The sequence below is a fragment of the Rhincodon typus genome, chromosome 30, assembly GCF_021869965.1.
Source record: "Rhincodon typus isolate 14 chromosome 30, sRhiTyp1.1, whole genome shotgun sequence".
Lineage (NCBI taxonomy): Eukaryota > Metazoa > Chordata > Chondrichthyes > Orectolobiformes > Rhincodontidae > Rhincodon > Rhincodon typus.
The window spans coordinates 29,087,765-29,200,514 of record NC_063361.1 but is presented as its reverse complement, the minus strand read 5'-3'; the positions used below and the strand labels follow the sequence as shown (position 1 = coordinate 29,200,514).

Here is a 112,750-nt window from a genome sequence, read left to right as displayed (position 1 = left end):
TCAGAAGGGTCTAGGCCCAAAACGTCAGCCTCTCTGCTCCTATGATGCTGCTTGGCCTGCTGTGTTCATCCAGCCCTGCACCTTGTTAACTTAATTCGCTATTTGTCAAGACTCTTCGCTATTTTGAAAGTGAAAGGACTGCGGATCCTGTAACTCAGGAACAAAAACAGAAGTTGCTGGAAAAGCTCAGCAGGTCTGGCAGCATCTGTGAAGAGAAAGTCAGAGTTAACATTTCGGGTCGCGTCCCGAAACATTAAGTCTGATTTTTTTTCCTCGTAGATGCTCCAGACCAGCTGAGCTTTCCTAGCAACTTCTGTTTTTGTTCTTCGCTATTTTGAATCGCTGTCGGATTCCTTCTTTGTTCTGGTGAAACAGCTCCAGTTTTTCCACATAATCAAAGCCTCCCATTGCTGGTACCATTTTAATGATTTTTTTTCTACACCTTCCCACGATGTTGGCAAGGCTCCTAAATTTAGGAGGCTCAAGAAGAAATTGGGTAACTAGTTGAAGGTAGACCTTTGCAGGGCATCAGAGAAAGGAAAGGAGAGAAGGACTAATCGAAAATCACTATTAAAGAGCTGGAACAGACTTGATAGATGGACTGAATTGCCATTTACTGTGCCATGCCATTCTGTGGTTTGATCAAAAAATGGATTCTTGCAAGGATTTTAATCGTTTTTAATCATCTTCATACTTTGGATTGCAACGATTGCAAGGATTTGCAATGTTTTTAATCATCTTCGTACTTTGTTTCTTTTACTTGTAAAACCTTGGATAACATTAGTGTTTCTAGACCTATCATTTTTAAAGGAGAATCCAATTGAACAGTTCTGCCATAGCCTCATCTACCTAACAATATACATAGGCCTCCCTATTCATCTTCACAGTCTGACATCGAGGTTGACTGCTGGCAACAGTAGTGTCATAAAATGCAGTTTAAGATCACATTGCCTCATCTTAATGACTTGTTAATGGCTACATTAACAGCCAGTCTTTAAGGCACCCATTCATCTGTACATTAACAAGCGAGTAGAACATATTAGCTAATTGTTTGAGCGAGTAGATATGTCATGGCTTGATTTACAACTGTTAAGCCATTAAACAAGTTAACAGCACCCATAATTCTGGAAAATTGAGACTGATGGTCTACTCAGACAGTTGGGTAATTTGCTGCTTTTGAACGTGCAAGGCTTTTCCAATTCCCAAACTGAAAGGTTCCCCACCAAAACTCATTACATTTCCAAAATTAGTTTTAAGATGCACTGAGGAGGCTAGTATTGCAGAATCATACTGGTTCATGCAAGACAAATTGTCCGGCAGCAACAAAATGGTCATACTTCATATACAAGCAGAATTCCAAACTCCATGCCCAGAAAATTTGAAAGAAAACAAACCCATAGATCAGGAATATTACATTGCCAGGACTTCAGCAGTTAGAATGCCAGAGCTTATGGGACTGTGCATTGCCTGGCACTGGGAGACTTTCTTCCTAACACACAGGCACTTGTTAATGTTGTTCCAATAGAGGACAGAATAAGCCAGTCTGTTAAAAAGCAAATAAATGGATCCACCCCAATTTATTGCAGTGTAACTGGGGTTCTCTGTTCCCTCAGACATTTAGACAAGCAATTTCTATGACTCATGAATTTTCCGACAGTGATCCGCTGTTTCGGTAACCATTGCGCTGTAATATTTTCCAGCCAAACCTTTATATTATATTCATCTAGTATTACAGCAGCTGTTTGCTTACACATTATGCACCAGGTTCCTAATGCCTTCGTCAACTGACATTCCTGTGATTTAACACCTTCAGTATTCACACTGACCTGACGTGTAGTCTCCAGATACCAAGGCTTTAGGAAACTTAACTATCAGGGAAATGCACAAAACCTCTTCTTTTTACTTCAATCAAAAATGGAATGTCCTTTGGATGGATATTTCTATCCTTAAGCCAGGCGTGCTGTAGAAAATTATTGCATTTCTGATTTTAGCCCCTACTGAAATACAATACATACCCAGGGAAAGGTAATCAGGAACTTCCTGCCTGCATGGGCGCTCTTTCTAATGGCCTTGGATAGCAGTTAAACCACTGGGGGGAGGTTCCTTTTGTGACAACATCCATTTTGCAAAAAGAAATGATTAGAATATCAGTTGGATTAATCAGTTCTAAATGTCGGGGACATGCTCAACAACACACCAGCCATGCCGTTTTCTGAGGCAAAGTTACATATGAGAGTGGGTGACCAACCTGTGCCTGGGTCTCTGAGGTGCCCATTTGGAGGCACTAGAGGGGAACCTTAGACCAGGACTCAACCATTCAATTTGTGCTGTTGCTGGTGTCAGAGCATGAAACACTATTTGTTTATTTCCTGGCATAGTGAGTCCTTAAGCCAAAAAGAAAATGCAGGGATTGTTCTAGTCAGTGTTCTCTCTTGGGCTACATATCCAGCAGAAGCAAATGTCAAGCTGTCGGCTTCAGTTAAGTAGCTAGCACATTTGTCTCTGAGCTTAGAAGCTAAGTGGGTTCAAGTCCCACATGCGGGCATTAACTCCGAGCCAATACTCCTCCAGTGTGGGAACATTGCATTGTCAGAGGTGTTGTCACTCAGAGAGAGAGAGTTTTGAACTGATGTCCCCCTTTTGCCCTTTCTGCTTGGTGTAAAAGGTCCAGTGACATATTTGAAGAAGAGCAGGGTGGTTTTGCCTGGTGTAAGAGCTTCCAACCACCACTTGGAACAGAGCCTGACATAGTCATTGTCACTTTGCTGTTTATGCGATGCACAAGTGGCTGCTGTGTTTTTTTTACATTTGAACAGCAACCACACACCACAAATTGTTTATTAGCTTGTGGAATTTACTAAACAAATTTTGAGTGCTTGGTAACAGGGAGTGTTGCCTCCTGATGACTGGGTCAGCTGCAGACCAGAAGTAAATTAGCTGGGACTTTCTAATCCTCAACAGCATAGTGTCCCTTTTCAAAAAAAAACTTCAGGTTTGTAGCCAACAGTGTGAAGACCCAGACAGCAGGAGCCAGTCCTGGTTTTAGCAAGGTAGAAAGTAACTCATCCTGAAAGGTCAATACACCACTTTTATATCGCTTCTTTGGGAAACCTAAATTCAGCTTTGCATTAATCAACACCTCATTTACACATGTCCTAATCAAATGACAAGTAAAATTGCAATAATGCATTGCAAAAATTTATCACCACATGCATTAATTCACCTTTAATGTGAGTAGATGCCTGTTAACTTTTTACCATGCTGAATCCTCTTTCTTAGAAACACTAGTGACTCATTCAAAATTCTGTTAAGTGCAGCATGCAGTTCTGTCATGAGTCATTCGTCCCTCATGGAATTAGTTTGAAAATGTCCTTGCATTTGTTAAAAGACTGATTTTGTGATCTGGGCACAAACGTTCCATTGCAGGCAATCGGACGTACATCCACCCAGACTCGCCGAACACAGGGGCACACTGGATGCGCCAAGAAATCTCCTTTGGGAAACTCAAGTTGACCAACAATAAAGGAGCATCTAACAATGTTACTCAGGTAAGGAAATCCATTCTAACGATTAACTGCACTTTCATTAAGACGGGGACTGTCTGGATCCAAATCCACGTCCTTACACTTCTACCAACATTTCCCCTGCTGGATGTAATCTGGCTTGAAATTCTGGATTCGACTCCTAATGGACCTCAGGAAGAGTTTTTAATCCAAAAGTGCTTATGTTTGTCTAGCACAGACTTGATGGGCTGAAGTGTCTTTCTTTTTGTGCCGTAATCTTCTATGGCTATTTCCAGGACCACGATCTTCAATTCCCACTTCACCAGCTCCTGACGTTGGATATTTCTGTCCCCTTTTCTCTTTGTCTATGCCCAGATTTGGGGATGGACAATCAGCCAACACCGGAGGCCTGAGAGGGCTTTTGACAGAGGAGGGAAATGTACCCTGACAGCTTGTAAGAAAGGATTTCTTTTAAAAGCATGGATAAAGGCTCACAGAGAGAAATTACGTCTAGTAGCACCTTATTTTTTTGGTCATGTAATGTGGTCAATATTGGGGATCAAACTCCCACCTGGGTTGTTGAAGTGAATAGGGTACCAAATGGAAATGGGCAAGAATGGTTCCACTTACATTCTTCTTCAACACCCCCACCCTAGCACCTCCCCTCCACAACTCTCTTCCTAGAATGTATCTGTGGGTCATCTCAGTGCCATGCCGGCCAAAATTCGCCAGTCCACCCACCAACTGGTACTATCCTCCGATGAGGGCAGAGGTCAACTTTTGCTTGGATGTCAGGTGACTGGAGAATGGCACATGAAGCAATTGCTTCGCTGGGGCGTCATTCTTCTCGAGGCATGGTTCCATTGGTGCCGGGTGCGATCTAATGAGAATCAGCTGGAGTTCACTGTATTCAGGCTTCAACTTTTACCAGGAGCGTCCGGCTCCCCGAGTCTCACTGCCTCCTGCCTTTCTGTTGCAGATGATTGTGTTGCAATCCCTACACAAGTATCAGCCACGGCTGCACATTGTGGAAGTGAAGGAGGACGGCACTGAAGACCCATACCTCACAACGAAAATGCAAGCCTTCACATTCCCTGAAACACAGTTCATTGCAGTCACTGCTTACCAGAATGCAGACGTAAGTTGACCTGGGTAGAAGTTTCAAGTCTGTTGTTTATTACTGTCAGCTAAAATTACTGAGGAGGGTTATAAGAGCTAGGGAGCGGAATGCAATGTTATGTTCCTAATGGCAATTAGGATTAAATGTCAGGATTAAAACAAAACACTGTGTACGTTAGAATGAAAACAAAAACTGTTGGAGAAACTTAGCAGATCTTACAGCATCTCTGCAGAGAGAAGCAGAGTTAACATTTTGAGTCCAATATGATTCTTCTTTGGAACCGAAGAAACTCAAAATGTTAACTCTGGGTGGAATTTTTCCAGCAAATGAATGACTTGGGCCTTGGTGAGAATGTTGGTAAGAAGGGTGATATCAGCAGTAAGGAGATTCTCAATACCATGAGCAAAATGTTCGATTCTCCAGCTCAGTGTTGAATGGTGAGAGGAGAATGAGTGGTGAGTGGTGTTACGATGGGGCATAGCCGAATCCCTCTGATAATTAAACTAAAACACAAGCCCCAATCAGCTATGACAGAAGTATGGGTTCCCCTCTAATAATTACACCCGAAACACCCAGAGAAGCTCGTAATCCCTTTGTAATCTATTGAAAGAATGGTTAAAAGAAAGAAAATCCCTGATCTCCATTTCACAAGTAACAACAAACAATTTATTTATTTAACCCAAGAATGAACAAATCAACAGAATTACTAACAAACTGAATAACTTCCCCCTAGACCACTAACTACTTCCTAACTGGTCTAAAATCTACTGGGTGGCACGGTAGCTCAGTGATTAGCACTGCTGCCTCATGGCACCAATGACCCTGGTTCATTGCGCGATTGTCTGTATGGAGTTCGCACATTCTCCCCGTGTCTGTGTGGGTTTCCTCCAGGTGCTCTGATTTCCTCCCACGTTCCAACGATGTGCAGGTTAGGAGGATTGGCCATGATATGTCGCCCCATAGTATCCAGGGATATTTAGGTTAGGTGGGCTAGACATGGAAAATGCAGGGGTCTGGGTGTGATGATCTTCGGAGGAGCGGTGTGGACTTTTTGGACCGAATGGCTTGTTTCCACACCTATGGGCCACTATGGAATGCTGTTTAAATAAAGACAAGATAAAGACAAGAGACACTAATATAAACCGAATTAATAAGAAGCAATAAATTATAACAAAATCACTCCAAGTTCGCATAGACTGTCTTCTGGAATATTCTGTCGTCTCCATTCACTTCACAAACGCTTTTCTTCAGCTAATTCTGCTGTCAGGGATGTTTTATCTCTATAATTTCTTCAATGAGGACTTTGAGCTAAAATACCATGGTACCTTTGATTAATTAGATATGCTTTCTCTGAGAGCTGAATGGTGCTAACTCTGGCAGGTAGAAGATGGCTCTCTTTCAGATGGCAGTTGGCTCTCCCCAATTTTCCAAATGCACTCTGCTTATATACCTGTAATGACATAATCAAATTCTTATAATATGATTGGTTTCAGGTTGTCAACACCATCAGATTTAAATTCAATTGGCTTTCTGTATCTAGGTGCTTTGTTTAAATTAACTGGCTGAATTCAAACTCATTGTCACAACATCAAAACAAGACTGCTGTTTTGCCTGCTTCCTGTAAGGCTTTTTTGACAGAGATAGTAAGAACTGCTGATGCTGGAGTCAGAGATAACGCAGTGTGGAGCTGGAGGAACACAGCAGGCCAGGCAGCATCAGAGGAGCAGGAAAGTTGACGTTTCGGGTCAGGACCCTTCTTAAGATACACCTGTTTCACTGTTTTAGGCTCTCTGTATGGGCAGCTTCAGCTGCTACTCACAGACCTCTTTTTTTAAATTTTTAAGTACAGACAAAGCACAAATCATTTAAAGGCACCACACATTTTAGCCTCCTGCCTTTCACTTCATAATTACTCTACTCAACTTCGTAACAGTGCCCTCTTTGGATTTATTAACATCTCATCATTAACTAATCGCACCTCATTTAATCACAATTTTCCATTCTCCCACTTGCCAAATAGAAGCTACATGATGACAATTCCCACCGCGAAAGGCCGGGCAGTTTACCTGGTGACTCCAGTTCACCACAGGATCCTCTTGGCCTCCATCTTGAACACCAATCCCCAACATCTCAGGGCACATTCCATGGGCAATGACCACACCCATCCCCCATCCATGGAGGTTGGCAATGGACATGGACCAGCCTCAACACACTCTAATGGCCTATCTCTGAACCAATACAGTTCTCTAATGTTGCGCACTGGAGTGTATCACGACCTCGGAGCGTTACTGCCAGCACACTTTGTGTACAGGCTCAGGCAGCGATCTCATGGATTGGATCTGGCTGCTTCTCAGGTCCTCAATTGCTCTTTTCGTGCCCATTCACTTTGCAATTACCTGGATGCTCACAGCCTTGCCTTGCCTTTTCACACTTTGCTGTCCCATCCAGAGCTTAAAGACACATACCTTGCTTCTGTCTTGCCTTCCCTTTTAGCATAGACACAAAGCCAGGCAGCCTGTCCCGGTCGTCAGCAGTGATCAGTCTTTTGGTGGTGGTGGAGACGGGTTTGTGGATGTGTTGCTCTACAGCGCCATACTTCATTAATCTCACACCTATGCCATGTGTCAGCCACGTACACACCAAACACACTGTACGTGCACCTGTCAAATGGCCATGTCTCGAAGTCTAAGGAGAGTAGTGCTCAGTAAAGTCAAGGCAAACGCCCTTCACTGTGGAGGTCCCAGCACATTAAAGCAAGGGCAGCCTTCAATGTCAGTCCAAAGGATTGTATACAGTCAGTCAGCCACTTGGGGTGGTCAGGCTCGGGGGTTACTGTGCCTCTTCTTCAGAGACCAGAATATGAAGAGTCATTTCGGACTTGAAATGTTTACTCTGTTTCTCTCTCCACAAATGCTGCCAGACCTGCTGAGTTTCTCCAGCATTCTCTGTGTTGACCCACTGAGCGTTCCTTTGTGATGGTGAACTCCAGCAAGGCTCAGGCCAAATTGTGCTGAATGGGTTAAGGAGACGTTACAACCTATTTAACCCTTGGAGTGGAAATTCAACAAATAAGCAAATTATTGAAAAAGTATATTTTCCATTAAACTGAAGTACTCAGCAACGTAACCCCAAGTAAAGCTGGAGCAGACAGGCAATGTTTGCAAGTGTAAGGGGAAAGATACCTGTGTGTAACTGTTATGGAATATTTTCTTTCCAGATCACACAACTTAAAATAGACCACAATCCTTTTGCTAAAGGCTTCCGAGACAATTTTGACTCGTAAGTATTTTTATTGTGTAATATCTTCATAGACTCGATTATTTTTCAACGTTATACTGAGTGGAATTGAAGGGGGTGTTTTTAACCTCTGGCAGAAACAGGGATGGTGGACAATTAAAATTGCACTGGTTACTAGTCCACCTGGCAGAAAATAGGCAATAACTGTTCCCAATCTCACACAGAGAAGGAGCAGGCAGTAACCTGGCTGGACCTTTCTCATGTATGTATTCGGAGGTCGATTAGAAAATAATTTTTTTCAGAGTCACAATGAACGTTGGACAGACTGAGCCACATTGCATTTCCAGTCCAGCCAAACCCAGCAGATAAGAAGTCTTTCCCCCCAACAACTCCAACATCATCAACTGCACCTCTCTAGGTCCTGTAAGGCTTCCCAGCCCAGCCCTGCCTGTCCCAAACTGCACAAGCCACACCCTTACCATATTCCCAATACTAACTTCCCCACTGAGCACCCCATTCCCCTGGGTTTTCCAGTGGCATGGAGCTCTCACTCCCACTATTCTCAGGCAGGAAGTAACACTGCACTGTGCTGTTTTAATCAAAGACCATGAGTTATACTGCTTCCAAACTTTTGCTTAAATCTCCCTCACATCCTGCTCATTCTGAATGCACCTTGAATTAAAATCAAGGGGCATCTCAGGTCATTGAGATTGATAATAGCCTTGGATTCATTCACCAGACACATGCAGAGTTACTGCAGGAGGTTAATACCTAAACCAATAGAACTCACCAATGCAATGCTCCCTGAAGACCAGCCCATCCCAAAGGAATCGTCTTGCTGGGTTATGTGCAGGTACAAAGGAAGAAGTCACGTTCCCAGCAACTGACCTGGTCTTCTGAGTACCTGGAGTGAGTGGCATATGGGAATGCAGCATCAACTCCATTTCACTTTTCAATTGTTGGGTATGCCATATTGCAAGAAAACAACAATATTTCCCTCCCAAAGTCGGACATTCCAGAACTTTTCACTGGAAATTCCTACTTATACTTAAGAATTTAGTGGAATTCTTTAACCATTTATTTGGAAAGAACTAGCAATGTATTTTCAGAAAATCATCATCCAATTACCTAATCATTCATTTAGTGGACAGATTGCACACATTTATGCCTAAAAACCTTTGATCAGTGATTTGAGAAGTTCTTAGCAAGGATACAGTAACTCTAATGGGAGTGCACTGTAAATTCAGTAGAATGATATTTTGACTGAGTTAAAGAAGTTAAGAAGGAAAGATTGCACAAACTGATATTCCTTACTGTAGAGAAGGTTAACAATTGACTTGATTTGATGTTTTCAAGATATAAGAGGACTAAACAGGCTAGTTAAAGAGAAAACTGTTAATGCTGTTGGGTGACTGTATAATGAGAGGCTGTAATCTAAACATTGGAGCTAGGTCTTTCAGGAGTAAAATCAGGAAACTGATCTCCCAAATGAATGGTGATAGACGTCTGGAACACTCTGCTAAATGAGCAATTTACACCTGATCAATTGTTAATTCAAATCTGAGATCAATAGAATTTTGTTATTCAAAGGTATCGAGGGATATAAGGCAAAGATGGGGTTGAATTGGGTTGTAGCCCAGCCATAACTTCATTGAATAACAGAACAGGCTCAGAGTGGGCTTCTCCTATTCCTACCCTCCTATGAATCCCTCCCCCTTCAATTGTTTCTTTCAGAATGTATGGTAATTCCGAAGGAGACCGACTAACACCCTCTCCACCAGACCAGCCCAATTGTCAGCAGCTGGTTCCAGGGACACGGTACCAGCCGTTCCTACATGACCAGTACATGAATGCCTTGCCACAGGGTCGGTACTATAATGGCGATCGGACTGTGTCTCACACATCGAAACACAGAGAAGACATCACAAACCCTCACCGATGGTTTATGTCACCAGTACAACAGCCCACTGCCAACAGACTGGATTTCAGCTCCTACGATCCAGAATACACCGGGAATGCCTTTATGACTTACAGTATGAAAGGTTTTCCTCCTCTTCAAGCAACTCCCCATCCTCTGGGCTACTACCAGGACCATCCGTTTAGCTCAGGAAATGCATGGAGCGCAAGGGGACCCTCTCAATTTCACCACAGCAAGCCTGGCTCTACATTGACCTGGTATAGACCAGTGACCGATACCCGACCAACGCTGGTCAACATCGAGGACAAAAGCAAAGAAACAGAGGACTCATCTTGGCTCGAGCCTCATTCCGTAAAGTCGGCGGATTCTTCAGATTCAGGATTGTACGAGGCCGATTGCAAACGGAGGAAAGTGTCTCCTTATACCTCGAGCACCGAGAACTCTCCCCCCAATCAGAATGGTGAGAAGTATGAGAAGGAAAATGGAAGTGATACAGGGTACTACAGCTTTTATACCAACTGAGTCACTCCTCGGGCAATGTTGGACAAACCCAGCTTGCACAACATGCCAAATGATACAAACCAACTCTACATCGAGCCCCAGGACTGGTCATCACCCCACAGAGGGAAGGGATGGCAACCCCTTTTACTGATCTTGCTGATCTAGAAAGTTCCCTTAACGATGTTGGCCTTCAGAGGGATAGAGAAAATGTTCTAGCCCTGCTGGAGGGTGGGAATTCATTTTTTATCAAATTGGTCTTTCCTACACAGAAGTTATCTGCAATATTTTGAGGTGTATGAAGTGTTTGTACTGAGGGGCAAGTATGTTAGTTAATATGTGACATAAGTGGGGTTATCTGAAAATAAAAACACTTCATTCAAGCACAATTTTATCAATGACCGATGAACTTTTCACATACCGGTTGTCTTGCGATGTTCTATCTGCTGCAGGATCCCACCCCCCGTTTCTTAGGATTGCAATATACAGAGGGAGAAAATTATAATTTGAAACTGGAGACATTTGAATTCCTTTTGAACCAATTAAGTGGCTATCAAGAGGCAGCCCAAATATGATTGTTTCTCTTTTTTTTAACATGTTTCAAGATATGCAGATGTGATTTTATAAGATAAAATTAAATAAAATTTTCATTGCACTGTTAGGCAAAGTTCAACTCATGTCATTGAGGAAAACTGGCTCTCCTAGCACAGCAACACACCATTTTCAGGTCATAATGTTGTTGTAAGTTGCCCAGGGCCATAACTAAGCTTTTAATTATTTTTTTAATAAAATGTGTTGATAAGTTAATTGTGCAGAAAATAAATAGCTGTGTTCAAGATCTTTTGCAATACTGGCTTTTTAAATGTACTTTAAAATGAATCTGTTAACACTCATCTTTTGCTTTGTTTACCTTGTTGTTTACCCTTATCCTGCTGGTTTCTTTCTCTGATCTCTCATTCCCTTAATCACCATCTCCCCTTGCTCTATCCTTGCTGGGGTGTGGTCCCATGGCTTCAGTGTCTCAGCTAAATCTCCATTCTTTCCGAGTAAATCTGGTTATTAATAATTGTAGCGGGCAGCATTGCCAATCTGTCTTATCTTCACCTAATGCTCATTTTGGCAAAGCATCTTGAGTGAGAATCGAGGATATCTTTCACCCTCCAAACCTACAGGAGATCAATGCTGTAGCCCTGACCTGCAGTCTAAACTGAGATTAGCTAACTCAGATTTGATTCCAGCAGTATAATTGGCAACTGAGCCATTGGGAAGGGAAGAGCTATTCTGTTTAGCACAATGACCACATGTAAATATATATATTATGTAATTATTTGGGACCAATTGTAAATTGATTCATTTATATAATCCTGAGAGATCACCCAAATGCCAACATTGAAACTGAATGCAAAAGTGACTTAAAAATCAAACTGTACAACAAATAAATTGTGTATATATTAAAAGAAAACATTTCTGCTATTGTGTCAATGTTAAGTGTAGAACCACTTCTTAACTATGAAGTTTTATTCTTGAAGACTTAATTTATTCAAAAACCATTGGTGTACATTACTGGTTTTGTACAGGTTAATGTATATGTTTAATAAATAGAAAATAAATACACAATGGTTGTAGCTATTTCATTTTGTAATAAAAAAAATAATATCATGTCAAACTTTCCATTGTTGAAATTGATTTTTTAAATGAAACAATGGCTGTGACCAGGATTTTTAGTGATGTTTGAAGGATAGATCTATTAATGTGGATTGAAGAGTTTTACCATAAAGTACACAATGTAAAGCTCTACTGTTAAAATGGTACTCTGTGCAATTCAACTTGCCTCTTTAAGGCTACAAGGATTAACTGATTAACTTAAAATGCAAGTAAGGGGTGATCCATTTAAGATGGAGGTGTGCAGAAATGTTTACTCACAGAGGACTGAGAGTCTTTGGAACTCTTTTTCTCAAAAGACTTGGCAAGTGGATCTTTGAATGTTGTGAAGGCACATTTTTGATAAGCCATGACATAAAAGATTATTAGGGGTAGGTGAGAATGGAATAATCAGGTCAGCTTGGACTCAAGGGCCTGAATGCTCCAGTCCTGCTTCAGAGTCATATGTTCACATTACTAGGGCACACATGCTGTATATGGACACAACTGGAGATCAATCCCTCACCAGTGCAAACTAGCACAGTCTGAGGCTGATTGCTGCTATGCAATTTGTAGATTGGCAGCTACTTGTAAAAGCCTGAAATGTACCCAAGATCTGAAATTTAAGGGGGAAATGACTGATTACATTGTTTTTCTTAAGTGAAGAGCTGTTTAGCATATCTCAACTTTAAAGGTAAATCAATGTTTTATATGAGATGTGTTTTGTGAAAGGAGATATTTATTCTCCTTCAAGTCTTCCTTGGAATGTTAGTCTCAGAAACGGTCGCAATGCCAAACATCATTGATTGTTGCCATCTGGTTCACCAATGTTCTTTAGCGAAGGAGATTTGCTGTGCCTACCTGGCTTGGCCTATATGTGACTCCAGACTGACAGTATTATGACTGATTCTGAACTGCCTTCCACAGTGGCCAAGTAAGTCACTGAATTTAAGGGTAATTATGGCTGAAGGACAATCTTGGCCTTGCCAGTGACATCCACATCCTCTAAAAGAATAAATAAAAACCTTCCCTTCCCTCACCATATATTTAGATCATGCTTCACACTTCGCTATGTATTCTATCCCCATACACCCACAGTGTCCCAGGATGTGCAGGCTAGGTACATTAGCCACGGGAGAACTGCAAGGTTGCGGGGTTAGGGTGGGGAGGTTGGTCTGTGTGGGATGTTTTTCGAAGGTTCAGTGTGAACTCAGTGGGCTGAATGGCCTGCTTCCACACTGTCGGGATTCTATGATTCTCTATCATGAGATGTCGCCTTTCCCGCTTTCAGTACTCAAATCACCAGCCCAGTTCATTTTACATGTTCCGACAATAATGGTCCACATTACCTTATTATATAATGGCAAGACATCACATCAACAGTACACTGAGGTGCTAATCTGAGCCATTAATACTAGCAGCGCATTAGCTACCAGAGCAGGAGAAAAAGTTGAGATGGACTGGATGGAAAGTCTAAAGTTGCATTGTTCCAATGGGATGGGATGTGAAGCAAAAACATTAAGGATGCCATCAAATGGCATGGCTCTTGTGGTGCAGTGGTAGGTCCCTAGCGCTGAGCCAGGAGGCTTTGGCTCAAGTTCTATCTGCTCCAAAGGTGTGAACAGGTTCATTAAAAATATCTAGATAGCTAATATATCAATAGTTAAATTTGTAAAAGAGGTCATTTTTGATTTTGTTCATTCTCAACAATAAATGTTCCAGTTATTGAGAGAAAAAGAAGAAAAAAAATCCCCAAGATACATTCGAGATTTATTCATTGAACTTAAAGTTCACCAACTGCAGTGACCACAGGATTTGAACACATGTCTCTAGAGTATTAGCCAGGACCTTTGGATTATTATGGCATGACCACCATCTACTCTGAAAGTCACAGGATTAGCATTGAGGTTAGTTAACTCAGCATAGACCGAATTTCAGATCTTGCTGGTCTGGCCAATTTTAAACGTTTTTATCTTTGTAATCTGCTGGCTATGTACCTGATGGGCCATTTAAGAAGACTGTGCAACCATGAAAACTGAACACATCACTAAACACAGAATGCTACGTCATGTAGTTTTAACTTAGAGTCACCTTATCCTGTCCCAGGAGGCCTTTCAGGGTGTTCTTTTAGCATCAGTTTTTGTAAAGTACTTCAAGTTGGAATTTCTACAAGTGCACAAATATTGAAACTTCATGGGTAAAATTGGAACGTTGTCTGAGCTCAGCAGAGAGGAGTAGTTAATGTTGCCCTTTTTATAACCTCGCACTGCAGACATTTCAGGCCAGCAGTTACCCTTCTGCGCAGATGAATCAAAATCTTTCACAACAAAAGCAAGGACTATCAATGTCTATAATGTTGCACATTGCTGCTAAATACAAGTCTGCTGTGAGGAACCATATCATTTGCCTTTTAAAAGTCAATATACCTCACATCAACAGCATTGGCCTCATTGACTCCTGGTTTTTTTTTTGCAAAAATACACTTTATTCATAAAAAAGGAAATCTTTATGTACATACACAGTTATTAAAGTAGTTCAGATCTATACAGTTTTTGAATACAGAGAAGAAAACAAACATTGGGGTTTGACTTTATCAATAGTTACAACTAATCTAAAGGCATTTCTTAATTATGCTGGGTTTTAGGAACTATTTGCATGTATCTGATGCTTCGGGAGGGTCCATTAACTGAAAGGACCCCCCACCTTGAACTTTGGCAGAAAGACCTTAGATTTTCTCCACTCATTGACTCTTTCTGTTACCACTTCTAAAAAATCTCCAAAATGTTAATTAAACATAATTTCTCCTTTAGAAATCCATGTTGTTTCTTCCTAAACAATTCACCTTTTCCCACTGAGTACTAATTCCATCCCAAATAATTCTTTCTAGAAGCTTCCCCACCAATGAAGTTAAACTGACTGGTCAGTGATTGCTGGGCAAATCCTTATCACCTTTATTGACAAATGCACAATGTCTGCAGTTCTCTATTCCTCTAGCATCTCCCCTGAGTCTCGGGAAGATTGAATGGTTATGGCCAATGCCCCTGTAACCTCCACTCCCATTTTCTTCAATATCTTTGGATGCATCTCCTCTGGTACTTTAAATACTGACAATCTATCCAACACCTTCTCCTTATCAATAAGGAATTCTTTGAGTGTTCGAGCTTCTTCCTTTGTCACAAAAGGGTGGGTAGTAGCTGCCTCATAGGTAAAGACAGATGTAAAATACTAATTTAATACCTCAACCATGCTGCTTGCTTCCAGGTGCATATCCACTTTTTGGTGCCTAATCAGCTCTATCCTCGTTTTATCAATCTATTACCATTGCTGTGCTGATAGAAGGCTTTGGGATACCCTTTATGTTGATTGCCAATCTTTACTCATAATCCCTTTTCGATTCTCTAATGAGCTTTTTTACCTCCCCTCTGAACTTTCCACATTCCTCTTGGATTTCAACTCTATTTTCTACCTGACATCTATCTTAAGCATATACCTTCATCTTCATTTTAATTTTATCTCATTTTTCATCCATGGTGTTCTGTTTTCCCTCCTTTCCTGTTTTGTGGGATCATACCTTTATTGTACCTGAACAATCTCCTCTTTGAAAGTAGACCATTTTTCAGCAAAAGTTTTTCCAGTTAACCTTTTATTAGAGTTTATCTGGCCTAGCTCCATTTTCCTCCCATTGAAGTCAGCTCTACCTCAGTTATTGTTCTTATTTTGGATTGTCCACTGGCCTTTTCTCTTATCACCTAAACCTTAATAATAAAATGATCCTAAATGTTCCCCACTGCTACTTGATCTACTTGGCCCACCTCATTCTCAAGAGCCAAATCTGACAGTGTATCCTTTCCAGTTGAACTGGAGATGTAGTGCTGTAGGAAATTCTCTGAAGCACAATTTAGGAATAAAAACGGAAAGAACTGCGGATGCCGTAATACAGGAACAAAAACAGAACAGAGGAAGGGTTACTGGACCTGAAACGTTAACTCAGTTTTCTCCTTCACAGATGCTGCCAGACCTGCTGAGCTTTTCCAGCAACTTTGTTTTTGTTCACAATTTAGGAATATTTGCCATCTCCATCCTTAATACTGCCAGTATCCCTTCCTTCATCTGGGTAGTTAAAACTGCCAGTTATCTATGTTCTATGATGTTGGCACCTCTCTGTAATTTCTCTGTAGATTTGTTCCTTTCCATCCTTCGTAATAGTTGACAGTCTGTAGATTACACCGAACAATGTCATTGCACAGTGTTTGTTCCTTAGGTCCAGCCAGTTTGGTTCTGTCCTCGACCATTCAGCCCATTGAATCTGCTCCGCCATTCAACAATGGATAATATGTTTCTCAACCTCAGTCTCCTGCTTTCTCCCTGTAACCTTTGATCCCCTTACATGGCAATCTGTAGCTGTAACTCCACAACCTTATTTAATGTACTCCATGTATTCACATATATTCACAGTAACACTGAATTAGACTGTATTACTTTCTCCCTTACACTGACTTCACCTATTGGACTTCCTATTCTCTTTACTACTGCTGTCTGCTTCTCCCAAGTGTGTTGTGCACCCTGATGTTCCTCTCTAATATTGTCTCTTGGTTCCCACACCTCTGCTGAGTTAAAGTTCTCCCAACAGCACAAACTAAATGCCCTGTAAGAAACTCAGTCGCAGCGCTGTCAGATACAATCCATTTGTTTGTACAGGTGCCATCTTGCTGACAGCCAGTCCCAGGAATGTAAGGTTCCCCTCCTGGGAAGGTAGATGGTCACCAGTTTCATGGCTACAGAGTCGAGGGAGCAGAAGGTGGATCCTGGCACAAGAAGAGATTGGGGTGGGCATGAGGGAACGATAGTCGACTTATTAGAGGAAGATGCAAATTTAGGGCTTGCACACCCCGTTGTTTCAGACAAGTCTTGGATTAGTGAGCTAGAAAAGGAGAGAAGGAGCAGCGGCGAATTGACTGAGTGGTGTCAGTCTTGGTGTGTATGAAATTGGCGAATGGAGAGGATATAGGGAAAGGTTAGGGGGTTTTGGGGGCCTGGTGTTTTAGTTAATTAGACAATTTCCAGTAGCAAGAAGAAGTTGGGAGCTATCTTTGGATTCCAGGTGAACTGGGAAAAGTGAGAAGTTTTAGCAGATGAGAGCTGCACCAATAACATCAAGGTGGTGGTGGGGAGCGCGGAGTGGTGGTCAAGGCACATCCGCCAGTGAATGGCTAGATATATTTTTTACTAAAGCTCATCATGAGACGTGACTCATTGGAAAGGTCAACATTTATTGCTCATCCCTAATTGCCCCCAACAAAAGCAATGTGGAGCCCTTTCTTGAGCAGTTACAGTTTGTATGACATAGTTCCACCTGCAGTTCTGTAGTGGAGGCATTTCCAGGCTTTGACCCAGCAACAGTGAAAGGACAGTGAGACAGTCCCAAATCAGGATGAGGTGTCACTCAGAGGACTCTTGCAGGCGATCTTGTTTCCGTGTGTCTCCATTCAAGGCAAGAAGGGCCTTATAGATCAGCTTGTTTGCTGCTTGGGAGGAAGAGAAGACATCGCTGAGCAGCAATGGCTATAATCTCATGTCAATAACATAAGAGAGAAATCCAAGGCTAGCGTTACAAGTGCAAAATTCATCAAGCAACTGCTCTCCTGCTCCGGGGAGAAACCAGAAGGGCTCTTTCAAATACACAAGCAAGTGTTAATTTATAGACACAATTAAAGAAAATGATCTTGTTTCTATATCACAGCCTTCATGATCTCAGGGCATCCCAAAGTTTTACAACCAACCAAATAATTGCGATGTAGTTGAAACATTTGACACATGCTGTTGTAATACAGGAAACCTGGCAGCTAAATTTCTTGGGTTCAACACATTTGAGTGCAATTCTTTGATCATGGAAGAAGCAGCTTTAGCAAGGAAATTGGAGAAAGATCAAAAAAAAGCTAATAATGGTAATAGATGAAAGATGAAGTTATTAATAGTTATGTCATGGAGAATATGTTCATAGCTTTTTCAGCTGACCACAAATGCATATCATTTTCGACCAGGTCTTGCTATGCCCCTGGGGTTTGTGAAGTATTTCATCCAGCGTACCAAAACCAGTTTACCTCCAACTTTCAAACCACACAAAAACTTTGTACGCAGCGTGCCTCTGTGTGACTGAACTCTCCACTGTGAGTTCCTGTTCTGAGTTAACAGCTTCTCAATGGGAATCTAAATTTTGAGATTTGACCAGCCTCAATCAGTTCATTTCCTTTTTATTAGTCAAAAAATACAATGCACATAGTTTCTGCTTTTCTATCTTTGAAGGTCATCTTCACAACACTTCAGAAAAGATTAATGTTAAGCAAGCTGTTCCAGGGAGATTGGCAGAGCTTGCCATTTAATGTTTTGGTTGAAAGACAAACTTGCACTGAACCAATGGAGACTGCCAAATAAGAGCATGGCAAAGACAGGTTTGAGTCCTGGCTTTCAAAAGAGAATTTTCTGAAGAGGAAACAATTTGCAGGGTAGAGAGAAAAGGCAGATGGCACTAAGAACTTTGTTCTTGTGAGAGCTGCCACTTAAACAATAGGTTCAATGGCTTCCAGCTGAGCTGTGACTCTCCTCAGAGGAGGAATTGCAAACCTTCTGGAATCCTGTCATGAAAGCTCTTCACTTATCTCTCCTTCTCTAAATTGGTCCATTATATCAACTTCTTTCCCCATCCAGGAGTAGCACATTACTGCAGATTTTTTTTTTCTTTATTCATTCGTTCACAGGATGAGGGTATCACTTGGCTAGGTCAGCATTTATTGCCCATCCCTAATTGTCCAGAGGGCACTTATGAGTCAACCATATTGCTGTGGGTCTGGAATCGCGTGTAGGCACTAGTGAACCAGATGGGTTTTTCAAACAATCAGCAATGGAATCATAGTCATCATTAGACTCTTAATTCCAGATATTTACTGAATGCAAATTCCACCATATGCCATGGCAAGATTCAAAACCAGGTCTCAGAACATTACTTGGGTCTCTGAATTAAAAGTCCAGTAATAATACCACTAGGCCATCGCCTCCCCCCTGTGCTGGAATCTGTACTGAAAACAAAAAATACTAGAAATTACAAAAGGACAGGTAGCATTCACAGACAGAGAGCAAGCCAACATTTCGAGTCTAGATGACTCTTCATCAAAGCTTTAATTATTCCATTGGTTACCTGTCCTGATACATTTTTCAGCTAAGGAGAAATGTTCAAAGAAAGTAACAAACGTTGAAAGGTCCCTGTGTTTTTTCTCCAGGATCTCACACAGCAGAATCCTGCAGATTGATTCAACTCCTGGAGACTCCAGACAGAATCAAGGGTTGGCAACGCAGCCCCTGCGCCCATGGTAACTCTTTGCAAGAGCAACTCACCTGGTCCCATTCCTAATGTCTTTTACCAACCGCCCTGCAGATATCTTTCTCTTCAGATTATCATCCAATTCCCTTTTGAAAGGCTATGCCCATCACCCACTCCCAAGCTGTAAATTCCAGATTAATTTCTGAGAAGGAAATGCTGGTGAGGGTCCATCAATGAATAAAGACAGAAAGGCTGAAGTGAGGGTTAGAAAGAGATATTAATGTTAATTACATTGACAGCCAGGGAGCATATAATAAGAGATAGGAAGGCATTAGAAGAAAAAATAGATAAAGAGGAACAATGTAATTAAGTTATCAAGGGATATAAAATAAAGGCAAAAAATATTTTACAGGCAGACAAATAAGAAAGGAAGATTGTGGCAGAAATAGAAGAACAAAAGGACAGACAGGATAATATCATAGGGAACAATAGAGAGGTGGCAGAAATATAAAGTAATCCTTTTCTTTTGGACTTAACCAGGAGGGAACAGGTAAACCAACATTGTTTTTCTTATTAATCAATGAGAAATGTATCCAAAAAGGTGATGTTTTGAGTAAACTAAGCAAATTGAAGGACAATGAAGTTTTTGTCCAGATGGGTTGCATCCACACATTTTAAAAGTATCTAGAGAAGAGGTAATGTAGTAATGTCCTTACTTCTGAGCCAGGTAACCGGGATTCAGGTCCCAGCTGATCCCAGACATGTGTAATAATGTGCCTTAACAGTTGGTTAAAAATGTCTAGAAATTACACAATTTGATAACCATTCTTACGATCCAATGGAAGAATCTAGAGAACAAAACAACTAAGTCCTTACCAAATCATTTAATTATTTGTTACAATAGAAATGGACTGACACAGAGCTAATGTAATTCTTGTATCGAAGTAGGGACACTGAACAGGTTCAGAGGGTTGAAACCAAATAGTTGAATATCAGATCTAAGAAAAATGATAGGATCTTACGAAATGTGTGGTGACCTCATTGAAACATATCGGATACTTAAAGGGCTTGACAGGAAACTGCTGAGAGGATGTTTCCCCTCTTGGGAGAGTCTAGGAGCAGAGAGCATAATCTGAGATGAGGAGGAATTTCTTCTCTCAGAGGGCTCAGAGTCTTTGAAACTCCTTGCCACAGAGAGCTGTTGGGGCATAGTTTTAGGCTAAGGGGCAGGAGATTCAGAGGGGATTTGGGAAAAACATTTTTACTCAGCGGGTGGTGGGAATCTGGAATGCTCTGCCTGGGAAGGTAGTGGAGGCTGGAAACCTTACAAATTTTAAAAATATATTTGGTCAAGTACTTCAAATATCATAACATTCAGGATATGGGACAAGAGCAGGAAATTGACATGAGTGTACTTTTAGTGGTAGTTATGTCAGTGCAAACTCGATGGGCTGAAGGGCTTTTTCTGGGCTGAATGACTCTAAGAGTCTATGAGCTGTGGGGGCAGAGTCCCTTTTGTATATTTAATGCCGAGATAGATAAACTTTTGATCAGTCTGGGAATCAAGGGTTACAGGGAAAACGCAAGAAAGTGGAGGAATGTCGGATCAGCCATGATCCTATTGAATGGCAGTGCAGCCTTGAGATGCTAAACAGCCAACACCTGTTTCTATTTCTTACTGCCTTATGTATAAATTCTGTCTAATAACACTCCTGTGGAGTACTGATGTTAAAAAATGTGATACCAATTCAATTATTAGCGTCACATCTCTGGGGTCTCATTAAATGAGTATATGAGGTTTGTCTTTCTACAACTCTCGTTAAAAACTAGATCCAAAACATACAGCTACTGGCAGTTCACCCCACTTAATGTATTTTTTAAAGGTTAGTTGGTTAACATTAATGGGAAGAATGCAATAAACCCAAGCTCTCAGACACTTGTATTGTTTAAATGTGTTCTTTGTAGAGCCATAGCACCACCTCCTGTTAAAAATTTATCAGATCAACTTACTTCAAAAAAATGTACTAAGGAAACCAGTCCAGAGAGAATGTTGGAGCTGCAACTGCTTTGTTCAAAATAGATATATAATTTAAAATATATAATATAATTTAAAATCCCATGACCCAGAGCAATGCTGGGGTACCAGGAACTTCATTCCTGAAGTAAATGCAAGAATTACGTTGTACAATGTTGCCCTGCCATTTCTATCTTGCTATCATAAGTTTATCTCTAATACACTGATCACTTCCTGCCTGAAATCCTGGAAGCAGGATTGGATTGCAAACAACTGACAAAACCTCTCCTCCTTCACTTCTTGTACATCATTGCTGCATCAGTTTACCCATCGGTCCAGGGAACCCTGCCAAGTCAAGAAAATGATGAGAGGGAAGGGTCATCAATGAAATGCTCAAGAAAGATGTTTTTGAAGATTTGAAATCGATGTCCCCAATAACGTCTTTATTTTCCATGAAAGGTGACTACAGCTTTGCAACAGCGTGCTCTGCATGGTGCCTCACAATACAAGATGTGATAGAATGAGCACAGGCCCTAGTAATCAGAAGGCCGAGGGGTCAGTTAGCTGGAAGGCTGGTTTGTGATTCAGTGATGCCAGTAGTGTGGGTTCAATTCCTTCACTGGATATGATGACTATGAAGGACTCTCCTTCTCAACCTCTCCCTTCAGGTTAAATCACCACTAGTTGACTCTCTCTCTCTCTCTCTACTGAGATTGCAGTCCTATGGGGCTCTTGTGGTGCAGTGGATGGCTGTCGCCAGCTCTCTCAGACCAGGTTTTCTAATTTTTGTTTGAGCTTTTAAGATTCGGAAGCTGCTGGAGTCTTGACGAAATAGAAGCTTTTTTTCCCTTCTCTCAGTTATAGCTAGAAGCTGGGGCCTCCACTGCCCGTGAGAAAATCTGTTTTCTGAATTGGACTTTTTGCCAAGGTGTGTGTTTATGGGATGTTACTATATTGGAACAGTTAATTAGTAATAGTTACTATTTATATTGTTGTTATTTTCCAGTAGAGTTAAGTTATTCCAAGGTCTGCTTTCCTTTGTTATATTTTAACCCTAGCATTTGAATACATTAAGCACAACATAATGTCGAGTAGTTTGACTAGTTTGTATCTGAAACACAGCACTTTACATTTGGCTTTAAAATTAGTAGTAGATAGGGTCTAGGTTACCTTCTTAAAATATTTCGACATGGTCTGGTCTGGTCTGCTCCCTAACACCAAACATCATCCCAACTTTGAACTATGTCAGAACTACCCACCCCCTACCCTGGCTTTGTGATGTGCCTACACCACATGACCTGCAGCTGGTTCTTGGAAGCAGCTCACCACCACCTTCAAGGGCAATTAGGGATGAACTAGGGATGAACAATAAATGGTACCCCAGCCAGCAATGCCCACAATGTGAACAAATACTAAAAAAAAATCCAACTGAATGGCAGAACAGGTTGGAAGTACCCAATGGAATTTTCCTGGCTCTATGTTTTGCAAGTTGATTATCAGATGCGCATTTTGTCTAAAAGCAGATTTACTTTAAGGTGCTAAATGATCTAGTATGGTCCCAGGTATTGCCTGTTAGAAATAGGAGCATGTAACAACAGTAAGAATCAGCCATGATGAGCAGCCTCCTCAATTATACGCACTTTGTGGACTCGTTATCATCAAGAATCCTAGCATTGTGACAGAAGGTGGCTATTCAGTCTGTTGACTTTGTGCTGGCCCTCCACTGGGGCAGTGTGGTCACTTCAGGGAGGTCTACCTGTGCCTAAAGATCGAAGTGGGAGGTAAACCGTATGACTGATATATTTTTAAAATATAACTTATTGTAAGTTAAGGTTCTTGAAGTGTGAATTAGTGAGAAACATGTTTTTATAAGTAACTTGTATTTCTGTAGTCTTTTGTTGATTTATTTTAAAACAATTTTTGTACAAGGTTTTACAACCAAAACAAGATAATCCAGCTCCAGTTTAGAAAGTTAGGAGCAAATATATAGGCTTAAGGGAAATGCCCAAGTCTTAGAGAGAGATGCTTTTGTTTGGTTTGACTTTGAGTTTTGATTAGTCTTGTGAAATCCTTGAAGATGCTTGTATAGACCAGTGCTCATGAGACAGATACAGTAATGTTAGTCGCAAAACAAAAGTGTTGGGATAAAACCCTGACGAGGTTACTTAAAGGTGAGCATGTTTAAGCTCAGATGTAGAATAGCTCCAGGAAGAAGCTATGCGCAGCTTCAGTTTATACTTTAAAGTCGCAGTGAAGTATTACAAACAGGGACTCTGGTGCAAGTACTGCTAGGAGTAGTGCTTTTGGGTTTGGTACCAGTATTGTCTCTGCTTTGGATTAATGGGAGTTATATTTTTTCTATGTTGAAAAATCCTCGAATTTGTATTTTAAGTGAATAATTTGTTGTTTTGTTTTTCTATTTTACCCTCATGTCAGTAAACTTTGTTTCAGTGTTAAAAGCAAAATCTGCAGCATTATGCACATATATTGCAGTGACAGAAATCCTTGCTAAACCAAAACAAATCAAAATGTGATCTATCAAGCCATGCTTCTGCCTCAGATCCAGGTCAGGTCCAGTAATAACATCAGGTGAGATCATTTCAGAACCAGTTAGTGTGTGTTTGGAGCAGAAAGCTGAAGAATGGAGAATGAAAGCTTATCAAACACATCATTGAATTGCTCCCTCCCCCCAAATATTTCACACATCTACAGGGTAAAAGGGAGGAGATAAAGAAACAACAAAATAGTTTTAAATTTGAGGCAGAATCATGTATTTAATAAACTTTTTTTTGAATGTGCCAAGTACATGGTTTCAATAATTTATTAAACATCTTGTCAGATAATGCTCAAATGAAGATTTGCAATCAATCATCATTTACCCAAACTATACAAAGATTTCCCAAAATTGATAAGTTAGACAGAGTGAATTACATCTCTTTGCCATAAACTCCAGACTTGCTTAAACATTTCAAAATAAGCTCTACTAGTTGTTTCCATGCCTGGATCAGTCCAGTTATCCCATTCTTGAGTCTCAACATATTGCATCAGTGAACTTGGCAAAAATGCCAGTCAAAAGTGTATAATAGTGATTCTATATTTATAAAAAAGCAGAGATTACTGCAAACAGCAAGTGTCTGATTTACACCGCCACCTGTACAAATGGGTTTGGAAAACCAAAAAGAGAGATGCAACAGGAAGACAGTGAAGACGGTGTTTATTAAAAGATCTCCATTCTTCGTGATAAAGTCAGAAGTCACACGACACCAGGTTATGGTCCAACAGGGTTATTTGAAAGCACCAGCTTTCTAAGTGCTGCTCCTTTGTCACCTGACGAGGGAGCAATGCTCCGAAAGCTTGTGCTTTCAAATAACCCTGTTGGACCATAACCTGGTTTCATGTGACTTCTTTGTCCAACACTGACACCTCCACATCATCGTCTGGGGGGTGGGAGGGGTCAGGGGTTTATGGCACGGCAGTGATAACTGAGCACTTGCCTCTAAGCAGAGCTGCCCCTCCGTCACCATTATTGATCCCCGTTCAGAAAGCATGTGTGTGGGGAGGCAGTGGCTGATTGAAAATGCTCCTTACAGCTCGCAGTATTCTTTTTTTCAGTGATATGGTTACTCTGGAGATCGATTAGAGTGCAGGGCCTATACCGACTGAGTTAGCAGAACCTGTCCATCACATTATTAATAAACTGGAGTGTAATTTATGATACTGTGCAGAATCTGTAGGAGAACTGAGTTCACAGAGTCCAATGATTCTTACACATTCAATGTTTTCTTGCATGAAGATAAAAAAGTAAATGTAAATTGCTGGAAAGATGCTGCTTCCATAAAGGGAAACACAATTTGAATCTCCTCACTGGAAAACTAGGAGTTCCCTGAATCAGGGGAACTGATCATCAAATTCCATTCTCCAACTCACTGTCCCATACAATGAAGTCCCGGACCAGAAAATCAAACAAAAGTTACTCTTCTTTGCAACTGTGACAGGAAATCTAGTTGCAGGGTAACACGGACAACTCTTAGTCCCAGTGACATTAGAAAATCAAAGCTTTATCACCCCACTCCCCAGCATATATGATATCATGGTAACAAGTATGAGCTGATAGGGTTGGCAATACAGTGAAATGATAGTGATCCCAGTCCTGCTGGGACTGTAGAATGGTCACCTTTGAAAGCTAATATATTATAATTGAGAAATGTAGTTTGTAATGTCAGAGACCCATTGTTTTAGCTTGTTGTCATTAGTGGGTGTGGGTAGGTCAGTGGGCAGAGGTCAGAAAGATCTGGGGGAGCTGTGTATAGAGCTATTTGTTTCTTTCAAAAATAATATACACAGGGAAGACTACAGCAGTACAAATGTAACTCAGTTTACTGGAGTGGTGCACGTCATATTTGACTGAATTTTCACAGCAAATCCACTGATTCTGACATTAAACCTAAAGAAAAGATTTCCAACTACTGCAGTGAGCAAGGCACAGAAACAAGTCATTTAAATACTTCCCTGCAGAGACATTACCGTGGGAAATGTAGCATTGAAAAGTGTCCAAAATCAAATCTGCTTTATATATAAATTTGATAAGTGCCTCAATGGTGAAAGTTTATATCTTCCCCAATCTCTAACATTCACAAGCTCTGGGTGGATGGGGGTAGTAGGGCAGGGTAGATTGCTAATGGCTTTTGTGGAGAAGGGAAACAAAACAAATCCTAATGTCCTTGTAGACTTGGAAAAGCAGGACTTTAAAAAAAAAGACATCATACTTGGCCAGGATATTAAAGCAGCCTAAAGTTTAGACAAATTTTTCTTCTTTGGTAGTGTATACAGCTTCATTTTAAGTAGTTCTGTGTCATCATCACCTGATCAGAAGTCTTAGATCCAGCTAGGTTATTATCATTCTCATTAACAGGAAAGTCATTAACTTATAGCAATAATGGGGCAAGTATGCAATGATATCAACGGAAATCATCTTAAAGAACGGATATTGAAGAACCACAGATAACATGTTGTACAGCTGGACGAACACAGGAGGCCTAGCAGCATCAGAGGAGCATGAAACCTGACGTTTCGGGCCTATTTTCTGAAGAAGAGTCTAGGCCCGAAACGTCAGCTTTCCTGCTCCTCTGATGCTGCTTGGCCTGCTGTGTTCATCCAGCTCTACACCTTGTTATCTCAGAGTCTCCAGCATCTGCAGTTCCTACTATCTCTATTGAAGAACTAAAGAGGTTGTGACCAATGTCAATGGCAGGGAAAAGAAAAAAAATTGAGTGATCTGTAAAATTCACTAATTTGGTTCTGCTGGTTTTGTATAACACCAACTACTGTTTACCCCATTAGATTTTTTGGGAGAGAGAAAGCAAACCCAGATCAATGATTGCTGAATGGTAGAGCTAGGGCACGTTTAAAAGAGGAGGAGATAAATTTTCTTTATTCTGAGGGTGCTCACTAGCTGCATTCAGTTTAACCTATTGGAAGACTGATTCAGTTCAGGTAACTAATAATCTTGGTCATCTGTGAAAGGATTAAATCAAATACATTTCCATCATTCAAACTCAGTCAATGATCTTAGATACCATCCCCAAACTGAAAGTCAATCTTCAATAAGGGAGAATTTTTCTCCTGTCAAGAACTGGCTGATAGTCAGGAAATAACAGTGAATGTCTGCCTTTCACCAATGTTAAGGGTTTTTGTTAAATCCACTTCCATTTTCAGGTCCTGAATGATTATTCGTTTTGGTCTGTACACCACAAATCTCAGTTGACACACTGGGCAGATTTGATTTTGGTAATTTTAATGAATCTCACTGGTTTATAAAGGAATTCATGTCTCAAAATATTACAGATGTTAAGGGAGTAGAAAATGGATTTCAATAATTATTTCAGGAATTATTAATCGATTGACAGATCATCGTACCTCAGTAAATAACAAGTGGAAGACCCTGTATTCTGCCTGCCTGCAGACAAAACATCCCACTTTACAGGTATAAATACCAGCTTTATACAGCATTAGAAAGATCAGACAGCAATTAGGCCAACAAATGGTAAAAATGAGCGACGAACATTTCCACACTCCGTTAACAGTTTTGGAAAGACATTCAGGCTGGACACTAAAGTCTGCTGATAGGGACAGACAAATCTGCGCAAAAATAAAAGAACTTTCACAACCATGACCTAAAGGCAATGCAAATCAGCCAATGTCCATTTAGTTTTATCTCCTTTTCTATTCCCCCATTACCCTTGGCTCGCCTGAAAGCAAGAAGAGTGAAGGGACATCAACCTTCACCACTAGCTCCTCAACTAGGTAAAGCTAAATTTTGGATGGGAGCTTTTTCCTTCTCCTTTCAGCTCCTGATCAAAAATTCTGTTAAGTGTGCAGCAAAATGATACTTACTTCATTCATCTTTATGATGCTCAAGTTTGACCAGTAAGCACTGATGAAAACAATAGAGAAAAAGTAGGGAAAAGATTCTTTCCTTTTTAAAAATTGAGTGGAATGCCCGGGATTATTTGCTGCAATGGCCTGATATGCTTATGTTTAATCCCGAGAACAAACTTTGATACCATTGCCAAAACCCTCCCCTCCCATCCTTTTCGTCACACAGGGATAGGATCTTGGAGGCAAAAGGCAGACCTGCAAACCCAGCCAAGTGAACAATGCTCACATGCAGGCCATAGTCAGTCAGCATCTCCAGAATGTGTTACCATGAGGTGGCCTGCACAACGTGCTGATGAGACAGGCATTCTGCAATGGCATCTGGGAGGAAGGATCGAGGAGCAATCCACAGCAGGAATCCAGTCGATTCTGGATGATTCCACTCCAAGAAGAGAGAGAATGACCGAAGCACCCTGCCAATTATGCTGGCTAAGGGGTAGCTTTTCTTTTTCCAACAAAACATTAAAGATTAAAACATATTCAAGACAAACAAATTAATACATATTAACGGAAGTTTTTTTTTTTAAGTGCCTAAACTGACTGCAAGAATTGCATGTGCTTAAAGCCATAGAAATGACCTCATGAAAAATAAAATGGTAACTGTTTAAAAAAAAATCTTCCTGTTCAATAAATGATAGAGATATAAGCACTAGTTTCCAGCAATTAAATAGGATATCAATATATTGTTAACAGTAAATGTTCACACTCGATATATTGGGAAGTATTTTAGATGTGGAAGACCTTGGTGTAACACACAAGACTGGTTTAGAATAGTCAATTTCACAGGGTCTATTGCGGCTTAACAACCATTTACCCTGTGTGTGCTATAAATGCCTTCTACCCTGATCTTGGTGAAGAAAAGCTCAGGGTTTTGCCAATCTAATCAGCAGATTGATGTCCATTGTGGCCTCACCCGATATCCACATTTGATCAGACAGCAACAAGATTGTGATAGTTCTTTCACATGGGTCCCACTAAATTTCAGCCAGGGCCTCCCAGGTAGCACTGATGTTTAGATTTTGAGCAAGCTATCTATTCTGGTGATGTTTTGAGAGTGTCTGTCGCTTGCTATCCCTCTCTCTACCGGCCTTTCCTAATGTTAAGGCCAGAAAATTATCGTTGCACACCAGAATCTTCATAGCCACACATGAATATCTTTGTGGAGGAGGAATTCCTGATCACTGGGAGCCAGGGCAAAATGTTAAGCCACTTGAGAATGTTGCCACATTATAAAGATTGCAACAATTTAGCAAGTACCTACCCTGTAATATACTCATTCATAGGTCTCTAGAAGCTGTGCTGTGCTATAACGTGATTGGGAAACATGTTAGCAGAGTTAGGGGACATTAGACATGTCTTACAGGATGAAACCACCATGACTTACAGGTTCCAAACCCTTTTTCAGGAACCAAACCACTAATGGCAGCACCAGTCATGGCTGTGGAGTTACCATTGATTCCAAAAACTGCAGGGTGCCCTGAGCCCCACTCATCTATACAACTCAGCAATTAAACTTCTTAGGATTGCCACCCTGCCACCAACCAAGTTGGTGCTATGAAAGCTGGGCAAAAACAAGCAGAGGATGAAACTCGTGCCAACAATTGCACAGGGCTAGCTGAGAAATTCACCATAGCTGAAGCATCCTTCAGGCATACTTTATTTTAATTATATTCCTTTTACCCTCACTCTTTGCTTTGACACCATCCTTGAACGTGGCTCTGCAGTGCTGGCAGGATATTGTGGACTGATGAGAGACTATTTTTGTAACTTTTCTGTATGCCACATTAGTGCATCACAAGATGTCCAACTGTGTTGAACACATGCCTAAGGTTAGCCTAGAAATCGAATCTAGTCAGGACAGTAACCTAAGCCTTGCTGCTCAATCTCTACAGCATCAATATCAAATGCTGGTGCCCTCTGGAGCCATCATGGTTTATCAGGCAAAAGAACTGTATCTATAATTCCCATCCTTTTGCGTTTTCACTGCCTTCCAATTCTTCCCTTTTGCGCAGTATCCCCAGATTAAGCACTGCCCCTAAGTGTGCTCTGAGACACCTCTCTACGTAAAAACATGGCTAATGTAAATTGTTGGTGGAATGATTGAGTTAAAAAAAAAGAAAATGAGTGAGAAAGATTGGGAGCCTTCTAAAAAGCGTTATCCCATCTCAGTGCTTTCCCAACCTTTTAAAGGAATTTCAAATAACATTTTCTGTTCAAGTATTTTGAAAAATTGAAAATAATCATTAATAAAGCACACATAATTACCTTTAATAAGTCCCCTTTTTATAAGAGAAAACTAGTGCCTTGGATTGCATATATATAGAAGGGCAAGACACAACACTCACTTTGACATTTTCCAATGTCTTCCTTCATTCACATAAAAGTGCAACCTCTTCTGACAGAAACAAAAAGTGATCTTTTAAAACAGTACTACAATACTGAACAGCTGAAGGCTCACTTTGAAAGTTGTATTGTGCACCATTTGAAGTTTGCCTGTCTACAGAGATGGCGGATGAGTTGGAAGAGGAAGCAGGTTCACTGCCCAAATGTTCAAGTGTATTGTCAGCTTTAAGAGAGTGGGGAGACTGTAAAAGCTCCTCTTGTGAGATCAAAAGCTGTTTCCACATTCCAGACTAGACTTCAACCCAATGAAAAAAAATGGGGGAGTGCTGTCTCCAAGTAAAGATCTTCTGAAAGGCAGTGAGTAAACCAATCAGATCTTCCAAAGCAGTGGCATTAATTGCAAAGTGAAAATTTCTCTTCCAAGAACAGCAATAAATATGAAGTTCTCTCTTCCAAAAAAAGTTTGTGCTTTTCTTAGAAACTAATATCAGTCATAAAAAGAAGAATTGGTATAACATCAGATTACTTTACATGGAATATGAAATGTGGAGCTTTCAAAGAAAAAGATGTCATTGGTGTTCAGACAAGGACAGATGTGTACAGGACACAACTGAGACAGGTGTTGCGTAGCAATTGCAAGCAAACTTGCATTGTTTCTCTAAATAATGCACTGTTTGGGATAACTGGAGGAGATACACCTACTCCACTTGCTTTGCTATAGAGTGGGAAGAGGACATTTTCCGCACCTGGCACACTGTTCTTTGCCTCAGACAGTGTGTCCTGCTCAACTGTGCTCTCTTCATACAAAACTTAAGGCACCTACTGAGAGGTATTTCAGAGAAGCAGGTTCTGGGGCAGAAGCACAAAGAGGCGCAGAAGCCTCAGATGTACAGCTTGTAGCCACATTCTCACCACAGCACCGGATTGTCCAGCTTCGAGAATCCAGGATCTTTCCTCAGCTCCCAGTAGGTTCCGTTGCTCACCCAGGATTCTTTGCCACTGCTATCAACTGTTTTTCTGGAAGGGAGACATAGCACCGTTTCTTTAGGATCATCTTGGCACCCCAACAACGTGCAAGCTGTCTGACGTGGTTCATGTGGTAGCATGTGTGCCTCGGAGTCAGAAGGCAATGGGTTCAAGCCTGAACAGAGGCAGGTTCAACAATGCTGCAGCCCCCATGATGGGAGGTGGGGGATTGAGGAGGCAATTTGCCCCATATCAAAACCCCATTCTTTTCAGACGATCCCTGATCCACACAGGCTGCCCAGTTAACTGAACACCTAAGGGAGTTCCAGTTCTTGTGACAACAATGACCTCTGACCTGCATGGTGCAATCTGGAGCTTTGAACACAGATGTTAGCACCTCCAACTTTCTTCCCATCACATGGTTGGCCAGGAATCTCTCCCACTCCCCATAATTTATAATCAACAAATGATGGGGTTCCTACAGTGCAGACAGAGGCCATTCAGCCCATTGAGTCTGCACTGACCCTCGGAAGAACATACCACCCAGACCTACACTCCACTTTCTCCCGTAACCCTGCATTTACAAATGGCTAATCAACCTACTAGATACTATGGGCAATTTAGCATGGCCAACCCACCCTAATCTGCACAACTTTAGACGGTAGGAGGAAACCGGAGCACCTGGAGGAAACCCACGCAGGGAGTAAGTGCAAATTCCACACAGACAAATAGTCACCCAAGGCTGGAATTGACCCCAGCTCCCTGGTGCTGTGAGGCAGCAGTGCTAACCACTGCATTACCATGCTGCCCCATTGTCTCGGTTGGTAGGATATACAAGTTGACTGTCAACTTTGCACCCACCTTGGTCACGGAGTCCTGGAGTGGGAATTGAACCCAGACTTTCTGGTTTAGAGGCAGGAATGCCACCCACGTGCAATCCAGGGCCATGAGCATCAAAACCAAGGCTCACCCACACAGTGCAGTACAGAGGGGTTACCTCATTGGTTGTATGAAACAGAGGCCCTCTCACCTGCTCTCTCAGGTGAGTAGATAAAAGGAGAGAGGACGGAGGGAGACGCGGAATGGGTCAGGACAGAGTGCAGAGGGAGCAATTCAATGTTAATACTTGTCAGACTCTTCCTGAAAATGTATTGCAAACTGTGGGAGGTAACCAAGGGAAACAGCTGTAAAACCCACACTTTTGTCTTGGTTTAAAAATCCTGGAAACCTCACTCAAACAAGAAACAAATTCTCCATTGCAAAATTAAACACACGCTGACATTGATGGACTGACTCCCTTCTGCAGTCCCAGTTTCCAAGACCTTCTGCTCCAGTGCTCATGTCTTGGTGCAGCATCAACAGTTTGTGAAGTTGCACACCCTCTGCAAAGACTGACCCCCATAACTCCTCCCAACTTACGTAAAGAAGCGTGACAAGTACGTCATGTTGTTCTCCTCCATGATCCTCCTCCTGTCTCTCTGGAGTTGCTCAATTCTTTGCTTGTGAACTTCTGCTGCCTCAGTATTCCCCTCCTCCAGGTACCTGCGGAAATTAAGATATGACATTCAGAAAGTATTTCCAGATGGTAACAAAGAGTCGCTGGATAATATATTATAGAATTTCATTCACAAGAGAGAAATGATACTGAAGCTGCATTGTCTTGTGCTCATCAATAAGAAAAACAAACAATGAGTGGAGTCACCTTGCCAACCAATTGGTTCCCTTTTCTCTTTTGTATAAATTGTTGTCATCATTTGAAAATTTGGCATTCTTATATTTGTCCTAATGCGTACAAGATAAAAAGATCCAGTAATGTCTTTCTTTTCAGCAACAATCATATGATGAACTGGGGGCATAGATATTTAAGGTAATCGGCAAAAGAAAGGTCAGGGAAGAGGGGAGGAGAACAATATTCCTTACAATGATTAGGAGTGCACTGCCTACAAAAGGTGGTGGAATCAGATTACTGGAGTAACTTTCAAAAAAAAAGAGTAAATTCCTCGTGGAAATATTCATAAAGCCCTAGAGAAGTAGCAGGGAAGTTGGTCTTTACATTGAAATGATGGGCCAAATGGCCACATTCTATACTCCATCATTCCTAGAGAAACTGGAGTCAAATCAGGGAGGCGATGGCCTAGTGGTATTATTGTTAGACTACTAATTTAGAAACTCAGCTAACGTTCTGGGGATCTGGGTTCGAATCCCACCATGGCTGAAATTAAGCACCTCCCATGAAACTATTGTCTATTGTTGGGGGGGTGAAGGGAAGAAAAGGGGAAGAAGGAAAAAAAAAAACAACGATCTGGCTCACTACTATCTTTCAGGAAAGGAAACTGTCATCCTTACCTAGTTTGGTACTCCATATCCACAGCAATGTGGTTGACTCTCAACCACCCTCTGAAACACTCAAGCAAGCTAGGAAGTCTCAACAAAAATGAAACCCATTGAACTAGGCAGCGGAGAAGACAATGGCAAAACAGCCCTGTTGACCTTGTAATATCGTCCTCACTAACATCTAGGGGCTAGTGCCAAAATTGGGAGTTCTATCTCACAGACTAGTCAAGCAACAGCCTGACATGGTCACACTCACGGAATCAGACCTTACAGACAATGTCCCAGACACCACCATGACCATCCCTGGATATGTCCTGTCCTGCCAGCAGAGGTGACAGCACAGTGGGATACTGTTGGGAGGGAGTTGTTCTGAGAGTCTTCAACATTGACTCTAGACATCCTGAAGTCTCATGCCTTCAGGTTAAGCATGGGCAAGGAAACTTCCTGCTGATTACCAAGCAAAGACTGTGACAAGAGCACAAAATGTACTCTGGGCGAGGGATTTCAATGTTCATCATCAAGTGTGGCTCGGTAGCAGTGCTACTGATTGAACTAGTCAGGTTCGAAAGGACATAGCTGCTAGACTGGGTCTGCGGCTGGTGGGGAGGGAACCAACAAGTGGGAAAAACATACTTGACCTCATTCTTACTAATCTGCCAACAGCTGTATTGCTAAGAGTTGCCATCACATTGAGAATACCTTTCATCATGCTGTGTGGTATACTATCACCGTGCAAAATGGGACAGACTTCAAACAGATCTAACAACTCAAGACTGGACATCCGTGAGGCACTGTGGGGTCTCGACAGCGGTAGAATTGTACTCCAGCACCATCTGTAACCTCATGGCCTGGCATATACCTCACTCAACCATCACAATTAAGCCAGGGGATCAACCCTAGTTCAGTGTGCAGGAGGGTATGCCAGGACCAGGACCAGCACCAGGTATACCTGAAAATGAGGTGTCAACCTGGTGAAGCTACCAAACACATATAAGCAGTAAGTGATAGACAGAGCTAAGCAATCCCAGAACTAACAGATCAAATCCAAGCTCTGCAGTCCTGCCACATCCAGTTACGAATGATGGTAGACAATTAAACAACTCACTGGAGAAGGAGGTTCCACAAATATCCACATCATCAGTGCAGAAGATAAGGCTGAAGCATCTGCAGTAACCATCAGCCAAAAGTAGCAAGTGGATGGTCAATCTCCGCCTCCTCCAGTGGTCCCCAGCCTCACAGTTGTCAGTCTTCAGCCAATTCCATTTGCTCTAGGTTGGAGGCACTGGACACTGCAAAGGCTTATGGGCCCTGACAACGTTCCAGCAATACTACTGAAGAATTGTGCTCCAGAACTTGCTGCTCCCTTAGCCAAGCTGTTCCAGTGCAACACTGGCATCTACCTGACAATATAGAAAATTGTCCAGGTATGCCCTGTCCATAAAAAGCAGAACAAATCCAACCCGACTAATTACCGTCCCATCAGTTTACACTCCAACGTGATCCCCTGGCTTAACTGTAATGGTTGAGTGAGGTATATGCCAGGCCATGAGGTTACAGATAGTGCTGGAGTACAATTCTACCGCTGTTGAGGGCCAACAGTGCCTCACGGATGTCCAAATTGATGGAAGGTGTCATCAACAGTGTTCTCAAGCAACACCCGTTCAGTAATAACCTGCTCAGTGACGCCCAGTTTGGGTTCCGCCAGGGCCACTCAGATCCTGACTTCATTATAGCCTTGGTTCAAACATGGACAAAAAAAGAGTTGAATTCCAGAGGTGAGGTGAGAGTGACAGCCCTTGACATCAAGGCCACATTCAACCGAGTGTGACATCAAGGTGCCCTAAGAAAACTGGAATCAATGGGTATCAGGGGCCAAACTCTCCACTGGGTTGCAGACATATCTGGCATATAAGAAGATGGTTGTGGTGGTTGGAGGTCAGTCACCTCAGGTCCAGGACATCTCTGCAATGGTTCCCTAGGGTAGATATTTTCTAACCAACCTGTTCAGAGATGTTATTACACCTTTGGATCAAGTGGGACTTGAACCCAGGCCTCCTGGCTCAGATGTAGGGATACTGCCATTGTGCCAGAAAGGTCTTAGTCCTTCAGGGTAGTGATCTTGGCCTAACCTCCTTCAGCTGCTTCATCAATGACCGGCTCTTCCTCATAAGTACAGGGCTGGGGATGCTGCCTAATGATTGCACAATGTTCAGCATAATTTAAGACTCTTTCGACTCCGAAGTAGTCCATGCCAAAACACAGTAAGATCTGGACAATATCCAGGCTTGGACTGACAAGTGGCAAGTAACATTCGCACCACACAAATGCCAGGCAATGACCATAGAGAATCTATGAGAGAATCTAACCTTGACAACGAATGGCACTACCACGTCTAAATCCCCCACTGTCAACCTGCTGGGGGTCACCATTGACCACAAACTGAACTACAGCAGTAATACAAGAATAAGTTCCTGCATTCTGTGGACTTTGGAAGAGTTCCAATGGTCTGGAGAGTAGCTAATCTAACCCCAGTCTTTAAAAAAGGAGGGAGAGATAAAATGGGGAATTATAGGTCAGTTAGCCTGACATTAGTGGTGGGGAAAATGCTGGAGTCAATTATTAAGGATGTAATAACTGAGCATTTGGAAAGCGGTGACAGAATTGGTCCCAGTTAGCAAGGATTCACTAAAGGGAAATCATGCTTGGCAAATCTGCTGGAACTTTGAGGTTGCAACCAGTAAAATTGGGCAAGGGTGAATCAGAAGATGTTGTGTACCTGGACTTTCAGAGTGGCAGGTGGGGTACCACAGGGTTCAGTGCTGGGACCCCAGCTGTTCACAATATACATTAACAATTTGGACGAAGGAATTGAATGCCATATCTCCAAATCTGCAGATGACACTAAGCCGGGCGGCAGTGTGTGCTGTGAGGAGGATGGTAAGAGGCTGCAGGGCGACTTGGACAGACTGGCTGAGTGGGCAAGTACTTGGGAAATGCAATATAACATGGATAAATGTGAGATCATCCACTTTGATCACAAAAACAGGAAGGCAGCTTATTATCTGAATGGGGGCAGTTTAGGAAAAGGTGAGGTGCAACAAGACCTGAATATCATAGTGGAACAGTCACTGAAGGTTGGGGCATGCAGGTGCAGCAGGCAGTGAGGAAAGTCAATGGCGTGCTGGCCTTCACAGCGAGAGGGTTTGAGTATTGGAGTAAGGATGTCTTGCTGCAGTTATACAGGGCCTTGGTGAGGCCACAGCTTCAGCATTGTGTGTAGTTTTGGTCTCAGAGTCTGAGGAAGGACATTCTTGCTATTGAGGGAGTCCAGCAAAGGTTCATCAGACTGATTCCCAGGAATGGCAGCACTGACATGTGAGAAAAGACTGAATCGACTGGGCTTGTATTCACTGGAAATCAGAAGAATGAGGCGGGTGGGGGGAATCTCATAGAAACATAGAATCTGACGGGAATGAACACACTAGATGCAGAATGTTCCCAATATTGGGGGAAGTTCAGAAGTAGGCGTCACAGTCTAAGAATAAGGAATAAGCCATTCAGGACTGAGATGAGGAAGAACTTCTTCACTCAGAGTTGTGAACCTGTGGAATTCTCTCCCACAGGAAGCTGCTGGGGACAGTTTGTTAGATATATTCAAGAAGGAGCTGGACATGGCCCTTGCAGCTAAAGGGATCAAGGGGTATGGGGAGAAAGCAGGAGTGGGAGACTGAAATTGCATCAGTCATGACCATATTGAATGGTGGTGCAGGCTTGAAGGGCCAAATGGCCTACTCCTGAACGTATTTTCTATGTTTCTATAAGAGCAGGTTAGAGGCTTGAGTAACTCACCTCCCAACGCCAAAGCCTATCTACAACTTGCAAGGCATAAGCCAGCAATGGTTCAGTATTCTCTCCTTTTGCCTGGATGAGTGCAACTCCAACAATACTCAACAAGCTTAATATCATCCAACGAAAAGCAGCCTGCTTGAGTGGCAACACATCCACAAACATTCACTCTCTCCACCAGCAACTCACAGTCGCAGCAATGTGTACCATCCATAAGACACATTGCAGAAGTTCTCCAAGGCTCCTTAGACAGCACCTTTCGAACCTATGACCCACTTCCATCAGAAGAATAAGGGTAGCACATACATGGGAATACTGCCACCTAATGACATTGATAGTTTAACTACACCCTATAGACTTTGACTGTTCAAGACGGCAGCCCATTACCTCAAGGACAACTGGGAATGAGGAATAAATGGTGGCTCAGTCAGCATGACAATGAATCAACAAACAAATTCTAGGATTCAGTGGAGAGTTTGGAAACCCAAATTCAGTGAGCTCGATTGAAAATGTGGTGTTGAAGTTTCCATCTGTTGCCAAAGTGCAAGGAAGAGTCTTTCAAAAGTTAAAAATCAGTGAATCAAAATACTACAGCAAAGAAACACAGCCAATTGTCAAGTGACTGTAAAATTAATGAAACAACTGATAAAAATAACACCAGTTATTTTTGGTGAGAAGGCAGCAATGCAATCATTTATTTATAGCAGGCAAGCAGATGGACAAAAATCACCAGGAAGAGTTAAATAAAACTGGCCTTACAATAACACAACAGAGATCTTGACACTTCCCACCTCTTACATTTAACTGCCAACAGTAAGGGTGGGTGAGTTTCCAGGTCAGCCAGAAACAGCTGATGGCTGCAACATTATAGCCTCCCCATATTAAAGAATCAATGGGCAGGTTCTCACCACGAGCAAGTATCATCCTCATTCCAAGGGACTATCTCACACAAAGAAAATCTGCAATCATGGACAAGATAAACAAGTGGAGAGAAGAAGAATATACCCAGCAACGCACAACGCAACAGAGATGAAAATTTGTTATTTTGTTTTGCAGAGGCAGATCTTTCAGATAGACGCTCTTAGCGAGTCTGCTACACAGGAGCAGAAGCATGAGAACTCATGTTAGGGTCTAGTGGTATTTGTACTTTTACAGATGGGCTGGCTATAAAGGATGTAAACCACTGGCCCCCAAATCGACCTGCAACTTGGAACATATTTAGTGGGGCCCAGAAACCACGCTGTGTGATGTCAGCATGTGAAATTACTGAGGCACGAGCACTCCCATTTTGTGCACATTTTTTGTTTCACCCACTGAAACAGGAAATAACACGTGCAAACTAATTTTGTGTCTGTGTCTCAACAGAGTCAGGCAGAAGTATCTAAGATTAAATTTTAATTATCTTTGGAGAGTCACAATATTACTCAGTTGAACATTTTATGACCAACTAAGATATCAATGGATTTGAAGTTTATATGACAATTTTTTTTTATTATTCGTTCTCAGGATGAGGGCGTCGCTGGCTAGGCAGCATTTATTGCCCATCCCTAATTGCCCAGAGGGCAGTTAAGAGTCAACCACATTGCTTTGGATCTGGAGTCACATGTAGGCCAGACCAGGTAAGGATGGCAGTTTCCTTCCCTAAAAGGACATTAGGGACCCAGATGGATTTTTCCAACTATTGACAACAGGCTTCATGGTCATCACTGCACTTTTATTCCACCCCCCCAAAGATTTTTACTGAATTCAAATTCCACCATCTGCTGTGGCAGGATTCGAACCGAGGTCTCTGGAATATCAATCCAGCAATAATACCACTAGGCCTTCGCCTCCCTTTTAGCAATGACTGTATTCGTTCCAGCACTGATGATGGGTTTATTCAAAGCAACCCTACCTCTGGTCAGGCCGCAGGCGTGTGTCAGTCAAGGGCAGGACGCGCTTAAGGTCAGGAGTCAATTCATTAAGTTCTCGTGCAAATGTGGTGAAACCATAATAACTTTCGTGATCTTTAGGTATAGCATCTGAAAGATGGAGAAAAACAAACCCAGAAATTTCCTTTAGAAATATGGTCAGGGTACAATGCTGCATGCTGCTTGTGATCAAACTATTGAAAAGTAACGAAACAACTATGTTGTAAAAATCACAACTGCACTGACACAACCTAAAGCTCCGTCAATCTAAAAAATCTGATGGAATTTATATATATTTTTTAAATCCCAAGCAAGGCACAATGTTTGACTCAAAATACGAAAACGATGGAAATAAACAGCATAACAGAATCACCCGCAATGAAGAAAAGACAGTTCAATGTTTAACAGACGTAACATCCAGAATTGGTCAAGGCTGTTTTATTCCATCATTTCACTGCTGTTGGTTGCATCTTCAGTAAAGGTGGTGGCGGCGGCATAGTGGTCAGGACTTTGAACTGATAATCAAAAACTACTCTGGGGACACAGCTGGTGGAATTGAAGATGGTGGTAGAGGGTAGAAGACTGGAGACCTGTGACCATCAGTGTGTGCAAGGTCCACTGTTTTTCATCGTTTATATAAATGAGTTGGATGTGAATAAAGGAAGTAAGTTTGCAGATGACACTAAAATTGGAGGTGTAGTGGACAGCAAAGAAGATTATCTCAGTGTACAACAGGACCTTGTTCAGATGGGCCAACAGGCCAAGGAGTGGCAGACGGGGTTTAATTTAGATAAATGTGAGGTGTTGCATTTTGGAAAGGCAAATCAAGGGAGGACTTATACAGTTAATGGTAGGGCCCTGGGGAGTATTGCTGAACAAAGAGACCTTGGGTACAGGAGCATTAATGCCTTGAAAGTGGAGTTGCAGGTAGACAGAGTGGTGAAGGAGGCATTTGGTATGCTTGCCTCCATTGGTCAGTGCATTGAGTATAGGAGTTGGGAGGCCATGTTGCGCTGTACAGAACATTGGTACTGCATACAACTCTGGTTGTCCTGATATAGGAAAGATATTGTTAAAGTTTGAAGAGCTCAGAAAAGATAATACAAGGATATTGCTGGGATTGGAGGGTTTCAGCTATAGGGAAGAGGCTGAAAAGGCTGGGGCGCTGGCGGCTGAGGGGTGACATGTAGAGGTTTTAAAATCATGAGGAGCATGGATAAAGTGACTAGCCAAGGTCTTTTTCCCAGGGTAGGGAAGTCCAAAACTAGAGGGCATAGGTTTAAGGTAAGAGGGGAAAGAATTAAAAAGGGACCAGAGAGGCAACGCGCATATGGAATGAACTGCCAGAAGTGATGATGAAGGATAATACAATTACAACATTTAAAAGGCATCTGGATGGGTACATGAATATGAAGGGTTTAGAGGGATATGGGCCAAATGCTGGCAAATAGGACTAGGTCAGTTTAGAGTATCTGACTGGTGCAGAACGAGTTGGACCAAAGAGTCTGTTTCTGTGCTATATAACTTTATGACTCTTATAAACGTTTTTAAAATTCGTTATTGAAAACTAGCTTGGGTTTGTAAAAGGGAAGGAAATCTGTCATTCTTACCTTGTCTGGCCTAAATGGACCAGAAAGCCACATCATTCAAGGGCGAATAGGGTAACATATGCTCGCCTTGCCAACAACATCTGCATTCTATGAAAGATTACATTCTTTAAACATCTCAGTCCTCAAGCTCTCCTCTTCTGTCCTTTTAAGATGCGGTTCAAAACCTTCTTGTTTTGCTGAACGTTTACAGACTCTCAGATGTTTACAGTACAGGAGGCCACTCAGCCCATCATACTCTTACCAGTCAAAGACCTGACCAATTCCTTTTCCAGCTCTGGGCCCATAGCTTTGGCATGGATAGCACAACAGGGGAGTAATCTAAACACTGCTTAAACGAGTTTCTGACCAACCACCCTCCCAGGCAGACAGTTCAAGATTCACACCACACAATGGGCGAGAACATTTCTCCTCAACACCCATCTTAGCCCCTACCTTTACCTTAAATCTACACCCCCGGGTTGTTGACCCCTCTACTAACGGAAAAACTGCCTCTTATTCACCTTATCTTTGCTCGTCATAATCTTCTCTACCTCTAGCAAGTCCCCTCCCAATCTTTGCTGTTCCAAGGAAAACAATCCCAGCCTATCCAATCATTCCTCGTGGCTCAGACACTGCAGCCCAGGCAGCATCCTGGTAAATCTCCTCTCTAGTGCAAACACATTCTTCCTATAATGTGGTGACCAGAACTGCAGGTCAGTCGTGGCCTAACCAGCATTTTATTTCGTCATTGTCTGACTGGGCCATAGGACTCCTCTCTGAGAGGCACAACTGGTGGTGGTTTAACTTGAGGGCCAGCACACCTCAGGTGCGGGGAGAGGTTGAGAAGGAGAGTCCTTCATGGTATCCTCAGCTGGTGCAGGAATTGAACCCACATTGTTAGTATCACTCTGCATCACAAACCAGCCAAATAACTTCCTTACTGTTTCTTGGTTAATAAAGGCAAGTATCCCAAATGCCTTCTTAACCACCTCTTCTTCCAGCCTCGTTGCTTTCAGGGATCATGAGTACACACAAGGTACCGCCGACCTTCAGTCCTACCATTCAGTATGTAACCTTCTGCTTTGTTAACCCTCTTCAAAGACCCACTTTTAAAGATCTGAACAAAAAAGTTGGCCGACTTAAATCAAATCCCTGTCAGCCCTGGAAGGTGCAAACAATGTCATGGCACCAAGTAAAGCAGGGGATTTCTCTCTCATGGTCTGGCCATAGTTTTGGCTCAACTAACACCTAAAACAGCATACCGGGTCATTACCATGTCAACGTTTGTAGAAATTTGCTGTGAGCAAATTAGCTGCTGCGTTTTCCCTACAACAAAAGTGACTGAACTTCTACATTTCAGCAATGGCTGTGAGGAACTGAGAAACCTTCTGAGATTGTGTCAGGTGCTATATAAATGCAAGACGTACTTTCTTTCATTAGCAATCACTCATCAGGACCATTCGCGGAGAATGAGTTGCATACAATGCTAGATATGAAACAGCCCAAGGGAGGAGGCAATGTAACATTTCTTACGTGGTTTCCAAATGCATTTCGCTGACTGTGGCCCACCACAGTAAAACCCCTCATGCCATTTGCCAAACAGTTGATGGATGACCCTTCCACTCTGATCCATCACACAGCCCTGAACCTCATTCACGTTCGAATTCCAGTATTTGGTCTGAAAGATTAAAATAAAAGAGAGAAAGTGTAGCATATGGGGTTGAATCTGTTAAGAGATAATATACGCGATGAAATAACTGACATCCAACATGCTATTGAGGCTGCAAGAGAGGAATGAAACAACTGTGCTAGAGGGTAGTCACCAATATTCTGTACAGATGTATGTAAATAAAAATGTTTATTGGAATTTCATCCAAACAGAGGGACACACTACCACGTGCACTCCCCCACCGCCCTGTTTCTATCCCTCATTTGTATCTGTTGTCAAACGCACTGTTCGAATCCATTTCTCAATCTTCCAGTCCCAATCAACTCTAACCAATCCACAATCAGTACGTTCTACACACTCAATGCCTTCTGTGCAGAGTAGTTTAATCCAAATTGCTGAGCAGACTTTGGCAGAGTTTACATCTTTGCCCTCTGGATAGAGTTTGGAATGAACAGGAAAGCAAAGGGAGAGGGGGCAAGAGTTAAACAACGGTAAGTAGCATTTGGAGGTCACAGTTCTGTTTCAATGCTGCTCCCTTAGCAACCCAGGTCTACCCAGCAACATTACACATTCTGGCAGCAGTACCATGACAAGACATTCAGCTGTCCCAGTTTAGACATACAGTTTATTTTTCCAAAGGAAAAAGTGGTTCAGATAGATCCACCATAGAACACAATGCAGAGCGCGGCAGCTCAGTCCATTATTCTTGCGTTGGCTTGAGAAAACAGCAAATCAACTTGCCTCAGTCCCTTGTTCTTTGCCCAGAACCCTGAAAATTTTGCCTCTTTAAAGGATTTATTCAACTTCTGTTTGAAAGTCGTTATTGAATAGACTTCCATTACATTTATTTTTTAACTCATTCACAGGATGTGGCATCACTGGCTAGGCCAGCATTTATTGCACCTTCCTTAATTGCCTAGAGGGTAGGTAAGACTCAACCATATTGCTGTGCCTCTGGAATCACAGGAAGACCTGACTGGGTAAAGGTGGAAGATTTCCCTCCTACATTGGGTGAATCAAATGACAATTGATAGTGGTTACATGCTCACATGAAAATAGCTTTTTATTCCACATTTTTGAAAACCAAATTCTAATTCCACCAAATTTCATGATTTAAATTCGTATCCTGGAGAACATTAGCTGGGGTTCTGGATTACCAGTCCGGTGACGTTACCACTTTGCCACTGTTGCCCCCAAAATGTTCAGACAGCACATTGCAAATTACAACCTGCTGAGGGAGAAAACTCATCCTACCCTCTAGTTCATTTGTCAATTATCGTAAATCTATGTTCTCATAAAATCTGCTGTTGGATCTCCTGATTCACTATCAGTATCTGTCAAGATACTGAGCACCTCTATTAAATCTCTTCTTAACCTTCTCTCTCCTTAGAGATCAAGCTCAGCTTCATGATACAACTGAAGTCCCACATCCCTAGTATCGTTCAACTAAGTCTGCACTGTAACCTCGCCCAGGCCTTGATATCCTTCCTAAAGTGCGGTGCCCAGAACTGGATACAATATTTTGCCCCTTTAGCAAATGCTACTAAATTATGAGCAATGGGAGAAAAGAAAGACATTTACATTACATTGGTGGACCTTGCAGATAGCTCCAACCGAACTGCCCAATGCCAGATGGACAAGGACCTCATGGGCAAACTCACCTTACAAAATGTCAACCTGCAATGACAGACACTGTTCTTTATGCTGGTGATTGTCACTTCCCCATAGTGTTCTATCCATCGCTGCCCACTCAGGATGTTGTGGATGCAGGAGGTGATCTTATTCCACTGATAGTGATCGCCAAACCTGGGAATATCACAGGAACACACTGGAGTTAAATCAGTCACAAAATGTGTCACTTATATTTGACGCCTAAATGGACTAGAAATGAAGGGTTAGTGGTGCGAATGGAGATATGGAGTAGTAAGACCAACCATGATTTAATTCAGCGAGGGTCAAGATCAAAAGGATCAAGTGGTCTACACCTGTTTCTAATTTTTGTTTGTTTGCATGCATCCCTTTAGGCAATGCATTCCAGATAATAACCACTCTCTGCATACGAAAACATTTCTTTTCCGGTTTCTGGTTAATTTTCCAATCACCGCCAATTTGTGTCTTCCAACTACTGACCCTTTGGCTTTTGGAAGTAGTTTGTCCTCCCTTACCCTGAAACTGCTTCTGAATCAGCTACTTACCTTGGCAGGCTGACATTCACCATTCCAACAGGCACAATCTCCAGTGACTTCCCCCAAAACTTATTCTTCCACCTGACATCTGAAAGCAGAAAGGAAACAAAATCATTTGTTTAACTCATCACCACTTTCAGATACAACCCAAAGCTTCTCAGATTACTGAATTACACCAGATATTCTGTAAATCAATCCGTTCGGACAGATGTTCTTATACACATCTGAAGCAGGTGGGACTTGAACCCAGACCTCCTGGCTCAGAGGCAGTGACACTACAATTGCACCAGAAGTATCCTATGGAATTACTGTACTGAGTCGCTGGCACCAATAAATATCGTGAAACTCAGAACACAGAAGGCCAAATAATACTACTGTAATTCATTTGGTCAGCCCCGAATCATGAGCTCAGTCTTGGGCAAAAAATCAGTGTTACACTAATTGTGATAAAGTAGATGTTGGATCATGGAACAGAAACAGAGGTCAAAGCAGAAAGAGGGAGAGAGAAAGATTTAAGCCAAAAGTAAATAAAAACAAAAAAAAAAAAAAGGGTCTTGCTCAATCATTCAGCTTAACAAGTAACTTTGTTCCATTGGTCTGACCTGGAACACACACATAAGGCATCACTGACCAATCTGCTTGTCTTACAGTTTGGGAATTTTTCCCTAATCCAGTTGAAATGTAGCATGAAAGAAATAAAGTTAGGACAGAGACTGCACAGGTCCCCACTGCTCACTGTTGCCCCACCTCATCCAACGTAATTGCAGGAAAAGTCTGTAGCTTCATCAGAGGGGTTACTGCAGGTGACTCAGGAAAATAGGCCTTTTTACAATTCATTCAGGTGGTGTGGGCGTTGCTGGCTACGGGTGGAGGCTGTAGGTGTGGAGTCACATGTAGGCCAGATGGGTAAGAACAGCAAATCTCCTTTCAAAAAAGGAGACTTGTGAACCAGATGGGTTTTTACAACAAATCGACAGTGATCGCCATTACAGTTGCTTTTAATTCTAAATTTTGATTGTATTCAGATTTTGCCATAGGCCATGGTGAGATTTGAACCCATGACCCCAGATCATTAATCTAGGGCTCTGGGTTACTAGTCCAGTGCCATAACTGCATCTCCCTTACAGGGTATGGGCGGCACCTTTGAACAGGAAATATACAGTCAATTCGAAACTGAACTAGGTAAAACTGTCCACCACCTGTTACCTCCTGGGTCAGGGTTGGACATGATGGAGCAGGAAGTAGACATTAAATTGAACAGTGAACCCTCAATAGTCACAACCCAAGTGATGACTCGTTTATAATTTGTATTCTTATATATATATATGATATTGAGGAACGTAGAGGTTGAAGGGCCAATGAAACTAAGGGCTATAAATCACCTGATAATTGAATGATAATGTGTGTCTGTCCGAGACATTCTACTGCACAATTATTATTCACTATTTCATATTTGAAGTGTTCTGGGGCACTTGTCTTAATGGTTTATGCATGTCTAGCGACAGAAGAGCAAGTTTGTGCCACATCTACAGGTTTTAGACAAGTACCAGTCCACAGGTTACCAGAATTAAAAACAGGTCCAGGCCGCTCAAGTACAATGCCATGTGTGGCTGTTAAAAGCCTATAGGCTGCAGGACAAAATGGAAGAGTGCAGGAGATAAGTCATTCCATAGTTCTGAGGATTTGAGAATAAGTAAACTGCAGGAGGAGACGACCCCTGGGAATATTCCCATCAGTGACGAGAGCCATTCTGCAGCTTTGATCAATACACCTTTTTCCCCTCAGTAAACCTACCCCTATCTCAAGTGAAATAACCTGATCAGTTATATTCAATTTCAATGTTCTGAATCTCCAGATGTATGCTTTTAGCAGACAGCAAGGCCATTTATTTCTGAGCCCCACAGATGCACCAGCAATACACTTGTATATTTCACCAGAGATAGCTCTCCAGCAACATGTAAGCAAGTTTCATTGATCATAAACAGTGACTTGCTGTTTGCCCCTGCGACACTTTCAGGTTTAACTTCTGTAACTGCCCAGTTAAGTCCTTCACCACCCACTGCCAAAGAAACTAACCTTGCCAAAAGAGGAAGTTTTCTGATTCAGCGTGACAGACAGACACAGGAGGATGGTGGCTTACCTGGAATGAAAAACACAATAAACTGGGACAGGCAGCATGATCTGGGTGTCAGCAGACATCACAATTCTTCACCACATGCCCCTGCCTCAATGAACCACATCTCTGAATCTCAGCTGGCAGTCTTTATGACAGTCTGTCACCTCAGCATAGATATCTTGAGAGCAAAAGAGCATCCAATTCTATTGTGGACAGGATTGCAACTCTGTGTTTGTGCTGAACAGTGACAGTCACTCAGACTCAACCAGGGCGTGACATTTCCCCTTTGAAAACCAAGCGTAACTTCTCAACCACAGCAGTCAGCTGGGTATTGACTGGAAGGAGAAAACCTTCTGAAGCAGGTGAGCAAACATGAAGTCAGTTTTCCACTCCACAGGAGCTGCCTAACCTGCCGAGTGGGTTTCCAGCAGCTGCTGTTCATGTCTTAACACAATTGTTAAAAGTGTCTCAAAGTGTTGTAGAGACTAGGAACTTTTCAAATGTAGTGACTGCTATACAAACACCACGGCTACTCAGCGGTAACAATTCCCCACAATTAACAACACAGTGCATTACCGGTTATGCTGATATACCGTGCCTTTGAACGAGAATGATATTGTTCTTTCTCATGGGTTTTAAACATTCACAAACCAGATGTGACCCCAGTAGAATAGTTTCCCTGAAAGGCTGCACTTCTGACAACGCAACATTACCCCCCATGCTGCTCAGGAATCTAATCCTCTGACCCAGAGAGGAGCATGCTATTTGATGCAGTATAACTGTCACTCAAATCGAGAAAGGTCAGTAAAGACTGAACATTTACAGCCCAATATGTGCAGGTGGACAAATGGCATTTCTTGCCAACCAGAAAGTGATGGGGACCTGGGAGCTTTGCAGGAGCTATATGGAGCTTCGGGTGATATGCAGACTATAACATGGCCTGATGATGAAAAAGGAGCATGTTCAAAGTTGTACAACAACAGATTATGAGCCACTGCTGGCCCAAAAAAAACATTGTGCACCATCTCTGAACATCTGAAAGTACTTTACAGCCAATGAAGTAGCTCTGAAATATTGTCACTGTTGGAAATTGGAAAACAGGGCAGCCAATTTGCACACAGCAAATGCGCACAAACTGCAAATGTGATTTGCTTTTTAAAAAAAGGATGAAACAGCTCTACATGGTCACAACTGAAGTCAGGTAAATGTTCTGTACTGCAGCTGATTCTAATTCTCAAAACATAGGAAACAGAAAATGTAGCTGCTCCTGATTGGTATTACTTCCCAAGTAGCACTGTGAGCGAATCCACATCAAATGGCAGCCTTCTCAATGTCAGAGATGGGAATAAATGCTGGCTTAGCCAGCCATCTAACAAATGAATAAATTATATCAAAACTCCTGTTACTAACCCAAAGATGTTCATCAAGGCCATTAAACACAGTTTTCTAAGCACAGCAAGTGTAGTTACTGCACAAGCCCAAGTACCAAAAACATTAAACAGCTCCCATGAAGTGCATGCTCCTACAACTGTACAATGATAAAGACATGATGTGTCTAATGACAACAACAGTTTAGTACCAACTTGTTTCAAATTAATGGAGAAAATTAAGTTGAGTGGCTGTACCCATTAGGAACTAGAGTTTATTTAAAAGAAAACAATGAAAAAAAATTAAAAGTTTGACTGAAATTCAGAGTAAAACTTCATCTTTGAAACACCAAATATTTTATCTTTTGACACAATAGATCAAAAGTCACACTTCTGCACACTTTTCATCTGTGAAAGTCCTGTTGTTTCAAAACATTTCACATCAATATTTCTCCATTAAAAATTCCTATATTCACATTTATTATAAATTTTGGTGATGCATATTTGTCAACTTATCGTAAAAGTCTGGTCATTTTCTATGAATATCTTCAGGATCCAGCGCCCGACAGCTGGAAACAATAGGTTCAATCTAAGGGAGTCTTGGTCTTGAGCTTGTTATGTTGTTTGGATATGCCAAGAGCAATCACAGTGGGAAAGAGCAGATATTTCCACACGCACTGGAGCCAGACAGGTTTCGGCAGTCTCTAGTCTGCTGCTGCTTAGTGAGTCAATCTCAGGGTGTTGCAGCCATTGGGAAAAGGGTAAAAGGATACGCTGCTCAGCTTGGGAGGAAAGGCAGGCATGGGGGAAGGAAAAGAAACCAAGCACAATTCCTATTTGGCTTTGAAATCCTCCTGATGAAAAATCCCAACGTGGGTGCGATCAGCCTTGCATAAAGGTGGTATCATCTTCCAAAGTCAAATTGCTCACAATGGCACACATCCCACCCACCCCCTTCAATGGAGGAGATGGCCCAGTGGTATTTTCTCTGGACTGTTAATCCAGAGACACGGGTAATGTTCTGGGCACTCGGGTTCGAATCTCACCACAGCAGATGGTGGAATTCAAATTCCACAAAAATCTGGAATTAAGAGTCTGACAATGACCATGAAACCATTGTCGATTGTCATAAAAGCCTATCTGGTTCATTAATGCCCTTTACGGAGGCAAGCTGCCATCCTTACCTGGCCTGGACTACATGTGACTCTCAACCCAAAGCAGTGTGGTTCACTCTTAACTGCCCTATGGACAATTAGGGATGGGCAATAAATGCCAGCCTAGACAGTGATGACTTCATCTCATGAATGAAGGGGCAGCACTACAGCTCAGTGGTTAGCACGGCTGCCTCACAGCACCAGGGACCCAATTCCACCCTCGGGTGGCTGTCTGTGTGGAGTTTGCACATTCTCCCCGTGTCTGCATGGGTTTCCTCCGGATGCTCCAGTTTCTTCCCACAGTCCAAAAATTGTGCAGGTTAGGTGGATTGGCCAGGCTAAATTGCCCACAATGTCTAGGGTAGGAATCGCGGGGATGGGGTTAGGGGGTGGGTCTGGGTGGGATGCTCGGAGAGTCGCTGTGCTTCCACACAGTAGGGATTTCAACGAATCTATGATACATAACATGTTTGTTCCCTTCACCACTGACACATGGGGGAAGCAGTGTGTTTCATTTCCCTGATGCACTGCACCAACTCGGCAAGTCTCCATTCAACCCTTCAACCTTGCACCCAAAAAGGCCGCAGACCGATGGGAAACACTATCACCGGCAAGTTCCACCGAGAGTCAAGAAACAACCCGCCTTGGAACTACCTCGCTGTTCCTTCACTGTCATTGGGTCAAAGTCCTGGAACTTCCTCCTCAACTGCACATCTTTCCAAAGGCAATGAGGGAGGGGCAATATACTGGTGCAGCATGCAACATCTACTTCAATGAATGAACTTCAAACGAAAGAACATACACAAAGCAGGTGGTTACTCAGCTACAGTGCCTTCAGATTTTAAACTGGAGCTGGACCTCATCAGCTGAAGGGGGAGGGGAGAAAATTAAGAATGGATCAGTAGAGATAATAAATACCTGTTCTCCAATAAACTGGAAGCCCTTATCTTCTCTTATACATTCATACGTTTCACCGAGGACAGGGTTGAATGGCTTGCTCCTCGCTCTGTAATAAGCTGAAGCATAGCCTGACACAGCAAAGGCAGCGATGTACATCTGCAGGGAAGCAGTGATGACGACAGTCATTAAACCAATGAGAGCCTGGGATAGAAAACCCTCAAGATTACCATGAAACCCTAACCATTCCCCATCTGTCCCACACACAGGTCAGATTTGCAGTTTGGGCAGCTTAGACAGTAGGGTGACCTCCCTACTGGCTGCAAACCTGGAAATAATTGCTGGCCTGGCCAGCAACACTCTCATCCCATGAATGAATGTCATTTTTTTAAATGGCCACGTCTCTTCTGGGAGTAAGGAGTGGGTTTCTCTCATTTGAAGAAGTACCAGCACTTACTCAGCTAATTAGTATCATGGAACAGATTGACCAGCTTACCATACGTTCAAAGGGATCGGACGTCCTGCTAGCTGTGTCCAACAGCTCACTGAATTCAAGCTCCTCACAGAGTCGCTGTAGTGTGTTCAGTGGTTCGTTTAGCTGGACTGGCATTGAGACCTTAGACAAGTCTTTCCCAATGTTGTTCTTCAGGATGTTCCATAGGCTGACGTTGTTCAGATTTGGGCCTGGAGCTGGGAGACACGCCCTGCGTTGTGTCCCATCCACAGACCTGCAGCTTGTAGGGTCTTTTGTTTTATCGTCTTTAACAAGAAAGAGTGAGCTTTAATTTGCTTTCTCATGCCTCAGCTTTCAAACTCTCAATTCATTAACAGAGAAAACAAAGCGGAAGCTCATAATATTCAAGGGTTCCCCAATCTGAAATCCTCCATAGCAGCCCGCTCCCTCCCAGTCACAGTAACGTCCCCAGACCTACAAGCTCTGTGCATTCCTCCAGTTCTGGGTCTCTCGCACATCCCTGCTGCCTTCCCTCCATGATTACAGCGACCTCAGGCCCTATCACTATAATTTCATCCCTAAATCTCTCTCTTAAAAATGCTCCTTAAAACCCATCCCTTTGAGAAAAGTGTCTGAGGACCGGTCCCACAATCACCATATCTGCCAGCGTCAAGTCTAGCTTGAGAAATGCCCTCATGTGGCACCTTGGTATGGCAAAGATTCTGAGGGGACTTGACCATGTTAATGCGGAAAAGATGTTTCCTCTTGTGAGAGAGCCGAGAACTGAGGGCCATGGTTTAAAAATAAGGAGGCACCCATTTAAGACAAAGAGGAATTTTTTTTTTCCTCCGAGGGTTGAGTGTCTTTGAAATTCCCTTCCTCAAAACGCAGCAGATGCAGAAGTTTTAAAGATTTTTAGCGCAGAGTGGATAGATTCTTGATGATCACAAGGGGATGAAAGATAATCAGGGGTCTGCAGGAACGTAGAGTTCGAATTATTACACAGAAACAGAACCTTTGGTCCAACTCATCCGTGCCAACCAGATATACTAAATTAAATTAGTCTCATTTGCAGCATTTGGCCTATATCCCTTTAAACCCTTCCTATTCATCTACTTGTCCAGATGCCTTTTAAATGGTGTAATTGTAACAGCCTCCATCATTCCCTCTGGCAGCTCAGTCCATTCACGCACCACCCTCTGTTTGAAAATGCTGCCCATCAGGTCCCTTTTAAATCTTTCCCCTCTCACTTGAAATCTATGCCCCTAGCTTCAGACTCCACTACTCTCGGGAAAAGACTTTGGCTATTCACTCTATCCATGGTCATGACTTTTTTTTTTAAACTAAACCTCTACAAACGTCACCCCATCAGCCTCCGATGCGCCAGGGAAAATAGCCCTAACCTATTCAGCCTCTCCCTACAGCTCAAACCCTCCAAACCGGGCAACATCCTTTGTAAATCTTTTCTGAACCCTTTCAAGTTTCACAATATCCTTCCTATAGCAGGGAGACCAGAATTGAACGTAGTATTCCAAATCAAGGTGAAAATCAGAATTAGTTATGGTCTTATTGAATGGCCAAAGGGAGATAAGGGGCCTTGTCTTGTTTGGCTGTGATATGAAATTGCAAGTTGTTGGTGGAAGCATTCTCTGGTGAGTTGCAGTTTTCTTAGACATTTGGAGAAATATAATGAGCCAGACTTGGGTGTGTCGGCTTTTCATTTGACTTCATGTTTATCTTGTTTATAACCACTCAAAATCTACATGGCAAAAACTCAAGGCCCTGGATAATATTCAACCCTCATTCTGTGGGCAACACCCAGTTTTTCCTAGATTGGAAATTATTAATTGAACAAAGAATGAAACAGAATTGACAAAACAAAAACTGCATGTAGTCAGAGCCACAATTCTAAACTAGAGAGAAGATCTTTAGGAATTTGCATTCCTGGCACAGACCTTCACATTATTGACTCATTAACCTAGAATTTCTTTTTTTTTTAAAAAAAGGCACCAAAGGATAACTTTAGGGGATAAAAGATAGTCAAATATAGCACCCCTACTACAGCTGCAAATCAGAAAATAAATTTCGCCAAAAGGTTGAGAGCTTGGACAAAGACGTTGGGTTTTAAAAGGAGAGCTGCAGAGAAACAGAGCAAACAGGAGCAAGTAGGAGGCCATTCAGCCCTCAAGCCTGCTGGGTCATTCAACTAGATTGCAGCTGATCTACTCCCTCACCGTTTTCCAGCACTTTTTTCACATCCTTTGATATATTTACTATCTAGAAATCTCTATCTCTGCCTTGAGATATGCTCCAACAGCTGAGCCTACATCTTACTTCATAGTCTCAGACCGTGCTCCCAGTTCTGGATCTGCCCACTCTCCTGCCCCACCTGGGGGGGGGGGGAGGGGAGGGTACGCTTCTCATATTTACCTTGTCAATCCCTTTGAGAATATTCTTTAAATGAGATAATCTGTTATTCTTCTAAATTCTGGAGAAAATACGCCCAGTCTTGACAAGCTATCGTCATTGAATTATCCCTCCATCCTAGGCATCAGTCTAGAGAAACTGTAGTGAATTCCCTCTATAGCAATGTATCCTTCTTTAGGTAAGGAGATCAACTGTACACGATACTCCAATTGTGATCTCACCAAGGCTCAACACAGTTGAAGCTAGGCTTCTTTACTCCTGCATTCATATTCACTTGCAATCATGGCCAATGCACTATTTGCCTTTCCAATTACTTGCTACATCCGTTTATAATTGTCAGAGACTTATAAACAAGGACACTGTGGACCCTGTGCAAAGTGACACTTCCCAATCTCTTACCACAGAAGAAATAGAATGGCAGGAAAATGCAAAAAGTTCATATTTTTCTACATTACATTTCATCTGCCATGACGTTGCCCGAGAGGCTAGCACTTACAAACCAGTAGATAGATGAAGTCACAGCACTGACGGCGAGGTGAGGGAAGTGGGGTTTTTAAACAAGAGGTCTGAGTTGGAAAAACAGAGTTACGAGGCAGACTGTTGAGCTAATAGATAGCCAGGCTCAACTTGGGCCAGAAATCGTCATGGAATCAGTGGGAAGTGAACTGTCAAGCCAGTGACTTCAGCCAACAGAGGGTTGAGACAGGTGACCGTGAGGTAGAGCTGGGTATATGTTTAAACTCACTTTCTTTTGAAGGGACTTAAACTTGCCTTTCATCCACAAACCAAACAACTTGCCTTTCATCCACAAATCAAAAATTTGCAGGCACACGGGGGGAAAATAGTTTTAGTTTGCACCAAGGATGTGGGTAGCAATCCACAAATTACTGAAGAGTTCAAACTTGAGAATATCAAATCTCAACATTACCACTAGGGGGCAATGCTTAACAAGGTACAGATACTTCCCAGAAGAGAAACAGATCAGACATCTAGACAATGTGCACACTTATTCTGTAGTAGGTTATCCTCCTTCCACCCAACCACCACTAAGTGAGGGTCAGAGAGAGAACCAAAGTGAAGGAATTAGTAAAGGAACAGACTCTCCTTCCATACAATGCGAGGCAACCAGCTGTAAATCAGAGACAAAAACAGAAATTGTTGGAAAAGCTCAGGTCTGCCAGCATCTGTGGAGAGAAATCAGAGTTAATGTTTCAGGCCCAGCGACCCTTCCTCGCTGGACCCAAGCGAGGGGGGGGGGGGGGGGGGGGGGTCGCTGGACCCAAAACGTTAACTCTGATTTCTCTCCACAGATGCTGCCAGACCTGCTGAGCTTTCCCAGCAATTTCTGTTTTTGTCTCCGATTTACAGCACCCGCAGCTCTTCTGGTTTCTGTTCGGTCGTATTTCATGGTGTGCACACTGTACTTCATTCTTGTTGCTCACCCAGGCATTTTATATGCCAAAGGAAATAGAAATATCTCAAAATGGAACACCTTTCCACATTTTCGCTGTCTGTATCATCAAACTTTCTGGTTAGCTTCTGAACAGATTTTCATTCACCAAATTGGATGGTAAGGTTTTGTCAATTGAAAAGTTATGGATAGTGCCGTTCGGGTATGAGACACCTTCACATTCCGGGCACCCAGGCCTGGATTTCCCAAATCCACCTCCCACTTCCCCTAGGATAAGGGCAGGACATGCATCAGCTGCCCTAATTTCTTTCATAAGATGAGATGGGACAGTCTCAGTTTCTAAACAGGGTCAACAGCAGAAAACTGGATGTGCTTTTTCCAGCAAGACTAGACATTTTGCTCAGGAAACAGAAATGTTACAAAATGTCAAGAGGACCTATGCCAGGACTGAAAAACTCCGACACCCTGCTCCTTCATGAAACAATTTTCAGTTTTCTAAAACTCTCGTGCAATGATACTAATCTCAGCTTCTCTTTTAATCTTTCCAATCTTAGCAATGCAGGAGGTTTTAGCTCCTCATTTTGTTTTCTCAGTTTTACAAGAAACATTTTGCAGAAAAGCAACAATTTGCTGCTCTGCCCAGTCTGCTTCAACTTATAGTCTATTTTGCTCCTTTCCAATCCTAGTGTTAAGGCTAGTAAACCCTCTCTATTGCCTTGTGTTCTCTTTAGAGCAGAGAAAGTCGATGGGATTCATCATAACCATAGGTTTAAGGTGACAGGGGAAATGATTTAAAAGGGACCTCAGGGGTAACTTTTTCACGCAGAGGGTGGTGCATGTATGGAACCAGCTGCCAGAGGAAGTGGTGGAACCTGGAACAATTACAACATTTAAAAGGCATCCGGATGGGTATATGAATAGGAAGGGTTTAGAGGGATACGGGCGAAATGCTGGCAAATGGGAGTAGGTCAGGTTGGTATGTCTGGTCAGCATGGATGAGTTGGACTGAAGGGTCCGTTTCTGTGCTGTACATCGCTATGACTCTATAAGAAATGTCCACAACTAAGACCATTGATGGGAAGAAAGCATTTTCCACCGGGAAGGGGTCAGTAACCAAAAGGACACAGATTTGAGGTAAGGGACAGCCTTCTGTAATGCAAGATGATGATTTTGCATTGTGGTGGTCAACTGGTAAGCACCACCAGGTGTGGCTCAGCAACCTCACTCTGGTAAAGGTGTCTCTGCTGCATATATGTTGTAAAAGGGAGACAGTGGGTTGAAAAGGTGTAGGATTTGATGGCCTCTGATTTACCACTGAGCTTTGTGTTTCTGCTTGCCTCTTCTAAAGCAGTCAACAACCATCTCCTACTTGTCGATGTCTACCACCTTTACATGTCACATGTAGCTGCCTTTGGAGCACTGGTGTTGGGTGTCCAGGAATGGGAGACCAAGTGGCTTGTACACCATACAGAAGGTCTTTATGCAGATGGTCAGCACCCTTCGGATGACATTGACACACCCAGTGCACACATCAATGAGTGTATGCCAACAGAATTAGTACATTCCATGGCAATATTGTTGGCACTTCTTCGCTAAACATGTCTCAAGGTAGAAACTGAAATAACCTCCCCCCTAATATATCAACTTCTCACTTTGCTCGTGTCATTTTTCCTGCAGCTGCTGGACTGAGAAGTTTGTATCAGCTATAGATCTTCCAGTTCAGACTGGGTTTGGCAGGCTGACTGAAGGCAAAATGGGCAAATACTTCTCCCATGGTGGTCAAGAAGGTATGGGTGAGCGTTTTTGAGAGAAGGGGAGAATGGTTACAGCAGAGAATGGTAAGTTTTAAAGGAAGACTGTGTGAACGCCAAGTTAGAAACAGAATCCAGGAAAGGATTGGGGTCAAGGACACAGCACATCTAGCAGCAGCTGATCAGAAAAAGAGAGAAAGATCTCAGGATATTGTTACTCCGGTTGTATGTAATTACACAAAATGCAAGCTACAGACGGCTGCTCATGTTACTGATTTAACAAACCAACCGATCAGTTCCTGAATGGATGCTTCCACAGTGTCTAGATTCTCCTCAGAGTTGCTGTTAGTAATTTCACTGGTGGTGGATTCATCGTCATCCGACATCTGTGACAAAGGAAAGTGACTTAGATTTAATGCGCATTTAAAAAGCAAATGACAATGAACTCATTTTGGGCTTACTTCTTCCTCACCCCTCTCTGCACAGACCCTGGCCTACGTAAATCTGTTTAGACCACACCTATTTCATTCTTGATAGATGCTACCTTTTGTGCAATCAAAGAATTAGGCTGAAATCTTTTGATCCCTTACGTTACCCAAACAAATCTCCAACTCATTTACCTCGTTGTCAGAAGAGCACGCTGACAGCAACACGTCCTCAGCATCAAAGAACTCAACGTGTGACTCAGACAATGATGCATTGCTGTCTAAGGACAGCTGTTGAGCCAGCGACCTGTTACAAGGCATCTAAAGATAACGTTTTGAAAAAAGAAAACATCAGCTTAACACATTCAGAGGCACTCTTAACCTTTATGCTATTTTGTAAACAGTTCTCAGGATCATAGCCTTTCCCACTGCCCTCAATACACTTTTTTTAAAAAATCCATTCATGGGATGAGGGCATCACTGGCCAGGCCAGCATTTATTGCCCATCCCTAATTGCCCAGAGGGCAGTTAAGAGTCAACCACATTGCTGTGGGTCTGGAATCACATGTAGACCAGACCAGGTAAGGATGGCAGTTTCCTTCCCTAACAGACATTAGTGAATCAGATAAATTTTTCTGACAAACAACAATGCTTTCATAGTATTCATTATCAAATTCAAATTTCATTATCTGCTGTGGTAGGATTCAAATCCAGGTCCCTAGAACATTACCTGGGTCTCTATTAACAGTCCAGCGATAACAGCCCTAGACCATCACCTCCCCCGGTCTTGTCAGCACATCATAAACAAGTTACATAAGGCACTGGAAGAAGCTGCAGAGTGGAATTAGAAGGATGACACCAGAAATGGACGGGCATTGATTGAGGACTGATAGGCTGGGTCTCTTTTCACTTGAAGAAAGTAAACTGAGGGGTGACCCAATAGAGATATCTAAAATAAGGAAAGATTTTGATCTAGAAAGAATGTTTTTACTCCCGTGAGGAGGAGCACAACCAGGAGGTCATCAATATAAAAGATAGATATCAACAAATCCATCAGGGAAATCAGAAGAAATGTCTTTCTCCAAGTAGTGGCGAGTAAGTGGAACTTGCTACCACAAGGAGTTGGTTGAAGAAAACAGTCAAGATACACTTAAGGAGCAACTAGACCAGAACAGGAAGCAGGAACAAGGTGATTTTGATGCTCGTGAACCTAAATGAGAAAAGTGGGAGGAAGCTCAGATAGAGTATAAACAAGACCCTGGGCAACCCGGCTCGTTTCTGATCCTCATGTTGTTGCACATCCTTTGAGCAAGTCTTCCAAAGCTAAGATAACATGTTTTTACCACTACTCCAGTTCTGCTGCACAAGATAACAAGCTCAATATTTATTTTTGCTTCAACAGTGTATTCCAGTTTGTACAGAATCATCAAGAACAAAAGCAGCCAATTGTGCCTGAGCTGGGTCTGTGGAAGAATTCCAACGCCCATATCCCCAACAATTTTCCATTTCAGATCAATACCCAATTGCCTTCTGAAGATGACTAAATAACACCTGGGAAGGAGGGGAGGATTTTGTTTTTACATGCAGCAAGTTCTGTTGATTTGGCACGTGCCAGAATGTGTAAGTTCAGATAATTCTAAATAATAACTTTAAGAAAGTTGGATGTGCACTTTGAAGTGGAAAAAATCTGAAGGGATATGATTAAAGAGCAGGTAAGTTGGAAAAGCTGATGATTCTCAGGGCTGCCCAAGCACAGCAAATTGAGCGGCCTCTTCCTGTGCTACATGGCCCAATAATCAACTCCTATGCAGAGGGAAACAGGAGAATATCATGAAAATTCCCTTTCTTCAGGCAGATATTGCAAGATTCTTAGTCCAGCAGCACAAGGGCTCTATGTCAGAATACCCGCCTTTGCATGCCAAACACATTGGCACCTTATTTTCAAAACGCGTTGTTATTTGACTTAAGCCAAATTGTACTAAACAGGATAACTTGAGTAAGCATTTCCAACACACCAGGACATCTAAAAATTTTACTGACCTCAAGTGGATACAGTAAACAAAATGAAATCAGCTGAATCATGATCACCGGACAAAAGACTGCACGGTAACTATCAATTAACAACATCTTTTGGAAAATGTGTGCTGGACTTGAAAGTAAATTTCCTAGGTGACGCACAGACTAATCCTTATAACCGAACGGACCTGCTTCTCTGCTGATTATTCACACCAGACGCTGGACGTCCACGTATCAGTTATACCAAGGAGAATCGTGCAGGTCAGTGAATCACTGTTAGGAAGGTGAGGAGTGAGAACTCAATCATCAGTTTAAACACAGATTTTTCATTAAGCTTGCAGCTCCAGGAGTGCAGCCCTACAATGGAAATCTTCAATCTCTGTGCAGCGCCTTCCTGTTAATGACGCCACCTCTTCGCAAGCTAGCGAATGATGACCAACAACACTGTTTCAATGGCCATTGTAGCCTAGAAACAGCAAGCTTACACAAACAAAAATAAGGACAAATGAATAAAAAGGTCCATGCCAGTGTTTACAGTCCAAACAAGCCTCCTTGCACCTTCTCAATCCAACTCCATCGATCTATCCTATTAATAAACTCCCTTTGGGTACCTACCTAGCTGCCCTTTGAAAGCAGCACATGTGGCAGAAAGGAGTGGGATTAATAGGTCGGCACAACATTGTGGGCCGAAGGGCCTGTACTGTGCTGTACTGTTTTATTAACAGGATTAGATGAAAACAGCACCATCGCTAGAGATGTATGTTGACGACCAATGAACATACAGCCATTTTAAAAATGCTCTAAATCATGCATTCCCATTGATGTAGATGGACCTAGCTGTTTGCCAATGAGATTGATTAAAAACAAACTGAATACAAGATCTCTAGTGCTCAGTAGGAGGATTCTGGTTTACCTCTTCAGCTTTGACAGGAGTCAGTGGATCAGTCACTACATCTGTAAAGCTGGACAGGCACTGGATTCGGTGCAGACGATTTCGGAGATCAGCATTCTGAGACATGACCTAGGGACATTCCACAGGTTAATCTCACTGAGGTAAACAGAATCTTGCTCAAATAAGAGATACCTTGGGTTTGCGGGATAGTCAAACTCTAATGCTCGTTTCTTCATATGCTACTGTACAGAACTGAACTGTTTCAGTGACTAATCATAAAAATATCTTTATACACACAAGGTATATTTTTGAAATAAAAAAAATTTCATCAATTAGTCTCAACAGAGTTTCACTTCAAGACAGGGTTTACAATAGCGTTTTAATTACCCGAAGCTTATGATGCAGAGTGGTGTTGGTGTTGGTGTTGGTGTTGGAGGGCTTTCAACCTGTTAGTCAAACTTGTATAGTGCAAGTTTCCGAAGATAACAACAGAAATTGCTGGAAATGCTTAGCAGGGCGGGCAGGTTCTATGGAGCGAGTAACAGAGTTAATGTTTCAGGTTGGAAGAATCATACTCCACTTGAAACATTAAATCCATTTCTCTCGCCATAGATGCTGACAAGTCAGATGCAGATTCAGTAGTAACTTTCAGAAGAGACGGAGTTGGATATGTACCCGAAATGGAGAAATCTGAACAGACGGTAGTCAAAGAGCAGGTGAGATGGAAGATTCAGAATTCCAGGATCCGCAGGTAATTTGCTTTTATTACAGGCAGGAACATACATGGGTACGCGTAGCAGGGTAGTACAGCAGGAACCTGAGCAAGAGGGACAGAATAAAGATATTCTCACCTCAGATAAGGTGTTCTTTAGGTGCGTAATCTGAATGGTTGGTGTAGTCTCCAGTTCCTTCTCCCGCCAGATCTGCTTCAATTTCTCCCTCTCGATCGCAAGGGTGTTGAAGAGGGACTTCAAACCCGAATGAACTGGAAGGAAAAGGGGAACAGAAAAGGTGGTGATGCAGTTCACAGAGGCACTCAGTCTTTTTAAAGTGAGCACATCCTTTTAATTTCTCATTCCTTTCCTCCCCCATGTCACGCTCACCAAACAAACTGCACAGTGCACAGATGAATAGTGAGAGGTGGGGCTATTTCGCTGTTGCACTCAAACGGTCAAACAGATTTTGTGTGTGCAAACCTCGCCACTCCTCCTCTAGCCCCTTTGGTGGTGGGAGTGGTGCAGACTCAGCATCATATTACAATGGTGACAACTGCGTTAGGCCCTACAAAGTGTGCAAATTGGCAACGTAGCAATTTATATTGCCTTCCTTTAGACAGCATGACTATCTTCTGTTCTGAGGATTTCCCCCAAGCTGCTCAGCCAAGATGGAGAACTCAATTTAGAGTATGGCTTACAAGGGGAAAGCAACAGCAGTATAGTGGTAGCGTCATAAGAACTCAAAGGGCCAGGCTAATACTCGGAGGTCATGGGTTCCAGTCCTGCCCACAACAGCTGGTGAGATTGAAATTCTTATGGTCTTTGCTTCACTACATGGTCTGCTGATAGGAGAGACATTGCATTCCATTGCTATTCCTACCCCAAATGGTCAACTCAAACACAATGGCATAGCCCACACTTTTCAACAGGATAAGAATTAAACCTCATGGGAAAAGTTTAAACCACACATTAAAATAATGCAGTCCTGTTCGCAAAGCCAAATAGAACAGGGAAATGATTTGTGCCTCACTGTTGTGTGTGTCTTTTGACTGGCTTTTGGTATTTTTGCCAGTTTCAAAACAATGCTGTTGCTGATTAAAGATTTAAAGAGAAATCCAAATTCCTTTTTCAAACACTTGAATGTCATAAGATCTCATTCAAAACTGTTGTACATAAAGGAATTAAATAAAGCAAGCACGATTAACTTTACAATATGCATACAACTTAATTTGTTCTGCACTCTCTGATTTACTTCCTGCTTTTCCCCTGCACGCTCCAATATTTCTTCTATCAGACTTATTCATTTTAGGGCCCACCTTTAAGTATGACAGTCCTGTGGAGAACTGCCTCAGCTCCACCTACTCTCCGAGGTGAACCTTTCACTTTCTCTCTACTCTGGAGGGCTCAGTTCCTTTGTTTGGTTATTTTTACAATTCATCCAAGCTAATCTGGTTGCTTTCTTTTGCATTGAGACACTGAGGCCTATTGTAGATGGCAGTCCTATAAGTACTGCCCCTCAAAATTCAAACCGAGATGAAGCCACACCTGTCTCCAGAAAGACAATAATGAAGTTGGTGTTAGATTCCCTTCATACTGCAACTCTATCTAACTGCTATTTACTTCAACTAACTCTCAGTGAGGTACAAACCACACAATATTTAAACAGCAATGTGAAAAAAAAACCTATCCCAGCAAATGACCTGATAAATTGAAACCAGAGAGCTCCAACCATTTCCATGATGACATAGCCTGCACTGGACTACCCTCAAACTGATCTTCACTAGTTATCTCTCATTTGCAATTTATCCAAATAAGGAAGCCCATTGTTCCACACCTCGCATTCCCCTCAACTCACCAAGTACTTCTGTTTCTCTCTATTCTGTCTTGATGACACAGACATGTGTACATTTCTAAACAGTTTTTAAAAAATGCATTCTAGCAAACTCTAAACTGAATGTTTTAATTACCATCACAACAACAACACTCCTAGCTTCCCAGAATTAACTATTATGTTTAAAATATTAACATGGACCATGAACTAGACATTCGCAGCAACATCCATTTCTCAAGGGGACATTCGTCATTAATTATTACATGGAATTTTCATTTCATTTCTTAAAGGCAAGATAGCTACGCATTTAGGACAGTGTCCTGACTTGGAAAGATATTGCCATATATTTCTTCATGGTCATTGGGTCATGTCCTGGAATTTGCTCCCCAAAGGCATTATAGGTCCACCTACAGCACATGGACTGCAGTGGTTCAAGGCAGCAGCTCACCAACACCTTCTCAAGGGCAACTAGGGACAGGCAATAACCGCTGGCCCAGTCAGTGGCACCCACATCCCATAAGTGAATTTAAAAAGGGAAAAAAAAAGCACAGAACACTGAAGAAATTCAAGTTTTGTGGCATCTGTGGAGAAAGAGAGGGGAAAAAAAAAGAACTTGTTTGACAAAGCAGAGTTGCTTTAGCCTGCAACTGCAGTGTGATAACTCCCAGTATGATTGAATGGGCAGTGTTGGCATAACGAGTAAGTGTCCAAGAGTAAAGTCGGAGCCAGAATTGTGACATCAGGAAGCAAGGCTGTTGAGCCTTGTATATCTATGATGCAAATTGTCAAATATTGAAGACTTCAACCAGTTACAACTGCCAGTTGGCATCAACAAGTATTCCAACAGCCACACTTGGCTGCTAAAAAGACAGTCCTGTGTCCACCCTATTCCTTACTCAACTGAGTTTGCATTTTGCACCTGCAAAGAACTATGCTTTGTAACAGAAAGAGCTGTAAGCTCAAACCACCCCTCAAGCTTGTTCCACAATTTAGCTGGATCATGGTCCATGTGTACCTCACCTCCATTTACCCACTTTTATTACATTTACCCTTTAATAAAAAATATACCAATGCCAGCGTTCAGCGTTTCAACTGTCTTCTGGGGGAAAGAATTCCAGATAATCTGAGAAGTAGAGGCAGACCATCCCAGAGAGATGTCAGAAAGCATTTTTACACAAAGGGTGATAGATGTTTGGGACGCTCTTCCACAAGTAGTCGACGCTGAATCAGCTGTTAATTTTAAATCGGAGATAGATAATCTTTGTTAATCCGGAGTAGTAATGGCACAGATCGGTTATGATCTCACTGCATGGTGGAACCAGGCTCAAAGGGCTGAATGACCTACTCCTGTTCCTATGTCTCTTTTTCCACTACTTCGTGTGAACTGGTTCCTCACTTTCCTGTCAAATGGTCAAAACTGACTTTACGAATAAACTACCAAGCTCTGGTTGCCTCTAACAAAACAAGTAGTTTATCCGTATCAAAACCGTTCCATTATTTTGATTGCAGAACCTCAATTATCCTTCAACACTTTAAATTGAAGAGAATACTGTATTTCCACCTATTTTCACTATTTATTAACTTAAATCTCAGCAACAGACAGAGGAATCTGTGCTGTACCCTCCCTGAGGGCTAACCTGTATGGTGCTCCCTCACTGTTACCTTTCTGCGATACAGAACAGAAATCCTGCTGTAGCTGAAAATAATCTTCTTTGATGGTCATGGGAACGGAGACACTTTTCCAGTCCAGGCAGTCAGGCAAACTGGGTGTGGAGACATGCAACTTTGCAGAACGTATGACATCGGAGGTGGTCTAGAGTGAAAAATATTGTTAAAACATAATGTAAACAGATACAGTCATCATTTGGAAAAAATGAAGAAAATCCGACCTGCCAGCCTGGAGAAAAGGCTCATAGACATTAATATTCCACTCAGGAAATAGAACTGTCCTATATTATAATTATGGGCCATGGAATGTACAATGCATGCTTTCCAATGCAGAGGCTGGACTTCAAAAAAAATTCTCTCCCCCATCACCCCATAATAACAAGTTGAATAACATTACGATTGGTCATTAAGTCTGTTGTTTTCTACATAAAAGATTTCTCTGTTAAACCTGCAGGCATAGTTTCCATCCTCTTGTTAGCTTTCATGCCTCATGCTCTGCTTGATAATAGGCCCTTCCTGCTTTATGAAAATTGCTGGCACATCATACAAAGCAATAGCCAACTCTCAACTGCCAACAGCAGTATGCGACAAGTCCAGTCCCAGGTTTCTGACGCTTTACACAATTTCTATACAAAACATATGGACTTTAACTGGATTTGACCTTGACTAGAATCAGCCTTCTCACATCTTGGAAATTACTTGTGTTGCTACATGCTTCCAAGCCCACTCTAATTTTCTCTCCTGAAGATGGTGTCTCTTAGCTACTTGTCTGCCAGAGATTCTCCAGTACCTTTTCCAAGTCACCATTCTTCATGTCACAACCAGGCCAACTGTTGTCTTCACCTGATGCACAGGGAAGCATACATCCCCATGAGTCAACAGAAAGCAGTCAGGACCAGGCATCATGTCTCATTTCCCCGCATCTCTAATTCGGGACTACTGTGGCAATAAGTTTCTAAATGTTGCAAACCCAGGTTGGCCATCAAGCCTGGCCTTTCAGGTTCATACAGTTTAGGGGAGATGGTGGCAGCGTGGCAAAAGTTACCAAAATGAGTAATCCAGAGGCGCATGTTAATGCTCTGGGAATAGGGGTTCAAACTCCACCACAGCAGCTAGTGAAACCTGAACTCAAATAATGCAATCTTCAAACAAAAGCTGTTGTGTTGTGCCTCACAATTAGTATACCTTTAAGGGACACATTCGTCATATCATCACTGCATCTTGGCATGTGACCCAAGGGTATAAAAGATCTCATACTCCATCTTACCATGGATCACTTTGAAGCATGTTTGTAACTTGATAGTTTAATTTTAGCCCAGACACATATGAGTCTCAAGAATATAATGTTCGTATGTAATAGTTAGTTGTAATGATTGAAAAATGCAGCAGTCAACATCACGATGTCCACATCCAGTTTCTTATGGTACAGGAGGCAAGATAAAGGACTGTCACGTCAGATAAAATACCCTGCTGGAGGCAGGTTCAGTCACGGTGACCATAAGAGTGACCAATTGTCGTTTAACAAAAAAAAATGTCCTTTAGGAAGGACATCTGCTGTCCTTTACACAATCTGGTCTATACGTGACTCCTGACCCACAATAATGCAGTTGTCTTTTAACTGCCTCTGAAATGGCCAGGCAAGTCATTGCATTTGGGCAATTATGGACAGTAAACAAATGCCAAATCTCTCCAGAGCAGCAGATTTCCTTCCCTAAAGGACATTAAGCAAATTAGAGTTTTTCTTTACAGCAATTGATGGTAGTCTCAGTAATAAACCTAACTTTTGACTGCACATTTATTTATTGATTTTACTTTCCACCACCATTCATTATGGTAATTAAACCCATTCCCCAGAGCATTAGATTGGAATTCTGGATTACTAGTCCAGTGGCACTGTCCCTGTACCACCATCTCCTTCCCTCTAATCCTACATTCTAGCAGTTTATTTTTTAAACAGGAATTTTTGCTAACTTTTGTAAGGCAACCTGGAGTCCTCCAATAGTGCTTCATGTTCAATGAGTTATTTCTAAAGTCTAACTGCTCTCATGATGTCGTTAAACAAAGGGGCTACTTTTGCCAGAAGCAAGGTCCTGCAAACAGCCAGTGGCCAGATAATCTGTTCAAATGGCATGATTAAAGCCAGGAACATCAATAAGAAGAATCAGAAGAATTTCCCTATTCTCCATCAAAATACCTCCCTAACATCGTTTGTGTGCACCTACCCTGGTAGGCTAGGCCTTGGTGTAATACCTCATCAGAAAGATGGCTCCCTCCATCAATGCTGGTCTCCCTCTGTACTGCACTCAAGTGTTAGCGTACACTAAGTACTCAAGTTATGGGGTGGGTGGGGTGAACCTGTAACCCTCTGATTTGGAGCTTAAGCATCACAACTTGGGTCATGTTGGCTGACATTTTGCTGCTGAATTCCTCATTTAAAAAGAATGTTTCACTCAAGAATGATTCTACAGGTTTACCCTCATGGGAGTTGCACATTACTGCAATCAGCATAAAGCAGCCATTGAGAGATCACGTTCAGATGACCATTCCTTTCTTCAAGTTTAAACATGTGGGTTGCAATCAAGCCAAGAGTCATTGTCTCATATTGTCTGCTTAGTATTTTAATAAAGGCCATTAAAAAAAAGACAAAGTAAATAGATTAATTCCAGCAATAGCTGAGAAATCTCAAAAGGACACGTTCGTAATTCTGTTCTTAATATCACACAGGGCGGATTCATTCCTACAATGCCTTGGAAACAATGCGATATTCTGAACTTAATGTATTCAAAATGGAATAGGACATGAATCAAAGAGTTGAGTCAGGATAGATTCACAATGATTTTGAGTTAGGCACTGATGTGAAAAAACCCTTTTCAGCTATCAATTTCAAACGCCCCTTTTGTTTTGAACTGCTTAGTTTTTAAATTGAACCGCACACAAGATCAATGGCCAAACAAGTGAATCTCCCTAATTTTCCTCCTTTCTCTGAAGTCAGAGCTTCAACTGGAATGACTCCAAATACTAAGCACATACTCCTTGTGGTAACTCCAGTGCAGTGCCGAGGGAGTGCCGATAGTCAAAAGATCCTTCAGATGTGAAGTGCCCTGTAAAACTTTGGGCCAGTATTTAACGTTTGTTAGTCTTGATGTGGTGCGTAGTCGCACTCATATTCAATTCAAAGGGTTTTCGGTTCAAGTGCCACTCGAGACTGGAACACATAATCCACGTAAAAGTAGCAGTGCGGTACTGAGGGAGTGCTACAATGACAGGAGGTGCTGCCTTTCAAATAAGGCAATAAATTATGGCCTGAATGTACTTTTTAAAACATTAATGCAAAAGACCCAGTGAAACTTTTTGAAGACAATCAGGGTATTTCTCAACGTCCTGGTCAACATTTAATCTGGAGTCAAGGCTTGATCCGACTTGGAAAAGATCGAGGGGCTGAGTAACCCAGGCCGATATTCCTCTGGAGGTTAACAGAATGAAACGTGATCTCATTGAAACAAAAACCATTCTGAAGAGGTTTCACAGCTCCAACAGGGAGGTTATTTCCCCTTGCTGGGGAATTGGGAACATGCAGGGGAATGGAGGGGTGGCAGTGGGTGGGTGGGTTGTGGGGGGCGGCGAGTCGTGGAAGTACAGCCTCAGGGTAAAGAAGGGCATGAGATCACTTAGGACCAAGATGAGGAGCAATTTCTTCACTGAAAAAGTGAGACTGGACCTCACCAAATATGAGCTTCTACTGATTTGGGGCAAGATTGTTTTCGCTTTTTCCTCTACTCCCAAGCCCAGGATCATGAATCTAAAGGATACCGATAATTGAAACTGCCGGGAGAACTAGGGCTCTAATGGCAGGGCAATATAGTTTCCCTACCTCTGGGCCAGAAAACCTGGGCTCAAGTCACACCTGCTCCAGCATAAGTTCGGTAATTCTGCATTAACTTAGAGCTTGGAGAGAAAACTGCTGCTAAAACGAGGGAACACCAGACTTAAAGTTCAGATGACTTTCTACACAGAGTGGAATTGTCTTTATTTCAGGTAGAAATGCTAATCAAACACAGTACCTTAGTCTCATCTTTTGCAAAACTTTGGGTGCACCATATTTTGGAGGAGCGTTTTTCCTTTTTCGGTTTGTCAGTGAGGAAACCCTGTGGCAATTCAAAAAGCAAAAATATATTTTAAAAATGGCAAATGCAGCAGATTTACATCAAGTAGAACAACAGCCTTAAATTCAAAAAGGCACTCAGTTTGGGAACTCCATTACACACTAACTTTAGGAACTGTGGCTAAAATTAACAATTAGTGTCCCAAATTAATTTGTAACACGATGTCAGAGAAAAAACAAGTAGTGGTATCAAACACACCCTGTCACAGATGGGATTCCTGGAATATGCTGTCTTCTTAGAAATAAAGTTTTTTTTTCACTCCTTCCTCCCCCTCACTCTCTCCCATTTCCTTAAATCAATGCTGTTGCTTTATAGGCAAGAGATGCACTCTGGTATTTAGTTGTTATGTATCAGAGAATGCAAATACTTCCAGGAAAGGAGCAGTTTTGCAGTGTTCAGGAGCCAGTCATCCTACTGATTGCTCTCGGACTCCAAGACAGGACCAAGGGATCTTACTGGTCTAAAAGACTCCAAGTTGGTGGGAACAAGGGGTTTCGGAATCTCAAAGTTACAAAAACCTTGCACCAATTACACCATTTCCCTCCAAAGTAGCTGCCGCTTTTCTGCTCAAGTTACAACTGATGGGAATCTTCTGGGCAACAATTCACCGTCATGACTTCACTGTAAACTTGCATCATCAGTGTCTATCCCCATCTTTTATTGCATGTAAACAGCACAGGCATGGCTACATATGGCTTTGGATCTTTTCTGTGCTATATCATTCCTTAAAACCGTCCAATACAATCCACTTAAATTTTACATTTTCTTTACATTGATTATTCAGAAGAGAGAGTGTAGCAAATTTCCCACAGATTTGCAATCAAACTGTATGCACACTAACAAAAGGAAGTACTGTCTTTCGCTCAGAGAAAGAGAAGCAAGTAATAATTCTCTGAGAGATAAGTGCTCCCTTGATGATCAATTATAATTGGAGCAGTGGATTACAAAACAAGCTGTCTGCTTTTAATTTCAATGCAATTAATCCCAACTCCCTTTCATACAATAGCCAATTTAAAATCCCTCATTTCTGATTTAAATAATTTACAGCCATAACTAACCTGAATTTATGACTGAAGTGAGTTGCTGCATCTTCAGCCTTAACATCTACTGCCTTCTCCTGATGCACACAAAATAAGAATAGCTGGTTTCGTAACACTGCCGTAGCTTTTTCAAATGTCATGTCGCCCACATTCTCCAGGGCAATTGGGAATGGCTAATAAACGCTGGCCCAGCAAGAGATGCCCACATCCCATAAATAAATCATTAAAATAAATTACTCTGGTTCCTTTCTATCAACACTTGTTTTATGGTGACCTACGGTCCTCCATTCTTCCTGCACCCGACTCTTCCTGAGGTGCTCGTTCACAGTTGCCAGCAGATTTTTGCTAGCTCAACCAAACGAGCACTCCTTCTGAAACAGAGTTTCAGCAAGCTGACTGTGGCAGGCATCACAGTTCCAGTCCTGCTCTCATCTGTGAATATACCCTCTGCAAACTGGAGGAGCGGCGGCTGCTTTAAAGGCAGAAGCTCATGGCTGTGCAATATCATTTGTCTCATACCTGAGCATCTCCGATGACGGGTGCTGAGTGAACTCTGTCCACCACCTCCAGCCTCTGCAGCAGTTTATTCAACTCTCCCAGGTTCGACTGACATTCACTGAGATCTAAAAGATTCAAGAACACACAAGATTTGTAAACAAGGTGGATACGCTGTGTACAAGCACTTATCTCCAAGGCTCGCGTTGAAAACCCAAGGAATCAAAAATGCTTTTCTTCGCAGAACATTGGTTCCCACTTTGAGATCCGATATTGGTCAGACAAATGCTTTCCTTTTGCTTTTCCTTTCAGCTCAGGCTTCTCTCCCTACCCTGAAGGCACCAAACAATGGTCAAGTAGGTTTGAGGGGGCTAGCATTCATTTAGAAATGGTTTAATGCTCATTTTCAAATCCTTCCATGTCCTCACACCTTGTTATCACTAACCCACTCCGGCACCAGGACTCAGATGTCCTACACTCATTTAATTCTGTTCCTTTCAATATTCCCAATTTTCATCGCTATCACTGGTACCTAGCCAGGGATTCAGGCTCCAAGGTTCTGGAATTCCCACTTAAGTCACTGCCTCGCTATCTCTCTCCTCTTCAAGGTCACCCCTAGCTCTTCTGGTCACCAGCCCCAAACAATGCATCACACAGCTCATTGAATTTTGCCTCCTAACATTCGTGTTAAGAACCTGCTAATGTTTTATTCCATGCAAGTTGTGATGCACAAATACCGTCAATCTTCTCAAGCGAGTCCAAATGAAATCAGGTTATTTGGTAACATCAAAATAGCTACGTTTCTGCACTCACCATGAGTACACTTTCCAATAAGGAAACACAGACAGAGATGAGGAGCAGGGAACTGAACCCATTTTGCTTCTACAAGAGACTGAAGCTGGGGCCAGCTCATACTTAATGCACTCAGTTAGAGCTGAGAGCTTAATCCTGTGATTGAGGGGCACTGAAGGAGGAAGAAGCATTTCTCCGAGCTTATGAACTAATTGCTGTTCTTCTTTGGGAATCAATGCCGAAAGAGGCGCAGAATTTATTTAGACAGAAAAGATATTCCGAGGTATCTGCTGCCAATTACAATGTAGATCGTCTACAAAGAACACTGGGCATGTGAACAGGTTGATATCAACGAAGAGAAATTGGAGGCCTTGTGGGCCAGCAACTCTGGGTTCTTAACTCACAGCTAGATGGCCACAGCAAGTTGATTATTTTTTTTTTATTTTAATTCATTCACAGGACGACAGCGTTGCTGACAATGCAGCATTTATTGCCCTTCTCTAATTGCCCGGAGGGCAGTTAAGAGTCAACCATATTGCCATGGGTCTGGAGTTACATATAGGCCAGGCCAGGGAAGGATGGCAGTTTCCTTCCCTAAAAGGATATTACTGAACCAAATGGGTTTTTACAACAATCTACAATGGTTTCACTGTCATCATTAGACTCCGAATTCAAATTCCACCATCTGCTGAGGCAGGATTCAAACCCGGGTCCCCAAAACGTTATCTGGGTCTCTGGACTTACAGTCCAGCGATAATACCACTAGGCCATCGCCTCCCTTAGCAGCAATCGTGTTGATTATTAAGCTGTCAATCATTCCAATAAACCCACGGAGACTGGGAGTGTCTCCTGGTCAGCTAGCTTGTGATAGCTGCAGTACAACAGCTTCCCACATTAAACGATGCCACACACGTTATTGACATGGGCAAGCATCGCCATCATTGGGAGACACACTCATACTCACACTGACAAAATTACCTTTAGCACAGTGATCCCATTCTTCAGACTGCTGTAACCATGGTAACGACATCGCCTGTCCACTTACAGGCACTGAAGGAAGCTGATCATTGTCTTTGAAGATATCCTCACTGAAGGAGTCTCTTTTCTGTGCCTAAACAATCAAGGAGATATTGGCTCCACAGAAACACAGCACTGACAACAGACAAGACTTCAACATTTTTTCAAAATGGGTTACATCACTGGCCCAGATTCTGACACAATCACACGGCTCAGACACGTTGGACCAGCAGTTGTTGTTAGCTCTCTGGTGCCTCACCTATTTCAAGGTCTGAGGTCCAGTGTGGACTTATTGGGCCGAAGGGCCTGTTTTCACACCGTAGGGATTCTACGATTCTATGATGATCTAAGTGCGATAGTGGAATTCTGGCAGTGACGGGAGAAAGCCAATAGAATACACATTATCCAAACCCAATTGTCTCAAGGAGGAGGCATTGAGATGAGATTTTGACGAGCTGCAGTGTGTCAAGTCAGTACAGAGCTGTTAGGAAGAGATTTCTATGATTTTTACCCAGCAACAATGAAGGAACAACAGTCCAGTCCAAGTCAGCACCGTGCGCGACCCGGAGATCTCTCAGGTGGTGATGCTCCCATTTATCTGTTGTCCTTGTCCCTCAAAGTGGTAAAGATTGTGGGGCAGAAAGATGTCACCATAATGCCTTGTGGATGGCACACACTGCTGCCACTTCGTGCCAACAATTGAGGGAGTGACTATTTAAGGTGGAGGTAGGGGTACCAACCAAGCAGAGTTGTGTGTTCTATAAAGTGTTTTTCACAACCTTAGGAAGTTCCAATGCTCCTTTAAAACTTCAACTACTACACTGATTTCTCTGCTTCCTATATTACGACCAATTGGTGCACAGCAAGCCGTCACAAATTGTACTTTAATAACATTGATTTTTCTTTTAAGCAAAGTTGCTTAACTACTGCATCTATCACAGCAAAGGCGATTCATATCTTTATTGGCAGATTTACCAAACAGTAAACAAGCTTAGCTAGGGGTAGAGTTCAAATCCAGTAGAAACAGCCAAAGTTTTTCTCAATACTGAGTTCAAATAGAAGCGAATATTAAACAGGAATTTACAGGTCCAGGGATGGGAGAAGCATATAAAGGCTTAGTCACAATATGGGTTTTAAATCTTTTAACGGTACAGAGATTATTTTTGTTGAATGAAGGGACAGGTGGCTCAAATGGCCTGCTCTTGCTCCTGTTTCTTATGAAACAAGCAGTTTACAACAAAGTCTGTTTGTTAATTTGTGCACAGGACGTGAGATTTAAAGCTGGTCTTGCCAGAGCACCATCGTGAAGAAGGGAGAGGGTGGAGTTTCTTGCTCCCTCAGACTGATCTCTTTCCTCCATGGAAAAGATTTCTCCCACCCCACCCCTCAAAACCAGCACAACCCAATCCAGGTGTCTTTAGTCTTGACACAGTTAAAGAAAAGCACGTTGCACAGCACGATTTCCACATTGGGCTATGATTGAGCTCTAGGAACAAGACCACAATGAGAAATGAAGATGAACATTCCTGTAGAAGCGGATGCACAGACACACTACAGTGACCTACCTTGTTGCAGAGAGGTAAAACAGTACTGGCTGACAGGAATTCTGCTGTCGGAGGGATGGAAAAGTTAAATCCGTTTGCTCCATATGGAACTTTAATGGGGTCACCTTTCTGGAACAGTCGGTGATAGCAGAGTTTGGAAACCCAGGTGCTGAAGACCTCCTGAGATTTCACCTGCAACAACACAAACAATATCATGTCTCGTAGTTTCCAGAATGCAAATACAAAAGTCTTCATCACACACACCTACTTGAGAGTTCATTAGTGACACAAGGTTCACTGGAGTGGTGTAACACAAAAGCTAAAAAAGCCAATTGCTTTGCCTCTTTGCAGCCATTTTGTTTTGAGATTCCTCAATGAAACTCCATGACTGTAACTGGACAAATACAAAAATACTACAGCAAGACAAACAGCAATACAGAGCACTGTGACTGTTCCAGTGTTACCTTTACTTCCACTCATAGGTAACAGAATATACAGCTCAGATTGTTGTATTGAAGCTTTTTGTTTCATTTTTGTGCTTTTAAAGACTGTGGACCAAAATGAGAAACAGCCATTCGTTTTAAAAAAAAAACAGTAGTGCTTGAACGAGCGGCTGCAGTTTTGAAAGCAAGCAACTTGACACCCCAGTCAAACATGGTGTCAACAACTGTCTGAACAAGCAGTAATTGAAGGTTGTTTGTGGATGATTTGGAACAGAGAGGTTGTACTGATGCAGTTTTTGCTGGCAACAAGTTGATTGGCCTATGGACTAGTGACCAGTTATCAATGACAGAGACCTTTTTGCCTGCCAACAACTGCACGATTGGTTCTCAGGTAACTGAACAGTTTGGGGCTGGGAACAAGTTACAGGAAGAAGTGTTCAGTTCTTCCCCAGTTTGCGAGTGGTCTTTCTCTTCTCTGCAGTCAAAACTCACTTTAAACCCTGAAGGAAACCTCCTTATCTTTCATGCAAGAGTTGCTATAAACGGATTTTCACTGACAAGTCAGAGACCTTTTATAAGGGAACCACCCACATGGCATCTCTTACTAATCTGCAGAAGCATCTGAAGAAAGATGATTGAAACAACGTGCTAGTAGGCAGAAACTTCAAAGAATATCTCAACAATAGAACTTGGGAACAAAGACTACTGAACTGTCTTTCCAGTTGGTCCTCTTTGTCCATAACCTATTTTATGTTGTTTGCCTGTGGAGGGAGAGCGTATAAGATTGTCTCTTGTACTTCTGCCAATTACCTCAAATCTCAATCCTGCAGACACTGAACATCTGTCACTGGAAATAGTTTCTCCTTGTTAACACTATCAAAACCCTTAACAATCCTGAACATTTCTACAGAACCTCCTTGCAACCTCTCTTGCTCAGGACGACAGACTCAACTTCTTTAGTCTCTCCACATAATCAAAGTCTCCCATCATTGGTATTAATCTGCAGAAACTCCCCTGCACCATTCCAAGACTTTGGTATTCTTCTTGAAACTTGGTGTCCAGAAATGAACTCAATGTCGGAGGTGGAGGTTTTAAAGGTTTTACATAACCTTTCGGTTTTCTATGTATTCCTCTAGTCATAATGCCAAGCATATGAAGGAAAATGTTGCATTGTAGGCACTTTTATTTCTTATTTCATTTGTACTTTCAATTTTCATACTTTTTCATTTGATTTTCCTCTTAGCTTACTTACTTGGTACCCAATCTCTACTTTCTCCAGTTTCAGGCTGGAAGACAAGCAACTTTCAAGTGTCTTTGATACAATAGCCAAGGAGAAACTGTTCCCAATGAAAGTGGACTCAAGTAGTCAGTGGGACAGATTTAAGGTCATTGGGGAAGACAAAGAAAATTTACAAAAAACAAACAAACAGCAAATTGCTATGCCCTGTATTTTTGTGTCCTGAAAGGGTTGTAGAAACCATATTCAAAAGCGATTGTGTGTATATCTGAATAAGGAAAGATTTGCGGGTCTACAGGGAAAAGCAGGAGGGTGGAACATATTGGCTAACTCTATCAAAGAGCCAGCAGTCTCAGTGGGTTGAATAGCCTCTTGTGCTGTGTAGATCCAGGGCTTTAATGACAGACAACAATAGTCACAGAACTGGGGAACCGATCAGAGGTTGTTAAAGATGGAAGTAATAAAATTCTTATCTCAAAATCAGGTTAAGTGATTGGATAAGTCAAACTAAATGATCAAAGGGAAAGCAATGGTGTAGTGATATGGGCTACTGATCCAGAATCCCCAGCTAATGTCTGAGAGCCATGATTTGAATCCCACCGCAGCAATTCAATAAAGTTGGTCTAATGGTGAATGTGTAACCATTATCAATTGTTGCAAAATCCCAAGGTTATGACCTTCAGGGAAGAAAATGTACCATCTTTACCCTGTCCGACCTACATATGACTCAAGATCAAGTACAATGTCATTTACTCTTAATTGCCCTGTGAACAATTATGGATAAGCAATAAATTCTGGCCTACCCAGCAATGTCAACATTCTAGCAACAAATAATAAAAATGTCACTGCTTACACAGCCTTATAAAAAGTCTATGCAGGAGGGTCAAAGTCAATTTTAACATGAATATCCGGAAAGTCTTCACACAAGGAGAGTGAGATGAATGTTAGCCTTGCCAGCAATGCTCACATTCCATGTACATATGCTAGAATGACACACCTTTCAAGCTCCAACAAGTTTATGTACATGCGGAGCCCTAGCAGGTTTAAGGCAAATATTATTTACCTTTAGATGATAGAGGTTCTCTTCTGCGTCTAAGTCAATGCGTTGGGATTTCTTGTTGATGGACATTACCGAGAGGCCAATGTTGATTGAGCCACGGAGCTTCCCTCTCAGTATCTGTGACGTTGACAAAAGTTATGGTTATTAGACGCTAACGCAGTTCCAAGTTATTTCAGATGAATTCTGTTGTAGCAATCACATAAACAGCAATCGAAGAGCTACTTACATCTTGCTGAGTCTTGGCGTACTTGAGAATGCCTCTTTCCAAGATAAAATACCTCTGAAAAAGACAAGAAAAGAAAACAGCTAATTTACACTCTTGGAAAACTTCATTTTTGTTTTAATTGCCTTGACCAAAGGTGGCAACTCTTGCCAGAGTATGGCCCTACAGGTAATTTCAGCCATATACCTCACCCATTTGTGTATTTTCTGAATGTGAAACTAGACAGTCAATGATTAGCTACTGCATGGTGGGATGCATCACAGCTAAACCCAACCCAAGTCTCACTCATAGCACGTCCAGCAGGATTTGCAAATTAATTTCTCCTGCACATCCCCCTTCTTCCCTCCACACCAGCCGCACACAGGAGCTGACAGGCTATTTATAGCAACACTCAGGATTCTGAAGAATCTCGATAAGGTGGATGCTGAGAAATTGACACATTGTTCGGGGAAATCAGAAACATTTGGGCACAGGCTCAGGATACGCGATCGATCTAGGAGTGAGATATTACTTCAAAGGGCTGTGAATTTATGGATACAGGTATTTTTGCTATAACGTGTGTTTCGTTAACGTGAATTGGCTGTAATGCGACTGATGAATAGTGGATGCTGTTTGGGTAACGCAAACTTTCTGCTGTACAGGTATAGTGATTTTCTATAGCGATTACCCTATAAACACGATTTTCCATAGTGTGAGGGCACACAAGAAAGAAACTATCGTGTTATAGGAGAAATAGCTGTCCCTACAGCTCCAGAGGATTGCGGATGCTCCGTTGAATGTATTTAAGGAATGTAGATCTCTTGGGGAATCAAGTGATGTGTGGAAAGGACAGAAAAGGAGTTGAACCCCAAGATGAACAATGAGCATATTGAATAGTAGAGCTGGCTCAAGAGCTTGAATGATCACACTCATGCTCCTAATTATTCACATTCAATTCTGGCTCCTGGCCCAGCTGAAGACAGCCAACTCATCCAGGATAGAAGCTGGACATTTCCTCATGTGTGTCCCACTACACTATGTGGTCATTGAATTCCACCTATCTGCCCGGGTGACCTTCAATTGGTGTACATGGGATAGAGGCTGAAGGAAGATCCACTTCTGTACAGTTCACAACATCCCACAAGTGAGAACAGAGGAAGACCGGACCCGAAACGTTAACTCCGTTTTCTCCTTCACAGATGCTGCCAGGCCTGCTGAGCTTTTCCAGCATCTTTGCTTTGGTTCCCGATTTACAGCATCCACAGTTCTTTCGGGTTTTTTTACCCCAAAAGTGAGTTTGAGTTTGAGTTATAAAGGAGAGGCTGGATAGGCTGGGACTTTTTCCACTAGAGCATGGGAGGTTGAGAGTTGACCTTAAAGCGAGGTTTTATAAAATCGTGAGGGGTACAGATAAGGTGAATGGCGGATGTTTTTTCCCTAGCGTGGGGCATTTTACGATTGGGGACATATTTTTAAGGAGACAGCAAAAAGATTTGAAAAAGACCCAAGGGGCAACTTTTTTTTAAAAACACAAAGTGGTTTAAGCGTGAAATGAACTTCCAGAGGAAGTAGTGAATACAGGTACAATTACAAAGTTTAAAAGACATTTAGATAAATAAGAAATGTTTGGAGGGATATGGGCCAAGCGCAGGCAGGTGGGACTGGTTTAATTTGGGATTATGTCAGCATGGACTGGTTGGACAAAGGGTTTCTGTGCTGTATGACTGTATGAATTTCTTTTCCCATTGCTAAAGATATCCTGAGGTTCTCTGTGCTGAACAGCATTTTGAGTTAACATTCAACAAACAGAAAATTAAAATATTTTAAAATAACAGTGCACAGGAGAAGGGGGAAAAGGGACTGCTCATTGGCTAAAGTGATGCAAGTCTAATTCCCATTTGGAAGATTCAAAGAAAAACCCATAACTGATGTTCACTAGTAACTAGTCTCCCAGGAGCTCAGCAAGTTCCCATCTGCAATAATAAAGAACCACACAGAGATGAGCTGAAGAAAGAGAAATGCTGGAAGAGAAATTCCACCAGAAAATAATCCCTCCAGCATTGCTTTGCTATAAATAGCATTAGAGAAACCTCTAGCCCATGCTACTATTGTCACTGCATGTATCTATAGAAATGTTAATACCATAAAACACTCCAAGGTATTTTGCAGGAGAGACATTAAAATTTGACACCAGATCATGTAAGAAAATATTGGAGATGATAATCCAAAGCTGGGTCAAACTGTTAGATTCTAAGGACTGTCTTGAAAAGAGAAAGGCAAGGTAGAGATGTGGAGGGAGGGAATTCCAGTCTTTAGGGCTTTGGCCACTGAAGGGCAAGGTCATCAATGGTGTAACAATTAAAATCAAATTCAAACAATTAAAATTTCAAGAGGTCAGAGTTAGAGGAATGCAAATATCTGTGTTGTGGAGGTGAAAGATTACAGGGAGGGAGGTATAAAACAAAGATGAGAGCTTTAAAATTGACACATTGATTAACTGGCTGCTAGCGTTGGTCATGAGCTCAGGGTGATGTAGACTTACTGTGAGTAAGGATAGGGACAGCAGATTTTTGGACGACCTCAAGTGTATGGAGGTACAACACTGGAGACTAGCCAGAAATCATACTCTTGCTGATGAGAGCGAGAACCCTATTAACCAAGCACTTAGAGAGAGAGGACAGCTTGATTTTAAAAACTGGAAGTACTAGGTAGAGGAGGACTAAAGAGTTTAACAGAAAATCCTTTGGAAGAAACATAGAGACTCTAACCTTGTGCCAGCCTTTCAGAGGCCATTTCCTCTTCTTCAGCAGGTATCCCTCTTGTCTCTCCAGATCCAGAGATGCGTGGCTGTTGCCAAGTGGCTCCTCCATCACTTCCCAGTTCTCGGAGTTCTAAACCAAAACAGAAAATACTGAGAAACATTAGTTGGTGCGCGTGGCTTTCGGTACATTTTCCTAACCCGCCTGAAAGCCTCGGCTGCTTCATTTCCTCCTATTTCAAGATAAGTGAAAAGAAAATCAATCAAGATTGGCAGTGTTTACTGAGCTGCAGTTTAAAACCAACAAAATATCTTCAGGGAATGTTTCAATGACACAGCAATTTAAACAAGCAGAAAAAGTATCCGCTAGATAAACAACGCTGTGGAAAGCAAACACTGCAACAAATGCAGGCAGACTCTCCTGACGGCCCTGCAGCTCCTGCTGTGATGCTTCCCCTGGCTGAACTGCTACTGACATTCTTCACCTGCTGCTCACATATTCAAACATTGGTATCATCCCAAGCCCAAGAGTAAAGCCTTCCCACTGGGGCAGTTATCTACTGTTCAGTCCTACCCTAACACTGGAGATAAACAAAAAGCATGTTCCATAGAATCATCATCGAATCCCTACAGTGTGGAAGCAGGCCATTCAGCCCATCAAGTCCATACCACCCTACAAAGAACATCCCACCCAGATCACCCCTACCCCATCCCTGTAACACCATTTCTCATGGCTAATTCACCCAGCCTGCATATCCCTGGACACTATGGGCAATTTTGCGTGACTAATCCACCTAAACTGCACACACCTTTGGACTGTGGGAGGAAACTAGAGCACCCGAAGGAAACCCACGCAGACAGAGGGAGAATGCTGCAAAATCTGTACAGAAAGTTGTCCAGGGTGGAACTGAACTGGGGTCCATGGCACTGAGAGGCAGCAGGGCTAACCACTGAGCCACCATGGCACAACCACTGAACCACACTTCCATCAAGAGAAATTGAAGCCTCTACAAACTGAATGCAGAATCAACTGAATTCTAGCTATTTTTTTTAATCAACTTGTTCAGAGTTGTTATTACACGCCTGCGAAGTAGGTGGAACCTGAGCCCAGACCTCCTGGCTCAGATGCAGGTTCACTGCCACTGCAAGTCAAGTCAAGAGACCCTCTAGACCTCATCCTACATTTGTATTTGAGAGACAGAGAAATTGTTGTGTGGGAGCCCATTAGTTACTACATAAGCAGCAAAGCTGCATTTTTACAAAACAATTCTTTCGTGGCATATGGGTGCCACTGATGAGGCCAACATTTGCTGCCCACCCCAAGTGCCCTTGTCCCGATTGGCTCAGCAGGCCATTTCAGAGGGCAGTTAAGAGTCCATCACATTGCTGTTGGCGTAGATTCACATGTAGGCCAAGTCAGCTAAGGACAGCCAATTTCCTTCTCCAAAAGAACATGACTGAACCAGCCGGTGTTTTTTTTAAAAAACAATAATTGATGCTTTCGTGGTCACCATGTCCCAGACCAGCTTTAAATTCCATATTTTATGAACTGAATTTGACATTTCAGCAGCTGCTGTGCTGCGATTTGAACCGATGACCCTAGGGGTCAGCCTGGTCCTTTGGTTTGCAGGTCCAGCGATCTTACCACTATGCTACCATCTCTCCTTCAGAGAACAAGCAATGGGTTCAATTCTAACGACACTTCCAATCCATGAAGGCAATATACTGCATGTATCCACCAGCATTCAACACTTGCATGTCCTCTATCCTAAAACCCAATAACACCAATAACAACTTGCGAATGAAACTGACACAATCCTCCACACTGTGATCACAGATAATGAGATGGAAGTGAGCACTATTACAATCATTTTCATTTCTTTTCATAGGTTAAAAGAATCAAGAATATTAGGAGAAAATGCTGGAGATACACAGTAGGGTTGTCACAAACTGGAGAAATCAGTTAGCAGCTCAAGTAGAAAACCTTTGCTAGAAATAAATTCAGACAAAAAGCTTCTCACTCAACTTGTTAATCTCATCTCTTTTCAGATTTTGTAGCTCAAGCATTTTCAGTTTTTATTTCCAGCACCTAAGTTTTTTTTGTTTGTGTGAAAAGTCAAAAAATGCATCCATGTCAAACAAAGATACATCTTTGGTCGACAGCACAGAGAAAGGTTCTTCGGCCCATCAAGTCTGCTACCTAGAAGCCTAAAGAGTACAGAAAGGTTGAGAGACCATCTCACCTGACGTGTATGGGTGGGTTTTGATGAGGCATTGCTGCTGCTTCTCGTCAAAGTGGATGCTTTTTGGGGAGGAGAAAACACCTTCTCATCACCATTCATGGCTGCCTGACATTCAAGTACCCACACAATCTAGCACCCACAGACTGAAGACACTTCTAGAGGTTGCACAAGGCTTGATCTTTTGAGGATCCCATGTTCGCACATTTGGACGCAGTCAAAAAGTCCTAAAAAGAGTAAAAATGAAAACAAAAACAATTTAAAAAAAAAAAAAAATCAATCAGTCAAGATTTATTCCAACACCCATGCGGGAGGCAAAAGGCAACAAACTGTATTTCGCTGGTGGAATGTCCTCAGTTTGTGTTCGTAACCGACATAAGTACTTACATAGAAAACAGACCATTCAGCCCTGTGTTTATGGACTACATGAGGCTACTCACATTTCCTTTACAGTCCTATTCCTTTCTCCATTGACTCTCTCATAAATACATCTGCGCTATTGACCCAATCACTTTATACGGCAGCGTTGGTGGGGGGGTGGTAGAGAGAACAGACAGACACTATCCCACCTTCACACTCCCCTGTTTTGATGTCCCCCACTATTGGAAACATCTTCATAAGTTCCATCTATCCCATTATCCATCAGGCTCTCCTCTTCCATAGAAAAAAAAAGAGCCCCACATGTTCAAACCAAACTAGTTACTGAATGCTGGACGTTAAAACAAACAATATTTCCATGACAGTCTCTAATGCTGATGCAGTACTACTGCTCTCATTGGTTTCGTACCAGGTGGTTTATGTTGAATTCAAAGCAAGCCAACAGCTAAAGGGTCTGGATAATGCAGAGGATTAAACATTTCCTTCCTAGACTAGGTTGCAGAGAGACGCACATTGACAGCTGTAGCTATTGGCTGCACCAGTCTAGCGTGATATGACTTCAGATGTTTTCAAAGCAATTGTGAGGGATGCACAGCACAATACAGTACAGTTCAGTGACATTTGCCCAGGCAGCACAATGTACAGTAGTAAGGCACTCAGAATGCAGCTCAGGCATTTTAGTGTCAGTGCCATACTCAGTGAGCTTCACTCTACACCAGGCTGCTCCAGACTGGTACTCTGGACTGGACCCAATACCCACTGCTCTAGAATACAAGCCTTGGCTCTGCAGCAGCACACTCCCATCAAAATCAGATGATCATGGAATCGGAAGTTATAGAGACCCAAGCACATAACCCAGAATGGTTCAAAGTAGGCTCTTCCTAGTCAGGTGCTGCAGCATTAAAATGAGGCCTGTTCTGTCCTTGCAGAGGGAAACAAGGCCCAGGGTATTACTTCATAAAGCCACAGAGATTCCCCAGCATCCTCAACTATCTACCCCACAAACAACATCACTAAAATAAATCTTTTGGTTATGACCCCCATCATCATTTGTGGAACATCTAATGTTTTGCCAACACAGACAGCCCCTGATTGGAGGTATGGAGGTACAGAAGTATAACAGAAGCAGGAACAAACTGCTTCAGGAGGGGCAAGCAGAGAATTTGTGGAAGGAAACGGAAGATGCCTCTAGATGTCGTAGTTACAGCGAGTTAACTACAGGGGAGAAAAAAAATATCAGGCTGGTTTCCATCCCAGCATGCTCTCTGGGCTGACTCTGCTCTATACAACACGGTCAGGCAAAGGGCAGGTTAAACGTACCCCCATAAATCTGGCTCTGTCGAGAGTTGACTTGATCCTTTATATAGCGTTGCACAAGTCGAAATCAATGGGAAACCCATTTCTTCTCATTACAGCTGGATCATTTAAAGTTTGAGAGAAGTATCATGTGGTGAGCCAGCTGATTTATATCTCAAGGACACATTCCTTCTCAGGAAGTCATGGTAACTGGCAGCATGACTAAACCAGGGATGGCTGAACTCATCTAGCCCAGGAGCTCAGCCAAGTTCATAGATCTAAAAGATCACACACTTGACGGATTACTTTCCATACTAACCTCTTCTAGTGTATTTTCACCTTCACCTTGATATTCAGGACGATTGCTAACTCACTGAACAGGCGCAATCACACAACGCCACGTGCTTTTACGGAATTCAAGATAGATTCCAAGCTCATTAGAAAACAGCTCACAAGAAAAGAAACCTTTGATTCTCCTTTAGCTTTCACACTGCAATCCCTGGTGGGGGTGGGTACTCCATAGAAATTCCTACCAGGCTATTTGCTTTCTAATGCTTTCTCTTGCTGTTAACAATTCAGGCAGTTTTAGGAAACTGTCTCAGAAATCATTGTCACAAGCTGTCAGTGCCCTTGTACTCCAGTACATTAAAACTATCTACAGTGTAGACACACTTTGTGCACAATGTGGTCAACTTACAAGGGCCTGGTTTTGTCATTTTGAAGTTGCAGCCAAGTCTGTAATCAAGCCAAACTGCACAGAACAACCTCCTGTGTGATTATTCTCTGCTGTAAATGAATATAAACAGTCAGTGTGCAACAGGGCACAGTGTACCTGCATTGTGAAGGATCATGAACTGTTTTGATCTCTCACTCACCTGGATGCATAATGGTCAGTTTCCACTTTTTCTCCGCCCTGTACTCCCTAAACCCCCTCTCCCTCCACACCCCAGACCCCACCGAACTGGGGAACTCTTATCAAAGTAATTCAAGCAGTCCCTCCTGTGCCAGATCACCATCAGTACTCTGTGACCTTCCCACTCTCAGATGCATTCCTTCACAACATCTCGGGTCTGTTGGATGCACACACCTTTTCCTGAAATGACACCCCTTTAAAAAACAGCGCAGCAGGACCAGTCAGACCAAGTTTATAACTGAAACAAAAAGGAACATGCAACAAGGTGGGAAGGATAAAGGGAGGGGGGGTGTGTGCATGTACGAGAGTGAGCGCAAAAGAATGTACACACTCCATGGAGCATGAAGTCACATTGCTCAAGTTTCGCACTGCGTGGAATCTACTGAGGTTTCACACCGACCATAAGAAGTGCCCAAAATGTTCCAGAAAATGCTCCCAACTCCACCCTCCAGCACTTGTTAAACCTGCAGCTAATTAACATGTTCAGCACAATTGTTCTCCCCCTCTCTAAATATTTAATTAACCCAGCGGTTACAGCAGAAATAACCTTTTGTATTTCAGTCCCTTATTTGCAGAGATCAGACCTGCACCAGTGGCTGATTAAACTAATTCCTGTGCAAGTGAGCGACAAGCAGCCCCGGATCATCACAATATCAGCAAATTGGCCAAAACATAAAACCTTGTTTTTGTCAAGAACTTCTCTTGTCTTCTGAAAGCACAGAGGAGTCTGCCAGGGCTGCCACTCAATTGCCACATCCTAGTTAAGGAAAGCTAGCAACCTGTTCGACAACTGTGAACAACATAACGAACCTCACCACTAATGACCTAACTAGGTACATTTCTCAGCAGAAAGCATGAATCAAGAACAGGCAGCTGACACCAACCTCAGTCAATCTAAGGATAGCGATTATGTAGCTTTAGGCTGCGAAGATAAACAGAAACCCAGAGTAGCACAAGTCCTAATAATCGAATTCAGTAACAAAAACAGAAATTGCTGGAAAAGCTCAGCAAGACGGGCAGCATCTCAGAATCCCTACAGTGAGAAAATAGGCCATTCAGTCTATACCAATCCTCCAAGGAGCATCCACCCCCTACCCTATCCCTGCATTTCCCACCCTAGACACCGTGGGCAATTTAACATGGCCAATCCACCTACCCTGCACATCTTTGGACTGTGGGAGGAAACCCACACAGACACAGGGAGAACGTGCCCGAGGCTGGAATCAAATCCGGGTCCCCGGTGCTGTGAAGCAGCAGTGCTAACCACTAAGCCACCGCACTGCCCACCTGTACCGTCATCAGTGCAGAGAAATCAGACTAAGTGTTTCGGGTCCAGTGACCCTTCCTCAGAACGTTAGGACTGCACGCTATGGGTACTGACTACCCACTTTGCCAAAAGTGCACCATTAAAACACTTGTAGGTCTCCCCCAAACTATAGTAGCTCAAAGCACAATTACACCTTCCTGGAAGCACCATTTGTAGGGACTGTAATCAGGTCAGCCAAGTGGATCTCACAGAATATGAGTTCTCTGATCCAATCAGGGAGCCCTGGCTGACAGATACAAACAGGAGTGTCAGAGGTTCTGTTCACTCCGAAAGCTGGCTCCAAGGAAGCTGGATCAGTGTCAAGTACAATGCATGTGTAAATAAAGGGTGACTAGGTGATGGGACACTGGCCTCTGCGAAGTTATTTCACCATTCAGACTGGAATTTGGTCTGTCATGATTAACTACCGGAATGTCTGATGCCTTTGTAGTTTTATAGGTTCCAAAAAAAAAGTCACATTGACTTGAGTCAGCTGGTAGCAAGCTTATCAAAACAGGTAGGGGTGGGTTGGAGGGAAGAATTGAGAATCCCCCTAAACTGTCCCCACACCACCCATCCAAACCAGGTGAACACACAATTTGGTCAAGATTCTAGTACAAGCCTGAGCATCTGTTGCTCTGTAAGAAATGCAATCTCTCTGGTAACATCAATCTTGAGACACTTGCTTGTTCAGCAGAAGGATAAGATCACGTGACATTATTCTAAGAGCAAGGGATGGTTCCAGACTCTATTCAACATCGTTTTCACAGATGTTTCTTTGTGCATATGGTTTATCCATGCTTATTTGCAAATCCCGCTTTCTCTTCCCTATCTCTGCAATCTCCTCCAGAACCCTCCCAAGATATTTGTGCTCCTCGAGTTCCAGTCTCTCTTGTACCATCAATATTAATTATTCCAACACTGCTTGCCACAACTTGGAACTGGCTATGTATCTTTAAGATGCTACTTAAAACCTCCTTCCTTGCCCAAGCTTTTGGTTACATCTCTCCATACTTTGTTTTATAATGTTCCTGTGAAGAGACTTGGGAAGTTTCATTACATTAAAAAGGGATTGTACAATTGTTGGTATTGTCTTAAATACACAAAGTTTTTACCCTTGCTATCAAATCCTTTCATTGCGCCCCATTTCAGTAATGGCCCACACAAATTCTAGCCTCTTGTGCATCCCTAATTTTCCACTCTCCATCATTAACAGCCAAATCTAGACCTTAAGCTCTGCAAGTGCATCATTAGCTTCTATGTCCTTTTCCTGTTTTCAGACTTTCCTTAAAGCCAATCTCTTTGATCACATGATCAGCACAACTCCACATCGAACCCTTTTCTGACAACTTTCATTCTCACGACATGGTTTGGGACACAACACGGTAGGTACAAGAGTAAAAGAAGGCCATTCAACTCAGAGTCAGCTCCACCATTCGATGAGATTGTGGTTGTTGAAGTCCTTGGCGACATCCCGGTAAACTTTGCTGGACGAGTGATCTAGACGCCGACAGTAAAGCTCTGGTGAGACGAATTCAAATCCTGTGGTAACAGGTAGCAGATTTTAAATTCAATTACTAAATCTGAAGTGCAAAGCTGGTCTCAGTAATGGTGACTATGAAGCAATCAAATCACTGCTTAAAAACCCATCTGGTTCACTAATGCCCTTTTGGGAAGTCAATCTGCTAGCCTTACCTGGTCTGGACTACATGTGACTCCAGACCCTGAGCAATGTGCTTTACTCTTAAGCCCCCTCTTAATGAGCCACTGAGGCCTTCAGAGCAATTCAGGATGAACAACAAAGGCCAGCCTTGCCAGTGACACCTACATACCCAAAATCAAAATTTTCCATTGATGTATTTTTTAGTCAGTGATGGCTTATACAACATGCCTCAGACAGGGTAGCAAAGACCAACACCTGGCAGCTCTTTGCAGAACTTAGATGCATCTCTGGAAAAGGAGAAGACACCAACAGACGGCTGTGAAAGAAAACTATTCTGCAAAGTAATACATGGATCTGGGACCTCCCGGAGCTCATTTAGCCTCCCGTAGTTAGGACAGGAATGTTTAAAAAAAAAGGATTCATAAAATGATTCCAGATTCCCATTTCTACATTAGGGTGGGAACATTAGAAGAGGCAGAGTTGTGCTGGGGTTGGCAGAAAGAGAAGGGTGTTGAGGGTACACAGTGAAGTAGACTTTCTACTATGCCAAGCAATGCTTGAATAAAAAAACTGAGTTGCTTAAAACAGGTTCAAGAAAGAATGAACTAGGAGCAGGAACAGTCATGTCAGCCCTTCAAGCCATTTATTACCATCATTGCTGATATCATCTTGGTGTCAACTTCACTTTCCTATCCATACCTCAGAACCCTTTAACCCATTATTAATTAATTATGTCTATTTCCTCCTTAAATTTACCAATGTCTCAACATCTTCCACACTCTGGGGTAGTGAATTCCTCTGATTCATGAACCTTTGAGAGAAGTCATTTCTCATTCGCTTTAAACCTGCCACCCCTTTGCCTACAACTATGACCCCTCGTTCTAGATTGCCCCACAAGGGGGAATATCTGCTCTACTACCACACGGTCAATCCTCTTTAGCATGTTGCATACCCAAATTAGATCTCTTCTCATTCTTCTAAACTCTCGCGAGCATAGGCCTGAACTGCTTAATCTCTCCTCATAAGACAAGCCTTTCATCTCTGGAACCGAATTAGAACTAGTGAACTAAATCTTATCAAGTCGGGTTTGTAAATCTTTCAAGTAACATTCATTGCAAAAGTACACCTGCACAAAACATATTATGGCAGTTCAATCATTTCTATTGTGTTTCTCTATTTTAGTTAATCTTTTATAGGGTGTACAATGAATTAATGATAACAGAGGGAAAAAAACTTCCTCTAATGACATTATTGCTTGCAGTATGTAGCCAGATGTGTAGCTTTTTAATAAAACCACAACATAGTTTCTGTTTGGGTGTGGGACAAGAATACAACAGCAACGAATGCGAGCAGTTTAAGATATCAGTTGAAGAAGCTTTAAGTGAGGAAGCTGAGTGTGGGGGTGGGTCTACCGCAAGCTCAAAAAAGGTTATTTATCAATTTTAAAATGGTGCTGAATCGAAATTCTACAGGTCGACTGCATTTAACCCAGTCAAAACCAAGGAAGATTCAAAGAAACTTAGACTGAAACTGAAATGAACAGCACCATTCAGCCTTGGCCTATCTCCAGAAAGGAGGGTGCGAGTTGTAGTGAGAAAGCATCTGGAGGAGGTAGGGAGTAGTGCACTGTGGATGATAGTTCAGTGCTTTATTGTAACTAGGGTACCGCTGGCCTGTAGCAGATTTCTGAGGCAATTTCCCCCAAACTGTTTGAATGTTTAGCACAACGAAGAAATATTAGATAGCAATTAACCCTGGGCTTTTCTTAGAAATTTCTAAGAGCTAGTTTGATGGAGTACATCCCACTTTCCCCTCAGCAGAAAAAAAATGCAGAGTGAAACCGAAAAAGAGAAACAAAAGTTTGTTTTCTTGTAAATAATTGCCTACGAGTTTGGAACTTACGCTGAATTCAGTGCATGTTCCTTGTATATCATATTGTGTAGCCAGACGCTGCTACAAGAGAGAAAGATAATGTCTAGTTCTGGGTGGATAGGAAAGTGGAGGTGAAGGCACAATCAACTACACTCTTACCAAACAGCAGAGGTTGCAAAGGCTTATTTCTTCCCCTAATTCTTGTGCTCTTGCACCATTGACACCCTAATTCATGTGTTCTTGGTTTCCAGGCTGAGCTATTCCAAAGCTCTCTCAGCCAGCAGCGCATCCTTCTTACTCAGAAGATTTAAACTTATCCAAAATATCGCTCACCCATCCCACGCATTTTCTAACTCAACATCACATATGTGCTTGCCGAATATTTAACTATAGTCCCTCACCACCTTCAGTCTCTGTCTCATCACAAATCCTCCACTCTTCAAGTGCATTCCTCCTCTTTTCTCCCTGCCACCATGAAGGACATATATTTGGCCATGTGCGCACAACGTTGAGCAAGTTTCCCCTATCCCCTTCCACGTTTAAAACCCCTCAACTGATTAGGTCACTTTTAAAGATCATGGAACATTTTCCCTACCTCAAAGAACTATTTGGATGCACGTTGTTAAAAAGAAAACTTAAGAACAATGGCACAGTTCTTCAAGTGAAGGCTGATCACTTTGTGGAACGAGCTCAACACGAGAGATTGAAAACAAATATTAACACATGTAATTCCCACCCCAGTTGTCTAAGAAGCAAACATTACTGTCTGGCTAAGACCAACTAATTTGGCATCGACCAAGAATTGAAGCTGGGATCTTCTCATGCTGCATGGCTTATTCCATGTTGGCAGTGAGGCCTGTTTATATTTTATCATCTATAATTCCGCAGAAATATTTATCTATTGATAGTCATAAAAGGGTGTCAATGTCACAATGAACCTGCCTCTAGGGTTTCTCTTCCATTTAAGCTTTTAGAACTATGAATTGGGTGTTCTGTCTATGCCAGTGGCAATGTGGTAGCTTGGTTTGTTTAATGAGTTTATTGGACTCATTGGAACAAAAGGAGTACTCCATAAACTTATTTCATATTGTAAATAAAAGAAAGGGCACTTACCAAGGGTGTGACACAAGCAACATCTGATAACAAACTTTAACAATGGAAGGTTTATAGTCATCTGACTCAAATCATGAGAATACATTAGACATAATACTATTCTGCCCATCTATGCTGTCTCAGAGTCAGCAGATATGCCAAGATTTGTCTCACTACTGCTATTTAGTACCATGCTTCAGTGAGTATAATTCTTGTTTGTGCATTAACAAGGAGAGGTAGCAAGAGAAGATTATCAGCATAATTTAACCAAAATATCAAACAATCACATGCATTCCTGGCACTGGGTTTACAGCACTGCCCCAAGGAGAGGGCTAAAGATGGCACAGAGATAGCACAACACAATTAACTACATGATGGAAACAACTGCTCCATTAACTGAAATAGCTGATCAAGAGATTCTAAAAATCTCAAAAAAGGTACAATAACCCTACACAGCTTGCAAATCATTCCGATAACACTAACTTTACTGGAGATTGAAGCTTAAATACAGAAGTGACCACCAGAAACATTAAGGATGCCATATCTTGGCTGCCATTCTGAAAATGGGTATTTTGGATTTTATACAGTACACTTACAAACCATCACCATCTCTTGCATTTACTGTCACATCTTACACGGAGGGAAACAGGGTAATAAACATCTTGGGGTTCAGTGGGGTAGGTGTGGAAAAGCTGTGCTTGTAAGAGAGGTGTCCAAGTGTACAGCCCAAAGATACAGGATAGTTAATAATAAATCCAATAGGGAATTCAAGAGAAACGGTTTACCCAGGAAATTAAACCAAAATATGAAATACACTAGTGCTTTTGTGGCACAGTGGTTGAGTCCCTCCCTCTCAGTCGGAAGACTCCGGTTCAAGTCCTGCCTGCTCTGGAGGTACGTCATAAGACAATAAAACAAGTTGATTAAAAATATGTAGACAACACGGTGCCACTGGGATCAGCTGAGGTAAATAGAGGGATTCATTTATTTTCTGATTGTTTTCTTTCTACCAAGACTGTACCAATGGTTTAGACCAATCACACTTCTACAATGTGCTAAATTAGGCAAGTGAAATAATTCTTCTCATAATTCGTTCACAGAATCTGGGCATCCCTGACCAGGATTTATAGCCCCTTCTCTTGAACTGCCTTTTGCCCGTGCAGCAGTTTTCCAGCCACACGTGAACCAGGCAGGACTAGGTTGGCAGATTTCCTTCCTTAAAAGGCAGAATCAAATAGATTTGACGCAATGTAACAGTCACCTACATTCCCGAATGAACCAAAGTTAACTTCCCGAGGTGGCATAGAATCCCTACGGCACAGGTAGAGGCCACTCAGCCCATAGAATCTGTACCAACCCTCCAAACAGCATCCCACCCAGGCACACACTATCACCGTAACTCCGCATTTACCATGGCTAATCCACTTGCTCTGCACATCTCTAGTCACGACGGGGCAATTTGGCACGGCCATTGCATCCAACCTGCACGTCTTTGGACTGTGGGAGGAAACTGGAGACCCTGGCAACAAACCACTCAGACACAGAGAGAAGGTGCAGACTCCACACAGACAGACAGTTGCCCAATGCTGGAATTTAACCCAGGTCCCTGGCACTGTGAGGCAAAAGTGGTAACCATTGAGTCACTGTGTTGTCCATTGCAATTGTGAACTCGTGACTCCCAACCACTGGTTCAAGTCTCTAGAAGGCTAACCTAGCAAGACTCCAACACTACAGAGCACTGTAAACTGCAACAGTGTACTTCACTCGAAACACCAAACTATAAATGGGGCAGATGGTGCAGCAAGCAAGGTGGAAAGGGATAGTATACGTTAGTAGGACAAAATGACATAAGATGGGAGGAGATTACATCGGAACAAACACCAGTGTAGATCATTTCAGGCGTATGGCCACATATCCGTTTTTTTTCAAACAAAGTGGAAGATTCCGCAAACATCAATCCAGAGATCTTACAGGAACCTAGTCAGTTAATAACACTGGTTCAAAATTACACAGCCTCACTGGAAACTGCAGAATGAAAATCTGAATCACTGAAGAGAGATAATGAATGCCCACTGAAAGACATTTGGAACCCAGTTCTGCCAGGGAGTTTATAAATAGACTTTATACGCATTCTCCCTCTCTTCATTGGAGAAAGCAGACATGAAAAACTCCCACTCCATCAGCCCAAGGTATTTGTTTAGTTCACTAAAATATTCCTCACGTAAATTACTGCTTTGCACAGCACTGAACTAATACTTCAGGCTTCACATAACATTATCCCAGGCTTTATCCCACTCCTCCCATGCTCCCTCAGTGTTCCTGAAGGTTCCAATTCCTGTTGGGACACAGTTCCTAAGGCAGCATTACCCCCTCCAACAGCACATCGCATGTGCTTCGTATCATCTAGTGGCAAGGTCTTACAGGGAAAGGCCAGCTGGCCAGAGTCAACCTCGGGAGCATTTAGGAACTAATCAAGGGGTGCTTATGGCACATGGGTAATGTCCCTACCTCTAAGGCAGGGGGCCTGGGTTCAAGACCCACCTGTTCCAGGAGATGTGTAATAACATTCTGAACAGGATGGTTAGAAAATACTGTAAAGAGCTATTCAGTTGTTAATACCATCACAGTTAAGCTTGACAAGTTCCAATTATCACACAACTACACTACTTATTCGTCATAGTTCGAGACCAATTGTAGAACCCAGAAAAAAAAACGATCAACTAATGTAACACACACCAGGGATTGAATTATAGGAAGCCTTTTGTTCTTGTATAGCACTGGACTACAACATACTGTGCCTTTGAGCACTAAGTCACTGGGGAAAAACTGAAAAATGAAAAACTTTTAAGATCAAAGATGCACGGACAGAATAAGCACATATTTCAGAACGTCAATAAGCTGTGTTTAAAATAAGAAAATCTGTGAGATCCACTAGACAGAGGCTTCAGTGAAATCTCAATAAAACAACTAACATGGCCTGGCTAACAAAGCAAATCATTTCACTGTATTTTATATTCACCAACGTTTAGAAGAATGACAGGATCTGATTAAAATGTATAAAATTCTAACAGGGCTGGACAGACAAGTTGCAAAGAGGATGCTCCCCCTGGTTGGAGAGGTCTAGAACTAGGGGTCAAACTCAAGGGATGGGGTAGGCCATTTAAGACTGAGATGAGGAAACATTTCTTCACTCAGTGGTTAGCGTATAAAATTCTACATAAAAGCAAGTTGTGGAGATTGGGTCAGAGTATCTCCAAGAAAGAGTGATAATATTTCTAGATATTAAAGGCATCAAGGGATATAGAGAGAAAGCAGGGATACAGCATTGAGAGACAGTATCAGTCAAGATCATATGAAATGACAGAGAAGGATCAAAATACATAAAAACCTATTCCTGTTCCTACTTGTAGGTTTACACAAAACGAAGGATCAGATACGAAGTACAACAAGAACGGTCAGGAGCTAATGGAAGAAATACCGAATGTGGAGACGTGCAAGAGGAGCAGAGCTCCAGAAAACCGCTGCAACAAGGGAAAGTTTTTGGATGGAGATGGTGGGGCTAGTATACACACAGGAGCTCAATCTAAATCCACAGAATGGAAGATGATTCTTCTGGAGAATTCTATGGATAGAAGTTTCTATTTCTGGGGATAGACTGGCCACTAATGTCCACTATAAACCCACTGACTCCCACAGTTACATGGACAATACATCCTCATTCCCCTGCTGCCCATAAAGACTCTATTCCATTCTCCGAGTTCCTCTGTCTCCATCACATATATTTGGATGATACCAACTTTGACAAGAGAGCCTCCAAAATGGCCACCTTCTTCCTCAACTGAGGATTCCCTCACACCGTTGTTGACAGGGCCCTCAACAGAGTCTAACCCGTCTGCCGCACTTTGGCCCTCATCTCCTCTCTTCCCTCCAGCAACAGAGATAGGGTTACCTACCATCCCACCAGCATCCAAATCCAGAAGATCAAACGCCATTTCTGCCCCATCTAGCGAGATGCCACCACCAGACACATATTCCCCTCCCCTCTCTTGTTCACCTTCAACAAGGCCTATTCCCTCCTGGACCCCCTGGTCCACTCTTCCTTCATTCCCAACAACTCCTACAGCCCTACAACGCCTTCCCTGCAATCGCTGAAGGTGTAACACCTGCCCATTTACCTCCTCCCTTCTCAGTATCCAAGGGCCTAAACTTACCTCCCAGGTGAAGCAACACTTCACCTGCACTTCCCAGAATCTAGTCCTACTGCAGTCGCTGCTCACAATGTGGTCTCCTCTACATTGGGGAAATGAAGCATAGACTGGGTGACCACTTTGCAGAATACCAACGTTCTGCCTGCAAAAAAAAAAAGACCCTGAGCTTCCAGTTGCCTGCCACTTGAACACACCACCTTGTTCCCTGGTCAATATCTGTGTCTCAGGCTTGTTGCAGTGTTCCAGCAAAGCTCAGCGTAAGCACCTCATTTTCCGCTTGGGGACTCTGCAGCCTTCTGGACTCAATATCAAGTTCAATAACTTTAGGGCTTGAACTCTACATCCTAGTCCCCAACCCCACACACCAGGCCTTGTTATCACATAGTCTGCTATCACACACAACCTATCGTTAGCCATAAACAGTCCCCTTTAATAGCTAATTACCCTCCTAGCCAGATCGTTATCTACTATTTTGCTTGTCCAACTGTTTTTCTCTCTCTTTGGGCTCTATCCTCACCTATCATCTACTTCTTACCCCTTTCCCCGGCCCTAACTTCTGCATTTAAAGTGACATTTCCCTAGCTACCATCAGTTCTAAGAAAGGGTCACCAGATCCTAAACGTTAAATCCGACTTCTCTTCACAGATGCTGCCAGGCCTGCTGAGCTTTTCCAGCAATTTCTGTTTTTGTTTGACTTACAGCATCTGCAGTTCTTTTGTTTTTTTCAAAAGGAATGGAAGAGGATGATGAGTGTAATACAGCAAGACTACAGAGCCATTAGCAATTAGTCAAATGGTGACAGAGGAGCAAGTGGAAGCTGACACGAAACTTCAGTCATACTAAGTGCCCCAGGCATGAAACAATGTCAGGAGGACTGACATGTTCCAGCTTCTCATACCTGCTCTGCGATTCAATGAGACTGTGACTGATTTACGTCCACCTTGGCTCCATAACCTTGTGGAATGAAAATATGTCAGGGATGCTGACACTGCTCATTGCTGGATTTATTTCCAGCAGGAAGGGAACTCTTTTTGCAAACTGTTGGCTTTTGGAACATGTGCAACATTGGCAAGGTCTGCAGCTACTGCCCAATCCTAAGTGCCTTAAGGTGGTGGCGACAATTGAAGGGGCAGTTAAGAGTCAACCAGCCTGGTTGTGGGTCTGCATTCACATGTGGTTGTGACCAGGCAAAGGTTGCCAGATGTTCTGTTCTGAAGAACACTGGTGGTCCATCTGGGCTTTTTACCCCCCCACACAAATCTGATAGTTTGTCCTAGTCCTAATACCATAGATTGCAGCATATATGTTAACCGTCGATGCTTCTGACAATTGTTCCGAAAACAAGAGACAACTTGTACACAAGAGTATAAAACGTGAAATGCCAACGTGGGTGGGTTGTGGTTTTGAAAAGTGCGAAGAACATAACCAGTAAGTCACGTTAATATGGCACAGTAAATTGAATAAATTATCCAACAATATCTTTCAACACACAATGAAGGAGTTTAAAATACCACCAAATTTGTTATAGTCAGCATCTGATGCAAGGAGTTCAAATTCGTTCTGAGTCACTTTAGCTATAGCATTGTTGTAGGATCTCTCTCTCGATCAGATGCGGTGCTTTTGGTTTCAGAATCATTCTCCCACACAAATCATCGTCCCTCCATCCAGTCCATTGTATATTCTGTACTTATTGAAATGATCTGATGACTGTTTGTGTATTAATAACGTCTCATCTGATGATAAAACCACACCAGAGGTGGTCCGTAGCAGCACACTTATTTCCATACTTTAAGGAAGTTTTCTCATTTGTCAACCATTCACCTATTCCACCCAGCATTCATCCTTGAATGGCTGCACCATCCAATGGCATTAGGCCCCTGGTATAAAGGCGATTTGGAGATTATTTCTCAGTGGTACCTCTCTGTTTCATCTGTTGGATGGGGGTCTGAACGTTCCCCACAATAATAAAACTGAGTTGTTTCCCTAGACCACTGGGATGCCTAGCCCACACATTATAAATCCATTACGTCATAGCATTCTCTTTCATTCAATCACCGTCCCAAATGTGGACAATAGTTCCTGCAGGAGACTTGATTTTTGGCACGGTTTGCCATTTAGAAATCACCATGTGCTTTAATTTCATTCTTTCAGCCATCCAGGCCTGTATTGGTCTTCTCATCCTGTCATTCACACCTTACTCCCCAACCAGTCATTGGACATATTGAACTGCATGAGAATTTCATTGTTATCCATGTACTTGTAAAGGTACTCGTGCTTTTGCCACAGTTAGTGAAGGATCACTAGAAACTGGCCATTTTGACAGTGAGATCATTGGTTACCTCTGAACAATTTTAATGCTGTGTTGTAAAACCAGACATTTCTGTCCCCCCCCACCTTAAAGTGACTGAACAAACCCAGCTGTTGCTCTGAACTCAAGGTTCGATTCGCCCCACTTAAAATGAATATACATGCACTTCATTTCTGGTAACAACGAAACGATTCTGACAATTCGAGGACCAGTTCTGATTCATGCTTCTCAAGGTTCAGCCAATAGCTGGTTCCCATCCTCTTTGGAAAAAGGGCTCCCCACATTCTCATACCAGTTTGTCCACAAACATCAAATTCCCTCACTGCAGCACAGCAATTTGATGAGTTAATAAATGTTATGACTTTTAGGTTGAAACCAGCTCTGTGCTTTATATATTTTGTTGGAAGACTGTCATTTTGCAAGCAAGGTCTGTCCTACATGGATGTGTGTTAAGCTCCCAAGAACTTTTCCATATCACTGGCTTGATCGTATGCACCCAGTCACAAAGGTCCAGTGACCCTTCTTCAGAAGAGTTAACTCTGCTTTCTCTCTCCAGATGCTACCAGACATCTGGAGTTTTTCCAGTAATTTCTGCTTTTGTTTCTGATTTCCAGCATCCACAGTGTTTTGGTTTTTTTTTAAATTTACAAATAAACATGTATTTACAGAGTGGAAAATCAAAGCTGGTAATTAACAAGAACACAATATGTTGTGAATGAGGGGAGGTTTGACTTAAGTGTCAAATATATGCACGACAATTTCACAGCCTGAAAAAATGGGGTTTGTCTTATACTCTGCATTGACTTGTACATTATCACCGCAATGGGGTTTTTAAATGTGCTGAATTCATCTCTGCCTTGTCTGGATTACTAGTCCAGTAAAACTACTTCCATAATCAACCCCTTCTTATCCAAGAAGGTTAAGAAACAGCATTAGTATCAGAAGGTACTTTGTTTTGTAAACAGCAAAGAAAAAGGATATAGGAACTCATTTAATCCACAAATAATTTTGAAGGCAGAGCTACAGTAACAACCAAGGTCAGTAGCTGAAACCTAGCAGTGACTTGAAAAAGCAGTCAGTCAGTTTCAGGTTTCTCCTCCTCAGTTCTGAGGAAGTGTCACCGGACCCGAAACATTAACTTGGTTTTCTCCTCCACAGATGCTGCCAGACCTGCTGAGCTTTTCCAGCAGCTTTGTTTTTGTTCAGGTTTCTATGCTGTTCACTTACACAGAAGACAGTGGAGAAGTAGTCTCACAATTACTGACAGCATTCTTTTGATTTCCCACACAATGCCACAGGAGGAGTTATTTATCCTCGATCTTTCAGTACAATACCATATGACATTCATAAGATTCTAACATCCCGAGCAGTTTAAGGTGGCAGCTCACCACTTTCTTTAGCAATTAGGGATGGGTAATAAAAGCTAGCTGAATCAACGATGCCCTTATCCCATACACAAATTTTAAAAAGTGAAAAGATTACCTATTGATACCAATAACATGTTTCCGCCTGTTCTCCAATGTACCACTGTGCTATATTTAGACTGGATTGATACCAGAGTTGAAATTTCACCTGAATGATTTCCTCTCCCTTTGACGAGACATGGCATGACAATTATGTACGTGTTAACCCACTCAACTGCACACACTGTTGATACAGCCTGAACGTAGTTAAGCAGTGTATCATGGGAAATGGCAGGGATAGACTTGTGGAGAGAAGGAAAGAAGAGGATGTAAAGAGACAGAGAGAAAAGCACAGAGACAGAGGCACTGTGAGACACAGAATGTTAACAAGAAAGTAAAATACTGCAAATGACAACTAGATCTCTCATAAGAAATAACAAGGTGTCCAGCTGGATGAACACAGCAGGCCAAGCAGGAAGGCTGATGTTTTGGGCCTGAGGAAGGGTCTAGGCCCGAAACGTCAGCCTTCCTGCTCCTCCGATGCTGCTTGGCCTGCTGTGTTCATCCAGCTCTACACCTTGTTATTTCAGATTCTCCAGCATCTGCAGTTCCTACCATCTCTCATAAGAAATGCCAGTCTTAGAATCAAATTATCAGCTCTGGAATTCTAGCAAAAATAAATCAGGCAACAACTTTGGTTTTGTTTCATTTGAGTCAAAAGAGAATGAACAGAAATGCACAAAAGGTCATTGAAGGCTCACTCTAAACTCAAATCTATCTGGTTCTATCCAGGGCTCTGCTTTAAGGAAAATACACCACCATGCTGTAAGAGAGACTAGACATTGGCAAATTAACTTTGAGGAGTGAACGGGTATTGTGTGATGGCCACACAATGGGAAGCTCTGGGGCAGGTTGACAAACAGGGTTGCAACTGAAGAGCAATTCCATCACTGATCTTTCATTATATCCAGCTCTTTGTACAGATCAGTCATTAACAGACAGCGTGGAAGACAAGTACAGGTGAAATAAAAATCCCCAGCAGTTATGCAGCTCAGATAAAGCCAGCAGCTAATCAGCTGTTGCTCGCCCTCCTAACGCACTAGTGTAACTACGAAGATTACATCCTCTATTGTCCTTTCTCTCACACCCCTCTAAATTTTCAATGAGACAGCAATTTTCAAATATCTCCAATTGAAAATTCTCATCACAACGGTCTCAATCCTTCCACGGTGTAAGCCCTCTCCATCTATGGAACTACCTCCAACACCAAAACCTATCTGTCCCATACCTTCTTGATGCAGCATTTCATGAATCCCACTCCGGTTGTGTTATGCCTGAGGCACACTAGGATCCCATTTCCAGCCTAAGCTTTATGCCCTCTCAAGATCTTAATTAAATACACCCTCCTTGACAAAGAGTTCTTTTTAAGCCTTCCTTTCTCTTTGTTCCATCTTTGGCTTGGCATCTAGTTCTCGCACTTACGTTAAGAATCACAGATGTTCAATCACTTTGGAAGATGGATTGAGTGACCGGCACACACACACACACACACACACGAACAGTAAATGCGATCTATGCTACTGCATATAAACTTAATCCTGCCTTTATCAGTAGTGAATCATAGAAAATCATAGAATCATACAGTACTGGAAAAGGCTATTAAACACATCCATGCCTGTGCCAGCCTTTTGAGAGTGCTACCCAATTTGTTCTAATTCCATTCATTTTTTTCATTCATTCGTGGATGCTGGGTGTCACAATTTATTGCCCGTCACCAACTGCCTTGGAGAGGGTAGTAGTGAGGTGTCTTCTTGAATGGCTTCAGTCATGCCCTTTCATGTATCCCCACAGTCCTTAAGACTAATAAAAAGACTCTCAGCTTCCTTTTGATAATCACTGCTGGATCTGCCATCCCTTCAAGTAGCACATTCCACATCACAGCAAATCTCACATTTCCCCTCTGCTTCTTTCATCAATTATCTTAAATCTGCGCTGTCTGGATACAGAGCTTCCTGTCACTCAGAATGGTTTCTTAATTCTGACTGTCATTCTTTCAACTGGGAGATAAATATTCCTCTAATCTTCAAAGTTCTGAAGAAAAGTCATACCAGACTCAAAATGATGATTCGGTTTGTCTCAGCACAGATGTTGCACAAATCTGCTGAGATTATCCAGCATTTTCTGTTTTTGCTTTAAATTCCCAGCATCCATGATATTGTATTTATACCTGGCCAAGCTTTTAGGACAACAATAAAGCAGATAAAGCTATGGGTATACCGTTCTGGTAAAATCTAACATAGTGCAAGATGGAGAGAACACAAATCCTATTCACATATCACCCTGTGCTTACTGATCTCGATTCTGAAACAAAAACAGAAATTGCTGGAGAAAAGGGTCACTGGCCTCAAACTGCTAACTCCACAAATGCTGCCTGATCTGCTGAGTTCTCAAACTGCTAACTCCACAAATGCTGCCTGATCTGCTGAGTTCCTCCAGCAATTTCTGTTTTTGTTTCAGATTTCCAGCATCTGCAGTTCTTTGTTTCATATTAAATTCTAGTCTGCCAATAATTCTCTCTCAAAAATACTTATCCATGGCTTCAAATTCTTCAATTGTCTTTTCCCATCCCCATCGCTGTAACCTGCTCCACCCCTAAAATGAAGATCTGTGTTTCTCCAATTTGGTCTCTCGTGTATCCCTGATTAACATCGCTCCTCCATCAGCAGCTATTCCTTCACTTACCTCAGCCTCAAGTTCTCTCTGTAAATCTCTCTCTTCCTTTAAAATGCTCTGTAAAACCGAAGTCACTTGCAGCATTTTGTTAATATACACTAAAATCTCTTAACATGCCTCAGTTTCAAATATTGTTTGCTTATATTCCAGCAAAGCACCTCAAGAGGTTTTATGACATCAAAAGTTCTATATTAACAGAGGTTGCAGTACTAAGCTAGTGTTGCTACAAGGAACTTTCACTGCAAGATTAGATTGGCATTCAGATCGTCCCATGTTACATGCTCCAATGAGTAGCTCCCTCCTCCTCTGTCCCAGTTTCTTACAAACAGATGGCACAGAGGATGCTACAGGTTCTGCAGAACTGGGACTTTCAGGGAAATTACTAATAACAGATGTTCTGTTGTGCTCAAATCAATTAACAAACAAAACACAGGGTCTTCACTTACTCATAATTGCAACCCCTCTCACACCTCCCCTACACATGTACAACATTCACAGGAAGCGATGGGGGTTGGCAAAGGTACTCTTGAAGTACCTGCCCCACGTGTAACTGAGCCGGTGATAGCCAAATTGGTCTCCACAGTTACCTATGGTGGAAGAGTGTTACCCTCGTCTGCAAGGGACTGCTGATGATGACTAATGGACTATCAATCATTTATAAGAATCGAGTGGAACAGGATTCACCAGGTTTTATAGCTAGCGAGTCCTTTGGTGTGGTGGCAGAGAGAAAGCAGACGCTTTACACTGGCGTAGGCTGCATGCAAAACGCAGCTGCTTCCCCAGGAGCACAAGTGACATCATGCAAAGGTGAAGAGATCGAGGAAGATCCCATAAGTAGGCGGGAGCAGCCTACAAGACACGAAACCATGAATGACGTTTTAATAATTCTTTAAGGCATCAGTACTGGTGTAACGTGGAAGCACAGCAATCATACTGTGCACAGTAAGATCCCACATACAACAAAGTGAATACAGGCATAATCTGCATTCAGCATCAGTTAAAGGGTGGCTATTGATCTGGACATTGGGAAGCAATCCCTGCACTCTTAGGAACAGTGCTTTTAGGCCCATCCTAATGCACAATGGGCCTTGGTTTAACACCTTGTCAGTGGTGCTGTCTTTCAGACAGGACTGAGTGAGGGTTGCATTACAATGGAGGAGCGTCGACTTGAATTACATGCCCATATCTTCTGCTTCATTGGGTCTAATTCCCATTTCTGATATTTTTATTTCAGAAGGTATTTACTGTAAACTCTGCTGCAGAATGTAGGCTGCACTGCAAACCCCTGTAGGATAACCAACCTACAAGAATAAGTCATTTATTGGGAATTAATTATAGAACTATCTAGGACACTGACCCACAGCTCGACTCCAGACAGGTAGAGAGCTAATCTGAAAAGGAAACTGCCGCAAAGAATTTTTGATACAGTTATGGGAACAAAAAAAAGGAGATTAAATGTTAGAATCCTTCCAAAAGATATTTTTAAGAGAAATTAGCATTTCACATTTGATTCAAGTAAAGTAAACAATGTGTTCAGTAAACACTCCTCTGCCGAGATACACAGAATTAAGTTATTTGGAGTTAAAAGCCACAGAGTTTTACATTTGACGAGGAGTTTGAGAAAGTTGCAGATCGGCATTTCATAAAAGCATTTTAAGCTCACTAAGCATATACTTAAAAACAAAAGCGGCCTTGAAGCAAAAGCTGACAGATCCTTAACTCCTTCCTGAGACATTGCTGCACCTTGTGCACTACAAAGTCTGCTGTACTACAAAGTGTTCTTCCTGATAACAGAAAGGATTCAGCATTTCCCATTTACTGAATAATCTATGAATGTGGATCACACTGTTTGAAAATTCAGCTTTATGAATTTATGAGCTGTATTGACTGAACAAGCAGGAAGATTAACATTACTCGCATCAGAAGTTCTTTGTGATTTACCAAATGAACAGAAAATTGCTGCCTAACATGAATCCTCCCAATCAAGGGCCAAGTCCAATCACTAATGCTTTTTAAATTAAACAAAGAAGTTAATCATTGCTGGTTTGTGTGAACCTATTTTAGAGAAGGTTTTATCTCAGAAACACAAATGCCTCTCTTAATGGTCCGGGCAGTAAAAGGATTCCTGATGTACAGACTACTCCTCCCTTGACATTAAAATGTATTTGCACGCAGTTTCATCACAGGTCTTACCAGTGTCTTAAGGAAACCATCCAAGACCAAGCCACAAGACAGAATGCACCTGAAGTTTCTACATCACAATTAGCTGATGATTACTCTCTCCTGCTATATTGAATGTAGTCCCTGCCTAACATCACTGTGCCAGCAAAATCAACAAGGACTGTAGTGATTCAAAGAGGCAACCTCCAACCACCTCAACGTTAAACAGTGGGAAAAACAAATGCAGCCTTCCCAGACCTCATGAACAAGTGAGGTGGATGAAAAAAAAGGATTCAGCATGCCTACCACGTTACTGTTTAAAATGCAACAGAACCGGCTCAAGTGATGCTTCGAGATAGTAAGAACTGCCGACCCGATTTCTGAAGAAGGGTCCAGACCCGAAACGTCAGCTTTCCTGCTCCTCTGATGCTGCCTGGCCTGCTGTGTTCATCCAGCTCCACACTGCGTTATCAAGTGATGCTTCCTCCAGTTAAGTATGCCACTGTTCCATCAAAGGAAAGGACACAGGCTTTGACTACAGACACTGCACCAACACAGCAGGCATACTTATTCCAGTGTGACAAATGCCTGCACACAACTCCATGCATGGATTTGCAATTGCTCCAAAAATCACTTCTCCAAATAAAAAAAAGTAAAATATTGTAGGTACTGGGAATCTGAAATTAAAAACGAAGTGCTGGAGACATTTAGAAGATCTGGCAGTGTCTGTACAGACAGAAATAGAGTTAATATCAAGTCCAGTATGACAACACTTCTTCAACTCCACATCCTGGCTGTGGGCTGCCCCTGAAATCCAGGGAAGAATCATGCACATCAGTGATGTAAAACCTATTTCAGTCAGTTTGCATCAGGCAAACAACTCAGCCCGAATGTTGCCACGTATACTGCTGCAAACAGTGTCAAGAGCAGGACTTCACCAGGCAAGCCTCCTTTCAAATCTTAAGGAAAAGATTTGATCTTCCTCGGTGTCCAAAATGAATAATGATCAGTGGACTCAAAATACTTAAAGATCCAATTCAGTTAAACCAATGCCACGAGGACATACTGATCATCTCCGTCAAGGTGAACTTCAGCAGAACTATGGAGGACTGCAACCAGATAATTCCACATTACACACAGGCACGTGTACTTTCTGTGAACCTGATATCTACACCAGACAGCTACAGCAGAAGCGGCACAGACAAGTTGGGAATGGTCAAGACTGGAAGTAAGGTGAATTCAAATGATACAAGCAAATCCTTTTAATTAACCAACCATAAAAATCAAGATAATTAAGCACAATCCACTCTTGATCCAGTTTCCACATATGCCCCAAGTATCCATTGCAAAGTACGTGCATGGAGAACCTGACCATTCTTTGTTACTGGGATGTTTCAGCTAAACACAGCACCAGCATTGCTGGCTCCAACATGGGATGCAGTGGCAGAGTGGTAATGCCATAGGACTAGTAATCCAATGCCCCAGCCTAACATCCTGGAGACATGAGTTCAAATCTGACCACAGCAAGTGGTGAAATCTGAACTTGATGAAAATCTAGAATTAGAATTGTAATCAAATTGTCACAGTCACCCATATGGCTCACCACTCAGGGAAGGAAATCTGCCATCTTTACCAGGGTAGACCTACATATGACTCAGGCTCCTTACATTGTCTTTTAGCTGCCTTCAGAAATAACTTAGCAAGCTCAGTTGAAGTGTATTTAAGGATGGGCAAATTTAACACCGATCTTGCCAGCAATGTTCATTTTACGATTAGCCAGCACCGTACAGATCAGGAACTGAATGGAGGACCAGTCTATAAGGTAGATACATCCATTTGGCAGTCAATGTGGAGGTGGTGGGGGGGGGGGGGGGGATCAGATCTGAAGTCGCACTGCACCTGTTACACATCGGGAAGGCAGTCAATCCACTGCACCTAGGGTAACCTTATCATTCCTCCCCAGTTTATCAGGGGGAGGGGAAAGGGAAAGGGGCTGATGGGCGAGTGAAGTGGGGAACAGAAGCACCAGCCTGATGCGGCACGGAATACAAACTCAGCTCTGCACGTGTGGACACAAACCTCCCTCCCAACCCTTGACCCACTTTCTCGGATTCCTCTCCGTTCATCCCGCACAAAGCTCATCACTACAAAGCCTCACCGTTATACACGGCCGACAACTCCAACCTCCCCCACCCGCAGGTACAGCACTCACTGTTCCATAGCTTGGTGTTCAGTCCCATCCAGCCTCGTTACTCCGAGGGTCAGCGGCTCCCCATTGCCGTCCTCTTCCAACTTGACAAAGCCGGGTACCGTGGACCAATGTGTTCTGACCCTGTGCCAGCCGAGTTGCAGAAGCTCTGACTCAGATTGCTGCCAAGCACGCTAACAAGGTCCTTTTATCAAATAAACGCAGCAGCCCTCTCAAACAACCCCACAGCTTCTTCAGGCTCCAGGGAAATCCTACAGTTCGTGGGGGCGGGGGGGGAAGGAGCAGCAGATATTGGAAACCACTCCCAGAAGCAAAGAGGGAACCTCGAAGCTTGGCCACCTGCAAGTAGGTCAAAGCTGCAAACTCCGGTCCCTCTCTTTGCTTCCCCCCCCCCACCCCCCAACCTTGGGTGGGGTATGTGTGGAGCTGGAGGTTTCTGACTGCCCCAGTCCCGGGGTTTGAAAATTCCAGAGAAGCTCCTCTTCCAGCTCCAATAAGTGGGACACTCTCCGTCTTTCTTTTGGCGCAACCTCCACCAGCCACTTTTTGCCTCTTCCGCGTCCGCTCGCTCCTCAGGTTTTTTTTCCCCCTTCTCGACCTCGCCTCGTCCTGTCAATCAAACCGAACCCCCCCGTCCACGGATACAACAGCCAATGGGGCGAGGGAGACAATGTTTCAGCCAATGGGAAAGAACTATAGGTAGTCAGCCAATGGTAAAAGAGTTAACATGTTTCAGCCAATGGAGTGAGGGTTACAATGTTTCAGCCAATGGAGTGAGGGTTACAATGTTTCATCCAATGGGGAGAAGATTATAATGTTTTCAGCCAATGGAGTGAGGGTAACGACGTTTCAACCAATGGGGAGAAGACTACAATGATTTCAGCCAATGGTGTGAGGATTACAAGAACAGAAATTACTAGAAAAACTCAGCAGGTCTGGCAGCGTCGGTGAAAAGAAAGCAAAGTTGATGTTTTGACTCCAATAGACCTTGTCTATTCACCTTATCCATGCACCCCATGATTTTATAAACTTCTTTAAGGTCACACCTCAGCCACCAACAGTCCATGGAGAAAAACCCAGCCTATTCAATCTTTCCCTCCAGCTCAAACTTTCCAAACACGGCAACATCCTCGTAAATCTTTACCAAACCCTTTCAAGTTTAACAACATTTTGCCTACAGTGGGGAAACCAGAATTGAACACAGTATTCTAGAAGTGGCCTCACCAATGTCAGATACAGCCACAACATGACATCCCAACTCCTATACTCAACTAGGCTAGAGACAAACAAAAAAACTGCAGATGCTGAAATCCAAGGTAGACAAACAGGAGTCTGGAAGAACACAGCAAGCCAGGCAGCATCTGGAGGAAATAGCAGTCAACAGTTTGGATATTATCCTTCTTCAGTCCATCAGCCTTCATTGGTCAGTGCATTGAGTATAGGATAGTCCCGAAGAAGGATTATACCTGAAAAGTTGACTGCTCCTTTCCTCCAGTTGCTGTCAGGCCTTCTGTGTTCTTCCAGCCTCCTGTTTGTCTATCCTAGACACAATGCACTGACCAATGAAGGTAAGCATGCCAAATGCCTTCTTCACTATCCTGCCTATCTGTAACTCCACTTTCAAGGAACTATGCAGCTGCACTTCTAGTCTTTTTGCTTGGCAACGCTCTCCAGGGCCCTACCGTTAACTGTATAAGTCCTGCCCTAATTTGCCTTACCAAAATGCAGCACCTCACATTTGTCTAAATTCAACTCCATTTGCCACTCCTCAGCCCATCTGATCAAGGTCCCATTGTACTCTGAGATAACCTTCTTCACTGTCCACTACACTACCAATTTTGGTATCATCTGCAAACTTACTAACCATGTCTCCTATATTCACATCCAAATCATTCATATAAATAACAAAAAGCAGTGGACCCAGCACCAATCCTTACGGCACACTGCTGGTCATAGGCCTCCAGTCCAAAAAACAACCCTCTACCACCACTCTCTATCTCCTACCTTCAGGACAATTTTATATCCAATTGGCTAGCTTCCCTGGGATTCCATGTGATCAAACCTTGCTAACCAGTCTACCATGTGGAACATTGTAAAATGCCTTGCTAAAATCCATACTGACAACATTTATTGCTCCGCCTTTATCAATCTTCTATGTCACTTCTTCAAAAAACTCAAGTTAGTGAGACATGATTTCCCACACACATAGCCATGTGGACTATCCCTAATCAGTCTTTGCCTTTGCAAATGCATGTAAATCCTATCCCCAAGAATCCCCTCCAACAACTTACCTACCAGTGACGTCAGCTCACCAGTTCATAGTTTGCTGGTTTTTTCCTACCACCCTTCTTAAATAATGCAATGACACAAATAACTTAGCAAGGGGCCCAGTAATCTCTTCCCTAGCTTCCCACAAAGTTGTGGGGTACACTTGACCAGGGTCCAGGGATTTACCTACCTTTATGTGTTTTAAGACATCAAGCACCTCCTCTGCTGTGATATGGGCACTTTTCAAGATATCACTGTTTATTTCCCTAAGTTCCCTAACTTCCATGTCCTTCTCCACAGTAAATGCTGTCATGAAATACTCATTTAGTATCTCATCCATCTCCTGTGGTTCCACGCATAGACGGCCATGCTGATTTTTACCCTATTCTTTCCCTAGTTACTCTTTTGCTCTTAATGTATTTGTAGAATCTCTTTGGATTCTCCTTACCCCTAATTGCCAAAGCTATCTCATGTCCCTCTTTGCCCCTCTTATTTCCCTCTTATATAGACTCCAACTGCCCTTAAACTCCTCTAGAGATTCACTCAATCCCAACTGTCTACACCCGACATGTGCTTCCTTCTTTTTCTCGACCAGAACCTCAACTTCCCTGGTCCATCCAGCGTTCCCTAAACTCCCAAACCTTGCCCTTCACATTGACAGGAACATACCGTCTCTAGACTTTCGTTATCTCATTTTTGAAGGCTTCCCATTTTCCAACCATCCCTCTACCTGTGTATAGCCTCTCCCAATCAACTTTTGAAAGTTCTTGCCTAACATCAGCAAAATTGGCCTTATACCAATTTAGAACTTTACCTTTTAGATCTGGCCTATACTTTCCCATCACTATTTTAAAACCAAAATAATTATGATCACTGGTCCCAATGCTCTCCTCCACTGACCCCTTAGTTATTTGCCCTGCCTTATTTCCCAAGAGTAGGTCAAGTTTTGCTCCTTCTCTAGTAGGTACATCCACATACTGAACAAGAAACTTTTCTTGTATACACTTAAATTCCTTTTCATCCAAGCCCTTAACACTATGGCAGACCCAGTTTACGTTTGGAAAGTTAAAATCCCCTACCATTACAACCCTATTATTCTTACAGATATCTGAGACCTCCTTACAAATTTTCTTCTCAATTTCTATCAGTCTACTGGGGGCATATAATACAATCCCAAAAAGGTGATCATCCCTTCCTTATTTCTCACTTCTACCCATATAATTTCACTAGATGTTCTCCCAGGAATATCCTCCCTAAGTACAGCCATAATGTTATCCTTAACTAAAAACGCCACCTCCACCCCCCACACCACCCCCCATACCAACCCCCCCTCCCACCCATCCTTCCTATAGCATCTATAGCCTGGAACATCAAGCTGGACATCCTGCCCTTTCATAGAACATAGAACAAAAACATAGAATATAGAACAGTACAGCACAGTACAGGCCCTTCGGCCCATGATGTTGTGCCGACCTATTATCCTGCTAAGATCATTAAGCCACATTCCTAAGCCACATTTCTGTAACACCTATGATATCCCGGTCCAATGTTCCCAACCATGCCCCGAGTTCATTTTCTTTACTTGTCAGGCCTCTTGCATAGAAGTAAATGCAGTTTATCAGTCCTACCTCATTCTCTGCCTTGCTGTCACCTGCCTTAATTATTAGACTTGCTTCTCTCTACTGCACCAGCCTCAGACTTATCTCTTTTCTCCCTACCTCTTTCTGTCCCACTAAACCCCCTGTCTTTACTAGTTTACAACCTTCTGATTAGCACCAGCAAATCTCCCTCCAGGATATTTCTCCCCTTCCAATTTAAATGAATAGGCCCTTGACCCTCCAAGCCTGTGCCGACCATCATGCCCTACTTAATCTAAAAACAAACCTGACATTTTTCGATCAGTATCCCTCTATTCCCTCCCTATTCATGTACCTATCTAGGTGCCTCTTAAGTGTCTTCAATGTACCCACTTCCACCACCTCTTCTGGTAGTGCATTCCAGGCTGTTACCGCTCTGCATGAAAAACTTCCCTCGCACATTTCCCTTAAACTTTCCCCCTTTGACCTTGAACCTGTGTCCCCTTGTAATTGAAACTTCAACCCTGGGAAAAAGCCTCTGACTATCCACCCTGTCTATGGCTCTCATAATTTTATAGACTTCAATCAGGTCTCCTCTCAGTTGCCGTCTTTCCAGTGAAAACAATCCTAATCTTTTTAACCTTTCCTCCTAGTCAATGCTCTGGAGACCAGGCAATATCCTGGTGAACCTTCTCTCACTCTCTCCAAAGGTTCCACATCCTTCTGATGGTGAGGTGACCAAAACTGCACACAATACTCCAATTGCGGCCTAACAAGGGTTTTATACAGCTGCAACATGTTTTGCAATTCTTGTACTCCACACCCTATGCCTTCTTAATCACTTTGGCTACCTGTGTTGCCACTTTCAGTGAACTGTGGACCTGCACGCCCAGATCCATCTGAAAGTTAGTGTTCCTAAGGGTTCTGCCATTTACAGTATAATTCACACCTAAATTTGATCCTCCAAAATGTATCACCTCACATTTCTCTGGATTAAACTCCATCTGCCATTTCTGTGCCCAAGTCGCCAATCTATCTTTATCCTGTTGTATACTTTCACAATCGTTGGAACTATCAAAAACTCCACTAACCTTCGTGTCATCAGCAAACTTGCTCATCAACTTGCCCACATTTTCCTCCAGATCATTCATATATACTACAAACAACAGAGGACCTAAGACTGACCCCTGTGGAACACCACTAGTTACTGGCCTCCATCCTGAAAAGCATCCTTCCACCACTACCCTCTGGCTTCTGTGACCAAGCCAGTTTTCTATCCATCTAGCCAGGCCACCCCGAATCCCTTGTGATTTTAGTTTTTGTACCAACCTGCCATGTGGACTTTATCAAATGCCTTACTAAAGTCCGTATAAACTATATCCCTCATCAATTAGAGATAGCAGGAACTCTTCGACCTGTCTGTTTCCTCTCCACCTATCTTCTCCTCTATCCATCTTCTATCCGCCTCTCCCTCTCTCCCTATTTATTTCAGAACCCCCTTCCCCTCCCCCATTTCTGAGGAAGGGTCTAGGCCCGAAACATCAGCCTTTCTGCTCCTATGATGCTGCTTGGCCTGCTGTGTTCATCCAGCTCTGCACCTTGTTCCCTCATCAATTATCCTCGTTACCTCTTCAAATAATTCAATCAGGTTAGGGAGACATGACCTTCCCTGTCACTAACTAATCCATTTTCCTCCAAATGCACATATACTTTGTCCTTCAGTATCTTCTCCAAGAGCTTTACCACCACAGACATCAAGCTCACCAGCCTATAGTTTCCTGCCTTATCCCTGCATCCTTTCTTAAACAAGGGAACAACATTCGCTAATCTCCAGTCCTCTGGAACTTCACCCATGGTCAACGTGGATGTGAAGATTTCTGCCAATGCCCCAGCTATTTCCTCCTTTGCCACCTAAGTAACCTGGGGTAGATCCCATCTCGTACTGGGGACTTGTTTATCTTATGCAATTTAGGATTCACCCTCCTAAAACTTCCTCTTTCAATACGTTGACATTCTCTAGCGTATTCACACACTTATCCCTGACCTCAACATTAGTCATGTCCTTCTCCTTGGTGAAAACCAATACAAAGTACTCATTCAAGATCTCCCCCATTTCCTGTGGCTCTACGTATAACTTCCCTCCATTGCCCTTGAGTGGGCCTACTCTTTCCCCTAACATATACATAAAAAGCCTTGGGATTCTCCTTGACCCTGTTTGCTAAAGACATTTCATGGCCACTTTTTGCCTTCCTAATTGTGCATTTAAGTTCCTTCCTAATTTCTCTGTACTCCTCCAAAGCTTTGTCAGTTTGTAGCTGCCTAGACTTTTTGTAAGCTTCTCTTTTTCTTTTGGCTAACCTTACAATTTCCCTTGTCATCCATGGTTGCCGAATCCTGCCATTCCTATCCTTTAGTTTTGCAGGGACATGCACGTCCTGTACTTTAGTCAATTGGTCTTTAAAAGCCTCCCCCATGTCAGAAGTTGATTTGCCCTCAAATAACTGCTTCCAATCCACATTCTCCAGTTCCTGTCTAATTTGGGTGTAACTGGCTCTTGCATAATTAAGCACCCTCACCCGAGGGCCACTTGTGTCCTTTTCCATGACTACTCGAAATCTTATGGAGTTATGGTCACTTAAGCCCGAAATGCTCTCCTCCTGAAACATTAATCACCTGGCTCGTTCCCTAATATCAAGTCTAGTATGGCCTCCTGTCTGATTGGATTGTCAACATTCTGTCTCAAAAAATCCTCCTGGACACAACTAACAAATTGCTGTCCGTCTGAGCCCCTGGCTCTAAGGGATTCCCAGTCAATAAGAGGAAAGTTGAATTCACCCACCACAACTACCCTGCTCTTTTCACACCTTTCCAGTACCTGACTGCATATCTGCTCCTCCGTCTCCTATGGGACGTTGGGAGGTCTATAGAAAACTCCCAACATTGTGATTTCACCCTTCCTATTCCTGAGATCCAACCAAAATGCCTCATGGCAAGATCCCTCTGATATGTCCTCCCTCAACACAGCTGTGATGTGATCCCTAATCAGCAATGCAACTCCCTCAGTTTCGTTTTCCTTTCTGTCCCATCTAAAACAGCGATATCCAGGAATGTTAAGCTGCCAATCCTGTCCCTCCCTTAACCGTGTCTCTGTAATGACAATAACGTCATAATTCCATATAGTACTCCATGCTCTTAGTTAATCTGACTTACCTGCTATAGTTCTTGCATTGAAGTAAATACATTCCAGTCCTCCAGTCCCTCTGAGCCCCGCAACTTCCCTGTGCCTGCTCTTACTCTGTGCTACGCATATCTCTGTCACACTTTTGTCCCCAGTCCCTGCACTTACTGGCCTAGTATTCCAGTTCCCACCCCCAGCCACACTAGTTTAAACCCTCCCAAAGAGCTCTAGCAAACCTGCCACCCAGGATATTGGTGCCCTTCCAGTTCAGGTGCAACCCATCCTTCCTGTACAGGTCCGACCTTCCCCAGAAGACATTGCAATGATGCATATATCTAAAGCCGTCACTCCTACACTAGCTCTGTAGCCAAGTGTTCAACTGCACTCTCTCTCTGTTCCTAGCCTCACTAGCCCATGGGTACAACCCATCCACATTTTTGACCCATTGGATGTCTTCCGAGGTAGAAGTGATGTTTCTGTGAAACCCTGCCCCCTTAGCCACATATTCATCTACCCTGTCCTCTTATTCCTAGTCTCACTAACACATGGCACCGGGAGTAATCCCAATATTACTAGCCTCGAGGATGTACTTTTGAACCTCCTGCCTAATCTCCTATATTGTCTCCACAGAATGTCATCCCTTTCCCTTCCTATGTCGTTGGTACCAACCTGTACCATGATCTTCTGCTGGTCACTCTCACCTTTGAGAATATCCTGCACCTTTCCCGAGAAGGAAGGAGTCAGATGGACCAGGTGAAGGTGACAGCGGGTTGGAAATTGGAAGCGAAATAGATAAACTTTTCTCATTCCCAACGAGTGAGAGAAGTAGCACTGATGACATCATTGCTATACTGGAGAAAGAGTTGTGGGTTGTAGCCAGGAAAGGACTGGAACAAAATGTTCCACATACCCCACAAAGAAGCAGGCATAACTGGGGCCCATGTAGGTATCCACGGTCAACGCATTGACCTGACAAAAGTGCGAGGAGTTAAGAGAAGTTGTTCATGGTGAGGACGAGCTCGGCCAGGTGGAGGAGGGTGATGGAAGATGGGGACGATTCGGATCTATTTTTCAGGAAGAAGCAGAGAGCCCCAAGACTATCATGATGGGGGATGGATGTGTGAAGAGATTGCATGTCCATGGTAAAGAGGAGGTGGCTGGAGCACAGGACCATGAAATTCTGAAACTGACATAAAGCATCAGAAGAATCACGGATGTAAGTGAGAAGGGACTGGACAAGGGAAGAAAAATAAAATGAAGCTGATGTGTGAAGAGTTCTGTGGGGCAGAAGAATGCAGAAACAATGAGTCTGCCCAGGCAGTCCTCTTCATGGATTTTGGGAAGGAGGTGGAAGCGGGCTGTGCGGAGTTGGGTGAAGGAGGTGGAAGCGGGCTGTGCGGAGTTGGGTGACTGTGAGCTTGGAGGCTGTGGGCAGGGGGAAATCACCAGATGAAATGAGTTTGGTGACCACCATTGTGTTCTTTCATTCTGTTTGGAGTGAGGGTTACAATGTTTCAGCCAATGGAGAGAGGGTTACAATGTTTCA

At 42.6% G+C, this 112,750-nt stretch overlaps 2 protein-coding genes across 3 annotated transcripts in view; one reads left to right on the top strand and one right to left on the bottom strand.

Moving 5' to 3' along the window:
• Positions 1-11,923, top strand: part of tbx21 (T-box transcription factor 21) — a 41,559-nt gene extending 29,636 nt beyond the window's left edge. Inside the window, exons 3-6 of the mRNA XM_020527548.2 lie at positions 3,427-3,548; positions 4,483-4,641; positions 7,841-7,902; positions 9,595-11,923. Coding sequence (XP_020383137.2) covers positions 3,427-3,548; positions 4,483-4,641; positions 7,841-7,902; positions 9,595-10,300 — 1,049 coding nt within the window. The 3' untranslated portion in view covers positions 10,301-11,923. The remainder of the gene's footprint in view (positions 1-3,426; positions 3,549-4,482; positions 4,642-7,840; positions 7,903-9,594) is intronic.
• An 18,103-nt stretch (positions 11,924-30,026) lies between these two features.
• osbpl7 (oxysterol binding protein-like 7) lies at positions 30,027-104,797 on the bottom strand. 2 transcript variants are annotated; one of them, XM_048614584.1, is made up of 23 exons: positions 104,185-104,797; positions 80,644-80,867; positions 78,411-78,533; positions 75,667-75,720; positions 75,444-75,557; positions 72,722-72,892; positions 71,118-71,250; positions 69,372-69,475; positions 67,711-67,794; positions 63,644-63,794; positions 60,286-60,419; positions 59,456-59,563; positions 56,722-56,847; positions 56,391-56,487; positions 50,555-50,817; positions 50,080-50,217; positions 46,601-46,664; positions 44,534-44,612; positions 44,000-44,144; positions 42,203-42,347; positions 39,065-39,191; positions 32,410-32,532; positions 30,027-31,041 (listed from the first exon to the last, which is right to left on the bottom strand). In XM_048614584.1, the coding sequence occupies exons 2-23, from the start codon at positions 80,740-80,742 to the stop codon at positions 30,933-30,935; spliced, it is 2,691 nt and encodes an 896-aa protein (XP_048470541.1). In that variant the 5' UTR covers positions 80,743-80,867; positions 104,185-104,797; the 3' UTR covers positions 30,027-30,932. The 2 variants fall into 2 exon arrangements, with proteins under 2 accessions (XP_048470541.1, XP_048470542.1); XM_048614585.1 differs by lacking the exons at positions 30,027-31,041; positions 32,410-32,532; positions 39,065-39,191 and adding an exon at positions 40,528-40,777.
• Between the last annotated feature and the right edge of the window lie 7,953 nt (positions 104,798-112,750).

Bases quoted from the DNA above. Each gene is read 5' to 3' on its own strand.
- osbpl7 (XM_048614584.1), bottom strand. From the start codon at position 80,742: ATGAATGGTGATGAGAAGGTGTTTTCTCCTCCCCAAAAAGCATCCACT. The intron at 69,476-71,117 runs GTAATTTTGTCA...TGAATCTTTTAG, and splicing joins ATGGGATCACTGTGCTAAAG to ATCTCAGTGAATGTCAGTCG. The intron at 44,613-46,600 runs GTTAGTTTCTTT...TTCTGCTTTCAG, and splicing joins AAACTTCCTCTTTTGGCAAG to ATGTCAGGTGGAAGAATAAG.